The 144,179-nt window shown below is 44.8% G+C and overlaps 2 protein-coding genes across 3 annotated transcripts; one reads left to right on the top strand and one right to left on the bottom strand.

The window, feature by feature from the left end:
- The first annotated feature begins 30,331 nt into the window (after positions 1–30,331).
- On the top strand, positions 30,332–131,254 carry SCAP (SREBP cleavage activating protein). 2 transcript variants are annotated; one of them, XM_055076722.2, is made up of 28 exons: positions 30,332–30,594; positions 36,029–36,179; positions 48,260–48,374; positions 61,162–61,319; positions 66,123–66,260; positions 73,571–73,647; positions 73,777–73,891; positions 75,321–75,508; positions 78,469–78,595; positions 79,677–79,825; positions 82,535–82,629; positions 86,164–86,262; positions 87,034–87,146; positions 90,094–90,247; positions 96,121–96,223; positions 96,441–96,654; positions 99,857–99,996; positions 100,738–100,976; positions 103,671–103,786; positions 110,346–110,579; positions 111,048–111,297; positions 115,388–115,473; positions 116,070–116,155; positions 119,121–119,251; positions 121,077–121,157; positions 123,200–123,412; positions 126,816–126,878; positions 129,285–131,254. In XM_055076722.2, exons 2-28 carry the CDS (start codon positions 36,031–36,033, stop codon positions 129,462–129,464), a joined length of 3,813 nt encoding a protein of 1,270 aa, XP_054932697.2. In that variant the 5' UTR covers positions 30,332–30,594; positions 36,029–36,030; the 3' UTR covers positions 129,465–131,254. The 2 variants fall into 2 exon arrangements, with proteins under 2 accessions (XP_054932697.2, XP_050044303.2); XM_050188346.3 differs by having other exon boundaries at positions 100,735–100,976.
- Positions 92,341–96,035, bottom strand: LOC140216095 (uncharacterized). Its single transcript, XM_072286401.1, has 3 exons — positions 96,029–96,035; positions 95,634–95,827; positions 92,341–95,374 (listed from the first exon to the last, which is right to left on the bottom strand). Exons 1-3 carry the CDS (start codon positions 96,033–96,035, stop codon positions 92,897–92,899), a joined length of 2,679 nt encoding a protein of 892 aa, XP_072142502.1. The 3' UTR covers positions 92,341–92,896.
- Positions 131,255–144,179: the final 12,925 nt, after the last annotated feature.

Here is a 144,179-nt window from a genome sequence, read left to right as displayed (position 1 = left end):
TCCCGATCCTGCTGCGCATGATCCGGAGACCTGCGTGATGGCTTTGAATGACATAACCGACATGCACGCTGTACAACAACGCGACGCATCCTTACAGTCCATCATCACCGGAGTACAACCTGACAGCACCGACGGCATGTGCCACATGTTCGTGCTGTACGACGGCATCCTCTACCGCCACAATATCAACCCTGACGGCCCTGAGTTGCTCCTTGTCCCCCCTCGTCATCTGCGATCCGTCGTTCTCGAACAACTTCACGATGCACCGACGGCGGGGCACCATGGAGTTTTGCGTACATACGACCGCGTACGACGCCGGTTCTTCTGGCTGGGTCTCTACCGCTCTGTGCGTCGTGTTACGTTTCGCCTACGACGCGCGGTATAACCGGCGCGGATGCAACGGACGCCGGGGCTTCGTTCAAAGCGGCGGACATTTTGACCCGTTCAGCGCTGCCGCAACGCCTCCCCACCAAGCTCGTCCAGGCATGTTTAAATGCCACGTGTCTTCGTGTGTGCGTGTGTGTGTGTGTGCATGTTGGTGCCCACGCTTGTCAAAGCGCGGCAGCCGGGGAGAGGAGCTCCCCAACTGTGAAGCGAGGAGGTCTGACCGGCGCCGGCCCGGCGGATGCGTCACTACTCGTCTCAACGTACCCGAGCGGCGCCGTCACGTGCGCCCCATCCAGAGCCGTTCCTTCTTGCCCTCAACTCCGAGAGTATAAAAGCAGCTGCCCCCGGACGCCAAGAGAGAGGCTTCGAATTCTTCCGTCGAGTAACGTGCTCTCCCGTCTCTCCACTTCGGTCGACCTGACCGGCCGCTCTTTTGCGATGCTATATTAAACAAGTTGTTCTGTTAGCAATCGACTCATCCTTTCCCAAGACCTTCGGATGCTTCCAGTTGTGCCCCAGGCCGCCAGGCCAACGCTACCCTTGGGGCTTGCGACCCAGATGCAACAGTCGTTATATCGCAACTTTCAAATTGTGTCAGCGCCAGAAGAAACCTCCCCTGCCACCTGTCGGCCGACTCCATCCAATTGAAGTTCCATATGAACCGTTCTTTCGTGTAGGCCTTGACCTGCTTGGCCCTTTTCCGATGACAATTAGAGGGAATAAGTGGATCGCCGTCGCTACTGATTACGTGACATGCTACGCGATAACAAAGGCGTTGCCGACTAGTTGCGCAACAGATGTCGCCGATTTTTTTTCTCCACGACGTCATTCTCCCCCACGGTGCACCTCGGCAGTTACTCACAGACCGCGGCCGCTCGTTCTTGTCTCGAGTTGTCGACGACCTCCTCCGCTCTTGTGCCACTGAGCACAAGCTGTCCACCGCCTACCAGCCACAAACGAACGGTCTTACGGAACGTCTCAACCGAACAATCAGAGAGATGGTGTCGATGTATGTCTCCAACGATCACCGCGACTGGGACGCCACGCTGGCCTACGTGACGTTCGCGTATAACTCGTCCTGACATGACACCGCAGGATATTCGCCCTTTTATCTTTTGTATGGTCACGACCCCACATTGCCGTTTGACACCATCCTCCCTTCTGTGCCACGTGTTGCAACTGAGTACACTCGTGAAGTCATCGATCACGCTCACATGGCATTTCAAGTCGCCCGATCTCGTTTATTAGCGCCGCAGCATATACAGAAATAGCGTTATGACCGATGCAATCGCGATGTTAAGTTCACCCCAAATGCTTGGGTGCTCCTTTGATCACCATGTCGTCGGGTTGGCCTCTCCCAGAAGCTTCTCTCTCGATACACATGGCCTTATGAAGTCCCACGTCAAGATAATGACGTAAATTACGAGATTTCGCCGCTACAGTTTGATGCATCCGCAACTCCGACGCCTGTTGACGCCGTGTACATTTCGCGGCTGAAGCCATACTTCGCTCGCGATTCTTCGCCTACCATGCGTCGAGACGGCGCTTCGCCACCCGGCGGTCCTATTACGGAGGGATGAAAGAAGAGAGAGGACGAAGAAGATCAGAGACGCTGGCTGCCTTGTGTTGTTGGTGGTTAGCCATCTTAAATACTCTGACTCATTTTATATATATATTGTAAATACAGTCGTTCTATACTGCCAACGTCCCCGTAACATATATTAAAAAGAAAGCTAAGCATAATTAAGAAAATTCATCTTCTATTGCTTTGTAAAGCTTAAAGTGGAGGCACATCGCTTTATTAAGCTGAGTACTTTCTAATCGGCATTTAAGAGCTGTGGAATTTGCCATTTTAATAACTTCTGTCCATAGTCTGTTCTATTTTTTTGGTTTTGTAAAGATCGAATATGTGAAGTCATAATTAAGACAAACGTTGTTATATCTGGCTAGAAATAATTGACATTCAGCGGTGTATTCAGTAAATCTAAGTTCGGAAAGACCGTTGCTATACATTTCTCACATACTAAGGATATCTTCCAATAATGAACAGGACGAAACGCGTTCATAGTATGAGAAGTCATGAATGAAACAAACAGCTTCCTTTTTATTGCATAAGCTGGAGCTTGTTCAGATTGGTTTGGGATGTAGCTCCTCAAACAAGAACGCAGTGGTGTAGTCGAGAATGCACCAACAAAAAATAAAGCTGACATTTCAGGAATTTAAGTAATAAGATCCTATATACATACTTATTGATTTCGCTGTGTTGCTTATCGATAACTGTGCAAGCGGCGTCCATCGTAGATTTTCATGAAATTGTGCTCCTGATAACTTTTATTGAGATACACGCGCTAAGGACCCGATACTTCTACGTAAGTGAAGCGAATGAAACAACCGGCTTATTAATAGCGTGAAATATTGTGAAATTAGTTTTGTTAAAGTTTAAACCTAGCTGGTTGGCCATTCAACCATTCTGATTAGTACTGTGGCCACGCGTTAGCCGTAGGTATAAGGCTAGATAAACTATAAGAGCGTAAAAGGAAACACTTCCGTCATCTGGGTAGAGGTCTATATCAGGGGTCTGGTGAACAAAAATAAATGATATCATTAATATAAAGAAGAAAAAAAATTAGCCGTAACATCTATAGCAGGACGCTGTCCTTACGGACCATACACGTAGTTATGTACTGCAATCCTGAACATAACGTAAGTCCTTGCCGCGATTTCATCATACCGGCTAGATCTAGAAACAAACATTTGGTTTCTCGCTACTGTTAATAGTAATCGTTGCTCATCGCAGCACGCTTTCTCTACATCGCAGGATTCTTTCTCCACCTCCTGGCGCGCAGTGGGCAATTCTCGAGCACCAATAACTTTTCTAAGCACACACAGATGATGATGCACTCGAGGCTTCGACAGTACACAGCTTCCGCGGCGTTATCAAGAAGTCGAGGGTTCCGTTTCTGTCTGGACCGGTGGCGTAAAACTTGCTTCTCCTTGAAACTGACAAGGAACGACAAGACCGCCTTTGGCGACTTCGGTGATAACGAGAGAACTCCGAGAAAACTGCGTAAACTGCAAAGAGCTCCGACAAGATCTTGGGTGATGCAAGCTACGAGTGCCTCGTGTTCTGAGAACACCGTATTAACGACTTTCGAGACCAAAGCTAAAGAAGTGCTGTTCGTTTTATACGTTCCTGTACTTTAATGTCCGCGGCCGCTTCGCTTATAGATTAAGAATGATGTTAGGTAATAAGAACGTATATGAAGCTTTGCGAAAGTGCACGAGGCTTATGGCAACCGGAGGAAGCAATGGAAGCTGGCGAAATCAAAAATAATATAAAGGAGGGGGGGGGGTGAGGGAGGACAGTTTTGAATACAAATATGAAAATATGATTAGGCAGTGAGCACTATTTTATTCGTATTCGAAAAGGCAATATTCGGTATTTTCGAGTATTCATAACTAACCAAATATTTCGCAACAATCGACTTTTTAGGTCTGGCAAATATTCTCAGTCTGCTAAACAAAGCATCGCTAATTATCAAAAGACTTACAACGACTAAAGCTTTGGAAACATCGCAGAAACAAAGCGAATATTGCAAGCTTTGTTTTCGGTTTCGTGGCGAAAGCCTACATGGCAGCCTGTGATTTTCTGTTGTAATCTGTCACATGGGGTTTAGGCAGTGGAGCTCTGTCACGGTTTTATCGTTTACGCTACAACAATGGGATGTTTTCCTTACAACTGACCATTTTGCATCTTGTTGTTGTTGTTGTAGCCTCAGTGTCTATAGGGCACCTAAGTCACTCAGCAATTTTTCTCTTCTTCTTCTTCTTCTTTTATCTGCTTCTGGTCTTTTGCGCCAGCCATTTATTTAGTGCTCCTGGAAACCTAGCCACACATCAGACTCCTTTTCAGCCAGGCTCTAATGTTACTGAGACGCTATTCAAGCAGTTTTTCTAATGAAAATTGGGGATCTTGTCTTTAAAATTCATCAACTGTCGCCGAAGCTGGCTTTCTTGCGCTACGCTAGGAAAAATTTCAATAGAGAAATTTTAATCGCTTTATCTTATTGGATCACGAAACAATAGACCTGATACACTGGTGTAACTGATATTCCGGGTTGGCCTGTTGGATTATAAGTAGGCCTGATACACTGATAAACCAGATAGCCGGCATTCGTCTATGAAACCTACATATAGCCTACATCGCTCTATTAAGTGTATTGGTGTAGATAGGAGGAACGAGTACCAAAGCGGTTCGTTCTACAACTATGCATAAATTATTCATCTTAAAGCGAAGCTTTCTTTGCGAGCCCTCCAGGACATTGCTGACCGTGGGGGCTGCTGCTGCTACCTCGCCAAATAGCACCCACACAGGATGGCACACGTATGACGTGTCATGGCCTCTATATATACTATAGGGTTTTTGTTAGCAGCATCAAATTATTAAATATCCCTTGTGGCAAAAAACGCGTCCAACTTTTGTTCAATTACTAAATTAGCTGAATTACTTGATGAGGTGGCAGTTACTTTCGCGAGAAATCGAAATGCCTAATTGAATATTTCACATAATTACGCTAGTTATATCTTTAATTAATTACGTTACGGCCCATGTTTCAATCCACGAATTGTAGCTAGAGAGTTTGCTAGGCGTATCCTCTTGCAACGAAATTTAAGGATGGCAGCGGTATCGATATGCGCGCCCGCCAAACTTGCGGTAAAAAATGCACTGTTCCTCCAATTACGTTAAGAAAACGCCGTTTCGTGCATTGAAGCACGCAAGTAACTGGAACGCCAGTGCATTTCATCGGACACTTTGAAAGTTAGCGTCTCGAAACCGATACCGTCCTGATAATTCGTTCCAAGTGGATACACCTTGCGAACTCACCCGCTGAAGTTCGTACCTTGCAAATATATGCCGTAAGTTATTTAGCTGAAAAGTCAATTAGTGTAATTGTGTTATATTCAATTAGGCATTGTGATTTCTCGCAGCAGTAATAGCCTCCTCATCGAGTAATTTATCTCGAGGGTTAGAATAGCGCGATCTTCCTCAGGAAATTTGTTTAAAATTTTATTGCAGCTAAAACAAGACACCGGATATGGTCCCGTCTGCACTGCCCTTACAGATGTGGTAGCGGCCAGCTCTGTCCTCTACGAAATTACGCAGTGTAACAAAATACGGTACATAAATATCCTCAGTGCAACAAATACAGCTTAGAACGCATAATTCCTCTATTAAAGAAAAGCCTTCTGCCTCTTCATTCTGGAGGTTCGGTGTGTTTACTCAGTCGGCTTCTGGCCGAACAGTACTACCAATACAAGTTTATATCATGATCACTACTTCTCCTGCATCTATTGGTACTTATAAAGCATTTTATTTGTCCAGAACAAGTTTCTATTGCTTCAATTGGAACCCATAAAGCATTTTATGTCTTATATAACATTGTATTGCCATGATAAAAGAAGCTACAGGACTAACCGAAGTAACCATGGGACCTGTACGTATCGCTGTTGGACCTATAATTCTTCTATAGCACCAACATAAATCTTTATTGGAATTTTTCCTGGGGTAATCAGTATAGGAGTGAGGCCAAATTAGACGAAATAGATATTCCTGTCGTAAAATATATGCGTCTTCGTTTGACTATTCGATATTCGATTCTATATTCAATACTTACTCTTCGTATTCGATTCGTATTCGAAAAAGTTGGTATTCGCCCACCTCTAAAAATAATACTTAATCGCAGCATCCAGACGCATTGAAACGTAACGTCTCACATATCAGCTATCAGCTCATGGTACACTTGCTGGATCGACGTAAGATTGGAACAATATTTTTCTTGCTATTGTCATTTCTCATTGGGGAGCGAGTGCCCAAGGATCAGTGTACGCGCGCTTTGATTACACCTGATAAGGCAGTCAGTTTTTTTTTCTTTCGTGCCTTGTGGACATTCGCTATGACAAAAATGCATGACCTAGCAAGCAACCTACTTCGATAACTGATACGGACTGATCGATCGGAGACTGAGAAAACGCCGATGCAGCACATTCGGAAAGATATGATCTTGTAGTCTATATAAATTAATGAATTGTGGAGTTTTACGGGCCAGAAGCAGGCCATGGGGGGAGGCTCCGGATTGATTATGACCACTAGGGGACCTTCAGCGTGCTCCCAATGCACGGGACACCGGCGTTTTTGCACTTTGCCCCCCATCGAAATGCGGCCGCCGAGGCCGCGATTTGAACCCGCGACCCCGTGGTCAGCAGCGCAACACCATAGCTGCTAAGCCACCGCGGCAGGTTCGATATAAATACAAGGAGTAACTTTTAAACGCCGCTTACCAATACGCTAAAGCTTACAGATACTGGGAAGCTCTAGGCCACCCCACATCGTCACAATACGGTACTCTCAGCTATGTGTGCACAGATAAATACGATTAGAACTGTATCGTAACCGATTTCTCCAGGATACTGGCAAAAAAACAACAACAGCAAAGCAAATAGTTTGGTTTTGCTTGCTTTTTCTGGCATCGCATCCGAAAGGGTCAGTTTCCTGTTGTTTCGACCTTTTGCCTCTGTGCGCTTTGCTTTGTCGGGAAACAAGACAGACGATAATGTCGACAAGAAGGGTGATAAGACATGCACGACGTCGCGCAAACGGCTAGCTTTGATAAGAGTGTTGTTCTATCACCTTGTTGGTGCCAGCTTAACAAACAAACAACTTCTTTCTAGAGCATCGCTCTATCACGCCTACAGTGAACACCCTCGGAAAAAAACAGCCTTCGTGTGTCAAGCTCACGGGATTTAGCCATGAATGCGGTCACTCAACGCTAACACAAATTAAAATTTCGGAATTAAATGCCACAAAGTACTTACCTTCCGCTCTTCAAAATGCTAATAAATTACGTTTTTTCTGCTTCTGTTCTTGTCACTTCTTAATCGTGTATCAAAACTTATTCCGTGACAAGTTGTTGGCTCGTACCATGCCAAACAACTCTTTTCTTTGTGCGTGTGTGCGTATGTGTGTGCGTGTTCGACCATCACAGATTTCACTGGAAAAAAATTTATGTGTTGGCAGTTGCGCAGAAAGATATTTCTCATTTTATTTTGTCCATAAAAAATTACTGCTTTGAGCGGCGAGGCGCATTTTCCGTAAAAACGCATCTAAGGTGTACCGTGAGAAATTTTCTCTTAAAAGAATGTCAGATGCCTGATTTGGCCTATGGTGCTAGTTTTAACAAGTAAATAAGTTGACCTGTTTATTGAAATGAACTGCAGCTAAACATTTAAATATTAGAAGCAATTCTGGTGCGTCAAATTGGGATATGAATCAGAAAGTTTTGGCTTAGATTGGATTGGAGTTTTGGATTGTGTTAAGGCTGGCAGATCCAAATTAAGTGAGCTGGTAGACACCTAAGTGAAGTATATGTCAGACTTATTTAACCCACAAACGCAGAAAAGTAGCTGCGGGAGAAAAATCAGAAATGGGGAAACTTTTGCAATAACACTAGTTTTAAAGACCAAGGATATCCCCTTGGTCCAAGGGGACGGACACTAAAGAGAAAAAATCAATCAGTTCAGACTGACAAGGTATTCTTTCATGACTCTACTTTTACTCTGCTGTAATAAGGTGATTATTAGAAGAGAGAATGAAGGTAAAAACATCTTTAAATTTGTCCTTGTTTTTTTTTTAAATTTCGCGTTGAAACTTTAGCGCCGGTCGGTACGCCAATATGGTGTCAAGGATTTCGGAGTATTCTCTCATACTTGGGCTTTTGGTGGCTTAGTAAAAGTTCTTGAAACATGTCAAGCTCAGTCTTTGGCTCCTTCAGAATACAAAGCAGTCCATCATCTTTACCGATGAAACGTTAACAGGCTCGAGCAGACGCTGTCAAAATGCGTGACGTCACGACGAACTGGTGCGGGAACTTAAAGGCGGCGGCGCGCCATGCGTCTTTCGTTTATGCGTGTTCTCTAACTTACTATAAATGTTCAAATAAGGTTCAGTTTTCGGATAAAATTAACCAGGGGATATAGTCTCACGCGACTGCCAACACATACAGGCTTTCTTACTTTTCTTTTTTTTTATCCAAAAGCGCCTTCACCATATTTATAAAAGAAATCCTTCTTGGGAACTTTCTCGATGTGCCTAAGGACACTATTATTAGAGCAATAAATGAAATTTATATTTGGCTTCATAGCTAAATTATGTTAATTAAGCTTCGACTACTTATTATTTACTTATTATTATAATTACTTGTTATGTTAATTAAGATTTAGCGTAATATAGCCGGTGTCTCGCAAGGCGCATCCCCTTGGAACGAATTTTCAGGATCACATCAGTTCCGAGATATATACGAAAGTGTGTGATAAAAATACACTAGCGTTCCAGTTACGTACATGTTTCAATGCACAAAAACGGTTGTTTTCTTTTAAAAATAAATTTAAGGAACAGTAGAACAACAGTGCATTCTTGAAGCAGGTTTGACGGCACGGTATTATCCACCGAGTATGGTCCAAGTGTATGCGCCTTGCAAACTCGCCTGCTACAATTCGTAAATATGCTCCCCAATGTAGTTAGTTAAAACTTTAATGAGTGAACATTGACTATTGCTAAATACACGCATTTTGATTTATTGTGCAAGTATACTGTCCACGTCTTCAAGCAATCTAGTTCGATGATTACAATTGTGAGATCTGCGACGGGCAATTTTCTTTTTTAATTCTGTAATGTCTGAAACAAGAAAAACACGTCATGTAATGCCTAAGTTACACTTCTGGTACCTAAATAAATACTTCTGTGACACCAATGAGGAACTTTTGAGCTGTACGAGGTTGTTTCAATTGTATGTGAGACACGTGACTGAAGACGCCGCCAAGACAGCAATGCAGCACTATCTTATTTTCTTGTGTGTGTGCGTGTGCGTGTGCGCGCGCGCGCGCGCGCGCGTGTGTGTGTGTGTGTGTGTGTGTGTGTGTGTGTGTGTGTGTGTGTGTGTGTGTGTGTGTGTGTGTGTGTGTGTGTGTGTGTGTGTGTGTGTGTGTGTGTGTGTGTGTGTGTGTTGTTTCATTCTTCCTGCACTTTAATCTTAATGCCATTGACTCTTCTGACGCACTCGAGAGTTATACTTGTGTACGTTTCCTCAACCACGTATGGGACTCGCGATTACAGGCCCTGGGTTCTATAATGGAGCAGCACGTCGACGTCTGTCTAGTCCTTCCTAAAGAGGTCACGAACTCTCCATTTGATTTCGGCTCTACTATCTGCGTCGCCCCTCATGTCTTATTTCAGATATCTTTTTCTCTCTTTCCTGTGTCTATGATAATGTTACTGGACAACCGCCCCAGTACAGCTCGGTGCTCGGTTAGCTGCCGAGCAGGAGGTTGTGAGTTTGAATCCCGGTCGCGGCGGCCACGTTTCGATGCGGTCAGAACTCAAAGACACTCGTCACGTGGTGCTTTCAGCACGCGCCTTAATTGGCAACAGTGAGCCTGCGACCCCAAGACATTTCCAGCCTCGTGTCCATTCAGCTTATTATGCGTGCCGAAAAAAAAAAACGTATTTTAAGCTTAGTTCAACGTGCACCCTTTTCTGTTTTCAAATAAAGTAAATACGTGTCATGCCTTAAGCACATATATTTATAAGTTACCGTGTAATATGTGGCGAAATCGATTTGTAAACTCGTGATTAGCTGCAAAGAAAAGAAATACACATTGAGAATCTGCATGCTTGTTTTACGCAGAGCAGCGACCGCCTAGCTCCCCTCATACATACATACATACATACATACATACATACATACATACATACATACATACATACATACATACATACATACATACATACATACATACATACATACATACATACATATGCGGCGAGCTCCAAAGGTGGGCGCATTTCTACCTAAGAACATATAGCATCCGGAGCCAAATTTTGGAAACCACGAACGGAGCACATAAAGCTAATAGTTTCCTGTCGATGCGGCCATGGGTTCTAAAATTTGGACATGCACTGCACTGGTCCCACATGCACGTGCGCGTTTGTGCCACTAGATTTGAGGCTGCATGTATAGAATTCTAAATAATGAGGGTTTTTTTCCCGCTGTACCCGTGTTCTAGAAACTTTTGCTCTTGATTCTATACACTCTGGGACTGATGTATCGAATCTATTCCTTCGAGCTTTAGACCTTAGTGAATGCGACCGCCCGCCGCGGTTGCTTAGTGGCTATGGCGTTGGGCTGCTAAGCACGAGGTCACGGGATCGAATCCCGGCCACGGCGGCCGCATTTAGATGGAGGCGTAATGCGAAGACACCCATGTACTTGGATTTAGGTAAACGATAAACAGCCCCAAATGGTGCAAATGTCCGGAGTTCCCCACTGCGGCGTGCATCGTAGTCAGATCTTAGTTTTGGCACGTAAAATGATATCGTGGTTTTCGCACATAAAATCCCACAATTTATTTTTTTTTTAAGTACGACCATTTTCTTTATTCAACTGCGTTTTGCGGTAATCGGCAGAATAGAATAATGTTTCACGTCCTTCCGTAGGCCGTCGTCCTTATTACCGCCCTTTTCCTTCCTTCTTTCGTTGCACAACTCTTCTTTAACAAAACTTGCCGCAGATGCTAGTTGGCTCATGACTTAAAAACAAAGGTTACGCCGCTACGCAGACGAGGACCAAGCGAGACACATGGCGCCCGTTTACGTCTTTTGTGTCTCACTTTTTTCTCGTCTCTTTAGTGGAGTAACCTTCTTTTTTCTTCTGCTTTTTTACTAAATTGCATACCTTATCCTCCATTCACATATGATTGTTAAAGGGTGCACGTGGTGACTACTCCACAAGATAACAACCTTACGTTTGACATAAACGTCTGTAATTTCTTAATTTCTTATCTCCTTATTCTCAGGCTCGCACATGCATTCTCTGCCTCGAGGGTGGGTAAGTTATCGTCATGAGCCTGACAGTTAGGAGACTCAAAGTAGCGGCCTTTTACACCTCGTGGCTGCCGCAACTCCGCCCTAATTCTTGTAAATTTTCTGTCACCGAACTGCGTGTTCCTCCGACCTTTCCAAAGCTTTTGTTCTAACCTAACACCCAGAAATATGGGGGTCGTCAACTGTGAAATGCTCGCGTGGCATAGTAAGTTCTCAGTTTCTTTATTACACACCAATCTTATGCAAAAGGGACGCACAATCTGCATGGCCCCATAGCCAGAGGCTAGCACGGCAATCATGTTAAAAAAATGAGATCAACTGGCGATATTTAATACAATGAATATAGAAATTGCAATTAAATGCGAAGAGATACAAAAAGATGTCGCACAGTATCAACAGCAAACAATATAGAAAAAAACATTACAGACGTCAGAATGAGGCTCGTCAACCGACAAAATTAGTTGGATAATAACGAAGTACAACACTTGACAGGAGCACTGTCTACAAGAACAAACATAATTACACGGGTACTAACAAAAATATAGATACAAAGATCCATCGATTCAAGAAGCAGAAAGCAAAAGTTCAAAATGAATTTTTTTTTCGATTCTCCTAATACAATGTGTGAGTTAAAATTTCATGCAGTATGCTATTCCATACTTTTGTTCCAGCGAACTCTAGCAGTCGTTTTCCATAGACATTTTCTTTTATTGGCGGTAGATTTAATTTAGCAGAAGTTGTGTTCCTAGTTGGACGTTGCGGTGTGTAGAGTATGAAACGTGGAATGGCTCGTTGTAGGTCATTACGTCATAACACAAGTGGGTAATCTTAGCTTCCCTGAAAAAAATTCAGAAGGGAAAGTTTTTCACTCAGAAAAACTATAAACCAGCTGTGAGCCTAACCTGCGTGGAAAGCTCTAGACGGGAGAATGCAGAGAGCGCTTACTCGAAGCCCTCGGCGCGAGGCACGCGCTGGCCTCGCGTGGACAAGGAACCCGAGAAAAGGCTGCGTAGGTTCGCCAACTGACCGAAAACGAAGCGAACGTTTAGCGTATATTGATTTAAATAGGTTATTAGGATGGACAGGTTAGATGCATATGCTTTCTGCTACTCCAGTTCACATTCTATATGACCGAAAGAGTTGAGTGACGAGAATAACTCGAAAAACATAACAATAATATTTCGGATTAACATGGGAAGAATTGAAAAATAAACGAATTATAGATGGCGTAATACCACTGCTAGGTGGGAGGTTGAAAAAAATAAGAATAAAGTTCGAACACATGCAAACTTTCGGTAGTTTAGATTATAGGTTCCAGGGGAAAAAAAATTTCGCGCAGCACGCGATGCCCTTCTTTCACACGTTGTTGAATTAGCCTAACACATCATCCCCTCCCCCGCACCTTCTCTTCTATTTTTTTTTTTCAATTTGCCTTCATCATTAAGTATTGTGGCACATGGCATTGACGATCGCTCGTCACCGAATGCTACGACATTTATCATATAAAAGTGTCTAATTGTGGAGTTGGTTCCCAGTATTTCACGTGGCATTGTTTTCCTCCGAAACGCTCTAGACGCGAGTTCTCGTCAAAGAGGTGGCTGCTTCAGCAGTTCGAGCGTGAAAACAAATGATCATTCTTGCTGCCTTATAAAGATGCAGGTTGACTGCGCGGAGCTTCTTTGTTTGGAGATAGAGGCTGGTACATGGAAAGGCGCGGTCGCTCTGTGCGATGGACTTAGTCCCGTCCTCGAGATATCATGGTAGACATTAGATCCCAATCCAATTGTGTTAAACGAATACACTTACTTCACCACGTTCAAAGTGCATGCGCAGGCGCTGAGGGCACGCCAGCGCCGCGATGGCAGTACAGTGTCATAGTCCTTGCAGCTCTCCCGCTGTATTTGGGTTTGAGGCAACATTGATGAGAATGCTGATGAGTGCCGCTGTAGATAAATCCAAGGAATTTCAGGGATGAAGCGAGGGAATGCGTCTCCTCAACCCCACTTGCACTGCAGAATCTTTTTATTCGCGATCGCTTTCATGCCTCTCTATCTCGAGGGCTAAACATGTTCGTCATTGTACGAACACGACATACCTTACCATAGTTGCCCTGATGATGATTGAAATAATGGTATCCCACTTGAAAGGGGGCGGTGACAAATAGTCCCCTAGGTTGCTTGACGTAAGGAGGTTTTACTACATTTATTTCAGTCTAGCATTATGCATATCTCCAATAAATTTTTTCACTCTTCCTTAACAACCTTATGCAGCTGCTTTATATTACCTATACAATTACCCTATACGTTACCTAAACACTTACCTATGCCTGCAATGGTTCCTGTTTTCTCAATCTCTTCCCTGCATTTTTTTCGCCAATGCTCTAAACATCTCTCGCTCATCTCGACCGCTGACCAGTCAATGCACCCGTCAGCATTTATCCCTGGGTATTCTGGAAGGTGGATGTTCCCTGGTTCTGGCTGATTGAATATATTGGCATCCTATTGCTAGAGCCGGGCCGCTGAGGACCACTCCTACGGCCATGCTTTGCGGTAACCGTGACGTAGTAAAACCCGCCGTGAAATAGCTATGTTACTCGACTCTTATCGGCTCAGCCCTGCATTAAAAATCGGGACGTTGTATGGCCTCTCCCGTATATTTTTCTACCATTTCTCTCTAGCTTTTAGAAAATGACGTCATTCATGATTGCGTTTTGTCACCTTTTCTCTGGCCGATGTCGTCTCTTCCCCCGTTCGTCCATTCAAGTCCACGTGACGTCACGGATGACATGTTGTTTTCCTATTCACAACTATCACCACGCCGCTGGAGATAAGCGGATGGAGATAAAGCACATTTTCCCACCGCGCTGGCCGTACAACAACATGACGGCCTCGACGATGCCAGTGGATATCCTTGTATACCTCAGGGCCTCCACACCAACGCTCTGACTGTGACAGCTGTTGCGGGTTTGGCGAAAAAAGGCAATAATGCACTGCATACATTAAATTCTGCGCTGAATACTCTGAATTCTGCACAACCCTCGATTAGGCGAATCACCCACAAGCAATTGTGATTTCAGGAACAGAAGATGGTCACCAGTTGTCAGCAAAACAGACAGTTCCCTTAGCTGATCTTTGCGAAAGTCGACAAATTCCGCCTCCCCTCCCTTGCTCTCCGTAGCAATCAAGGCTACTACTATTATTATTATTATTATTATTATTATTATTATTATTAGTAGTAGTAGTAGTAGTAGTAGTAGTAGTAGTAGTAGTAGTAGTAGTAGTTTAGTACCCACCGTGGTTGTTTAGGGGCTATGGTGTTTGGCTGCTACGCACGACGTCGTGGGATCGAATCTCGGCCACGGCCGCCGCGTTTCCATGGGGGCGCCGTGCGAAAACACCCGTGTACTTATATTTAGGTGCACGTTAAAGAACCCCAGGTGGTCGAAATTATTCCGGAGTCCCCCCCCCCTACAGCGCGCCTCATAATCAAAGCGCAGTTTTGGCCCGTGAAACCCCATAACCTCTAATTGAAGTAATATTTAATACAATGCATGTATACGATGAGGACATGGGGGGCGCTAACTACTTTTCTCGCTATGGGCTCTCTTTTGAGCAGGCACCCACAATTTGTTTCTCTTTTTCCCTTCCCTGCGTCATTCAACTGCTCGAATTTGTTGCGCATATAACAAGGGAATTATATCAAATGGGCCAAAGAAAGTGTTACTGAAGAACGCTATACGTAAGCGATCGTGTTTGTAAACGCTTTAATTAAGAAACCGGCCTGGATAGCGAAACACACCTCCTTCCAGCCATCCTTCTAACTAGTTCACGTATACGGGCTCCACGTCAGCCCAAACTGACTCACGAGCAGCATGCCACGAAGCGTTAGAGGTGATAACGTCTTATCTACCAGCCGGCCTAAATGAAACGAAGAGATATGACATGCTCAGCTGGCTCGCACGTGCTTCGGCTTCGAGGAGAGACAACAGTTCAGACGGCTTGGCGCGCTTAACATGGCGTGATGACTGACAGCTTTAATAAAAGACAGTGTTTTACGCCCAGAAACTGAACAATGGACAATGAGGACGTCGCAGTGAAGGAATCCAGTTTAGATATGATGGCGCTGGAGATTTTTTTCACAAGAGAAAGAAAGGAAATAAAATAGAAGTTTAACGCGAGCGTTCCGCCACGATCGGCAGCCAAACCCGTTATCTCGTGCACAGCAACGTAAGCTGACAATATTGAATATAAGCTTATCAGATTACATCTATGTTCATAATCTTGTTCAGTTTTTTTTTTTACTTTTTACTTAGGTATTATACGAAATTTTATTTAATACCTGCCGCGGTTGCTTATGGTGGCTATGCATGGCATTGCGCTGCTAATCACGTGGTCGCAGGATCACATCCCGGCCGCGGCGGCCGCATTGCGATGGGGGCAAAAATGCAAAAAATACCCGTGGACCGTGCATATATAATGTGCACGATAAAGAAAGCCAGGTGGGAGAAATTAGTGCGTAGTCCTCCACAACGGTGTGCCTCATTATCATATCGTGGTTTTAGCACGTAAAACCACATAATTTAATTATTCATTTTTTGTCTTCATTTCTTCACTGTCAGCTCGCTTCGACGCCTTTAACGCACACACGCAAAAAGAAGCAAAAGCATATTTAAGTGCTGATAAATATAACAGAAGCAAACTCGTATATTTATCAGCACTTACAGTCCCCATTTGATGGCTTGTATAAACTTTTTCATTTATTATTGCTACTGCAAATATATGAACACTCCAAGCGAATTTTTGCCGTCGTCGTCGGCATGTGTATACAAGATTCTATGCCATGCTATGGGACTGTACATGATGCTTATGCGGGTTATATTGCCATACCATATTATTCTATCACCAATGTTGCTCACATTAGGTCTTACATCCGTGACAATATTATTCCTCAGAATTTTGAGAATGTAAGCCCGCAAGCAGATTTCATGAAACAAAACACTGACAGCGTATGCGTTTTATCTTAAATCTTCTCAGGCTAATGAAATATTAAAAGTGCTCAGCAATATCGTGGCTCAAAAACTGAAGTTAATGTAATTTCACTGGCTCGGCAGGCCGCACCAACTCCGTGATTGGCCCACGAAAGAAGTCTGAAACACACCCGGTGCGGAAAAGGGGTGGTAAAGTCGCTCAGAAAGACGGTGTCTTAAATTAATAAACATAAATTAAATTGAAATGTATTGGATACTTTTAATGTATCTTCTGATTGAGAATGTGCATGCGCCGGCTGCGTTTAATTATCCGCTGCCTAGCATCTACATCCTCCCCTGTTTCAAACAGGTCACAAGTAAGTGTATTTTTGCCACGTTTTCTTCTTTTATATATTCGGTGAAACGACTGTGTAATGCGACGGCGTGCTATGAGGCGCACTCTTCTACAGGCAGCATTCGCTTGGTTATTTAGTGTATCTGTATACGTGGATGTCACACGAGCCTCATCAGCGCCAGGTGTTTTTTCGAGAGAAAGATCGAGAGCATGCCTTCGAGGTGGCCTGACATAGCTAAACTGTACACCATGTGTCATCTGGCTTTGCGGACATTTCACGTGGATGTTTGTTACCTTACATATCCTTGGAGTCGTGATGGGTCAGGGAAAAAAAACGACTCGAGTGATGTGTGTTTCCCCACTACTTCGTAACAGAACGCGGGCAGCACGATGCAATGAGTTTGTAACTTGCAAGCACTTCTTTACAAAAACGTAGGACCTTATTACAGCGAATGTTTGTTTGACTAGCCCATCGCTATAGCCATACGCCCGCCGGAAATCTGTGTGTGCGTGTGTGCCTCCTCCTCCTCCTCCTCGTGTATTCAAGGGAAAAATTTCACCCCCACCACCTTCATAATAATAATAATAATAATAATAATAATAATAATAATAATAATAATAATAATAATAGGCGTCAACATAATGGGTTGAGAGGGTAACTGCTCAAAAAATACGGCACTTGCATGATCGATCGTCTTTGTGAGCACGTTGGTTATGACGCAGCTTACGTATTCGTCGACCATGTATCGCACTTTAGAGCAGAGTTCCTGTGACCTCCCTGGACTGAGAGCTCCTCCCCAGTAACTCTTCCCTTGTTTAATAAAGTTTGCTCTCTCTCTCTCTCCTCACCTATAGGTCCAACCAGCTACTCCGGTGCTGCAACATTTCCGAATAAGGCTTCGTGGATTTGACTAAAAACCATTTGGTTGAGGATGTGGGTCAACGTAGTACCAAAAGACTTCTGCTGTCTACTGTAGCTCAAGGCTACAGTAGACAGCAGACGAGGGGTAACGCTTAAAGATTCTGCAGCCCAGTCCGTCCATAACTTTCGGAATTGCCGGCAGCCCTGATTGCGTCAACTGTGGCTGCGAAGAGACGACCAACACGACAGGCGCTTCCTTTCTTACTGTCCTCTTACAATGTTGCAAGAAAGGTGCTCGCGATCGCGCTCGAAAAACTGGGCGATCGCCCTTTCACAGAGGAAAAAGCTTTAGGAGACTGGTCCAGACGAGTTTCAGCAATCAAGGCCTTAATTCTTAAGGGCGTATGAATCGTGCGACCGAGTTTGAAAATTCTAGCGCGTAGCGTAGCGTTCTTGTGTGAACTTTTCTCACTTTATTTTTATTCGCGATTCTTCTACCGCCTTTTATGCCCTTTCCCCAGCACAGGGTAGCCAGCCGGTACTTGCGATGGCTAACCTTCCTGTCTTTCCTTCCCTTTTCTTTCTCTCTCTCACGAGACTTCTCCATCGGGCGGCTGTGATCGCATGCAACCACTAAGCATAAACCGTAAATTAAAAACGGCTCTGTGGCCTGAGTGGAGTGGCGTGAGACCAAGTCAGGACAACTACAAATATATATATATATATTTCACGTGTATCATCTTATTCCGGACAACTGAACTATTCGCTCGCGACTGCACACGTTCTTCATGCCTTGTAAAGCCAGTCTTCTGGTACACAAATTTTCCTGTACGTCATATGGACAGGCGGATCCAGTGGGGGGGGGGGGGGGGGGGGGGGGGCCTGGGAGCCTGAGCCTCCATCCCCCGAGGAAACATGCCGGCACTTCAGCGCTGACATAGCGCGCACAGAGACTACCCACCCGCCCCCACCTCTTGACAGCATGGTTGGATGAGCCACCCGCCCGTGGAGTGGAAGCTACTCTGAATCCGCCCCTTGATCATAGTCTCTTCAAAACGTCTTTTTTCCCCCAGCCATCACCACCCAACATACAGGAAATAAGGCAAGAACAAAGGAATAAGTAAAGAAACATATTTTTAGCACAGCTCTTCAAAGTTGTTTGCGAGCAACAACCACATACTAAGGTGAACTCGGCCGCGCACACTTCACAAATAACTCAAGTATACACGAGAGATTGAAGATTGACCTAGTTCATAAAAGTAAGTAGCGGACACCACAGCGTTACATCTTTTTTTTCTTCGATAAGGTCGACAATTGGGCTAGTCGATATGCGATCATCTTGAATATGAAGGCAGCGCACAAAACCACGACAGAATGATGAGGAAGTTTTGCCGCTTCGCAGTGCCACGGCACGTCGGCGCGAGTGCCACACTGGCACGCTCTACGTATGCGCCGCTAAGGCAAGAACAAGAACTGCAGTATAACCTGCAAATGAACATCTCACGATAAAGCAAATCTGCAGTCATAACTCACTGGTCTGCGGCCGCTAAAGTGGAATCTACATAAGGCCCCCTCCCCTTCACCGCGCGCGCTTCGTACCGGGTCGCATTTTACAATTGCTAGTAGGTACAGCGGGGCGTGGTGTTTCTCGCATCGTTCGACGTTTCTGCGCAGGCGCAAGTAAGGGCGGGTGCGAGAGGGAAAATCTGGGGGCCTGTGTTCCTTGAATATGTGAGTCTGCCTATAGGCACTACGGAGGAGGTTTCTTAGCGCGTGTAGCGTGCGTTTGCCCCTAGGCGTTGTAATGTTTGGGGTCGGGTATGAAATAAATGGTAGCTGGCCCATGCCGTCGTCGAACTTATCCACGCTGAGGACGTTGTTGAAGGGAGGGACTGCTTCTCATCGAGAACGAGGAATATGGGTTTATTTACAGTATCTACATGAGAACGTTGCAGTTCATCAGTCTAACATGACTGCAAGAGGAATGCACACTCAGCAGCCGCACAACAGCTGCTTATAAACACTCGGTCCTCCCTAGATCCTTAGTTGAGGGAAATACGGCCGTTCAACCTGCTACAAACTCGGAGCGCTCAAAGTCATCGTAGCCGACCCGCCTTTGGGGGGGGGGGGGTTACACACACACTTCTGCACAGGTTTTACTTACCACGCCGAGGTGGGTGGGTTCCCGCAAGCCCGGTCCCTGACCCGAGCAGGCGCCTCTTAATCCCTGAGCTGACCTCGCACAGTGGTCGCCGCGGCTGTCCATTGTCTGGCATCTTAAACGGCCCGTGAGAAGGCACCGCAAAGTATCTCGTTCCAGGAATTCCTCCTGCTTCAATCGAACCGTGAAGGCGTTGGCGATTTCACTAACAATACTTGGTCCGCCGACCGCGTTTAGTCATAGCGACGCCGAGGAGGTGTTGATGCTGCACATGGTCGTGTCGCCACGGCAGGTGGGGAGGGCTTCCATGGTCGATTCTGGGAAGCTCGCCACGCTCGTAGCTGCGGCTGGCTGGGAAAATTTTGTAGGTCGATACCCTTGCAGGCCGTTCGTAACTGCGTGCCCGCATGGCGGAGGGGGGTCGACTTTGTTTACGCTCCGCCGCTGACTGCCCGCGCGGTGAGGCAGTGGGCACGGACGTCCCATTTGGTGATCGCTGTGTTTGAAGGGGCATGGTTCTGACTGGTGTTGTATAAGTCGCAGGTCGCTTTTTTCGTCACGATGATAGATTGCATTTTTTACAAGCACTGCTCCAGGAGGGCACAGGAGGGCAACCGGCGAACGGAGGCCTCAGAAGAGCACCTGAGGTTATAATAAAGCAGGCGGCGCAGGATCTCCAGGGGTAGCGGTGGGATCAAAGCTGTAAGCAGGGAGGCCCGTGGGTTGGGGCCGCGGAGGCCGAAGCGTGCCAGGGGGCGTTCGCATAAAAAATTGGCTGTCCGCGATAGCGGGCAGCCGATCTTATACACCCTTGGCACGCGCAGGCCTCGGCGAGCCTCAACCTACGGACCAGTCCGGGTTCTACTTTTGGTGTCCCCGTGGCCGCTTTGGTGTCCTGGAGGCGCCGCCAATAATGCGAAATAATGACACGTTGCTTCAATGAATAAAAAACACGATTGAATATATATAATTACGTCCACCCGCCAACTTGCGAGGCTAAGTTCAGCACTACCGCGCCAGTTACCAATTCGGTAACTGCAGCATGCCATTGCAATACTTGCAGCACATTGCATTATCCCCGACACAGTGAGCCGCAGGGCGCATAACTCGGCCACTCAATCAATCATTCGTTGCATGAGTGCAACATGAGCGACTGGAAATAATGCTTTCACACTATCTGACAAGTCCCACCACGGAGTAATGCAGTATTTCTTTTATTTCTTTTTTCTTTTGACTCGAGGAACCGGGCGCACCTCGGAGAACAATGGAGGGGGGGCTTGTTCCGAAGCATTTATTCGCTCTTGCGTAGTGCAGCTTGGCTATACGGACAACGGGGCAACGCGCGTTGTCGTCAGCAGTACTGTAGTACCTAGGCAAAAGTGCATTTAGAAGCAAGATTCCCCAATAAAAGGCCCCCCGGTTTCGCCGGTTGCGCGAAACTCCCTGCTCAGAACCGTTTCTCTTTTCAAGCGTTACAATGTCCACGTCACTGCGCCAAGTGCGATTCTCATAAGCTTTTCTGTTCTGTTGCTTTTACTTTCCCAAATTATCGATCGCTGGCGGCAGACATTTAGTAATCCAGTAGTTCGCTCCTTTTTATGTAACAAATATGTAATGTCTAATTCCACTGGTCGGCACTGGATAGCCTTTAGATCGCTCCCTGCAGCCCTTTTACCCGAACATCATAATGAGCCATCCCTAGCCGAATAAACATATATTTGCTCCATAGATAGGAAGTTCGACAAAATGTTGTGGTACGCTGACTGGTTAATCAAGAGCGCCATGTTCCATCTCAAAGAGCTCGGAGGAGCTCTCACCTTCAAGCTGCAGAGCGCGATCGGGACCCTACAGAATATCGATCATGCGGCTACTCCGATTGCTACTCCGAGTGATTACCGAACTTCCAGCAGCTGAAGGTTCGGCTGGGGGCAGGCTTTCTCGGCCTCCAAACTCAAAAGGACTCCGCATCGCTGCAAATAATACTGCAAACCTACTTGTAGAGCGGTAGGAGCCAGTCGAATGTACCAAAACATTTGTAGCATAGGTAGATTAGTAGCAGATTGGTAGATTCAAGGAGCTGTTACGTTTCGCCTACAACGCGCGGTAATGCCGGCGCGGATGCAACGGACGCCGGGGCTTCGTTCAAAGCGGCGGACATTTTGGCCCGTTCGACGCCGCCGCAACGCCTCCCCGCCAAGCGTGTCCAGGCGTGTTTCAGTGCCACGTGTCTTCGTGTGTGCGTGTGTGTGTGTGTGCCCACGCTTGTCAAAGCGCGGCAGCCGGGGAGCGGAGCTCCCCAAGTGAGGAGCCAGGAGGTCTGTCCGTCGGCGGGTTGGCGATGCGTCACTACACTCGGCTCAACATGTCTCTCGGCTCGACCGTGCGCGCCGTCGCGTGGGCTCATGCTCCGCCGTCGCGTGGGCTCATCCCGTGACCTTCCTTCTGGCCCGCGACGCCGAGAGTATAAGAGCAGCTGCCCCCGGACGCCAGGAGAGAGGCTCCGATTTCTTCTGTTGAGTTACGTGCTCTCCCGTCTCTCCACTTCGGTCGACCTGACCGGCCGCTCTTTTGCGTTGTTAGAATAAACAAGTTGTTCTGTTACCAGTCTTCTCATGCTTTGCCGGGACCTTCGGATGCTTCCAGTGCCCCAGGCCGCCAGGCCAACGCTACCCTTGGGGCTTGCGACCCATTTGCAATAACGGGCGTCAGCACCGAGACCCCATCAGCTGGTTGTCAGCGGTGAGATCGCGACAACGGAGGCCAGCAGCGAAGAGATGCGGTTGAATGTATGCTGAGCAGCACAACGACCATCCGGGAGCAGTGCAACGAGCCCTGTGTGATGACTGGTTGCCTGCAGCGGAACGACTGCGCTGAATTCTTGGCTGCGAGGTTTGGTGAGTGCGGGACTTTCTTCTTCTGAGTTTTGCCAGGCTTTTGTTAGTGTCAGAAACAGAGCTGGTAATTGTGGTTGTCGTTGCTGCCGGGTTAGTTTGCGGCAAGACAATAGTAGGCAGTAGAGAAAGCAGCATTCAGAGCAGCCATGGATTTGAAGTCGTTGCGCAAACCGAAATTGCTGGAGCTTGCAAGAGAGTTGGGTCTGGATGTCTCAGACAAACTCAGAAAACCAGAACTGCTAAGGGCTATTCTTGAGTTAGAAGCTGAGGATGACGAGCTGTCGGAATGCCTTGAGACCATTGAGGAGAGGGAGACGGCAAAAAGACAGGAGCGCGAACTTAAAGAACAGAAAGAGAGACAGGAGCGTGAACTTAAAGAACAGAAAGAAAAAGAAGAGCGCGAACACGCTTTGGAAATGAAGCGTCTCGAGTTAGAGATGGAACGCGCTCGTAATGGAAGTCAGGCACACGGTGCAGGAGAACGAGTATTGTTCAAAATGACTGACCTGATGCGGCCGTTTAAGCTTGGAGAGGACATTGGTTTGTTCCTGGTTAACTTTGAGCGAACGTGCGAGAAGCAGGGGTTCTCTCGGGAAACGTGGCCACAGCGCTTGCTCACTTTGCTACCCGGCGAGGCGGCCGACGTAGTCGCTCGCTTGGAGAGAGAGGAGGCAGAGGATTTCGACAAAGTGAAATCGAGTCTGCTAAAAAAGTACCGGCTGTCAGCGGAGGCGTTCCGTCGGAAGTTTCGGGAAAATGAGAAAGGCAAAAGTGAGTCATATACAGAGTTTGCCTACAGGCTTATGTCAAACATGCAGGAGTGGCTCAAAGAAGAGAAAGCGTTTGGTGACCACGAGAAAGTTCTGCAGTGTTTCGGGCTAGAACAGTTTTATAGTCGGTTACCTGAGAACGTGCGGTACTGGGTCTTGGATAGGCCAGACGTTAGTACGGTGGCTCGAGCCGCTGAGCTAGCCGAGGAGTTTGTGACGCGTCGGGCTCGCGGAGCTAAGGACGGTCAAAAGGGTGAATTTGGCTCCAAGTTTGAGAGGCCAAAGTTCACGCCCATGAGAGCAAAGGGGGACACACGAAGTGCGGATGCGAGTGAAAGCAGTCCGACCGAACGTAAGGAGACGGCGGCAACCGAAGCCGAACGCAGAAAGCGGTTCGAGACGAGGCAAGCGCGCGTTTGTTATACGTGCCAGAAGCCGGGTCACTTTTCGGCGCAGTGTCCAGAAACAAAAACAAAAGTCGTGTTTTTGTCTTTATGCAGCACTGACGAGAACATGAAGCTTCTCGAGCCTTACATGCGAGACCTCCTCGTGAACGGGAAAGAGTGCCGAGTGCTTCGCGATTCCGCAGCTACAATGGATGTAGTTCACCCCTCTTACGTAGAACCCGATATGTTCACGGGCGAGTGCGCATGGATCAAGCAAGCAGTGGAAGCTCATAGCGTGTGTCTGCCGGTAGCAAAAGTGCTTATTGAAGGACCTTTCGGAGCACTTGAGACGGAGGCCGCAGTGTCATCTATGCTGCCCCCCCAGTACCCGTACCTATTTTCGAACAGGTCCGATCACCTCCTGCGCGAGAAGGGGCTTTTGTTTGGTGAGGCTAGCGTTCAGGCCTTAACCAGATCGAAGGTTCGGGAGCTCGCTGCAAAGGCGGTAGTTGCGGGACCGACGTTGTCAAACAATGAAAAAGGGTCAGAGGTGCAGCAAGCTGATATTCAGAGCACGCCCGAACTGAATAAAATTGAGCCTGTAGCGTTAAAGGCACCAGATACTGGAGAGGAAAATCCCGACACGGGAAAGTTAGAAGAGCTGTCTCCAGATTTGCTCATCGCGCCTACGTCAGACGGACTTAACAGGTTGCTAAAAGTCAGCCGGTCGGCTTTGATAGCCGAGCAAAAGAAGGATGGCAGCCTAGAAAACATACGCTGCATTATCAAGGAAGGTATCGCCAAGAAAAATGCTCGCTTTGTGGAAAGAGGTGGGGTCCTGTACCGGAAGTATCTAGACCGCAGGGGAGTGGAGTTCGATCAGCTGATCGTGCCTCAATGCTATCGTCAGGATCTGTTGCGCTTGTCACATGGGGGTTCGTGGTCCGGACACCTAGGAGTTAAGAAAACTAAGGACCGTCTCTTGCAAGAGTACTATTGGCCAGGGTGTTTTCGGGACGCAGACCACTTTGTGAAGACATGCGACACCTGTCAGCGGGTGGGCAAGCCAGGGGACAAATCGAGGCCGCCGTTGAAGTTGGTACCTATCATTACGGAGCCTTTTAGACGGCTCGTTATTGATACAGTGGGACCTCTGCCGGTAACAGCCACGGGGTACCGACACATTTTGACTGTGATCTGCCCAGCGACAAAGTTCCCTGAAGCAGTGCCGCTTAAAGAACTCAGCTCAGTTGAGATAGTCAATGCACTACTGTCCATATTTGCGCGAGTTGGTTTTCCTGCAGAAATCCAGTCAGATCAGGGCACAGTGTTTACTAGCGCTTTGACGACAGCCTTTCTCGAAAGGTGCGGGGTAAAACTGTTACACAGCTCAGTGCACCACCCCCAGTCGAATTCCGTTGAGAAGCTCCACTCCGTCATGAAGCGCGTGTTGAGAGCATTGTGTTTTGAACATCAAACTGACTGGGAGCTGTGTCTGCCTGGAGTGATGTTTGCATTAAGGACCGCGCCGCATGCGGCTACGGGGTTTTCGCCAGCTGAGCTGGTGTACGGTCGCTCGCTGCGATCTCCGCTTCGCATGCTTCGAGAATCATGGGAAGGCAGGGGCGACGACCCAGTCGTGGTAGAGTACGTGCTTAAGCTCCTCGAACGCTTAAGAAGGGCACAGGAGTTGTCAGGTGAAGCAATGGCAAAGGCCCAGCAGAGGGCCAAGGTTTATTATGATCGGACAGCCAGGGCCCGTCGTTTTGAGGTGGGCGATGAGGTCATGATATTGCGCACATCGCTAAAGAACAAACTCGACGTGCAGTGGGAGGGCCCAGCACGGATTGTTCAAAAACTGTCGGACGTTAACTACGTGGTGAGTCTGCCAGGAAAGCGGAAAGCACAGCAAGTTTACCACTGTAATCTGCTCAAACCCTATAAGCAACGGGAAGCAGTGGTGTGCATGATGGTAAACGTTCCCGAAGAGCTTCCGGTCGAGCTTCCGGGACTAGGCTCAGTGACGAACAGGAAAGACACCGATCAAGTCATTAGTGACTTAATAAGTAAAGCATCGCTGTCGCCTGAGCAGAAAACCGAACTACACCAGCTCTTACAAGAGTTTCAAGGTCTGTTCTCTGAGAGGCCTGGTAGGACTTCTGTCCTTACTCATGAAATAGAACTTACCTCCCCAGAGCCAGTACGATCCAAGGCGTACCGGGTGTCACCCCGCCAGAGCGATATTATGGAGGCTGAGGTAAAGAAAATGCTACAGCTCGGTGTTATTGAAGCGGGTGAGAGTGATTATACCTCCCCTTTGATTTTAGTTGAGGTACCGGGCAAGGAACCTCGTCCTTGCGTCGACTACCGCAGGCTTAATTCCATCACTAAGGATCAAATTTATCCGATCCCTAACATCGAGGAGCGCCTCGAGAGAGTGAGTAGCGCTCAGTTTATTTCCACCCTAGATCTTGTCAGGGGTTATTGGCAGGTTCCACTTACAGAAGAGGCTAGTAGGTATGCGGCGTTCTTTTCACCAATGGGGACATTCCGTCCTAAAGTTTTGAGTTTTGGTTTGAAGAACGCGCCATACTGCTTTTCAAGCCTCATGGATAAAGTGTTGCGGGGACAGCAAGAATTCGCTTTACCGTATCTAGACGACGTAGCGATATTCTCCGCATCCTGGCCTGAGCATATGGCGCACTTGCGGGCAGTGCTAACCCGCCTGCGCGATGCGGGCTTGACAGTCAAGGCTCCCAAGTGCCAGTTAGCACAGGCCGAGGTTGTCTACCTCGGACACGTGATTGGTCGGGGTCGTCGCCGCCCCTCTGAAATAAAGGTGGCCGCTGTGCGAGACTTCCCGCAACCGCGCACGAAGACCGATATTCGGTCGTTCTTAGGTGTCGCCGGCTACTATCAGAGGTACATCCCCAGGTACTCTGATATCGCGTCTCCCCTAACGGATGCTCTAAGAAAGACAGAGCCGCAAACAGTCGTCTGGGATGAGACAAAGGAAAGAGCTTTTAGCGCCCTAAAGAGCGCCCTAACAAGCCAGCCTGTGCTACGATCGCCCGACTACTCAAAAGGGTTCGTTGTTCAGTGTGATGCTAGTGAGCGAGGCATGGGCGTTGTACTGTGCCAACGGGAAAATGGAGAAGTAGAACACCCCGTCCTGTATGCTAGTCGTAAGCTGACGAGTCGTGAGCAGGCGTATAGCGCCACCGAGAAAGAGTGTGCGTGTATCGTGTGGGCCGTTCAGAAATTGTCATGTTACCTAGCTGGCTCGAGGTTTATCATTGAGACGGATCACTGCCCTCTCCAATGGCTGCAGACCATCTCTCCCAAAAATGGCCGCCTCCTGCGCTGGAGCCTCGCTTTGCAACAATATTCCTTTGAGGTGCGTTACAAAAAGGGGAGTCTCAACGGTAACGCCGATGGCTTAAGTCGAAGCCCCTAACGTGGGAATCAGCCTCAAAATTGCTTGTTACTGATGTTTTTCTTCCTGAGGCAGGATTTTTAACCTATTGCTTTCGTGTAGTGTTTCAAAGTGATGATGTGCTTTCTAGTGCAATTTTCCGATTTGTGGACGCGTTCTGAGTGCTGCTAAACTACTGTAAGGAACTAGGCAGCAGTATAAAAGGGGAAAGAGCCTGGCAGGGCTTAGTGAGGGTTGTGCCGTGCTTGCTGACTGAGCGGTTGACTTTCGGCGTAGTTTTTACGCTTGCCGGAAACGAGAACAAAAATGTCAACTCTCCCGAAGTCACTTTGCAGTGTCCTGTGTGAACCTGAACGTGAGAACGAGGCCTTCTCTGTGCGCTGCGCTCAAGAAACGCCAAAGGACGCCCGACTTCGGTTATGAGCATCATCGAGCGACATCCCTCCGGACAGCGGATGCAGTCCCCTGACCATCGGGATCTCCTTCCCCCGGCGGGGCGGTCTGTTACGTTTCGCCTACAACGCGCGGTAATGCCGGCGCGGATGCAACGGACGCCGGGGCTTCGTTCAAAGCGGCGGACATTTTGGCCCGTTCGACGCCGCCGCAACGCCTCCCCGCCAAGCGTGTCCAGGCGTGTTTCAGTGCCACGTGTCTTCGTGTGTGCGTGTGTGTGTGTGTGCCCACGCTTGTCAAAGCGCGGCAGCCGGGGAGCGGAGCTCCCCAAGTGAGGAGCCAGGAGGTCTGTCCGTCGGCGGGTTGGCGATGCGTCACTACACTCGGCTCAACATGTCTCTCGGCTCGACCGTGCGCGCCGTCGCGTGGGCTCATGCTCCGCCGTCGCGTGGGCTCATCCCGTGACCTTCCTTCTGGCCCGCGACGCCGAGAGTATAAGAGCAGCTGCCCCCGGACGCCAGGAGAGAGGCTCCGATTTCTTCTGTTGAGTTACGTGCTCTCCCGTCTCTCCACTTCGGTCGACCTGACCGGCCGCTCTTTTGCGTTGTTAGAATAAACAAGTTGTTCTGTTACCAGTCTTCTCATGCTTTGCCGGGACCTTCGGATGCTTCCAGTGCCCCAGGCCGCCAGGCCAACGCTACCCTTGGGGCTTGCGACCCATTTGCAATAACGGGCGTCAGCACCGAGACCCCAACAGAGCCAAGGATTTTGCACAAAATTGACTAATCAGAGACGCATTTTATATGTGGATCAGAAAAAGGCTTCTTGTATTCCACTCGATATCGGTTAGTGCATAACAGCCAACAAACGCACCCGCGAAAGGCAATCTTAATTTACTGCTAATAATCATTTTCGTTTCAGTGCGATATGGACGCGTTGTTAAAACCTTTTTTTACTAAAGATCGCTCTCAAGTCCACCTTGTTCTGCGCCACCACACATGTTCTTAACAAATTACATGTAAGTCATTACTTGCAATAGATCCCATTTTAATTTTGCAATTTAACGATTACATTTTTTGGTCGTTAACGCTCACTGCAATTCAGTTGCTTTCTTCAGGAATCAATTACATGTAATTTGTTGCTTTATTAGCGAGACAAGCTTTAACAGGTGACTCAATTTTGGCAACCAGAATTTGACGGGAGCTACAGTGGAACGCCCGAGATCGTGCCAAACAGCAGTCAGTTCAGGCAGGCAAACCCTGGATACAATGTACTAGAATATATTCTAGTACACTATACCCTGGAGCTGAATATTTGTTTCCTCAAGTTAACACTCCCCTAGATGTTGACCGACGAATAAAACTGGTGCTCGTATATCTTGAGAGCGACGGCCACTTAAGACATTACGCCAGGGTACCTAGGGACGATTTTTACAGGTTTCCATTGGCCCAACCGGAAACGTCTTGTTCAAGTATGCTGAGTAATAACAATCTTGTGCGCAAGATGTTCGTACGTTACAACACCGCCCTACTTCTCAGCGCGCACATCGAGCAAGTATTCAGTGTCATGATGATGTCTTTACGACAAAAAACAAGGGAAGATGACCGATGGGAGTTTAGAGCGCAGCTAGGCGCCCGTTCCTGCGGCGAGCGTCGGCGTCCCTCGTAGCTGAGCGAATGAGCGCAACGGGTAATGAAAGACGGCGATAGTAAAGAGAGCGTAAGGAGAAAAGCGGAGGAAGCGGAGAAAGCATGAAGCGGAAAGCGAAGGAGTACGGCATGGCGAAAGCATGAGAAGAAAAGCGTAGTGCCGCGCAAGACAGGCTCTGCGGCGACGATGACTACGAGACGGCGCCCGTGTAGCGCGCGTCGTCTGTTCACCGATGACGTCACTGATACCATATATGGAAACAAAGCGCTGCATGCATGAGCGGAAGTCCGTCTTTAGCGGCTGCTGTGAATCGCGCCCACGCGCTGCCTCTCGCGATCTCCCGATTGCCGAGGGAGTCGCGCCACACTTCGCTCTGTTTGCAACGCGCAGCACGAGACAGACTGTCCACGCCAGCCAATATATCGCGAAATGAAAGCACGTATAGAGCTGCTCTCAAATTTCGCTTTAGGGAGCACCCGCCGCGGTGGCTTAGCGGCTACATTTTGCACGAGGTAGCGGTGTCAAATCTCGGCGGCTACGGCCGCATTTCGATGGAGGTGAAATGCTAAAACGCCCATGTCATCCCGTGTTCCGAGCATTGGGGGCACGTTAAAGATTAATCCCGAGCCCCACACTACGGCGTGCCTCATAATGAAATTGTGGTTTTGGAACGTGAAACCCCAGAATTAATTCGCATTAGGGAGAATCGTTGGTGAATTTCTTTAAAAAGTAATTGTTAATGCAAATAAGCAATGCATGAGGCGCTGCTGAGTACGCACTGAATGTGCCAGGCCAGCTCTTTCTATTTGCGGCACATCTGTAAAAGAACGCAAAAGCAATCGATTACGTTTGAATAATTTCTCAATTGCTTTCGTTGGGCCGTAATTGGTAACTGTAATCAAATAAGTAATTATAATCAGTACCTTTATTTTGTAATGTGTACAAGTCTGTGCCCCGGCAATTTATGTATAAATTTATGTAAATATTGTCGTATTTTTTTATCGCAAACGATTGCAGCGCTACAAAATGCGAGACGGTAAACTTACACAACAATTTTCTCAGACGTTGCCGAAGGAAGAACGAACCACTATGTAATATTATTTCGAACTTTTGGCTTCTCTCGCCAGGAGGCGATTCTGAGAAAGTCGTGTGCGTTTCTGCGTGTCCGTCATGTTGTTGGTGTGTTGCTTTCTGCTAATATCGCTGGTAAATCGTTTCGACTTGTTTAGTCACACTAACGTGAACAGACACTGAAGAAGTGTAGACTCGCACTGTTGTTTTGATGTGTGTTTCTAAACGGCGGCGTCCACTGACTTCGAGTGTTGTGCCTTGCGGCGTACATACTCTTGGCGAAGTGAAGCCACGAGCGTCGAGGGAAATCCACACATCGTGAGCGAGGTAGTATGTGTGAAAGATCTTGACGGTGGTTTCAGTGAAGTCAACGTTTTCGCTGGTTACGGCATCTGCTTTTTTGACGAGGCTTCACCTTCACCTTGATCAATCCGCTTTATTATCAGTGGATCGCTTTACGTTTGCGAGAACTCAGAACCCGAGGTTATCGCAGCTGCGCCCCGCGGCAACTAGTTACATCATTCAGCATAATATCATTACCCTGCGTGTGTTCATAGTATAACGCCTGGTGCCGTTGTCAGTTTCGATAATCTCGCGTTGACTGCGGTAAACGGCCGCACTACGGTACGGACGCACACTCAGCGTGGCTTCTGATACGGGAATGACCTGGCTTCAGCGTATTACTCGGGTCGTAATTTACATGAAATATGTGTATGGTTGGAAAACGTTTAGCGAATGCGACAAACACCGGTTCAAACAGCAGGGATCTGTGCACTAGTCTGCGCTGCATGAGTAGCTTGTCAGCAAACTGCGGCGGTCACAATTATATTTGGAAATTACCCCATTACCTTTGCTCCGGCATGCATATCGGTACAAAAGCCCACGTTTGGTACTGTTTGCAGCGATTGAAAGTTGCGCTGATTGCACGCAAGCTTAAGTTTAACTTGAATTTTTGATGGGTGAATTGCTTATGATTTTGTGCGCTTCCTTGTGCGGTTAATAGAGTTGAAGGCGGCAGCGCAGTCCATCGGTATACCACGGTCGTTTCTACACGCGCGAAAAATGTTACGAGTGGAAATAATCCTAGCCTTCGTGAGTTACTGGTAGGTGCGACAAACCCTCAGAATCAAGTTGCACGGTTGCCTGGACGACAAGATCACCGCTCGCACTGTCGTTTTCGGCGGCGTTCACTTCAGTTTCTTTTTTATTGTGCGAGCTACCGTGCAGACGACGCCGTTCCGTACTTTCACGCGAGCCGGCAAGGATGTGCTGGTAACGCCGAGCCGTTGGAGCAAACCCTTTGTTCCCGCGCGAGCAAAACCGACAACCTTCTCAAATCTCACGACGCGATGCGAGACCTGTGTCGGCGCTGGCAGGACGCCTCTGCCGCCGGTCTAGCATCGTCGCAGTGTCGGGTCTGCCTGCGCTGTTACCGTCGCCGTCGAGGTTTCGTTCACAGACAGCATGGGGAGAGACTTGTTCCTGCACCTGAAGCCAAGATTACAACAGCAAGTCGGAAGCGGTATTCTTACTATTGGTGCGAACAAAGTGCCGCACTCAGTATTTTATGTAAATTTGCCTATTCATTAAGTAATTAGCCTTTTGCCTGCTTGTGAGGACGTATTTATAAGGAATTGCATGGATGCAGTCACATTATAATGCGCTTGTAGTTAGCTTGTAGTCTAATGCATACCATGAATCGGAGCCCATTTTTTCCCGTACTGGCGCCATGTAAAATGTACATCTACAGGGGTCATAGCCTGTTGCAGTGCAGAGGGTGATACAGGAGACAGAAGGAAGCCTGTGAGCACGGAAAATGATGTTTAATAGGTATATTGTCGAGTTGTAGATTCACAAGTCAAGACTATGTTGAAAACTGCAGTAAGAATTTAATGGCTGAAACACTTCAGAAATGACTGCTACAAAGGTGCATCAAGCAAATTAAGCACCTGGTTACATTTGCTGAACTTCCCAAAGCGGCACTATTACCTTCATTCCTCTCTCTTCATGAGCGACACCTTTGTGTCATTGCTGTCACTTGTGATTGCTCGTGACTTCAGGAGCATCTGATTTGCTTATGCACTCACCTACCTCATTGTATGTTTCACGTCAATGACACGATATCTGGGACAGTCGCTTGTCAGCAGTAAGTACAGCTGCCATTCATTGCATGGCAGGCTGACTGCAGGACTGCAAGCTGTGCCCCTTTTGAAAAGCTCGACTGTGGTCAAGGACTATTTCACATCTGTTTCTTTCACTCAATTGTCTTCCGTAACCCCATTCAGCGTTGTACTGTGACTTCAGAGGCAGACCATATTGCCATTAGCTTTTCGAGGATATTACTCTGAGCATGCTCATTGCCTGTAGCAGTAGAAGTAAACACAAATTGTTGGTAGGTGGATCTACTATCAGTGTTAGTGGTCAGATTGCATACTTGTCAACTGCATTGACAAAACAGACATTAGCTTTCCATTATAATTATTGCGAACCACTGCAGTACATGTAGTGTTCTAAGAAGGGAAAGATTACTCAAAATGATTGGTTAGTAATATGGCTTTGCAGCTCTAGATCTAGTGAACAAATACCTAAGAATGTGGACAAGAGGACAGGTGCCTTAGATCATTTGGAGCATTGTGCGCATTATGTGGGAGATGTGCGTTCAGCTCTCACCTGTGGCACGTTATCTATTCTTCCACTTTTTCCCTTTTCCTTACTATTTCTACTCTTCAATTGAAATCACACCTGTGCTTCTCTTGGCTTCTTTATTTGCTTTATGTGCTTGTCACTAACAAAACTCAAGCCCCTTGGTTCCCCTTCTTGTTCGTTGGTCATAAATGTGTTTTGAGAGACTTCATTGCAGGTGAAATAGGTTTCCTTTATTTTCCATAGCTTGGATTGGTGTGACTAGCATCTATTGCTGATAGTAATAGTAATATTCCAGGAGTAGGACTCCGCTTTCCTTCTTCTTTCTTTTTGAAGTTCAATGTAGAAAAATAAACTTGGTACCATGGTTGGGTTTTAGGAAATGGTAGTCCTTTGCTCATGGATGAAGTTCTGCAAGCATTATCTCCTGAGGCACCATAACACATTCATCTTTGGTTGTTTAGTTGGCAAAGTAAATTATAGCAGAGATTATCTGTAGCCTTTACAAAGTAGTAAATTGGAAGGCTAACTTGCAGCTTACTTTCATGGCACGTTACCATCATCCTACTTTTTTGTTAGCAATGTACAGGTAGGCAGCCCTGTATACATGCCTCACCAGCATGAGACTTGCAGTAATGTATACATGAACATTTTTATTAGCACAGCGTTGGTGCTTGCATTAATTCATATGTCAGTTTAGATTTTTCACTAAGACCCTAACTGAAACTTTCACCCACACTTGTACCTTCTTAGTGTTTCCATATGGAAATGTCCTTGCTCTTCTGCACAGGTAATTCTGATGAGCTTACAGAAAATTTAATCCATCTGGCTTTCCAAATCATGCACACTGTCAAATTAATTCTAGCCTGATAATAATTTTTTGCTGTGTGAGCGTCAGTTTATGCTGTGCAATATTTTTACTTCTCTTTGTCGCTTCTCTGTGCAACTTCATCTGAAACAAAATGCCGACATGGTGTGCGTACAGTGTTTGTCAAAGCTGATTTTCTTCGCCGTGTTTATGAGCCTCTTCTAGTCTTGTTTGTTGAATTTCTGTTGCACTAATAACTTGCACTTAGGTAATCTGGATACAGCTCTTGCACATACATGTTTGCATCTTGCATTGCTTGTATACTGTATAAGCTTTAAGAATAGTGGAGGCAACAGTTATCAGGCATTCTACTGAGTTTTTCACGTAAAGATCACTATTGTGTATGACATTAATCTCATAGATATCTAAAGGGCTTGTAGGTTTGAAATTTTCTTCAGTTATATAAAAAAACTTGCCTCTAGCTGACAAAATACCAGCAAGGTATCTGATCTTTATACACTTCTGAAGTTCTTTCTTTTGGTTTTTAATAGGATACAATAACTCCGGTCACAAGTTATATTAAGGTAGCTCATCCTTTTGTACTTCCTGGTTGTTCCTCTTTTCCCAATGAAATTTAACAGACCTCCTTATATTATATATTCTAAAGGAAACTATTTATGGGCATCTTAATGCACTACATAAATGTTGCTGCAACACCTTGTAGAAAACTTAATTTCTTGGCACGTCATGGCTATTTATGGTTGTGCAGCACAGGAAATGTGCATGCTGGCACTTGCATTGAAATTGTTTCAAACATCTGACGTGATACAAAGATGTAAATGGAGAAAAAGAAAACGGCTACGCTTGCTACCTCCATCATTGCGTGAACTGCTGGCTATTTCTTTTTTCATTTTTGTGTTACGTAGTGCATGGCACATCTTCCATCTCAAATGCTCTGGAAGCTTACATCCAAATTGCTATGCGTGAGTTTGGGCCTGTTAGGGCCACTGTGTCATCATTTTATCATGGCTTGGTTAATTTGTCATGAAAAGGTCAATTTTTTATCAGCACCTTTTTTTGCTACTAAGTGGCATCTGGTCATAGTAATTTATGCACTACAAAAAAGAAAGGAAACTGGCATATTTGTTTGCGCATGTCATACTGACAGCCGTGCTCAGTTAATGGAACAGTCAACTAGCTGCAATAATAAATAACACTATGTGTTTTGTTTTGTTTAGAGTCTGTTGCAGTATAACAGCAGTTTCATTTCTTTTCTGCTAGCATGTGTTTGCTAGATAAAACACAACGACGAGTTCACTTATTAAGCGTGCACAGACATTTATGTGACGACATGTTGGTGGAAACATTGGGGATCGAATTTATGCGTGGCCGAGTGCTGGATTATTGCAAGTTGAAAAATTAGTTGAAAATGTAAAATTGCAGTTTGATGCTCTGCTCCGCTTGCAGAATTCCTGAAATATGCATGAGGGGTCTTGGGGACGAAAAGCTTACATATAGTGCTTACTTCAACCTTGTGATACTTACGTGTACTAAGTGTTGTGGTATATGCCGTGTTTATGCAAGCTGGCTGAAAGCATAGCTTCATACGATAGTTTGCTAGAGGGAACTCTGGCGCTAGTGTCTATGGGAGCTTCAAGCAGAGCAGTTCAGCTAGCATGGAAATGATGGTTAGTCTGGTTGATCTTTTTTGCTCCTTTATTTATCTTTTTGTGTTAGTACAGACGCTTTTATCCAGGACGACAAGAAAGGGAGAGTGTGTTTCACAATCTGGCAGATCCTCCTCCCGTGCCCCCAGCCTATCTGCAGCAGCCAAGCCTTGGCACTGACAGCAGTCAGCTTCCTGTCAAGTGGTCACACTGGCTTTCGCAAGTCCCCTCTCCGTGTGACCCTGGAAGTCGCCTAGTATCAGCAGTAGCAGTAGTCTGCCGTCCTGCCTTCCTTTTCTGCTCTTTTAGACTTTGCTATCCTAAGAAAAGTAATGCCAAACTTTTTGTGTTACACCAGAGCATAAGTAACAATGTGATAAGGCAGACGCACGGTGGAGAGAAAGATTAGATTTACTACAATGGGGGGCCGGGCAGTCGAGCAGTGAGGGTTGGGGAGAGATTGGAGGAAGCTTGATGCTGCTGTGCCCTAAGTTTAGAAGACGCGGTGGCAGCCGCAAAAGGCGGACTACATGCGGGCAGTGCGCGGAGTGTGTAGGCAGCATGGCTCCCCTATCCTGTTTCTATGCTGTGAGAAATGGCCGGATCGGTCTTGTGACCTGCCAACGGCGCATATCCTTCCCAGCCATGCAGGGTGTCCAGGTGACATCGTCACCGGCCAAGTCGTACACCATCAAGGACAGGATTGCCCAGATCTACTATAAGCATGGCCTTTACTGCTCCAGCCATCCACTCACGCTCATCATATTTGCGATCTTCACCTTCATGCTGGCCTGGTAAGGCTGAATTTCTTCGTTTTTGTTTTTCAGCAGTGCTGCTGTGTAAAGTGCATGTACATATTAAAGGGAAAAAAAAAGCATTTTGTACTTGGAGGTAAACCAATAAACTATAATTTCAGCTGTTGACAAATGGTTGTGGCTGTTTCCTGCTGGTACATTCTGCAGTTGTCAGAGTGTTTTTGTTTGCTTTCATGTGAAGGCCTTCAATGTATGTGTACAACTCGTGGAAAAATCTGCGTAACTGAAAGGTTTGGTGGTTGAAGTGGCTTCTGAATGAGACCATTTGTCAATGAAGCCTCAGAAAGCCAATTCTTCTGGGCTTTCCTAGACTTCATTAACTGGGCTTATTTGGTAGTTATAAGCGTAGCACACAAATACACAGTTATTCATTGTGCCAGTAATGATGAGGATGACAGGGATGGTAGTCCTTGTCATTATTACCACACATGATTGAGGGTTGCCCTTGTAGAAAGGCTTACAGTCATTCTAAATTACAAGCTGCCTACAATAATTCCAGTTCCTATTGAAAGCATGTTTCATTATTTATCAGACGTTTGTATTACAGGAAACTAAGTGTGACTTAGGGCAAAAATTTGATTCATTATGAGAGGTATCATGTAAAACTTCTTTTCTATGCCTCCCCCAACAGAACATATTAACTGGAGTTGATTTCTGAGACATCAGGGACCCTGGTTGATGTCAATTGGTAATTCAGGGCTCCCTTTGTTTGTTTGTTTTCTTTCAATTCGTGTCAATAGCATGCCAATATCAATGTTGGGAAAGTGTATGCCACTGTAGCCAATTTGTCAACCATGTTGTTGAACATACTTTTGTTTCTAAAATGCCTGAAAGATCATTATACCCACAGCTTATATATGTCTATATTTCTTATTGGTAAAGAATAGTAAGTTTGACAATGTGTAATACAGTTGAATTTGAAATATTGCCGGAATTCTGCTGTTATGATTTAAGAAACCTTGCACTTAATTTTCGTGATGCTGGCAGCACACTGTGTCTTTTATAATGGACGTCTAGCGGTGTGCTGTATGCTTTTCTGAAGTTATATTTGTTGTTTTCTGCATATAAAAAAAAGCTAGCGGTAATACGTCTCACAACTCTTGCTAGTCACAATTCTGGGTTTGTATATGGCACATGCTGCACTTTTTATTTATTCAAAAGAACCTTACAGGCCCTATGGCAGGGCATAAAGTAAGGGGGGCATATTAAATAGTAAAGGTATAAAGTACAAATTTCCAACAGGATCAGTGCTATAAAAGATTACTGTGTTACACAATATTGAAGGCACTAGGAATACAAAGCAATATCTGAAGGCACACGAACACTTGTTACTGTTAACAGAGCAAAGGAAAACCGTTTGTGAAAATGATATACAACATGGCAAAAATGCGCGATAACATACACTAGATTGGTTACTCGTGAACGGTATTAAATGGGAAAAGCATGAGTAACTGAGAGCGGAACGTGTCGGGATTAGATATGGAGGCTATGTTATCGGGGAGGTCATTCCAGAGACGAATGGCACGTGGTAGTGCAGATGAATTAAATGCATTTGTTCTACCGTATATGCGCATGAAACTGAACTGATTATGTAATCTGCGTGAAAAAGAGTGGGGTGTTTGTAGTTGTAACCGGGTTCGTTTATTAGTGTAAATATATTTGTGGAATAAGCAGAGAAGAGCGATGTGGCGGCGGATATCTAAAGGCGGCAACAGTAGGTCTAGTTTAATTTGTGTAATGCTTGAGTTTATGCTGTAGTTACGGGATATGAACCGGGCTGCTCTGTTTTGTACCATTTCCGTCATATTTATTAGATAATTTTGATGAGGAGACCAAATTGGGGAGGCGAATTCTAACTGTGGCAAAATGAATGTTTGGAAAGCGAGTTTTCGAATGTTTGGCGGCGAATTTCGCAAGTTGCGTCGTAGATAGCCAAGAGAACGTGATGCTTTCGCGCATGTAGAAGTGATGTGTGGGGCCCATGAAAGATTATCTGTAAGAACAACACCAAGGTACTTATATGATGAAGTGTGGGTAAGCATAGTGTTATTAAGGTGATACGAATATTTAGAATTTACACATTTTCGGCTGAAGCACATCACCTCACACTTTGTAAAGTTTAGAGTCATGAGCCATTTGTTACACCAGTTAGCGATAAGGTTAAGATCTGCTTGAAGTTTCAAGTGATCGTCAGTCGTGTGAATAGGACGGTAGATTATGCAGTCATCGGCAAAAAGGCGCATGCAGGAAGTAATCTGGGTGGGTAAGTCGTTAATGTAGATTAAGAAGAGTAAGGGGCCAAGGACGCTGCCTTGTGGCACACCAGAGCTAACAGAAGAAGACGGGGAAGAGAAATTGTTAACAACAGTAAACTGTTTTCGAAAAGAAAGAAAATTACGAATCCAGGATAATGTTAAAGAGTCAAGTCGTAGGGCAGATAATTTAGAAATTAGGCGGCAGTGGGGCACGCGGTCAAAAGCTTTAGAAAAGTCAAGAAAGATACAGTCAGTTTGAAGGTTGCAGTCCATGTTAAAGTGCAAGTCAGTCGTTAGTTCAAACAATTGCGTGTTACAAGAAAATCCCTTCCTAAAACCATGCTGATTAGAAAAAAAGAAATTGTGAGCTTCTAGGTGGCTGTACACGTGGGAAGTGATTATGTGCTCGAGCATTTTGCAACATATGCAGGTTAAAGATATGGGCCGATAGTTGTCAGGTGTATGAACATCTCCAGATTTGTGAATTGGTATTATTTTTCCTATTAACCAATCGGTGGGTAACTTTCCAGATGCTAGGGATTGTTGAAAAATATGGCATAAAATCTTGCTTGAGGCAGTGATGGTGTTTTTTAAAATCTTAGAATTAATGTTGTCAATGCCGGCGGAAGTAGATATTTTGAGGTTACTAATGAGTAATTTAACGCCTTCAACAGTGATATCGATTGGTTCCATGTATGCGGCATCAAGTTCCTGAAAGGTTGGAACATTGGAAAAGTCCTCCTGAGTGAAAACAGATGAAAAAAACGTGTTGAATACGGTGGGGCAATCGGCGCTAGAAATAGGTATGTTTTCTGTTCCGTGCAAAGTTATGGTGTTAGTATCTCTTGTCGGAGATATGGTTTGCCAAAATTTTTTGGGATTGGAAGTTAGCAGCGATGGTAGGTCTTGAGAGTAATATTTATCTTTGGCGGAAGATATCGCTGAGCAGTAATTGTTTAAACTGTCTTTGTATATCTGCCAAGCCTCAGCAGTGCGCACGCGTTTAGCCCTGTTATAAGAACGCTTCTTTCTATTCCTTAGTTTGCGAAGTGACTTGTTGAACCAAGGGCTGGATTTGTCGTTAGTTATGGAGACTATCGGGACGTAACGGTCTACTAATGCTGTTAATTTGTCCCGGAAGAGCACCCAGTTGTCGTTTACGGATCGACAATGAAATGAAGGTAGTAGCACTTGGCAAAAAAATTCTTCTAGTTGGGAGTTAATCTCATCGTAATTTGCTCTGTTATAATCGCGAATTTGTTTAGTTGTTGTGCCAGACACGGGTTTCGGGATGCTAACAGCTAGTTGGATGAGGTTATGGTCACTAAAGCCACTCATATTTGAAATGGAAGTAATTGTGTCAGGAGCGTTTGTGAAAACCAAGTCCAAGATATTGGAAGTGCGTGTAGGGGCCTTCACTATTTGGAACAGGTTAAAATCTAACGTTAGATTGATTAGTTCCAGAGACGCGTTACATGAAGATGACATATGTTCCCAGTCGATAAGCGGAAAATTGAAATCACCAAGAAGATAAACGTGGTTGGATGGACACAGCTGGAGCGCTTTAGTGACACTGTCCCGCAAGTCACTCAAAAAGGAATGGTTGCAATCTGGTGCCCGGTAACAGGCGCCAATTAGTACAGCACTGGAGGACACAGAAAAAGCAGCCCACACAATCTCGAGAGATGATCCTGAATCGATAAAATATGAATGAAGGGTTTTTTTAATGGCGATAAGTACACCCCCACCGCGCCTATTGATGCGGTCGTTTCTATAAATTTTGTAAAGATTATTTGTTGGCAGGATCTCATTGTCGTCGATATCTGGATTCAACCACGTCTCAGTTAGTACTATTATGTCAGAGTCACTATCGTCTAAAAAGCCACAAAGTGTATCGCGTTTAGGTAGCAAACTTCGGATGTTAGTGTAGGCCACTGAGAGCGAGAGAGCGGCTTGCGGCAAGAAAGGCAACTGATTATTTTGCGAGCTTGGGCTTGTGTCTAGCTATCTGGTAGATTGTTTTACTGAGTCGCTAGCGGTGTCGTAGACATATACTTGTTTGTCTATATAGAGCTTGTCGAGCACCAACTTAAAAGGCTTTTCAAGTGGCCTGGCAAAAGCTACCAGCTTTCTTCTAGCCACACGTGTTGATGGCGCGAAGTCTTCACCAATTGAAAACGTTGTCCCCCTAAGTTTACGTGCTGCGGACAGGATACTTTGCTTGTCCTTGAATGAACACAGTTTTGCGATTATGGGCCGTTTTTTTTCAGTAGAATATTTTCCTAGGCGATGAACCCGTTCGTACTGCATACTGGTTGTGGGAAGTTCGAGTTTTTCTTCGCAAAACTTCTTAATTTTTTCTTCAGACGTGGCCCAATCTTCTTTCTCGTCATCCTCGATCCCGAAAAATAATAAGTTCGATCGTCTTAATCTGTTTTCTGCATCGTCACATCTGTTTGTTATTCGCTGTAGCTGGCTTGAAATATCTTGCAGGCTATTCTGAGGGGGAAGCGCTTCAGTGGTAGCAGTTATGGTTCCACTACCTTCAAGTGCAGTGACTCTCGCTAAAAGTTTTTTGATTTCTTCGTTAGTAGCGGCTTGTTCGTCCTTGATGCCCTTAAATTCAAGCAGAACTGACTTCAGCCCAGATTCCAATTTTTCAATTGTCTCCAGGGCGGATTCGAAAGCAGCGGACTCAGTCTTGCTCATTGGGCCAGGGTTTGACTCAACATCGCCCGATAACATGAGAAGCAAGTTAACGAGGGAAGAAGATACACACTGTAAACAAGTCAATATCAGCTTTTTAACACTAGACATGCATGTTAACACTTATAATCCTAGTAAATGTTATAAGTGAGCTAATTTTATTTTGAAACAGAACTTTCTTGCCTCTGCAATAATGCTTATTCATGCACTAAGGGTGTAAACCACCTGCTGCAGGCATATTGAGGTCTCTGCATGCTTTATATGCAACCAAATTGCCTAAATTGCCATACATCAACGAAATTTTTAACCCTTTAACCCCCAAAATGATTCTGGAGAATCATACCAAATTTCCCAAATTTTTGTTTATGTAACCATGAATTTTTCTATGCCATTCTGATTCTGAAAATATATTTCTAGATCCTTATGTTTTTTCCGGACTTCTACCACCCTCTAATGCTAAAAATTTTATCCAAATTCAATTGCTGACCGTAACTAGTCTTTGGCGGTGGGAGCGACACAGCATCGGGCTGAACAAATGTGATTCGTCATTGGCGATATTGACACAAATTCGCATGACAAGTACAGCTCGGGATCCAGTGGCACAGCCAGAAATTTATTTCTGGGGGTTTCCGCCGACATCCTCCCCTCCTTCATCTCTCTCTCTCTCTCTCTCTCTCTCTCTCTCTCTCTATATATATATATATATATATATATATATGTGTGTGTGTGTGTGTGTGTGTGTGTGTGTGTGTGTGTGTGTGTGTGTGTGTGTTTATGGAGGTCGTACACCACGCAAAGACAAACTCCTAGCACTCTCCGGACCAGAATGCTTTAATGAGGATATATGTTTGTGTGTTGCTGAAACAACACTTTGCTTGACTTCTGACAAAAGCTATTCATTGCTAAGGCATGCAGCCACTTGGCATCAAATTACGCTATCACTCTTATTCTATTTTTCAAAATGATGATATTAAGGAAAACTAAAATTTCATTTACGCATTTATATAATGTATGTCGGTGACCTAGCAGGTACATGATTTGGAAAAACAAACAGCGCTAAAAACGGGGTTGAACAAGAGCAAGGCTGCGTGAGCACTATCGTGTGTCTTCTTGTTTGCAGGCCAGGCTTGTTGCAGCCCAGGTTAGAGGGGAGATTACCATTGTTTTCCAATCAGATCTTTAGTGAGTAGTACGGCAACGGCTTCATTCAGAAGAGGGAGAGCACTATTTTGCAAGTCGCCTATCACTTGATTGCACTTTTGGCATTGTGGCCATGCTATATTATTCTAGGTTTAATAATACACGAAAGAAAGTTTGATAGTATCATATGATGTAAGTTTCACTCCCTTTTGGTGACATGCTGTCTGACTTGTTTGAAGAGATATTTGGAAGCAACTTGCGGTCATGGTATTGCAGTCATCATGCGACGCATATTGTTATTTGATCATGCACGGTAATTGATGAGGCAGACAGCCTAAAGCAGGGCTGCTTCCTGTTTAGAAGCCCTTGTGAAAAGTACAGCATCCATAGTTCACAGTAAAATAAGGGCCAGCTAGTAGCTCCTAGAGATTTGAAAGCATTGTGTCTTCTGACGCCCGTCTATTCAGAAAATTGCCGAGACATTTAGTTAGGATGGGCTCTCAGCAACAAGCAGGACGTGTTAAGAGGGGGTCAGTGGGCCTCAGCTAGGCAACTGGCCATGGCTGTCTGGTGTTGAGCGATTGGGCAGTGACAAGATGCTCTCCCTATCTCTATAGTTATCTGCCAATTTCGTTCTTGATGCCTTTTATGCATGTCCTCCTCCCCCCCTCTCATATCCATCACCTCACTTCTCTTGTGAAAATTCTTTTCTGTTAGTCACTGTCACACTGTTAAACATTCACTGGAAACGGTAGCGGCTAACATTCCTATATTTTTGTTTCTGTGTGATCGAGGCTATCCGCCTACCTGCCCTCCCAGCTGTTTGTTGTGGTGATTTCTTAGCTTCCCTGGCCCAGCACTCCTGTCCTTGTATATCTTACCGTGCGCAAATCAGCGTTCTGTAGGTCTTTCTTTCTTGTCTATTTTTTTGCTCTGTTTTCATTCTTACCAGCATGTACAAACTAGCCTAGCAGCAAGCTCTTCTGAAGTTTATTAACATAATGAAAGTCAGAACCAAGTGAAGGAAACAGAAAAAAAAGAATAGAGGTGTGTGCTTTTTGTGTGTGTCCTAGACAAGCAAGCCGCATTATTTTTGGAATGCTTTTCTTCCGTGCAGCATGGTCAACGATTCGGTCAAGTACCACAAATGATAAGCTCTTCGACTACATGAAGGCCGGGGGGGAGCAACAATTCCCTTGCGTTTTATGCATGCACTCTTCCCATCTTTATCTGTGTGTGAAATTTTTAGTGCTGATCCCCCCTCAGCAGTTATGGTTGACACAATCCGGAATGAGGTAGAGGTGTGCCATGAGTGGGGCTGCACTGTGCTGTGCATGGGAGAGGGGATCACCTCCATGACAACCCTTCCCCCTTTGGACTGCCACTAGTCCTCATCTTGCTTTCACATTCAAGCTTTCCCGTTCAGCCATGTTGCTCTTTTGGAGTCCACCTCTAGAAACTTTCTGTTTCATGGGAAAGGGAGGAAGGTGAAGGGTTGTCAGAAAATTTCAGGTGAGGGGTTTCACCCCCCCCCCCCTGTCAGCGCTAGTGTCAGGATTAGCAGTTAATGAGTTGATGATCAAGCGGCATCCACTACAAATGTGGCATCTGTTAACAATTACAGTACAGACTCAGCGCAATGTACTTTCAGTCTGTAGAATATAGTAGCCCTTCACTGAATGTTTTTGGGTAATGTCATCAGCTTTAATACAGGGCATGCATGAAGAACTTTCTAAGTTAATCAACAAGCGTAAGACAGCGGACATAAGGAACTATAATATGGATAGAATTGAACAGGCTCTCAGGAACGAAGGAAGCCTAAAAGCAGTAAAGAAGAAACTAGGAATAGGCAAGAATCAGATGTGTGCGTTGAGAGACAAAGCCGGCAATATCGTTACTAATATGGATGAGATAGTTCAAGTGGCTGAAGAGTTTTATAGAGATTTATACAGTACCAGTAACACCCACGACGATAAGGTGAGAGAGAATAGTCTAGAGGAACTTGAAATCCCACAAGTAACACCGGAAGAGGTAAAAAACGCCTTGGGAGCTATGCAAAAGGGGAAGGCAGCTGGGGAGGATCAGGTAACAGCAGATTTGTTGAAGGATGGTGGGAACACTGTCCTAGAAAGGTTGGCCGCCCTATATACACAATGCCTCATGACCTCGAACGTACCGGAATCTTGGAAGAACGCTAACATAATCCTAATCCATAAGAAAGGGGATGCCAAAGACTTCAAAAATTATAGACCGATCAGCTTACTGTCCGTTGCCTACAAACTATTTACTAAGGTAATCGCAAATAGAATCAGGAACACCTTAGACTTCTGTCAAGCAAAGGACCAGGCAGGATTCCGTAAAGGCTACTCAACAATAGATCATATTCACACTATCAATCAGGTGATAGAGAAATGTGCGAAATATAACCAACCCTTATATATAGCTTTCATTGATTACGAGAAAGCGTTTGATTCTGTCGAAACCTCAGCAGTCATGGAGGCATTACGGAATCAGGGTGTAGACGAGCCGTATGTAAAGATACTGGAAGCTATCTATAGCGGTTCCACAGCCACCGTAATCCTCCACAAAGAAAGCAACAAAATCCCAATAAAGAAAGGCGTCAGACAGGGAGATACGATATCTCCAATGCTATTCACAGCGTGTTTACAGGAGGTATTCAGAGACCTGGAGTGGGAAGAATTGGGGATAAAAGTTGATGGAGAATACCTTAGCAACTTGCGATTCGCTGATGATATTGCCTTGCTTAGTAACTCAGGAGACCAATTGCAATGCATGCTCACTGACCTGGAGAGGCAAAGCAGAAGGGTGGGTCTGAAAATTAATCTACAGAAAACTAAAGTAATGTTTAACAGTCTTGGAAGAGAACAGCAGTTTACAATAGGTAGCGAGGCACTGGAAGTGGTAAGGGAATACATCTACTTAGGGCAGGTAGTGACCACGGATCCGGATCATGAGACTGAAATAACCAGAAGAATAAGAATGGGCTGGGGTGCGTTTGGCAGGCATTCTCAAATCACGAACAGCAGGTTGCCACTATCCCTCAAGAGGAAAGTGTATAACAGCTGTGTCTTACCAGTACTCACCTACGGGGCAGAAACCTGGAGGCTTACGAAAAGGGTTCTGCTGAAATTGAGGACGACGCAATGAGCCATGGAAAGAAGAATGATAGGTGTAACGTTAAGGGATAAGAAAAGAGCAGATTGGGTGAGGGAACAAACGTGGGTAAATGACATCTTAGTTGAAATCAAGAAAAAGAAATGGGCATGGGCCGGACATGTAATGAGGAGGGAAGATAACCGATGGTCATTAAGGGTTACGGACTGGATTCCAAGGGAAGGAAAGCGTAGTAGGGGGCGGCAGAAAGTTAGGTGGGCGGATGACATCAAGACGTTTGCAGGGACAACATGGCCACAATTAGTACATGACCGGGGTAGTTGGAGAAGTATAGGAGAGGCCTTTGCCCTGCAGTGGGCGTAACTAGGCTGATGATGATGATGATGATGATGATGATGATGATGATGATGATGCATGAAGGCTAATAAGCAGGGAGCTGTCTTAATATATATAGGATAACGCGGCACGGCAGCTACAAAAGGAGGCCAGAGAGAATATGAATGTTGACTATCAAAAGATGTTCTGAACTTGAAATACTTGCAGGCATTATGGAGATGACTTAACCTCTTGGTGCCAGGGATGACAAAAAAAAGAAAAAAGATTAGTATCATTTACTGTTGTAAAGTTTTGAGCTCAGACAATCGGCATTCTGCTGCCTATTGAGTGTGCACTGCAGTGACTGTTCTGCATACCACCTAAAGAAATATTTGCCGAATGAAGGGACGCTTAAAATGATTATTTTTATAAACTGAAGTAGATGATAAGAAACATAGCTGAAGAAAAAAAAAAAAAACCTGTGAGGAGCAGATAGACAATTGTAAGACTGGCTCAGTGAAAATGACAAAGCTCGCTTGTGCTATATAGATGCAGGTACTTTTCCAAGCATGAACAACGTCTGTGAATACACGCAAAGTGCCTTGAGCGGCCATTCGCGCAACAATTTTGCATGTATACGCGGGCATCTTTCATGCTCAGAAAAACACTTTTATGTAACGCATATTGAGCAACATAAAGCTGTATCAATAGTTTTTCCTGTTGCTCTACAATTTTTCATTGGCACTTTTTGTATAATTATAATAATTGAGAAGTTGATTAAATTATTAAGACTAGTTATCTAATTATGCACAATGCAAAAAATAATCTGAGCATCTGCAGGTGACGGCAAACAGCATTACCTTGGTTCTGTCTAGCTACGTAGCATTTGCATATATTTGAAATTTTGCCCAAGTTAAGTGAAACACCCTGTATCCCTGTCAAGAGGTTGAGGGTTGTGAGGAGCCCACTGTAAGAAAAAATTGGGCAGATGGCCCCTTTTGTGGCAAAAGAAAGACTGTTGCATGAAAGGGAAAAGCCATTTCAAGATTATAATTGGCTTTAGGTTATGTGTGGGAGTTATGAAAAAATATTTTTCTAAAAATTCTAGGTAAGTTGTTGAATGAACACAGCACATAAAGTTTCTCTTTATTCGTGCTCATTTCATTTTAATTCCTGGTTTACTAAATATAATTATATACTTCTTTAGCTGTTTGTGCCTATTAGTGCCTGTTAAATTAAGAAAACTCAAGTGATGCCTACTCTAGGGAACAGCTGCTGTTGCACGTGCAATATTTTAAGTGCTTCTCTTAAGCTCCTCATAAGTCAATGGTATTTTCAGTGCCGTCTCATGCTTCTCTTGAATGACATTTGCTGCAACATATGCCTCAGTCTGAAAATTTCATGCATTCTGCTTTGAACTTGAAGTGCACGTGAAAAGAAAGAAAACGTTGATGTCATTGTTTATTTATCATGCGATAGGAGGGTGACCACAATCATCGAAAACGTTTAATTTTCAGGGAATTTGTCAGTGCTTCAGGGAAAAAACATAGAAATTCTGTGGGAAAAAAAACATAGATTTCACCCTTGCTGCTATGAATCGGAGAAACAGGGGCCTAGAGTGTTCATGGTGAAGGTAGTGGTATACCAAAAAAGGAAGCAAAGTTTTCAACTAAACCTAGGCATTCCACAAATAGTTGTCTTTTTTGATTTTGTGAGTGTGAGACTGGCCAAATGATTGGAATATCCTGAAACACAGGACCCAGTCAAATCTGATGTATTGCATTCTACCTTATCGATAGTGTACTGGTAGTAATACCTCTTGAGATTTATGGACTGGCACAGCAACTTGGAAAGCTATAAACCAAATTTCTTTTCCTCACACCTCCAGTATCATAGATTGCCTGGGAATTTTCATTAAACAGTCTCAACAGTTGGGGAAAAACATGGAAAAAGTCGGGGAACTTGAAAGTGTCAATAAAGGGAACACCCTGGATTAATGCACAGTAATCAGAAGTAAGCATAAACTTGACTTCTCGTTCTTTTCAGAATAAAGTGCCTTCTACAACCTTAAAATTTGTGCACATGGAACACTTATACCCTCGGCCTATCTACGCATGTTAGCACAGAACAAGTGGAATTCTGGTGTCTCCTTTAATTCATTGTACTTTTGGCAGTAAATGAACTTGTAGTTCAACATTTCTTTTTTCTAAAGCAAAATAATGGTTAAAGGTTAACTTTCTTAGCATACATTCACACAGTTGGGAAGTTGAGTTAATCATTCCATGAATTAAAGCTCTGTGCATGGTGTGTTGTGTTTCATGCCAGAGGATGATAGCAATTGTCGCAATAAAAGAGCCTATCTTCTTGCTGTCTTTTTCACTGCTCACGAACTCTGAGCATTGCGCAAAACCTTGCTCAACAGAGAGCCTCCTGTCCTTTTGCTTCGTGCCTGTGACACAACACTCTTGCTTTCTTAGCTTGTCTTCTTTTTCTCTCTCTGTCTTTCAGCTACCCGTTGTTGCACATCCCGCTACTGGGCAGCTCCTCACAGCAGTTTGCCACTCCGATCTTGGTCTACAGCGCCGAGCTTGATGCTGATTCTCAGAGAATTGGCCCTCGTTGGGTGAGTCGATACAGGGGTGACCTGTCCCTTTGTGTGTCTGTGTGCATCTCTCTTTTCAAAAAGGATTAGCCATGGGAAAATGGAAGCAGCCAGACAAGGGCGATGACAGCGTCTTTGTGCGCAGTTGTACTGCAGCTGTATTTCATTTTAACACGTTTCTCTGACAGGCTTTTCCTCTTCGGAGTTTTTGAGTGTGAATGGGCCATTCCTCAACGCTTTAGTGATTGCTGACAGTTTGAAGCTGTTATTGGAAGTTAAAAGGTCAAAGTCAAGTACAGAAGAGCTTCCGACATCAAGTGGTGGACATTTCATTTGTATAACGCACTGATTATTACAAAAGGCAGGTGAAAAGCTCTGTGCATTCTGGCTTTTGCTCATGTATGTCAAGTTCTACATATTTGTTACAAGGTAGCAGGGGAGAAGTGCAATCACATTACATGCACAGGATTGATGCTAGGCCGTGACCTTGGATTGCACCTCTGGTTATGTGATATGTGAGCATGTAAAAGTACTATTGCAGGTTTACCTAAATTATTCACAAAGGTCAGCTATTTCATGTCACAGCCTGTAGTTGCATTTGAGTGAGATTACCGGTTTCTGAATATGTGCGAGTATTCAGGGTTCTGAAGTGCAGTTGTACCTCATTATGACAAAGTGCCATCTGACTCAGAAGTACTTCATTATATGTAATATTCGTCACACGCTAGTATCAGTGAAGCACACTTCATTATATGCAACAAATTTTTACATCCGGGTAATTTATGTTGAGGTTCAACTGTAGTGAATCAGGTGACTGTGATTTGATTGGGTCCTTTAATTGAATGGCTGATATTTTAAATTATGAACACTTTCCCAAATTGTCAACGACTAATCTGCACTGATGTGGAAGGGAATAATGTCAGTAGAAATTGAAAATAGAAGGGTGACCTCCATGCTGAATTGTGCATTGGCATGCCAAAAATGTAAAGCCAATCGGCTTAATTATTTATTTATCTGAAAGATCTGCACAATACTTTGGAACTATTTGATTCATATATAATTTAACACCATCAATATTTTATTTGTATTCAATATTGTTTCATCATTTTCTTACTGTACATCCATTTCGGTTTCGAAAAGGACTCACAGTTTCCTGTTTGTTTAGATGTCGTCTTAGCAGCCTGTGCCTGCTTGTATGAAGCATTGGCTGACCGATTGGCACCTTCCAGGACTGCAAAATTAATTATTATAGTGGCTATGTTGCTCAGGTAATCAATCTTGAGCCTTAACAAAATTGAAGATGGTTATGTCACACAAGGTGCCAGTATATGCTGAATCTCCATTCATGGTCATTCTTGGGAGAACTATTTCACTGTTTCAGCCATACCCGCCGTGATTGCTCAGTGGCTATGGTGTTGGGCTGCTGAGCACGAGGTCGCGGGATCGAATCCCGGCCACGGCGGCCGCATTTCGATGGGGGCGAAATGCGAAAACAGCCGTGTACTTAGATTTAGGTGCACGTTAAAGAACCCCAGGTGGTCGAAATTTCCGAAGTCCTCCACTACGGCGTGCCTCATAATCAGAAAGTGGTTTTGGCACGTAAAACCCCATAACTTAACTTAACTGTTTCAGCCATAGTAACTTCAGAACTCCTTTACTAAATTGTTATTAAGCTTACGTGAGCGTTTTAAGTTTACGCTTTTACCTGTCACATTAATATTGTTGTTGGCATTAAAAGAAGAATGCTGTGCTTTGGCTGTAACAATTTAAATGATATCTTGAAGAGATGTTCCTTGAAATATCTGCTGAATAATTCATTATGTAACGACATAACCAATAAATTATGAGCTTCAAGAAGATTATTTGGTTAAAATTTTTGGCTTGTGCTTGGTGTGAAATAGCATGGCTGTCAGTTACAGTGTTCTCTCTCCCTGCTGAAGGGTATCTTCATTTTTAACATTTTTATAGTTCTTTACTACTACTTCTGGTGTGTGTGCGTGTGTGTGTCTGTATGTGCATGTGTGTGTGTGTGTGTGTGTGTGTGTGTGTGTGTGTGTGTGTGTGTGTGTGTGTGTGTGTTATTACATACCATTGACAGATGCTGAAGGGACGGGCCTCCATGAGAAAAATGATGAAGTGTCTGGGCTGTTGGCACGAGCAAGTGTCTTGCTTGCAGTCTGGCTGCAGTGTAAATACCGTGTCAATAGTCTCTTTTGTCTGTGTTTTTTCACGTGTAACATTTTGGTGGAGGTTCGTCCTCGCCACGGAGCTTAGCAGCCGTCGGTACATAGAGCTGGTCAAGCTGGTGAAGAGACCGCATCAGCAACGGCTGTTGTTTGTGAGACTGCTCAAGTCATCACGGTTGTTTACCGTCGTGATGCTGGTGTGTTTGAATCAAGTTGTATGAATGTGTCAGTGCTAATAACAGGTGGGACCCAACGATTATGCTTGCCAATGTCATCTTTTATCTCAGTGGCACCCCACACATGTGGCTCCAAACGTATGAAGACAAAGAAAAGCTATGTGAGCTGCTCGGCGATCCCTTTGGATGCAAGGTTGCCGCAAGAAAGGCTCTTGCGACTCCTGTTCAGACATCCACAGAGCTGTATGCTTCATACATCCAAGACATCTTGGCTCTTTGCCGCAAAGCTGACGACAAGATGTCTGAAACAGATGAAGTGGCTAACATACTAAAAGGAATCATGGATGACGCTTTCAACTTGCTTGTTTTTGGCAACGTCTCGACTATCGATGCCATAATAAAGGAATGCTGCTGCCTCTACCAAGCTAAGACTTGCCGTATCACGCACCACATCACGCGGCTGCCCAATACTGCTCTTACTGTGAGGATCGACCACATCAGTCCAGCACCTGTGATGATGTAACTCGCATTTTTAGCCATGAGCTTGAGGCAGCATATTTGCCAGCCTTTACCGCGACGCCTCCTGATCTGCCAGCAACCATGATTGCTATGGTTCAGGCCAGTGTCAGACAGGAATTTGAAAATATGGGTCTCAACGCCGTGTGTTCGTTGACACAGGCCAGTGTTCCCCAGTTCTCTAGTGGCCCTCTTCGTCTCCGGCAGTCATATTGCACCACATATCACAAACCGTTCGAATGGCGTACACCTGATGACAAGCCTATCTGCTTTCACTACTATTGCGTCATCCACATTGCTCATCACTGCCGAAACTGATTTATTGAGTGCCATTGTAGTTCACTACTTTCTACGAGGGTCATTCATGAAGCCTGTACTGCGCATTACTGTTCCTTGAACAGTAATGCGCATGAATACACATGACGGTGGCTTGGTAGTTACGGTGGTCAACTACTGATTGCAAGGTCATGGGTTTGATTCCCATCTGCGGTGGCTGCATTTTGGTGGCAGTGAAATGTAAGAATGCTCATGTACTTCGATTTAGATGCGCATTGGGGAACTCCATGGAGAGAGACAGAATAAACATTTTATTAGGTAAATGCAGCTTTGGAGAGGCATCCTCATTCCAGAATGCCTTGAGCTCTGGCTGCGTCCTGGGTCCTCGCAAACAGCCATTGCTGATCCTCGAGGTAGGAGCTGGCCAAGGCTCTCTCCCAAAGCTCGTTGGTGTGGTAAGGGTTCGGAGGATTTAATGGTGCCTCTCTGCAACCCCCTACTATGTGCCTGACGGACCCGGGCTTTGCGCAGAAGTGGTATTGCGGAGAGAATTGTGAAGGGGCTATGAGATGATTTCCGGTTGGGTGGGGGAATGTATTAACCTGTAGAGCTCGGAGGAATCGCTCCTGCTCTCTAGGTAGTGACTTGTGTGGGGGTGCATATGTTCGGCAGGTTAGTGTGTAGTGTTGTGTGATGTCTTGGTACGCGACTAAAGGGTGCATGCGCTCGGGTTCAGGTTCCTCGGCGTCGACTCGGTAGGTCAAATCTCGTGCCACGTGGTTGGTGACCTCATTGCCAGGGATTCCGTGATGTGCTGGCGCCCAGATGATCATGACTGATCTCGTTGGCAGCCTTTGATTAATGATCTTGAGCATAGTGGTATGAATTTTGCCACAAAGTTGCGGCACGCCTGTTCGGAGTCGGTCACTGTGACTTCAACCGCTGTTTGGGAGAGCGCAAGGGCTATGGCCACTTCCTTGGCTTGGAGGGGATTGTTTTGGCTGAGCGAAATGCTGCTCCGATGTTCTTTTTTGACGACTACGGTGGCTGTTGTGGCTGCATGTCTGGGGTAAGTCCCCGCATCCGTGTAGGCTGTAGAGGGTAAGGTCCCTTATTGCTTGTGTATGGCCAGGGCCCGGGCCTCCCTTCACTGTGCCTGGTGCTCTGGGTGCATGTTGCGAGGTAGAGGACGTACAGTGATGTTGCTCCAGATGGCATGGGGTAAGCTCACAGCCTGAGACGGCGGATGGCTGAGAGGGGCAGAGAGTCCCGGCGTAGGAGGATGGACCCCCACGCTTCCGTAACCGCCAACCTTGTTTGCTGACTGGATAAATGTGCCTTGATCAGCTCCTCGGCCGTGTTGTGCACTCCTAGTCATAGTAGGCGTTCTGTGGACGTACTGATCGGCAGGCCCACCGCCTGCTTATGTGCCTTTCTGATCATTGTGTTAGTTTTCGTGAATTCCATCGCCTTGAGTAGTGCATATAGAATAGCGTAAGTTATTCGAGACACGACGAAGGCTTGGACATGCCGAAGCGTGTCTGCCTCCCCCATGCCTGTCGCCTTGGTTGTTATTCGCCGGATCATGTGGGTAACTTGGACTGTGGTATTCTTAAGCTTGTGAAATAATATTGTGTTGGTGCGATTCGACTGGAAAATCATTCCCAATATCTTTACGCTCTGAGACGGAACGATGGTGTGTCCCTCCAGTTGTATGTTGATAGTGGGCGAGTCGGATGTGTGCTTCTTTCGCTGTGAGACCAGGAGTAGCTCCGACTTTCGGGGGGCGCAGCTGAGGCCGCATGACTTAGCATAGTCGCTCACCATGTCTGCTGCTTCCTGCAAGCGGCTCTCCATTGCCCCAATGGACTTTGTGGATGACCAGATGGTAATGTCGTCGGCATATAGGCCATGGCGGATCCCCGGAATGTTATCGAGGAGCGGCGCAAGGATTATTAGGGTGATATTGAAAAGGAGAAGGGATAACACTGCACACTGTGGTGTGCCGCGCCCGCCCCATAGGAAAGGGTTTGTGACTTGGTCCCCGACCTGTCGGATGGCTTTTCTATCTGAGAGGAAATCTCTGATATAGGAATGCATCCTGGCCCCACAGCCCAGCAAGTTTAGCCTCTGTAAGATTGCTGTATGCTTGACATTATCTCATCATCATCATCAGCCTAGTTACGCCCACTGCAGGGCAAAGGCCTCTCCCATACTTCTCCAACTACCCCGGTCATGTACTAATTGTGGCCATGTTGACCCTGCAAGCGTCTTAATGTCATCCGCCCACCTAACTTTCTGCCACCCCCTACTACGCTTCCCTTCCCTTGGAATCCAGTCCGTAACCCTTAATGACCATCGGTTATCTTCCCTCCTCATTACATGTCCGGCCCATGCCCATTTCTTTTTCTTGATTTCAACTAAGATGTCATTTACCCGCGTTTGTTCCCTCACCCAATCTGCTCTTTTCTTATCCCTTAACGTTACACCTATCATTCTTCTTTCCATAGCTCGTTGCGTCGTCCTCAATTTCAGCAGAACCCTTTTCGTAAGCCTCCAGGTTTCTGCCCCGTAGGTGAGTACTGGTAAGACACAGCTGTTATACACTTTCCTTTCGAGGGATAGTGGCAACCTGCTGTTCATGATTTGAGAATGCCTGCCAAACGCACCCCAGCCCATTCTTATTCTTCTGGTTATTTCAGTCTCATGATCCGGATCCGTGGTCACTACCTGCTCTAAGTAGATGTATTTCCTTACCACTTCCAGTGCCTTGCTACCTATCGTAAACTGCTGTTCTCTTCCGAGACTGTTAAACATTACTTTAGTTTTCTGTAGATTAATTTTCAGACCCACCCTTCTGCTTTGCCTCTCCAGGTCAGTGAGCATGCATTGCAATTGGTCTCCTGAGTTACTAAGCAAGGCAATATCATCAGCGAATCGCAAGTTGCTAAGGTATTCTCCATCAACTTTTATCCCCAATTCTTCCCACTCCAGGTCTCTGAATACCTCCTGTAAACATGCTGTGATTAGCATTGGAGATTAGCATTAGCATTAGCATTGGGCCAAGCAATGGCCTGCAGTATTCTGAAATAAAAAAAAATAAAAATATCGTATCTCCCTGTCTGACGCCTTTCTTTATTGGGATTTTGTTGCTTTCTTTGTGGAGGATGGCTGTGGAACCGCTATAGATATCTTCCAGTATCTCTACATATGGCTCATCTACACCCTGATTCCGTAGTGCCTTCATGACTGCTGAGGTTTCGACTGAATCAAATGCTTTTTCGTAATGAATGAAGGCTATATATAAGGGTTGGTTATATTCCGCACATTTCTCTATCACCTGATTGATAGTGTGAATATGGTCTATTGTTGAGTAGCCTTTACGGAATCCTGCCTGGTCCTTTGGTTGACAGAAGTCTAAGGTATTCCTGATTATATTTGCGATTACTTTAGTAAATACTTTGTAGGCAACGGACAGTAAGCTGATCGGTCTATAATTTTTCAAGTCTTTGGCGTCCCCTTTCTTATGGATTAGGATTATGTTAGCGTTCTTCCAAGATTCCGCTACGTTCGAGGTCATGAGGCATTGTGTATATAGGGTGGCCAATCTTTCTAGGACAGTGTTCCCACCATCCTTCAACAAATCTGCTGTTACCTGATCCTCCCCAGCTGCCTTCCCCTTTTGCATAGCTCCCAAGGCGTTCTTTACCTCTTCCAGTGTTACTTGTGGGATTTCAAGTTCCTCTAGACTATTCTCTCTCACCTTATCGTCGTGGGTGTTACTGGTACTGTATAAATCTCTATAAAACTCTTCAGCCACTTGAACTATCTCATCCATATTAGTAACGATATTGCCGGCTTTGTCTCTTAACGCACACATCTGATTCTTGCCTATTCCTAGTTTCTTCTTTACTGCTTTTAGGCTTCCTCCGTTCCTGAGAGCCTGTTCAATTCTATCCATATTATAGTTCCTTATGTCCGCTGTCTTACGCTTGTTGATTAACTTAGAAAGTTCTGCCAGTTCTATTCTAGCTGTAGGGTTATTGGCTTTCATACATTGGCGTTTCTTGATCAGATCTTTCGTCTCCTGCGATAGCTTACTGGTTTCCTGTTTAACGGCGTTACCACCGACTTCTATTGCGCACTCCTTAATGATGCCCATAAGATTGTCGTTCATTGCTTCAACACTATGGTCCTCTTCCTGGGTTAAAGCCGAATACCTGTTCTGTAGCTTGATCCGAAATTCCTCTAGTTTCCCTCTTACCGCTAACTCATTGATTGGCTTCTTATGTACCAGTTTCTTCCGTTCCCTCCTCAAGTCAAGGCTAATTCGAGTTCTTACCATCCTATGGTCACTGCAGCGCACCTTGCCGAGCACGTCTACATCTTGTATGATGCCAGGGTTCGCGCAGAGTATGAAGGCGATTTCATTTCTAGTCTCACCATTCGGGCTCCTCCACGTCCACTTTCGGCCAACCCGCTTGCGGAAAAAGGTATTCATTATCCGCATATTATTCTGTTCTGCAAACTCTACTAAGAACTCTCCTCTGCTATTCCTAGAGCCTGTGCCATATTCCCCCACTGACTTGTCTCCGGCCTGCTTCTTGCCTACCCTGGCATTGAAATCGCCCATCAGTATACTGTATTTTGTTTTGACTTTACCCATCGCCGATTCCACGTCTTCATAGAAGCTTTCGACTTCCTGGTCATCATGACTAGATGTAGGGGCGTAGACCTGTACAACCTTCGTTTTGTACCTCTTAAGTTTCACAACAAGACATGCCACCCTCTCGTTAATGCTATAGAATTCCTGTATGTTACCAGCTATGTTCTTGTTAATCAGGAATCCGACTCCTAGTTCTCGTCTCTCTGCTAAGCCCCAGTAGCACAGGACGTGCCCACTTTTTAGCACTGTATATGCTTCTTTTGGCCTCTTAACTTCACTGAGCCCTATTATATCCCATTTACTGCCCTCTAATTCCTCCAATAGCACTTTAAGATTTAAGGCGAGGATAGCCGTGGGGGAGTTGCATGTCGTTGGTACAATCACCTCCTCTTTCAGCTGAAGTAGGATGTCTTGAGTTGAGAGGTGTGGACGGAATCCTACCATCGTTGTTGGAAGTTTCCCCCAGTCCTCGAGGAATGGTTGTAGCCGGTTGAGAACGATGTGCTCTAGGAGCTTTCCTACACATGAAGTGAGGGAGGTCAGTCATAGGTTCTCAATGGCTGGTGGCTTGCCTGGCTTCGGTATCAGACGAACCCCGGCCATCTTCCAGTCCTCGGAAAGGTTTCCTTCCCTCCATACTTCGTTAAGATGAGCGGTAAGCTCTAGTAGTGAGGGGTTGTCAAGATTGACAAGTGCCTTATTGGTGATTTGGTCCATTCCCGGGGCTGTGTGGTGTCTCAAGCCCATTATCGCCGCTGTTACTTCATTTCGATGAATGTCCTCATCTAAGAGATCACTTGGGGTGCCGGTATAGGGTGGCAGAGGCTCCGATGGCTGTGTGGGGAAGTACTGGGCTTTGGAAGTCAAAAGGAGGTTCGCCTGGTTTCCTGGAAATTAGTGGATTACTCGGGGCATATTGTGGTGGGATTCTGTTTTGCTGCTGGCTGGGTTGATTAAATACCTCAATTACTTCCACATCTTGGAAGTACTCAGTCTTCCTCTCAAGCTGTTGCAGAGGGATAGCCAATTTTCTCGGCGTAGTGTGGTAGTGTATTCCGCAGCCTCTTGTGTGAGTAGTGTGATTCGCCTCTTGAGCTTGCAATTTAATGTTTGCTCTTTGCCATTACTTCTTGTTGCATGCTGGAGGAGCTCTTTAATGGTGTTTCTCATGGGATCAAGGGCTTAGTGTAGTAGCTACAAAAATATGTTATCTGAATGGGCTCAATGTATTGTTGCTTCTATGGGAACTAGTCTTAAGTGACCTTGTTGAGTTGGAAAATGTATTAACGTGGAAAACATAGGAGAAGCACTGTGTTCTCGTTGTATCCATAGTAGTGTTCCATATTTATTTGTCTAACTATGTCTTTACAGGCAGTTTGCAACCATGTAGAAAGAACAACGGCAGAATAAAATACCACGGTTTCTTCTAATCAAGTTGTTGTAGTGTAGTTAATTAGCACCTTACAATATATGACACTGCACTTATTACTCCTTGGTCTTTCCTGCTTTTTGACAGCTTTGCAAGTGCTTTGCGGCGCATTTAATTCTGTGGTAGCTACTGCCAAGTTTAATTCTTTAGGCCTTGCATCAAACATGCTGCAAAAGCTAGCACTTTATACATCTGCACCTGCATGTGTGAAAGCTTTTGCATGGGCCCATTCTGTCTCCATGGACAGGGAATGTGTAGCCAGCACCTTTTCTTTTTTCTTTTGTTTATTAAGTTCTTATCCATGAGCTGAAGTGGAAAGATTAGTGCTTAGTTTACCTTGTATTGCCTGTTCATTGTGTGCTGATAAGACATTTGTCTGACTTCTCGTGCCGTCTCTTCTGAGAAACGCTTGCTCTTCCCTCTGTTTGTGTCCCTGATAGTCAAGTAGTCACTGTGGTACAATCACCTCTTGGGAATTCGAGCCCAATGCTTGTGATTCTCTTTAGTTTCGTTGCTCTTTATATTTTTTTCCCCAGATGTCTTCATTATTCTGCATGCTGTTCTGCCCACTGCAGCCGGCCTGACGCTGCAGGCCACACCTTCCTTTTTCATCCAGCGGCTGTGCCACTTGTAACCGGGGAATGGCGATAATGTGAATGGCCTGCATTGAACAGTGATTTGCTCAATTTGGCGAGTGCCTTTAACCCTTCAAGGACGAGACATAAATAGCTGAAAAAAAAATTCTTTTCTATGTAAATGTGCAACACCAAGAATAAGCATAATCAATCCAAAAAAATATGTATCTTTCAGAAAAATTTTCAGTCTTATAGGGGAAACGCCAGGCAGAAAACTGGAAATGGACTTTACCGCAAATCGTCTATAGCTTCATTTGGAATTGGTACCTACAGATCATATGGGAACCATAAATGTATATTTCATTTGCTTTACATGATGTGTGTGATGCCACTGCAGCCGGAGATCTTTTATCGGTCTATCCTCCCTGATCATGCTTTCAAAAGAATGTGAGTCGCATATCAAACATCTTCCTCATCCTGTGTTCCTATTCTAAACCAACGACTGATGCTTGCTGCCTGACATTTACCCAGAAACTTCTTATCAACATCGAAACTCGGCAAGAAAACAATTATTTTTACTTGTATGTTGTCTGTAGGCAATACTTATCTTTAAAGGGTTAAGCACTTGTTACACTTCAGTTTTATTGATCTGTTGTCTTCCCATTTCTGTCTGGAAAATTTTGTTTGGTTATTCCACCTATTGATTCAGTTGAGTATCATTTACTTATGTACATGCCCAAAGTGTAATTTGGGTGGCTGTAGAGTAGACGAAAGCACTTATGTTTTGCTCAGTGAATGCCTTGGAAAGAGTCGTTGCGCAGCTGCTTTTGAGCTGGGGAGGAGGCTCACAGACCGTGTAGAGGTTGTATGCCGGGTGTGTGTGTGCTGACGATCGGCACAGGTGGACGAAGATGATGTGAGACGAGAAGACGCGGAGTGACGCGATGGTTCAAATGACGAGAGCTGTTGTGACTGAGTGCTTGAGGTGATGTGGTGAGCAAGGATGGCTGCTCAAAAGTCCTCGTGGAAATCGGAGCCTGGAACCTTGTTGATATTCAAGTGGCTGTCTAGCTGGATGAACCAGGGGTGCGACCTTGTATGCATTCCAAATAGAACAGAGGTGGTCCGTTCCTCCGAGCCGCATACGATTCGTCAATTGTGATGTGATATCTGCTGTCAATCATTCCGTGTCGTCTGCTATCGGACGAACGCAACGGAACAGACCGCCTATTTCATGACATAAGGAACGGACCGCCTCCATTCGATTTTGGAATGCGTACAAAATTGCACCCCAGATGTCCGGCATGTTGATATAGAATTTCCGGACACCCTACAACTGCGAAACATCTGCCGGACTGCGTGAGGCCGTGTCGCTTTTGCCTTGGTAGAGTCGGTGCATTGACGCTGGCACAGCTGGGCTCGGTCGTCTGGATCACCAATTTGTGGGAGGCTGTGCAAAGAGTTAGCCAACGTGCCACTGTTTATTTAGATTGGCCAGCCATGGTGTCGCGAGATCTCTGTAGCAGTCGATACCATGGCCACTTAGGTTGAGCCCGCGAACCTGTTCTATCCTTGCACTAAAGGCGCATGAGCTGTCTTCTTCACGGGCTCTGGAGGCAATAATCACACCGACAAAGTGCTGATTACTAGATTGTCCGCACATGGTGCATAGTTCAAAGAAAGGAAATCTAATCTACTAAGTGGAAACCCTCCTGATATCAGCTGAGCTGTCAGAGCTGTAAGGTTCCATCATTGCTGTATACCAAAAAGCTCTTCATTATCTTGCAACTTGCGACTTGGTTGTGCAAATATTAATTTTTGAGACTGAATTAAATAGTGCCAGAAGTGAATCAAATCAGATAATTTTGAAAAGATGAACAGCCTTTTTAACCATTAATATAAAACGTTGTTCACATCCTAGCATTCACAATGTTACCAAGTTTTTGTCATTACATTGGACACCATGAATCATGGTTTAGTAGATGCACAACTGCAGCATTAATGACAAGTAAGCTCTTTGTTTGTGCAGTCAGGCCTCTTCAGAGCATACGTGGGCATTCATTATGAAAATGAAGCTTAAAAAAGGTAGTTTGGGGTCTAGTTAGCACCTTCATGTACAGTCGCGACTATATCAGTAGTGGCTGTCATCTCTGGCACTGGCAGAGCGATAAAAGTTGACTTTACTTAGATTTAAGAGTCATAGGTGATGGTGCCACTATTATAATAATGTTACAAAGAGTCCTATTCAGGCAAAGAGAACACATAGAGGTAGTAGCATTCGTATATAATAATACCAAACAATACCAACTGGAAAAACAGAGTTCCATCTATCCTTTCTTTGCACTTCATTCCATTGAAAACTCATATTCGCTTGCATGATGCACTTGGGCCAGACCTAGCCCTTGCGCCATTTAACACCACATATTATCATGAACCCACTGGAAAATGCTATGTCCAAGCATTTAGGAAAGAAGTGTGGCTGTACTACTCCATAACTTGTGTATACTATGGCCACTATGGCCACCTTGATGAATTTTATTGCATTCTTGCTTTGGTATTAGTTTGATTGGGTTTTGTTGACAATGTGAAGCATTAAAAAAATATTCAAATTTGTGAATCACGTGATTTTATTTGAGGACCGAATTTAATAGGACAGTATTTTATATGCTGTTCGAAAGTTTTGAATGTTCACACACTCCTAATTAGCAGCAGTTCACAGCACAGCGAAGTTGCAGAAAATGCTACAGAACAGAAGATTCTGTGACAGTAAGAATTTGCACTGGTTGTTCCAGGATAATTGAGCTATTTAAAAGAAACGAAGTTTTGTATAGTTGACACCCGCAGGTAGTCTACTGGGCATACAAGTTTGACATTTAAACACACATAGTCGAGGGACTGCAGTATAGAATGTGGAGTAGATTTGTCATGTGAAATCCGGCGTGGAATTGCCAATCGCTTGTTTGCTTAAACGCCCATGTTTACAGTTCCAGGGTCCTCCCGTGGCATATGTGCAGCAGATAGTGGTGAAAGCAGCTGTGTCACCATGGCAACCAGATCTCCTGCTTATGGATGCCTTCCGCTCCCCACTCGCCGAATCCTTTCGCATCACGGAGATTGTGGGGAATCACCAGTTCATGGACAGGCAAGCAATTTTAGAGCAGAGACTCGTTGCAATAGCTCAGTAGCTATGGCGTTCTGCTGCTGAGCTAGAGGTTGCGGGTCTGACTCCCGGCTGCAGCTGCTGCATTTCAGTGAAGACGAAATGCAAAAACGCTCGTGTACTGGTGGATTTAGGCAGACATTAAAGAGCCCCAGGTGGTCCAGAGACGGCGTCTCTCAAAGCCAATGAGTTGCTTTGGGACATTGAATCAAATCAATCAATCAATCAATCAGTCAGTCAATTAATAAATCAACTTTAGCAGAGCACTGTTGAGAATTTCTATAGTTAGTCCTTTATAATTCAGGGTAGTTGCATTGTCTGTTGGGAACCCGATGGAGTAAAAGCTGTTTTAAAATTTTTCAACACTAATGAAATTTGGCAAATTTTTTTTTTTATCTTCACTTGAACAGTACAGTTAGTTTCATATCAGTAAGGTAGTTCTGAAAATAGTTAAAATTTAACACTTTTTTGTCGATACAATCAACTCAAGCATTGTTGTGGATGTGTGATGGTATGGTATGGTATGGCAAAACTTTAATGTGGATGTGTGATAAGCTGGTACAATTGTCAAGACCCATTTTCATAAAGCGTGTTTCACATAAATGCAATTCATGATTGGCCAAATCTGTGGCCATTGTCTCGCTATCATGTCATTTACGATTATGAGTGGCAGGCACCTGAATGTGACTGATCATCATCATCATCATGTTTTATGTCCACTGCAGGATGAAGGCCTCTCCATCCGATCTCCAATTACCCCTGTCCTGCGCCAACCGATTCCAACTAGCGCCCGCAAATTTCCGAATTTCATCGCTCTACCTAGTCTTCTGTCGTCCTCGATTATGCTTCCCGTCTCTTGGTACCCATTCTGTAACCCTAATGGTCCAACAGTTATCTAACCTGCGCATTACATGGACCTGCCCAGCTCCACCTTTTTCTCTTGATGTCAATTAGAATATCGTCTATACCTGTATGCTCTCTGATCCAAACCGCTCTCTTTTGGTCTCTTAATGTTAGGCCTAACAATCTTCGTTCCATTGCTCTTTGCACGGTCCTTAACTTGTTCTCAAGCTTCTTTGTCAGTCTCCAAGTCTCTGCCCCTTATGTCGGCACTGATAAAATGCTTGTACACCTTCCTTTTCAATGATAATGGTAAGCTTCCAGTCAGGCGCTGACAATGTCTGCCATATGCGATCCAACCCATTTTTATTCTTCTATGAATTTCCTTCTCATGATCAGGGTTCCCTGTGATTAATTGACCTAGGTAGACATACTCGTTCAGACTTCAGATGCTGACTGGCGATCATGAACTCTTGTTCCCTTGCCCGGCTATTCATTGTTATCTTTGTCTTCTGCATATTAATCTTCAACCCCACTCTTACACTCTCTCTGTTAAGGTCCTCAGTCATTTGTTGTAACTCGTCTGCATTGTTGCTGAATAGAACAATGTCATCGGCAAACCGAAGGTTGATGAGATATTCGCCGTCGATTCTTACTCCTAAGCCTTCCTAGTTTAATAGCTTGAATACTTCTTTCAAACGCGCAGTGAATAGCATTGGAGAGATTGTAGAGACCTTTAGCGTGTCCGGTATTCGGACAAGCGCGGGCGGTTTTCCGGTTTAGCGGGGGCGCCAACCTGAGCGGCCAGATTGGTGGCGCCAGCTGGTGGCGCAAAGCTCAACCACACAAACACAGAGCTAATTACTATATTCTGCTTAGCTGCTGGCGTAAATTTTCGACAGTGGCGTAATCGTGTTCACAATTACGCCGCTGCCAAAAATTTGCACGGGTGGCGAAGCAGGATATGGTGAGTTACTGCAGTTTTAGCTATGCGTTTGTCTGGTTGAGCTCTACAACACCAGGCGGCTTTACCGCTCACGTTTACGCCCCGACCATCCGGTAATCCGCCCCAACCGCTCCCGTTTACCGGAATAGCGTACAAGCTAAAGGTCTCTTGTGTCTCCCTGTCTGACCCCTTTCTTTATAGGTGTATTCCTGCTTTTCTTGTGTAGAATTAAGGTAGCTGTGGAATCTCTGTAGACATTTTCCAGGATATGTATGTAAGCGGTCTGTACTCCTTGATTACGTAATGCCTCTATGACTGCTGGTACATGTATCTCTACTGAATCAAATGCCTTTTAGTAATCTCTGAAAGCCATATATAGAGGCTGATTGTACTCCGCAGATTTCTCGATTACCTGATTGATGACATGGATATGATCCATTGTAAAGTATCTCTTTCTGAAGCCTACCTGTTCCCTTGGTTGACTAAAGTCCAGTGTTGCCCTTATTCTATTGGAGATTGTTTTGGTAAATATTTTATATAATATGGGAGTAAGCTAATGGGCCTATAATTTTTCAATGCTTTAACATCTCCCTCTTTGTGGATTAGTATAGAGTTTGCATTCTTCCAGTTTTCTGGGACCCTTGCAGTTGATGGACACTTCGTATAAAAAGCCGCCAGTTTTCCAAGCATTATGTGCCCTCCATCTCTGATTAAATCGACTGTTATTCCATCTTCTCCTGCTGCTCTTCCCCGTTTCATGTCTTGCAAGGCCCTTCTAACCTCATCGCTAGTTATAGGAGGAGTTTCTGCATCCTGTTCATCACTGTTTCTAATGGAGGTTTCCTGACTCCTCTGGGTACTGTACGGGTCAGTATAGAATTCTTCCGCTTCTTTTACTACATGTTCGAGATTGCTGATGATATTACCCTGCTTATCTTTCAGTGCATACATCTTGGTTTGTCCTATGCCAAGTTTCTTTCTCACTGACTTCAGGCTGCATCCATTTTTTATGGCTTCTTCAGTCTTTCTCATGTTATAGTTTCGAATATCACTTATCTTTGTCTTGTTGATCAGTTTTGACAGTTCTGCGAATTCTACCTTATCTCTTGAGTTGGACAGTTCCTTCTTTGTTGTTTCTTTATTAGGTCCTTTGTGTACTTGAAAGAGCTTTCCTACTGGTAGCCTTGGTGCCTTGCCTCCCACTTCAATTGCTGCCTCTGAAGCCAGCCTAGTTATGGTTTCATTCATTATCTCTATGTCATCTTCATCTCTCTGTTCTAAGGCTGCATATTTGTTTGCAAGTACCAGCCTGAATTTGTCTGCTTTTACCCTTACTGCCTCTAGGTTGACCTGTTTCCTTTTGACCAATTTTACTTTTTCTCTTTTCAAATTGAGGTGAATCCTAGCCCTCACTAACCTATGATCACTGCACTTTACCCTACCTATCACTTCCACATCCTGCACTTTACTGGGACAAGCAGAGAGTATGAAATCAATTTAATTTCTTGTTTCACCATTAGGGCTTTTCCAGGTCCACTTTCTGTTGCTATGCTTCCTGAAAAAGGTGTTCGTTATTCGAAGCTTATTCCTTTCTGAGAATTCTACCAGCATCTCTCCTCTAGCATTCCTAGAATCGACACCATAGTTGCCAATTGCTTGCTCACCAGCCTGCTTTTTCCCACTTTTGCATTGAAGTCGCCCATTACTACAGTATACTGAGTTTGTATGTTTCTCATCGCTAATTCAACATCTTCATAAAACAGTTCTACTTCATCATCGTGACTGCACCTCTTATTAAGTTTGATTACGAACCTGAACAGGAATTGGCCTCCCTGGTGCAGTATTCGGCCACTACCTCCCAAATGATTCCTACAATTAACCCTTGGCCCTCAGTCCCCAGCAGCTGCGGAGCACCTGACCAAGGCGACTGACCAGGAAAACACTCTTATTCAAGAAACATTTCAATACTGGCTGGGTCATTTATCTTTAGTTTTAATGCATGAAAAAGTTGAGAACTCCAACAATAACTGCAAAGCGGTTACAAAAGTTCCCTTTCAAACAAAGGTGTGGAGATGTTCAAGATTTAGAATATAAACTGAATAGTTCTTGCTCATTGATTTGTATTTGATTACATAGTTTGCTATTTAATGTTTGGGAACATTTTATTTAGTTCGCAGTGACACATTGCTTCAGGGGCATGAGTTAAATCACCACTGGCTATCATAGTTTATTCTTTCTTCGCCACATGGTGAAGGTGTAACTGAGGATGTGGAGGTGGCCTAACGATGCTGACACGATAACAATGACAGCACAATGGTAGCGGCATGATGACGGCATCATAGCAGAAAGGAGAGATGGACACGGCAAGCCCAATTTTGAGCTGTCAACTGCTGACACAATATAATACAAGTTTGTACGGAAGCTAAAATGGCACGCAGTGTTGTGCACTTCATATCTAGGTCAAATGAATAATTATTGCTCCGTATAATGTGTGTTCAAATATCACTGCCACTAATCTTTCTTTAGATCTATTATGCTTGCTTTGGAAACCTGAAAAAAGGAGTAGGTGTGACGTATATCCTTAGAAACAAATTTTTGCGGTGTTTCAAATTTATGTTATATTTAATGAGAAACATGAAAGAACAGGATAGGGTTGATGAAGGTTTCGTGGGTGATGCTTTTAGAATAGCAGTTCCTTAATTATTTTTTCGACTTGGCATTGCGCTGCTATACCTGAGGATGAGGAATCAAATCCCGGCCACGGCAGCCGCATTTCACATGGGGGGCGAAATGCAAAAACACCTGTGTAGTACCGTGCGTAGTGTGCACGTAAAGAATCCAAGGTGGTCAAAGTTAATCCAGAGTCCCCCACTATGGCGTACATCATAATCATATCACGGTTTTGATACGTAAGACCCCAGTATTGAATTTTAAGTGTTAATTATTTTTTTTCCTAACAGTCTCGTGTTGCTCTTAATGCTCTTTTTGTCACTGTGCAGCAATGGAACAAAGCATGCCCTTCAGGACGTGTGCCTTCAGGTGTCCGAGTCTACGGACAAAGTGGCTGCAGCCTCGCTCCCTCAGTATGGCTGCCTTGTCCTGTCCCCTACGTATGTCTGGAAGCAGGACTTCAATATGTGAGTACACTCGAAGAAATAGTTACAGTTGTGACAAACCTTTACGAGTAGTGCCCATCCATTGTGCTTGTCAATAGATACGGTTGACTGCAATGGTCTTTAGGCACGGCTGCGGTGGCACAGCAGTCTTTTCTATTGGTTGATTGCTAGTTTGCTGAAAGCAGTGAGTGGAAAGATGTCTGCCATTGGTGATACAATAGTACCGGTCCAATATTTTTGTTGGCAAATATGGGAAGGGATCTGATAGTGTTTTGTTGGAGTCCACATCCTGACCAAACAGCTGTGTGGCAGGTAACAAAGGCCACTTTACATTTTTTTCTCTGTTTTTCTTTTTGCATGGCACCAGCTTACAGTTAAAGGGGCCCGAAACACTTCTTTAACATAGTAAGAAAATGTTGCTGATTTGTCGTAGAGGCTGCTATGAACATGTGCACATGTGAACAGTGAAGATTACTGCGCTGTATGAAGCATGGAAATTACAGTATCATGTCAAAAATGGCAGAAAATTGCTTGTTCTTACTTTTGCTATGCCGCCATGCAGTATCATCAAAAGCAGCTGACCCACCTATGCTATTGGCTGATTTTGTGATTGCGAGAGCATTCTCAGTAATACACAATTGCTAATTTTGAGTTAGACAAATGAGAAATATGTAGACCTATGATCTCAAAAAGACACAAAAATTATTTCATCTTTGCTCTGCGCATAGCTGCATCTGCTGCGTGTGTTCTCTGAGATGGCAGCGGTGTGCTGTGTAGCATTGTCTACCGCAGTCGCTGCAGGTTGCCGCGACGAGCTTTTTTGCTGCCACAACACTTTTTTGACAGGGGGTTTGCCCTCTTGGCTTCTCTGCTGTGTACCTTCCAGCGTACTAGCAGAGACAAAAAGAGAAAGCCGGGCATCGGTGCGAAAACTCCACTTATAATTCAAGGATTAGCAAAAGTTTTGCGGCATAATATTTGTGAGACGACGTCCTTCCTTTAATAGTGAGGCCATTCTATGATTAGTTAGAAAAGTGTTTCAGGGCCCTTTTAAGGTATTCAGGAAAGCACTGTGTCTTGTCTTTGTGTTGCCCACACCAAAACTATATTGGGTGCAGGTTCCACAAAAAGGCTGTATGCTTGTGCCGTTTGTGTATTGGGACTACGTATTAGTATTACATGTTTGAATGTGCATGTAATATGTACATGTTTGTAGACGTACTCATCTGCAGGGAACCACATATGTACCAGGTATATCTGATGTGTTTATTTGTAGTACTAAATGAAGCTAGCATTTCTCTACACTTAGGGTTCTGCATTATGCTCACTGCTGTTGTCCGGTGGTGGCCCCCTGGCCTCACAGCTTTTTTGCCAGGGTGGCCTTCAGCACTGTACTCTGTAGATGTTTCAAATAAACTTGACTTAACGAATAGTGTACTACTATATTGGTTGCATGTTCTAGTGCTTTCTGCAACACTGAATTCCAGGCGACATGCCTGATCTTCATTGAAATTCAGCTCTTATGAGGATCTCTCGCAGCCCAGATAGCTTAATTTGGTGCCAAGTGAATAGGTACCCTTTCTTTCTGTCCTCTTCTTTGTCATGCACCACTCTTTTTTTCACTCAGTGCGTGTGAGGCAGGGCATGATAAAAATCATGCACGTCAGACTTGTCATTGCGTGCAACAAGTAAAAATGCTCAATGTGCAACACATTTCAGTCTTATCTCTGAGTGTATCAGTCACTTCCATCTATCTGCCAACAAAGCGCAGGATAACCTTCTCCACTCACTGCTCCTTCTCCACTCAGTGCTGTGCTTATGTAGCAGGATATGAAGGGAAAATTGTACGCTCCAGGTTTGTCGTTGCATGCAATGAGTGGCAGTGCCGAGTGTGTCAAAAATTTATGTCGTATATATTAGTCTGTTAGCCACTTCTGTCTATCAGCCAATGAAGAGTGAACTGCTGCCATCAGCATTCTTATCTACCTATCTTCATATCTTCCCTTGTGCTCAGCAAAAACACAGCCTAACAAAGTCAGCATGAACACTGATAGGAAGTCCTTTATGGCACATGCCAGCACCATCTGCTGTTCCATTTCCCAATGCCAGTACAGTAGAATCTTGTTAAACAGAACCTCAAGGGACTGGAGAAATATGTTACGATCAACAGGCGTTCCGTTTACTCAGAAAGATGTACAGAGGTGCAGCACTATGTGTCATGCAGCCTCTTAACACTCTTACGTATGTTAACAGGGTGTCTACCAACCGGGAAAACCGGGCATTCTTAGGGAATCTGAATATAGTCTGGAAATACTCAGGGAAAACTCATGGAAATTGTGCTTCTATCAGGGAAAATTAGCTGTAACTTTATTTAAAGTGAACGAAACTCGTGTTAATGCTGGCTCCAGTAACAGACGAATCACAACGAATCGTCGTTGACACCGTGTCATCGGCACGAGGTATTGCCAGAGTAGTTAACGACCGATTTTCCAGACGCCCGATTTTTCAGACATGCCCGATAATTCGCACGGCTTTGCGGCACCACCACATACTCCATATAGTCAGTGTATATTGCCCTGACTGCAGGTGTGAAATGGCAATAATCAAAGCGACCACTGTCACCATTTTGATTATCTCGCCGCCTCCTCGAACCATGCAGATCCGCTGGCGGCCGTAGCCACCACCGCGGCAATGTTACGTCTAGCTGCTTCTATGTTCGCTATTAAGCTTCTTGCCTTGCGGTGTGGTGTTTTTTCATTGAAAGAATTCGCCGCTGTCAGAAATGGCACCGACTCCGCCTTTGTAATCCTCACGAATAGCTTTGAAGCTTGCAGAGCACAGCGCGTTGCGTAATGCCAGTCTCCGAAAGTTAGCGTCGCCTCAGTACAGCAGTGTTACGTGGTGAAGAATAACAAGCGTGGGAAGGGGCAATTGTACACGCGTGCACCCCCGTCTCCTGTCACAGTACGAGCACCGATATGCCTAATAAGTGTACTGGCAGGCCTTAAGAGCATTTTTGGACGTGCCTGTGGCAATTTTAGCCCTTAAGGGCAGTTAAAGACATGCATTCATTTTTTTCGGACTGCCCAATTTTTCGGATGTTTTTGCGGCCCCTAGGGAGTCCGAAAAATCGGACGTTGACTGTAGAACTGACCAAGAGGATGCTTCAAATGATCCACGGGGTGAACACGTGCCAGAAGGACGATGAGAACAGAAAGGACCGACGAACTGAGGAACTAACGAGAAAGGAAGCGTGCCGCCGCCTTTTTGAAGCAGCTTGAGCTCTAAAAACAAAGCGTTGGCTGACGCCGAGATGCAGGTGTCCCTCATCCAAACTAAAATAAGCTCTTTAAAGCAGTGAAACCCGACACCGAGATGTTGCGTATGGGCTGAGAGTTTGCCAGGACAGTTGAGGTTTTCCCAGCTGCTGAGAGAGAATCTTAGTTGTGACAAAGTTCAGGCCTCATACCGATGAGCTTGCTATCAGTTGATAGAAATAACTAATATTCAAAAATATTTACTTATGTATGCATCTCCTTTACATTCGTATTTGAAAATGTTCAACCCAATTTGCAATTGGTTTTATAATTTTTTTTTGCTGTGCATTTTACTAACACCTTCCTTCTGTTTTCTTTTTAAATAAAATAGATATTACTCCTTATTATTCAAACTGGATTAAATCATTTTTTTGTTTCAACATGCTTACTAGAGAGTGACAGCATCAGGCAACATGGTGTCAGCATGTCTTGACATAAAACAGAGTTCTGGATCATTCATGGAATTTTGCAAAGGCGCTCAGGGAAAACCTGGAAAACTCAGGGAATTTGGAAATGTCAACTTGGTAGACACCCTGGTTAACCATAAAGAAGTGAATATAGCAGCCAGTTGTTAATGTGGTTTAGTTGCAGTTGATGGCGATTGGTGAATCGTAGCTTGTTTTAGTTTCAAGGGTGCACCGGCGGCTCCAGTCGGTGGCACAATAACACGAGGTCACACAGGGGGAGTCCAAATTATCGAGCTGGGCCCTGTCCAAAATATTGGTTCTCCTAAAGGGACACTAAAGGCAAATATTAAGTCAAGCTAAAGTGATAGAGATTAGTGCTTGGAAATCTCTAAGGCGTCAATATTATCGCGAACAGGGCCTTAGTAATTGAGAAACAGGTAAATGCAGGACATGATTATAGACTCCTCTGGGATATTCAAGCACTTACCTGATGACGAAGCACTCCTCAGTTAAATTCTGTCACTAGTACTCAATGACTCGTTGCAAAAAAACATAATTGTATTGTATTAGAAGATCAAATAAAATGCTACTTATCCAGTTCTATTTCATTTTTAGAAAAAAATAACTAATTGAAATTACCCTTGACAATGATGTGGGGGGTCGAAATGTTTCGTTTTCGCTCAACTCTGCGCCGCCCACGCTTTCACGTTTAACTACTTTCCTGATTGCGTAGTGCTGTGCTGGTTTTGCTGGCTCGCAAAACTCGCACAAACTGCAAGTAGCAGAGAATTCAACTTCCATATTATGCCGCGGGATGCACGAACGGTCTACGCCACTTGACCAAAAAGCAGCTGCAGTGGTGAATCCACTGCTCTGTCTTGGCTCGGTGCCGCCGTCTGTCGGGTGGCGTTTTACTCACCGATGGCAGCAAAAGGCGATGAAGGCGGATGCAACATCACCACTCCCTCGGTTGGGTAGTGGGAGATTTGAATTTCGAAAAAGGTACTCAGATCCTTCAGATGCAATTTTCTCGTAAACTAAGTCCTTTCTTGGCCCGAAACAAACATTGCGAGGTTTCTGGAATGGTATTTAAACAGTCCACATCGACTTCTTATTTGCCTCTAGTGACCCTTTGACTTATTTATCATGGGAAGAGTGGCGACGTCACGAAGCTGCTCAGCTATATACATACTATGAATTAAAAGTTTATCAAATTTCCTGCGTGCTTAAATTTTTTGCCACTGTTTTTCAAAGGATGGCGGCCTGGATTAGTGTTGCAAAAAAATGTTCTCAAGATCCTGCCACTTTCTGAAAAACTTTTAGATCTAGCTTGCTTCTGATGGTTTACAGAGAGTAGCCAAAAAAAAGTTTGCTCCAATTACCAAAAGTTTTTTTTTTTGCACTACTGAAGTATTAAACCAACAAACTTACATGCTGTTGTTCCATTCAAGCAGCTAATCTATTTAAGCGATTTTCGTTTACCGAGATTCTGCTGTGTATATATATATATATATATATATATATATATATATATATATATATATATATATATATCGCAGTAACAAAATCGGTGGAGAACGCGAAAAAATTCGCTTTTGCAAGAATTTCGTTGTTGTGAAATGAGACAGCACACATAGGTAATGCGTTGCAGAATGAAACTTTTCTGTCAAAATTCCGTTAGCCTACTTTGGCAAGCTCTTCTCAACTATAAATAGTAGAACTGCATTGCCGACAGTACAAAGTGTGCCTCATGCGTCAATCAGCAGTGGCAGCACTGCCGTGGAGCATAATCTTCGGTCAATTGCTTTCGGAGATACGATGACTTTTGCGAGATTTTGCGTAACTCAGCACCAGACGCAGAGCAACAGCGCTCCACGCATGCAGCAGCATTTCTCCAGTGCACACTGTTGCCCATAACTGCTGACACATAGGTGCCGAGTGTGAATGTGATCGTATCTCGCATTCCCGAAGACAATCAATCGAGATTATGGCCCCTATGTGCAAATCTACGTCTGGTGCCAAATCCGCACGCAATGCCTGTCGGGTAGCACCAAAACCAGCGTTCTTTAACCAAGGGATGTGTATTCCCGGACGATCGCTCAATCATGGCCCAATGCATGGCACTCTATGCTGTGACTGCCATCTCAAGCGCCATAAGTAATTCCACGTCAGTGGGACATGGATAACCTTGTTTTTGCTGTATTTTTCACACCAAGGCACACATTATGCACTGCACTAGGTGTGCAAAAACCATCGTCACATGTTGGTAGCAACACATGTGCCGCTTCAAATGGGCGATCAACAAAAACAAGATGACGGCCATGATGTGTTTCCAGCACACGTGATCGCTTCTGGCGCTTGGTTATTTTTGTAAACAAAAATGGTGGTGCCTACGCAAGTGTAGTGTGGTAATAGTTAATGCAATTATAGTGCAAAGCAATATCATTTGAGCACATTTTGGAGTCTGCTAGGCTTGCATGAGTGGGTAATATGCGGGGTTACCTTCTGGAAAATTTCGTTGATGCAGGATTGTAGTACAGCGACATTTCATTGTCGACAGGTACAAAATGCATTGAATGCTATGGGCATACCAGGAATACGAAAATATTTCCTTGCCGTGAGAATTTCATTGCCACGGAATATTTCGTTATCATGGGTTTCGACTATACCCCCTTTTCCAGCACTTTCATATAGCAACCTATAACTGCAGCAAGCGGGTGCATGATGTTCTTAACCACAGAGTGCTGCTACTATGAAACAATAAGGCTGAAGCATAGTGCATTTTGTACACATTCATTTGCCAATGGTCACTTTAAGTTAGACTGACGTTGACAGCGTTCAGCTGAACTTCATGGCCTTTCTTGGTTGATAGTGTCGAGAGGTGCCCTTAGAAATTGGAAGATTTGCCATATGAAGGGCACTGTTCAGATTTTCATTTACCTTGATCATACATCAGAATAAAGGGTTGATGCATGTTAGTAAATGACCTGTGTAATCAATAGCTTCTACTAATGTACAGTGCTCACAGAATGAAATAGGACACGGAGCATTTAGTAGAACCCTACATATGTGCAAAGTACGCGAGAGCACCATGTCATGTCGCTAGGAATTTGGTCACCAAAGGTGAAGAGGACTCCGATGTAAGTGTACGCGCCACAATTACGTCGATGTGACACGAACTGCAGCCGGTTGAAACGAAAGTATGTGCATTACTGAGCCCTAAATTGACGCGTTTCATTCCGTGAGCAATGTACGTGTTACTGTAGTGTGAATTCATGCAAGAGCCTGCACTGGGCTTTGTGTATGTGATATGTGCACATACACAATATGAATGTATACACGTGCATTGCAATAGGTGTTGTACTCTGTATGCAAGGTTCAGCTCCCACCAACAGAAAGCTGACTTTCATTTTCGCTTATTACTTCTACATTTCATTTAAATGCAGATTTAGTTCCCCCAATGCATTCCTTGGTTTCATTGTTTGCTGGCTTCATTGGTTAATGCACATTACGCAGTCATTTTGACCGTCCTTGTTTCTCATTATTCCTTTTTCTGATAGCTTGAATTAGAGAAATTCGTGCTTTTAAGTAGGAAATCTCTTTGCAGCTTCCGGCGCGACAGCCAACCTCTCATGAGCATCTTCAATCAGAAAGATGAGACTTCAAATTCATACTACTTGAGAGGTAGGAACTTTTCTTGGTTTCTTTTTGTTTACATTTTAAGGAATTGTATTGCTGCTCTTAGCTTTACTTGTTTATTGAATGTGCCAGAGAGACTCCAGTTGATCCTGTGATCTCTCTTGCTGCTTGTAGAGATCCTCTTTGGTGTCCCCTGGAAAGAAACTGGCATAAAGAAGTTCTGTGTGCGGAACAGGCAAAGGGTCATTACTTTTGCTGTCACCATTGTCCTGAAGAAGTGGGAGCCCAGGTAATTAGTACTAACTTATTCCTTTTCTTTCGCCATTGATATTTCAGCGTTTCCTTTCAGCATTGCCACGGTGATCATCGCTCCAGTGCAGGCGTGCACGTGCATGGCACGTGATTTCGAGATAGCGAGACTTTAGGCCTGTTCAGCTTCAGCAGTTTTGGCAAGTGTCTGGTGGGCAGCATGTGTGCACAGCATGTGCACAGCATCTGCGGGTGGTTCAGTTGGACATTTTATGGTTTCCCGTGCAGATTACAGCTTCACTGAGGTCGTCTTGCAAGTGTCTGATTCTCGAGCAATTCTGCTTGATCCGTGAAGTGGAAAATGGCAGCCAAATGAAGTTGCAAATTGGAAAACATTTTGGGAGATACTGAAAATGGTGCAGATGCAGGAGCTCCTGTATCTGCTTCACAACAGGATTGAATGCAGCAGTAGTGACTACGGATTTGCACAATGATTACATAAGTTGAAGTGCAGTTGCTTGCACCTGGAAGAAACTTGCAGCAGACTGAACTGAACTCTCTTTTTTATTCAGCATGATAACGAGACAGTTACGGCCTTCACTGAGATGGGATTGCTTGGCCATTTTTGTCATTTTTGTTTTACTTCTGTGGCGTTGCCAAACAGCTGGTGCACTATTGTCACAGCTTTCATGGCACCTCCGCTTTTGTCAAATTACTGCTTCTATCAAAGCTTTTTTGCTGTCCCGTTCACTTCATTATAGTGAGGCTTTACTGTAGCTGGCTTGCATTACTGTTTGGCTGACAAGAGCCCTAGCCTTTGCTCCACTGCGAGGAGTTAATAAGACAGAGTATAGAATTTATGCATATAATGACAATGCATGGTGCATGTAAGGTTGGCAGTATGGCTGCATAAACAATGATTTCCAGAACAGGAGAGGCATGCGTACCGATTTCGGCACTTGCAGGACCCATGAATGTTTCAAGTATAAACACGAACTATGATCAGGAGCCTTAGAGCTCATTCACATCAGCAACGGGCATTAGTCATGCAGCCAAGTTTGTTGCAAAGTGGCTGGTCGCAAATGGTCACTTTGGTCTAAAATAAACTGTTTTGGGTCAGTTACTTGCTGCTAAATTGTTCAGTCACATGACTGCAGTTGCAAAGCTGCTGAAGCAATCAGCGGTGCAGGAGCAGGATGTTTGTATATGCTGCCGCTTATTTTACAGGGCAGTGGTGGTGCGGGCAGACGGGAACGACACCACTCGAGAGACATTTCATTGTGGCGATGGGCAGGACGTGTTAACCATTATGAATGTTGATCGCCGTGAGTCGCTCCTTGGTCACCAGTTGTGGTCGGTTGTGTTACTTCTGTGGATCGCTAGTGTGAACACGTGCCTTTAGGCATCTTTAGTTGCTTTGGAACACAGCATGGGGTTACGTTGTACCACATCTTGTTCTTTTGGTCCAGTGTGGTGCACACCCTCGAGGAAAAGCTGCACCAGGCGTATCCGGGGCACTCACACAACTCGTCGTCCAAGGACCGAGAGCAGGAAGAAATTGTACACGTCCACTTCCAGTACCAGCACACGCTGGCCGAATTTGTGCCCCTGGGCACAATTTATGTCATCTTGTTTCTCTACATCTATTACTCCGTCCGTAAGTGCATGCCACAGTCATATTTTACTTGTATAGTGTGTACAGTCAGGTTAGCTAAGACTGATTTCTTTTTCCTCCTTTTTCTCTTTTGCACAGTTCCCTCATTATTTTGCAGTATGGCTTGTAATGTTTTTTGCATCTTGATAGGGCTGGCTGGTCTGCTTTGAATAAATATATATGGTTTCCTTTATACAGTGCCATATTTACTCAAATGTAGGCCGATACCTTTTTCGAAAAAGTAATGTACGAAAGGGGGGGTCAGCTTAGATTTGAGGGTGCGGGTTGGCCGCAACTGCCAGGTACAGACTATATACCGCATGGAACATGTCTTTGGATTCGGGTGGGAATGAGAAGATTGTGTAATATTGACGTAAGTGAGCATACTTCTATACCATAAACAAGGAAATACTGTATAGTATATTTAATTTGGCTCTGGAAGTGGATGCAAAAATGACTTGGGCACCGCTCAATGGTGAAACAGTGCAACCAATCCCTATACCCTCACGTAACCAAAACACTGTGCAGGGAGAGTCATCTTGCTTGTACTATACAGTGTTCTATAGCCTGAACTTGCATTTTATGGCTCTTCTGCTAACTTTTCTTTGCATGGGAGAGTAATTTCTTTCATTTTCAGCAAGTGCGTGTTGAAAAGTGGCATTGCCTTGTGCAAACAAACGGAGCCACAGTGAACAAAGTGGTGCACTGATGCATGGCCTCCGAGATTGCCATCACATCCAGTAATCAGTGTTGCCGGTGTCCGTACACAGTTGTAAGAAGAGACTAAGCAGATAGAAAAATTCTGTTCTAAGAATTTCTACTTGCTTTTTAGAGAAACCACTGCACGTTTTTAAACTTTTTGAATGGTAGGCTTTCTATTGTGCTACAAAATAGAAGGTCCTTGAAAAATTGTAGGCAGCCTTTTTAATACCACCTCGAGGCCACAGACTTACAGTGAACAAATTCGAATCCGTCATTTTGTTTTCTCAAAGCGTCTTGCTCTGAGCGTTTGTGCTTGCAGTCAATTGTGTCGCCCTGAGACCTCGTTCTAGCCACCATAACCTTGTGAAGAGCCCATGCTCAAGGCACAATGGCACCCACCAAGCAATGCCACTATACTGTGGCCTTTAAGTGAACAATCTTTTGCAAGCGGACAGAATGTTAAGCCGCCAAGCCCAGGAGGGGTTCAGCGTAAATGAAAAGAATGTGCACCAATGGCAGAAACAACAGAACATGCTCTTCAACTGTACTTTGAAGTGGATGGCGTTCACCGGACCACATAAGGTAGACATCACGGGTAGAAAAAGATGATGCCGACTTCATCAGGGCACAAAGACAAGCGGGAATACCCATAACAATGTAGATAATGTGGGCGAAGGCGAGGGAGGTCATGAACTTTGAGGTTTCACACGAACCTAGTTCAAGGCCAGCAGAGGCTGGGTCATGCAAATTATGAAATGTTTCAAATTCAGCCTCCAGTGACGTATTTCAGTATGCTAGAGTCTCTCTATCGACTTCAAGGAGAAGCTCTTTGCATTCCATCGCTACCCAATCAAGAAACAGCTGGAGAAATGCTACCAAGTGGGTCTATTTGAGAATGCTCACCAGACACCAGTCTACTTCAATATTCCCTTGCTGTTCTCGGTTGTGTAAAGAGTGAAAGGAGCAAGCACATGACCAACGTCATGACGATCATGCTTTCACAAGGTCGTCAAAGGGTGCCAAAGAAGTCAAGGTCAATACTGTGAGGTACGAGAAGGAATGTGCTATGCTCTAGCATTGCATAGCCGATGGGCGGAAGCTGCTACCTTACATTGTTTTCAGGCGCAGGACTCTTCCAGTCGGAGGAGTGTTTTTGAAGAAAATTGTTGTGTGTGTTCACGAGAATGGGTGGATGAGTAGCGCCATGGTAGAGGACTAGGTCAAGATGATATAGCAACGCAGGGGGGGTGGGGGGGTGCCATTGTGTAAAGAGTGTAAGGAGCAGGCACTCGACCAACATCGTGAGGACCATGCTTTTACAAGGTCGTACGGACATCACAATACTACTCAGAGGCATGATGAGCCAACTGCAACCGTTTGATGTCACTACCATCAATCCGTTCAAGGATTGGCTTCATAAACATTATACTGACTGGCTGACATCACAAGAGCATCATCTTACCCTTACCAGATGCATCAAGCGGGCTTTGCTTGATCAGTTAGCGAACTGGATTGTGGTGGTATGAGACAAAATTCTGGCTGAACTGATTGTGTGTGTGTTCCAAAAGCGCAGTATATAGAATGTGCTGGATGGAAGCAAGGATCCAATGTGGAAAGAAGTGAGCAACAAAGAGGACAGTGATGTCGCACAAAAAAGGATGATGACGATGAGTGAAAGTTGGACATGCTTACGACACGTGTGCTTGCATAATAAAATGTACACTCTTTTCTATATGTTCAATCAAATGTCTTTCTTTTGCTTGGCTTACATTCGAGGTGTGTTCTTTATTTCCTGGCCTAGCGATGTTTTGGGGGTCTCCCTATATTTGATTAAATATGGTATTTAACTTATTTAATGGGTTCCCAAACCGTGGACCTTTGGAAATTGTGCTGGCTTTTGAGAAGAAAATGTATTCGCCTCCGAGTTACTTGTGAAACGGTAAATAAATAGCCCCTTAACACAATTTGGCACACAGTTAAACAGTTTTTGTATATCAATTACTGATGACAGTTGTTCAAGGTGCTGCAAAGAAAGCAAGGTGCCACTCACTTTCAAAGTACAGCTGGGAGCCTAAACTTTTGGTGGTGTACCTCTAAATTCATAATTGCCTCTTAAGACATCTGTGTGCGGGGCCCTCAGTGCACGAGGGGAGGCCAAACAACACAATGCCACCTTGCTTCACACGTGCCTAGCTTATCTACCGCAGTCTGCTTGACGCCTATTTTCTTCCCTCCTTCTCTTTTTTTTTTTTGTCATGCAGGCAAAATAGAGCTGGTGAAGTCCAAGTGGGCAATATCAGTGAGTGCAGTTCTCACCGTGGTCATGTCACTATTCATGTCTGTTGGTCTCTGCCTTTGGTTTGGCCTGAACCCTACTTTGAATGGAAGGTACGTCGATCTCGCCATATTGTCACATTCTTGCATTGTCATTGCGAAAATCTTGTGTGGAAGTTGCCAATCCTGCCAAAGTGCAACTTCACGGAGTTATTTGGTCTAGATCAAGTGGTGCAGTGTCCCCAAAAGTAGCCTAACATAAACGAAATGTTTCATTATGTAATTTGAAAACTTGGTTTAACTTCAAGTAAACTTTGCAAATTGCGTTTTCCTTCATATTTTCCTTCCTGTTTAAAGCATTAAAGAAAACAGTGAAAAACCAGCCATCATTGTAGATTACAACATGCTCCCTTGGACTGTATTATGATGGTGGTAGCTTTTGGGTTGCTTTTCTTACAAGTTTACAGGGACGTTATAATTAAGTTCATTTGGAAGTTTGACCCTCTGAAAGGACTTGTGAATGCAAGTTTATGTATTACATTACTATTTTTTGATGAAAAAGTTCGAACGGCAGCAAGCCCCCCAAAAGGAATCAAGTGATTATAGTGTTGCTCACAATTTTCAGTGTACCAAGCTAGTCCGCATACTTGCTGAAAAGCTAGCAGCTTGCCGATTCCTCTTGTTTATGGTGCAGCATTTTTTTATGGGATTAGTTCTTATGACTTCATTACAAGTTTTACACAACTTTGCCCATGCCTAATTTTTATTCTTTTAATGCTGCATACTTCATTATTTCGCTTTGCAACAGCGCCTCGAAGACCCTCTCCTCATGGTTGTGCTTCATCATAAATGCTAGTTGCCTTTTCTTATGTTTCTGTGGCCAGTAATTGCAGATATAAGTGAATGAATAAAAGCTTCCTCTTAGTTTCTTTTAGTTATGTTAAGTCGTGTTGTGGTACTTAACGTCCCAAAACTGCACGGTGGGCTATGGGGGATGCTGTAGTGGAGGGCTCCAAATTAATTTTGACCACGTGGGGTTCTTTAACGTGCAACCAGTGCACAGCACACGACTGTTTTCGCATTCTGCCGCCATCAGAATACAGCCGCTGTGGCTAGGATCGGTGCTGCAATCTATTTGTTGCATGCCACATGCTTTAAACTGATAGCGCATTACTGTTATCTCTGGCCCTGACAGCCCTCTGGTGTCACCACGGTCATCCTGCCTCCCCAGTGAGATCCTGCCATATCTAGTTGTTGTCATTGGCCTGGAGAATATGTTGGTACTGACCAAGTCAGTGGTTTCAACTCCAGTGCATGTTGGCGCCAAGGTTCGCCTTGCTCAAGGTGAGTTGACAGCACTTGGCGGATAGTGACTGAGTTGAAGAATTTACCTCGCCTTAGTCGACGTGAAGAAACTTTACTGTGTCGCCTGCAAATACAGATGCTTATTCATTTTTAATTGAAATGGCGGACAGTGCTAATTATGAAACCAGTTACAGAAGAAACCTCAAAAAAGAACTCTTCATACAATGACTTGCACTTCGCATTGCTTTGAAGCAGTTAAATATCTTACAGAAACGAAAATTCTGGGACCCTGGCCTCATGCATCAGCGGTGCACCAAAGTGCTCTCTCTCTGACTCCTTGTACAGTCATTATTATGTGCAACTTTCATACACTCACCACCATGTTGTCATGAGAAATGCTCACAGATCACAGAAATGTGAAAGGAACTGCTTGGCCCAATCCAAAATGGGGGAGAGAAACACTGAAGCTTCTATTTGAGCAGACATTCTACTCAATACCGTGACTACATATTCAGAGAAGCCTGGTGGTTGTCTTTAAAAGATGGGCTGCTTGTTGAAAAATATTCATGTGTGTTTGCTGAATTCATCAGCAATAAATTGTGCAGCACATTTTGCAGCTTGTTCGTGTTCATGCAAAGCCCAGCTTATGGGAACAGTATAGCAAGCTTTGTCTGAAAGCAAGCACTAAAGAAGATTAAAAGAGAGCAGTGGCGTCACGCGGCGTGTCGACGCCCAGTGCAACTGCTCGGTGTGTCACCCCCCCCCCCCCCCCCCCCCAAAACACACACATGCACACACACACACCTCCCTTCTCATTCTCTTGCCACTCGCTCCTATTTTGACACACATTTTCTATAGATAATGTGAAATAATTTTTCACATGCAAGACTCCTACTCTTGCCTGTAATCCGGCATTTATTTCTGTAAATATGAATAAAGGCGATGTGGTGCAGCTTGACATGTTGCATTTTGTAAGTGTTCTAGAAATTGTGGTGCTAGACACTCCAAACTTTTGAGTCCACAGCCCATTTCCTTCATTGGCCCATTCAGCTGCCTCAGGTGCAGATGTTTACTGCATTTGGCTACGAGCCACAGAGAAAACAAAGGCTCAAGTGGCGACAGCAGCACAGCTGCTGCTCAGCAGGCTGCGCCCAGGGCGGTCTGCCACCCTTTGACTCCCCCCCCCCCTCTTCCCAGTGACACCACTCATTAATAGGAAGCTTTAGCTTGGGACCGACTCCATTGCCACCTATTCAAGTACACATAAAATAGAAAAGTGCTTTTATGGCGCAGCCAGTTGTCTGATTTGAATGAAATTTGTTACAGTTCAGACAAAAAGTTAAAACCTATTGACAGTAAGAAGTTTTTTTTATTTGGTGCCTGAATTTTTTCTAAAAGTGATCAAAAATTGCTGTATTCCACACCTCAGCACCAAAAACATATATTGCCAGTTCTGTAAACTGTATCTATAAGAGTATCTGAAACAGACAAATTTTATATATGAATTTACAGCTTATGTGAATTTGTTACAATGTTTACAAGGGTTTTGTAAGAGCCCTAGTTACAAATTAGTGGTATATTTCAAAGCGGTGTATGATATATCAATGTTGTCCATTTTAGATGTATCATTAGGTAAAGCTTACGAAATTGTAGGGGTGTGCGAATATTCCTAAATTTCGAATAATATTGAATATTATGTATTTAATACTCGTATGCTATGCTTAAACTAGGTACTTGAAAATTTTTGAGTATTTGGTCGGATATGAATATTCAAAACAAATCATATGTATTGCTGGATGTACAGGAGGAAACACAGTTCTTAGTGTTTGTTTCTATTTTATCTAAGAATATGCATGCTTTCGAGCTGAATTTTGTCATAATTTCGTGCTGCTGTCGAAATTTTGCTCGTAAAGCACACCTAGCCACTGGATATCTAAGCTTTGCGGGAAAGCCAGCCTGTCAGTAGGAAAGGGCCACAGGTTTGCAGACAGCGAGGGTGTACTCTTTTGCATTACCACCGCCAACCCTGAGCTTATTCCTTGACAGCAAATGCGATGAGTGACAGCTGGCACCAGGTCAAATGTCCCAGAGTTTACGGGCATTTTATGTTGTATAATAAGGCACAGGTTTGCAAGAACGGACAGCTAGTGGGAATTACTCAATTTTCCAAGTTAACATGAGCAAAATGCACAATCATTTAGTGCGACGGCTTACTATTCCCATTTTTTACCTTTGACAATGTAATTGTGGTGCTCCAACATGTTAAAATAGCCCAACTTGCATGTGCATTTCGTTATTTTGATAAGTATTCATGTTTGATCCTTGTTTGAAAATTTCGATATTCGGAGACCCCTCAAAATTGGGATATCGTTTTTCATTGCTGACTTAGAGTTGCAAACTTGCTAGTTTTATTTCTTGAAATGTCGTCATTTTCAAAAACTTTTGTTTGAAGATTGACGGCCTTCTTTAGAAAGATAAAACGTCCGGAGGGTTGGTACGAATTCATATTATTACTGAGCGACGAAAAATTGGGAAAAGGAGGAGGTGTCCTTGCTTTAGTCCTAACTGTTTTACCTAGCATTAGTTCAGCGGCCTTTAAACATGTTTAAATATGTTTAAACATGTTAAATACTGCATTATTTTAAGATCCCCTGTGATAGATTACATGCCTCAGATACTAGTATGATTCTCTTTCTGACGAATTTTTTATGCTACTTTGCCTTTGAAAATTCTTCATTATAACTTCAGGTCTTAGCAAGGAAGGCTGGTCCATAACCAAGAACTTACTTACGGAATTGCTTCTGCTGACCTTTGCTTTCCTAACCTTCGTTCCAGCAATTCAGGTATGCCCTCTTCTTGCTTTTTTTTTTTCTTGTTCTAGTTCTTATTCAAGAGGTTTGTTTCGGAAAGAATGCAGTCTTTTGGATATAATGTGCTGGGCCTTAAACAGGCTTGGGCAGCGTGCAGTCCACAAGTACTTGAAGTGTCAGTGTTGTTCCATATGCTACCAAGGAACTACCTCACTCCAGTTTAAAGTGCCCCAGTTTCAGTCTCCTCTTGTGAATCTCCTGACCAGTGCACTGCTCTGCTCTGAAAACATTTGTTGTGGGCAGTGCACTGAAATAGACGCCAAGCAGTTTTGTGTGTTAATGACACAAACATTTAAACCTTGATATAACGAACTTCAATACACTTAAAGCTCAATATAATGAGGTAGGTAAAATCGGCAATTTGTTGCTTTATATCAAAATTTCGTTGTAATGAAGTTCAACCTTTTGTGCAAATAAGTATAGTCGCCGATCGATTTTTCTTACACAGAAAGGCGCTGCAGAATTTTCTGGATTATCAGGCAATAAAAATATAATAAAATAAAATGAGAAAGAAATTCACTTTGATGAATCTGGGAGACGGCAACGAAGGGTACGGCTTCATTCCATGTCGATGATATTTTCATATAGGCGGTACGAATTAAGTGAAGCCCGCCACACTTTCGCGTGCACTCCGGCCCCGCGGCTGTAAACATAGCGTGCACTGGGATGACGCTATTGTGAAGAGCTCCGGCAGCAGGGAGTGAGCGATTCGTCTTCGTCTCGCTCCAACAGCTCATCAAAACTTGAGATGATGCAACCTTAAATAGTAAATGCGCAAGAAGACAGCTTACATGATGCCAAGCTCACTCTTTGCACATGCGGCAGATTACCTCTAAAACAGGGTGTGCGGCTGCATATGCACTCAGCCGCGATTACAGCCGTCGACAGCCACGGCCAAGATGCGTGTCAGAAATCACCATGCACGCCAACTTGCTGATAATAATGCATAATGCTGATGAGACGGCCCTGTTTTATCAAATGTTACCGAGCCGCACGTTGTCACTAAAGGGAGAAGACTGCCGCGGTGGAAAGCAAAGTAAACTCCGTGTGACGGTTTTGCTTTGCGCCAACACTGATGGCATCTGTCGGAAAAAATTGCCCACGACATCCACGCTTTGGAGTTTGCCACATATTTAACTGGCATCCGCCTTGTTCCTTTAAAACATCTGGGCCGGGCATTGCGGCCAATAACCAATGGGATTCACTTGTCGCTGCCATCAGTGTTGGGATAACCAATCCCATTGGTTATTGGCCGCAATGCCCGGCCCAGATGTTCTAAAGGAACAAGGCGGATGCCAGTTAAATATGTGGCAAACTCCAAAGCGTGGATGTTGCGGGCAATTTTTTCCGACTGGCTGAAGGAGCTCAACCAAGATGTCAAGCGACAAGGCTGCAGCATTTGTTTGCTGCTTGACAACTGCTCTGCTGACCATGTGGAAGGCCTACAGCTTTCGAACGTTGAGCTGCAGTATTTGCCACCTAACTGCACTTCTCTCATACAACCCTAAGACAAAAGGATTATTAACAGCTTTAAATGCTGCTATTGCCATTGATTGATACAAAAGATGCTCCTGGACATCCGCCTTGAATGGCCGACGAAAGTGGATATCTACCAAGCAATCCAAATGCTTGCTGCGTCGTGGCAAGAGGTCGGATCACAAGTGATCGCCAATTGCTTCGCCAAGGCTCAGGTACATCAGGCCATTCAAGCTACAGTCCCTGAAGACGAACCTTCAAGCCCACCTGATGTCGCAGAAGCGTGGGATGAACTACGCATGAACGGTGGGGTGCCCGACGGTGTCGAACTGTGCAATTTTTTGTTCGTGGACAACGGCGCCGTGTCTACGGAAGAGGTGACTGATGCGGCACTTGTGGAAACCATTAAAGATAGCCTTGAAGGTGACGGTTTGTCCGAGCCTGATACGTATTGTGCGGTGCCTACCGCGAGGGAACTGATGGACGCGGTGGACGTTCTGCGCCGTTTCGTCGGCTCGCAGGACGATGAAGCAGCCCTGGATGCCTTAGTTTCCTTGGAGCGCCGAGTAGTGGCTTCAATCGGGCAAAAACAGCAAGCGAAAATTATGCAGTTTTTTTCTATTAAATAAATTCTTTGAATGGTGAGTTCGATTCAATTGATATCTGTCGCATTTTTATATTGTTTTGGCATGATCCTTACCAGTCTTAACCCGAAACTGCATGTAACGAAAACCTGAATATAACGAAAAATTGCGAACTTTTTTCAATGTCGTTATATCCAGGTTTGACTGTATAACCTCAGTAACCTCAATATAACAAAGTGTGTTTGTATGCCATTTCAATATAACAAAGTTTCTCTGCCGCTGAAAAGGAATGCCAAGACAATAAGCAGCAACTTTCGCTGATGCAGATGGTCAAATGATTGAATTACAAGCGGCTGTTTTGCAAATGCACTTCTCAAATTGTGCACCGTGCAACAAGAGAGACCGCCGAAGAAGAGCTACATCATGTTCTGTATAAAATCCAAATGCGATAAGATCCTATTGCACCCCGTGCACTGTATGCTTTAGGTGCGAGTGAGAGTGTGGTAGGATGAGAGAAGAAATATGGTGGCTTTGTGAGTGCCGCCTTTCCGTGCGAGCAAAGGGAAGGAGGGGGAAGGCAGCGAGCACATGGTAATGTGATCGAGAGTGCGTGAGGGGATAAGGGGTGTGGGACGCGGAGTGGGTGGGGGGTAAGTTGGCCACGTCTCGGCCATGGCTGTGCACGGCTGTAAGCGCGGCTGAGCGCATACGCAGCCGTGCACCCTGCTTTACAGGTAATCTGCCGAGTGTGGGCGACGCTATCAGCCGTGAAAACCTGGCTGGCTTCGCTTAATTTGTACTGCCGAGAAGGTATAGTCTACGTATGTGGCCTGAAACCGTATTATTCGTCGCCGACTCCCAAATTTATCAAAATGAATTGTTTTCTCATTCAAATTTGCCTTCTTTGATTGCCCAATCATTCGGAAAATTCTGCAGCCCCTTTCCATGCAAGAAAAATAAATAGGCGACTGTGCTTATTTGCATAAAAGGTCCAATTTCAACGGAACGAAATTTCAGTATAACGAAGCAAATTGTCGATTTTACCGACTTCGTTATATCGAAGTTTAATTGTATTTAATTTTTATATCATAACCAAACATGAGCAATTGCAATGTGGTCAACCATGCTACAGTGGGAAGCAGTGAACAGAGAATTTGCGTAAGCCAATGAAGGTTGCTCATCTTGCGCAAGTTCGTTGATAGACAAGGCAACTTTTGCAATGACATTTCTCCTTTTTCATGTAATTTTGGGATATAGAACTTAGAAGAAAACCACTGCGACAACCAACATCATGCTTCCACTTGATTCAGTACACTTGTAAGATAGCATGGTTAATATGTCTGAAATGTACTGTGAGATTGTGCTGAATAGAGTAAGCTTGTATGAATGATAGCATGCTGAGTGTTATGTTTGGGAAACTTTATACTGGCGTCCTTGTTGTTTTCAGGAATTCTGCATGTTTGCAGTCGTTGGTCTACTGTCAGACTTCTTTCTTCAAATGGTCTTTTTTGCTACTGTGCTCTCCATTGACATCCAACGTAAAGAGGTAAGAACTCATCTAAATTCATCTGTAGCAAATAAATCTTTGTCCTTTATCACTTCGTTTCTACTGCACATTTTTAAATGTGTTTTACATTATGCCAGCCAGTTCTGAAAGCAAAACAATAAGAGATAACAAGATACAGTAGAACCCCGGTTATATGTCCCCCGATTTTGACAAGTCCAAGGTTTTACAACAGGTTAGTGCAGTCCCTGCGACCTTCCCATCGAGGTAATGCATTAAATAGCTCAAATAGACAGTAACCCCTCATTATAACGATGTCAGCGAGACGGCGAAAAAGCTTTTTTATAAGCGGTAATATGATATAAATGAACCCTCGAAAAAAGCTAAAGCAGTTGAACTTTAATTGTGCCACAACTGCGAGGAAGTCAAGATACATACAATGTATTCAGTGAAGCAAAACTTTATTCAAGTGCAGAAAAGGCCAGTGAGCTTTAACTGATAGTCTGTTGTAGCACAGTCCGTTAAAAGCGAACTTTGTTGCATCAATAAAATAGGTAGAACAAACTAAGACTGAAATATGATCCATTATATCCGAAAGTCCATTGTACGTGGGTCCATTGTAACAAGCGTAGACTGTATAGACAGAATTTTTTGTTAGTTCGCTTATACGACGCCTGGATTATACACTGTTCTCGCGTGGTCTCGAGAAAGTCATAAAATTGGGATTTCACTGTACATGGATCTAATTATAGTGCATGGGCAAGGGAATAAAAAATATTTCGAGTATTCTGAAAGTTCTCTTTTCCCCTGTAGAAATCTGACTTGAAGAAAGGAAAGTCGGAAGCAGCAAATTCATGGACAGATGACGACAAAAACATAACGACTGCTGAAAACAGGAGCTCTGTTGGTGTACTGTACAGATCTCGGTGAGTTCGAACTTCATACTTGTGACCACAGATGCTGCTACCCCATATGTTAAAGCATAGCTTTCTTTGTGAACCCTCCCGGAATTACTGACCCTGGATGCTGCTGCTGTTTTGCCGAGTAGCTCATGTACAGGACTACATTCATATGAATCTGCCTAATTTAGCCCCGTGTATGCTATCCCTACAGATGTGCCAGTTGCCAGCTTTGTTCTACGGAATTGGGCACTGAAACACTACAAACGGTACCTGAATATCCTCAGTGCATCAAATACGCACCTTCAAGCGCACAATTCCTTTATTAAAGCGAAGCTCTCTGTGCCTTATTTCCTGTGGTGTGGCATGGTTACTCAGTCCGCTTCTCGCCGAGTAAAGGAGTCCGGTCCCCACTATAGTGCAATAGCAAAGTGGGCCAGTCCCACTGATGGTGTAATGAGAAGTAGGCCAATTCCGGAAACGGTCTAGTCAAACTTGCTTGGTCACAGGGGTTGCGTGGTGGTGGTCTCAGTGTCTTTCTGTCTTGCCAGGCAGGCACGTAATTGCTGTGCTGCAAAATGCCGTATGGAAGATGAACAATTTTGTAGCATTTATTTAACCGCATCACGAAAGCTACGCATCAAATTGATGCCAACATGTGCATTGGATCTGTATAATTGCTTTTTCTCTTAATTTGTCACATGGCTTAAACTATGAGGAGGTTAGTTAATGTAGTCATCTGCAACGGCAGAGTGTGTGGCAACTATAAAAATTGAAAGCAGCTGAAGAAAGTGAATAAGTGTTGTTTGAGCAATGAGAATCTGCAATAACATGAACTCACTGCTACTCCTGTACATGGAATTACCTATGTCCCCATTTGAAAAAGTCGTGATTTGACTAAAACTCAGGGAGTGTGGAAGTAAATGTTTATTGTGGTCAAAGTGTGAACAGAAAAAGGAAAATAATTTGATAGCAGGCAGAAACAAACAAGTGAAACATAAATCACTTGTTTGTCTGTTGAATGAGAAGAAAGAAAATCGAGGGCACAATTTTTATTAGTCATATCATAAGAAGCCAACAAACAAAGACCCCAAGGACAACATTGGGGAAATTACATGTACTTATTCATGGAATTAAAGAAATTATAAATTAATGTAGATGAAAGTGGATGAAAAAACAACTGGCTGCAGGTGGGGCACGAACCCACATCTTTGCATTACGCATGTGATGCTCTTACCTGTTGAGCTACCACGACGCCATTTTCCCATCCACTTTCTGAGGTATTTGGTGTGTTTATCTACTAGAACTACCCTGGTAGTGTTAGCCAGTGCCACACCTCATGGCCTTGACGGCAGATGTGGAATATCCTTTTTTCTCGCAAGCGTCATGTGTACGTGATCTTTTTGGGTGAAGTCAAGTCGTTAATAAACCCACACATGCTACCTGAAGGCATCGATGCTGCCAGATTTGAGGCCTCACTATGTAATGAATGAAAAGAAAGAGAACCGAGGACCCAATTTTATTAGTAATACAGTAAAAGCTCATTAATTCACAACTCGTTAATTCAAAATTTTGGATAATTTTAAGTGGCCACTACGGTCCATCCAACAATGTATTGAAAGCAATATGTAACGCATCCCGCTAATTCACACTGAAATCCGCATCGCCACTGATAATTCAAACTCCATGCCATCGTGGATGGGGAGTGCCAGTGCGTGGGAGCATGTTGGCGTCGCCGTGCGGACCACGCAGCCTTGCTCTTTCCATCTGCAGCTCTTTGCTTAGGCCTGACTGGAGAGAGACACGTTTGCGCCTGGTCAGGCATGGCCAACGCCTCTGTTGTTGGTCGGTTCCCTCCCTCTCAGGACCTTCAAGATAAAGATGTGGACGTGGTGCTGCGTGGTTTTTTTCTTTTCTTTCTTTTTGGTGTTACATCTTGGAGGCTATGCTCTCTCTCTACGAGGTGTTCTGCTGAGAAGCGGCACCAGGTAATGTCTAAAACATGGCGGCCGTGACATTTATAGGCACTCGCAGTACCAAAAAGCATAGCCTTTGAGATTAGTAGTTATTACTCAAAGGAAAGCATTGCTGGGATACATGCTTGGACGACACCTGTACGTATAGTGGTACTCTGCAGCCGGTGCAGCTACGAAAGTACAACGGAGACCAGCGTAAGAGCAGGTTGTGGTTTGTTTTGTGAGTGCATTTTAGAGCACAGCTCTTGTTCCTGTGGTTAGTGTCGGCGGTGCAAAGGCACGTTTATAGTACGTTTCCGGCGCACATCGCTTGCGGCTAGTCATGCTACGCCGCTCGCGCTGCTGCAGCCGAAATGTCGTCCCCTATAAACTTCGACGTGCGCGCTGTCGGCTGCTTTCTGCGGAGCATGTGCAGAACGGTCCCCGACCAGCGCGCCTATTTGAATGGCTGTCTGCAATCGTTGGTGAAGCGGCGTGGGCACCTTCTTTCCGCGCCATGCATTGTGGGTCGGCGCAGTCGGCGCAATGAACATGCAGATGGAGGAAGAGTCATCTCGACGTTGGACCGCGTTGACAGCGTCCGGTTACGTTGACTGCGCCAGTGCTTTGAACTATAGACGTTCTCACCAACGTCTATAGTTCCCTGCCTGCTCTGCATGTGCGTGCGCTCACACTACGTCAGATTATATATGCACATTAACCTAGCGTTCTTTTCTCTGACTTTCATTAGCTCGAATTTTGTATAATTTGAATTTTCTTAGCATCCCGATGGAATTCGAATTAACGCGTTTTTACCGTATCACAAGAAACCAACAAACAAAGGGGCCAAGGATAGGGGAAATTACGTGTACTTGCATGAATAAGTTCATGTAATTTCCCCTATGCTGTCCTTGGTGTCCTTGTTGACTTATGATTTGTTTGTCTGTTTTGAGAAACCCTGTTTTTTCAAGCACAGTGCGTTCCTTCTTTTTTTCACTTGATGTCGTTTCTTGTTGCAGGCGCTCCGATGGCATTCCTGTGATGACGTATAGCGCTGGCCGAGCCATGTCTAGGGTTTTCGCCACGCCCACTTCCCCAATTTTGAAGCTGCCGAAACGACTTCGTTTGGTCTACTTCTGGGCTCGCATGCGCCTTATTCAGAGAGGACTCATGGCAAGTTAATACCGGTTGTGGTTACTTATCAGCCATGCTTGGCTTGGACTTTGTACAGTTTTACGCCACCATATTTGGCAACACACTAGTGAGCAAATGCAAGACGTAATGTGCACAGCAGGTTGGCAAACTACGTGCATACAATATTTGATGCAACAGGTCAATCCTTCTCGAGTCACTGTGATGGGCCACCATACGGATGCAGCATCACAAAAAGAAATCGCAGCCAATTATCATTGTTGTCCAATTTAATGCAGTCATATGTCCGTAAAAAATTGAAAATGTGGCATGAGATCAATATTTTGACTAGAACATATTAGATATAGTTTTAATACACTGAAACCTCGTTAAACTGTAGTTGGCCGGAGCTCGGAAAAAGTATAAACTAAACGGTAGTACTGCTTAACCGAAATAGCACGAGATCGCCCACTTACCTGCTAAGAACGGAACTCAGAGAGGGCGCGATGAAAGGGGAAAGAACATGCAGTATTTATTCACTTTGCGCAACAAAAGTGTTATTTTCGTTTGAAAGCGCCGCAGCCTAGCAGCGACGACAGCAGCCACAAACTTGCTGAAGCTGTGAGCCAGCTTTTCAGCCAGCCCCCTCTTCTCGGCAAACACTCACATGGCAGATTCCTTGTTGGCGTTACGCATTCTCCGTGCACGCGCGCAGTAGCGCTGCAGAAGTTGCGGGGCATCTTTTTCATTGAGGGGTCTGGCCCCGTCGTGACAACTGTATTCATGAAGCTGACGTAACGCGCAGCTTCTGCCACTGTCGGGCCTGAATCGCCCGTGCTGTCGCTTTCCGTGTTGTCCTCATCACTGTCACTGGTTGACACTTTGGCTACAATAGGGCCAACGATGGCAAAAAGTCGAACCTCGTAGCCGACATCTCTTCCCGGTTGCAGCAGCGTCACCGAGTACTTTTTCGCATTCCAAATGCCACACACGTAGTCAATGGCAGATCCCTGTCGTGTGCCAGTGCCGGCTTCTTCATTTCACGTTCGATAGCATGAATGATGTCTGATTTTTCTTCTACGCCGAGCACCCGGCGTCTTTTTTATTCAAACTTCGGCATGACGCGAGTCCTTGGTTGCACGGTTGCACGATGCCACAACGCGCTCTAGCATGGCGCCGAAATGATGTTGATGTTGATGTGGCTTCACGCGTAAACGCGCACGGCGCTTGGAGGCCCATGTTTTGATCTCTGAGGCTTGTTCTGCCGGGCCGCCCGATTGAGACGACGCACCACCGTGTTTGCGCGACGAAAAGTGGAAACACTAAGTGTTAACCAATACATACACAATAAGCTGGTAAGGTTTATGCGGATACAAAACACATTATGTTCAATGGCTGCTGAGTCGGGGATTTGACTTTACTACTTTTTAAACGAAACTACTGTTTAAGCAGGTACGGTTTAACGAGGTTTTACTGTATTACAGTGAAAGGCGTTCTGCATTGCCAACATTAAATGCTGTGGCGCCCTCTGGCAGATAAGAATCAAAACACTTTTGCGGCTCAGTGACATTTTAGGCCTAACAGCGTCAAAAACAGACAACTGATCTCAATAATGACAATATAACACCAGTACTTTGTCGCCAGTCTGATATGAGACTAAGCAGTGGCTGGTTTTGCCATGTATACTTTTTACTGTCAACTGAGAGCAAGTAGCAAGGGTGAATTCATATCGAAGTAAATAACCTTAGTGTTGCCACGTTGGTGTGCAATCACAGTAACTAGCTGAAGCCCCCCACATGGACTTCTGAGGGATACGCAAATTTTTTTGGGCTGAAAAAAAAAAAAATAGAGAACTGGCGAGGCAACAAGTGATGGCAAAAGATCACCCTGGATGACGCCTAAATTTGCCACTCGGTGCTGTTGCTTGTAGCCTAAATATTGTGTGCATGTGGTTGAGCTTAAAACAAAGTGCTTCCACCGTCCTTTTATTTCCTCATAAATTTTATAATGTAGATGGTCTGTCAGAGACTGATAGATTGTTGTGTCGGCAGCGGCAGGCAAGCGGGGGGCCCCGACGGGCGAACGCGCGGCTAGCGCCGGCGCAGTGAAGGAGACACGGAGCTAACTGCTCCCGATGAAAACCGGAACGAAGACTCCGCCGACCTGCGGCTGTTTATTTCTTATGAAGGCTTCACCTGCTAGATGACACCTCCCGATTGGTCCAAGCTTGTCACATGACAGAAGGGGGGTGCGCCATCTAGTTAAACAACTACAAAACATACATGTGCGATGACAGAGATCTGACAGGGGGCGACACTATACTACATCATCCCCCCCTGGAAACAAAGCGAGCATACAGTGAAGCGCGCACACAAGACGCGCACTTAAGTCCAAAGGCAATTTCAGTTCATTCCCCCCCATGTTCACACACGCGCACCAGTCGCACACAAAGCACGCACTTAAGTCCACAACAAATTCAATCCATCCCCGCCCAAGTTCACATACACGTGCACCAGTCTTGGGCACCAAAATACGGGCAGTCACTCAAAGTCCAACAAGAAACAGGGCACAAAACTCACTGCACCGCAACAAGGAGCACATTTTATACCAGTGTTAATGAAACATGTGGACTGTCTGCTAAATGTCACAACGAGGCCCTTAGCCGTGGCATTTCGAAGACGGAAATACACTCTACACTACATAAACAAAATCATCGAGCCACGGAGGCCGTTTTCTGTCACGATGAGGACGCGTGCGTACCTCAGAAGAACTTTGGGGGTTGCGACGCGTATCTGTCGACTTCGAAGACCCAGTCGTCCCACTACTATTTCCCTCCCCCTGGTTGGACAATTGAATGTGGTTGTCTCTCAAAGCTGGAGAGGGTTGCCCAGGAAGCTCCTCTCGACGTCCCAACAAGTCCTGGGAGGCTACCAATTCCCCAACGGAATCAGAGACGACTGCTGACTGTGCAGACTCGGAAGTGATACAGCCAGACGAACTACTTAACTGATGCCTATGAAAGGACGATGTCACTACAGACGAGTCATCGGAATGACTATCCAAGTTTGAATATGAGTACAAAAAGTTTCTATCACTTGTACACAATGTACTACTTGCTGGATCCTTCATCACTACGGTTAACTTAGACACATGCCACGTCTTCCCATCACTGAGTAGAAAAGTAGATGGTCCTATCTGGACCTTCACTTTACGAGGTTTACTGTACTTAAAAAATCCTTTCCTGTTAAATCTGATTCTGACGGTGTCTCCCACCTTGATACGAGTTGCCTGAGCACCTCTACGTTTGTCTACGTACTTTTTAGTCTGCGACTGTTTCTGCAAGACCCTTTCTTGCACTTGAGACACAAGACTCTCCTGTTCTCGTAGATCTACACAGAGCCGCATGGTTCCATCCTTCTTGCGCACCACCACGAGTGGAGACACCCACTCAGTAGCCTCGACGCGCTCGATGACGTCGCAGTCCTCGAGACGTCGCAATTCATGTGTGACCTGGTCACGGAGAGCCAGGGGTAGTCGGCGCAACTTTGAAGATACTGGTTTCGCATCTTGCTGCCGATGAATTCGGTGCACAAAGTTGTTGACGAGGCCCAACTCGTCACTGGAAAGGTGATCAAAACCCGGAGGCACACCTGTGGGGCTCTGTACTGAAGGAAGCGATGGTAGACGGCATGTCAGCGACGTACCGTCGATCTGTATGCCCAAGCGTTGGATGGCATCTAAACCCAGCAGTGATGTTCCTGTAGTCGTTACGTGGAACGTGACTGAGCATGACCTTTGGAAAAACTGGACAGTGGCTTGAAACAGGCCTTGAATGTCGATCCATTGCTTGGAGAAATTTTTCAAGTCCACTGTTTGTGACAGTCTGTGCTGTCGACCAAAGTGCTTTCCAAAATCTTCGACCGTCATCATTGAGACAGACGCTCCCGTATCCACCGGCAGTCGCATGGAGACGCCGTTCACTACGACTGGAACTTCCAAATCTTTTTTAGTTTCCAAGGTGCTCACCGTCAAGACAGACGCGGACGGCTGTCCTGCGGAAGTTGACAAAGACCGCGTCTCTGCGGAAGAGACGTGCTGGACAGTACGGGTTTTTCGGCATACTGATGCAAAATGGCCCAACGTGTGGCAGGCGTTGCACCGCCGGTTCCTTGCTGGACAATTCCTGTACGTTGCAATATGCTTCGCGCTGCCACACCGGTCGCATGCACCACGGTTCCCGGAGGAGCCATGTGCGAAATGTCCGTCGTCTCGGCGGCCTCTCGGAAGAAGGCCGTGGTCTCGGCGGCCTCTCGGAAGAAGGCCGTGGTCTCGGCGGCCTCTCGGAAGAAGGCCGTGGTCTCGGCGGCCTCTCGGAAGAAGTCGGCCCTCTTGGCGGCTTCCCGGAAGAAGTCGGCCCTCTTGGCGGCTTCCCGGAAGAAGTCGGCCCTCTTGGCGGCTTCCCGGAAGAAGTCGGCCCTCTTGGCGGCTTCCCGGAAGAAGTCGGCCATCTTCATGGCCTCCCGGACTACGTCGGCCATCTTGGCGGCTCCCCGGAAGAAGTCGGCCATCTTGACCTGTCGACGGAACGCCAAGCTGGGATGCTTCAATTCTTCGAACATTTTCAGAGCCGAACGCGCGGTTCGCTCGATGCAAGGCTTCTAACGAGCGTCCAATTTCTTCTGCCTTGTCCAGGGACAGGGTTTCGCCATGAGCCAGCAACTTTTCGCGAACGCTGACGTTCGCTACGCCATGTATTATCTGGTCTCGGACGCGCTCGTTGTAGGCTGTGCCGAAGTTGCACTGTACCGCCTTCTCCTTCAATGCGGTCACGAATTCCAGGAATCCCTCTCCCTCGAACTGCTTTCGACTGGTGAATTCGTGCCGTTCCGCCAGGACATTTGTTGACGCGGCGAACAGCCGGTCAAGCCGCTCCAAGAGTCTCGGAAACTCTGACGCTGGCGGGACCGCATCACTTGACGTTGACGCTGCGCCGGTCGACTGCCTTGCTGCTTCACTTGACGGTGACGCTGCGCCGGTTAACTGCCTTGCTGCTTCCTGCTCCTCGTCTGCGAAGTACTTCCGTTGTCCCTCACGCCCGAGAGCGCTGACGAGCGCGGACGCTCGTCGCGCGTCCGTCCAGTCGCCACCGCCGGCCGCTTCGAGGTGGGCCTGAAAAATTTTTTTCCATCGATGCCATGGAATTAACGGTGGCCCGGGCAATTCAAGAAAGACTGGAAGGTTCGCCGTAAAAGAAGCCATGCCCGGTAGCGTGCAGGAGACAGTGCAAGAGGCAAGCCGGAGCTCGCAGCAGGAATGGGCAAGGAAGAACAAAGGGGGCGAGAAGGCCTAGGCTCGGAAGCCTCGCGACGCCAAGTGCGTCGGCGGCGTTTGCCTGCCGTGCGGACACGGGAAGGGTCGCTTCACTTACGAAGCTCGTTGGTGTCCCGGGGCTTCGGTCGGAACCGCTGCGGGAATCCCATCCTCGTCGCCAAAAGATGTTGTGTCGGCAGCGGCAGGCAAGCGGGGGGCCCCGACGGGCGAACGCGCGGCTAGCGCCGGCGCAGTGAAGGAGACACGGAGCTAACTGCTCCCGATGAAAACCGGAACGAAGACTCCGCCGACCTGCGGCTGTTTATTTCTTATGAAGGCTTCACCTGCTAGATGACACCTCCCGATTGGTCCAAGCTTGTCACATGACAGAAGGGGGGTGCGCCATCTAGTTAAACAACTACAAAACATACATGTGCGATGACAGAGATCTGACAGGGGGCGACACTATACTACATAGATGTAACTGCTTTTCAATATGTTGTCTTAACTCGCCTCGCATGTATAGAAATTCACATAACTCGATCCCTCGTTTTCCTGCTTTTTTTTATTTGTTACTTTATTTAATTTGTCTGTTTTTCATACAGCTTGGCCTTGTTGTCTGGGTTGTGGTGCTCATCCAGAGCATGGGAATTGTCACGAAGCTAACTGACAACACCACCAATTTGGGCCCCAACATTGCCGAGTCAGGTTGGTCTCTATTTTCTGAAACTGTTGCAGTGAAAAGGCTCATGTGCCAAGCACTACACTAGGTGGATCATGATAAGAAACAATATGTCGTCGAAATTAATTTGGAGCCTTCCATGGCAGTAGCCCTCGGAGCTTCTGCTGTGTTGCTTTGAATTAGTAAGCTGAATGAATAAACGAATCACTGAATGAATGAATCAATCGATCCATTGTGGTGCAGTGCACCCATTCATACAGATGCTCACTGGCCACAATGGCTCCGAGGAAGCCTTGGAGGAAGCCCTGTCATCGCAGTCATCTTCTTCGAAGGAGACCCTGCCTACTCACCACGAGAATGCCAACCTGCACCACACTAATACTCGCCTCTGGGAGGAACTACCAACAAAGCACTGGACCACCCTGTTTGGCTACTACAACATCTCTGTAGCTGGCAGGTAGGGGATGACAGAGTGAGCCACAAAAAGATGCTTGTGAACGAGTGGCCGAAATTGGCCCCTTTAGAACAATGCATTTGTTAGCATTTACAGTGTTATCACTCAAGCAGAGTGTCGTGGAGAAGCGACGGGCGGAGGTAGGCAATGACATCAGACTTTAAAGATGGAAGCTTTGCAATTGGGCAAAATTGCACCTGCAAACAGAAAATTACAACTTGATGGCAAATGCAGTGTTATTTCTGGACCAGATGGTGCGACTAACAGTGTGCCCACAATTTGCAGGCCACAATTGTGCACTTTGAATTAACCGTTGGCAGTCGTGAAAATTTAAGAATGTGCCCACATGCATTGCGCATGCCTGATATAACTACAGCTCGGATGTGTTATCAGCTGTGACACTTGTGCACATCATGAGTGCGGCTTGTGCAAGAGCTGAAACAGGCCATTTACTACAAAGAGCAAGCAACTTTAGCTTGTACTGCATCAGTAAAGCAGAAGAAGTAAAGTATGATAATAAAATATGTACACATATGGTATCAGTAAAAAGCAGCCTTGTTCGTGGATTAGCAATGGACCATTTGTTTTCTACCTTGCTGACTAGCACTTGATTTACAGCTGAACGTGTTTTCTTTTTTTTTGCCTTTTCAAGGCATTCTAATTTTTTTTTCTCTGCTCTGTACTTCTTCTTTTAGATTATGAAAAGCAATCATAGTTGTGTGCATGTATCAAAGTAAGCAATGTTTGAATATGCGATGAACAGTGTGTGCAGGCAGACAAATTCTTGTGGCACCACATGGCACTACCAAATTGTGACCACTGGGCGTAGTAAACATAAAAAAAATTGCTTATTTGCAGTGCACTTTGGCAATATCGAAAAAAGAGAAAGGTACATTGGAATCTATATGAAAGGCTAATATTATATCCAGGTATTCTTAAAGCTGCAATAAAACAAGCTGCAACCATTCTTGGGTTTGCAACCGAAGAATCATTATGCACTGAAGCGAGACAAGAAAGTAAAGAAAGTGCGCGTTTCAGGACAGCTCAAGTTTATGGCCAGCTGTAAAAAGCTGTTTTAAGTGTTTCTAAATCCCACTGAATATGTGCTTGACTCTGTGCCAGAGGGAGCTTGACTGCCTGGTTTTCTATAGTGTCCACTTTAAGGCAGCTGTTTGGGACGTGTAAATTTTTCACAAAATTGTGCAGCACAGTATAAAGCCTGCATACAGCAATCCCAGTGGATATCAGCAGTGCACATTTAGATTGCCTTCTTGCATTTTTGATGGAAATGCTTCTAAGAAAATAACTCCTCTAGAACTGGAGAAGTAATCTCGCTCAATCACTTGTAGGAGGAATTGAACTTTTGCCTGACAGCATTCAGCACAGTGTCTCAGTGGAGTGATAGGCATCCCATCACTCCTACGAATGGGCACTGAAAGTGATGTCCTGAGAAGTGGTTGACTGACCATACAGCTCTAGTCGGTGAATCTTCCAACATGCACTAATAGATCAATTGCATTACTATGTATGGTCTATGTTTTGAGTATTGCTACATGTGCATTGTCGTCTGCTATTACCATTGCAATTACCTGCCACAGTGGATGAGTGACTGTGTTATTCTGCTGCTAAGCCCAAGGTTGCGGATTCGATTTCTGACTATGGTAAGTGCATTCTGATTGGCACAGAATGGAAAAAAAGCTTGTGCACTTAGATTTAGGCGCAGGCTAGAGAACCCCAGATGATTAAAATTACAGTCCACGAGTGATTTTCCGGTCGCCTGATCTTTCAAACGTGCCCAATAATTCAGATGTATTCGCGGCACCGCCACATACCCCATAGAGTCAATGTATAAGAACGTCTGAAATTTCAGACGAAAAAAAAAAACAACCTTTGCCGCCCGATTTTCCTGACTTTTTGCCATGACTGCAGGTCCGAAACGGCATTAACCAAAGCCACCACCGCCACCATTTTTATTATCTTGCCACCTAGAACCAACGCTCTTGCACGTAGATATGCTGGCAGCCATAGCTATCACCGCGGCAACGCCAGGCCTAGCTACTTCGACCTTTGCTACCGAGCTACTTGCTGTTTAGTCCGTGTCAAAGACTCGTTGCTGTTAGCAATGGCGCTGACTCCGCCTTTGTAATCCTCGTCAATGGCTTCAAGGAGGAGGCGGAAAAACATTTATTAAAAAAGAGAAAGGACAATCAGGTGTCTTTCTGCTTGTGCGAGAGGCGCCCTTAGTCCAGGGATCCTTCGGCTCTTGCTGTCTCCCAGGCCTGTCACACCAGTTGCTGCTGGTTACGAGTGTCCGGACTAGTCAGCGCAGCTTCCCACTGCTCAGGCGTTGGGTTGGGTATTTGTGGGGCTGTCTTCACGTTGGGGCACATCAATGTGGTGTGATATAGAGAGGCATAGTAGTTACAAAGGGGGCATTTGTACGAGTATAGTGTAGGGTATATTGCGTGTAGTCTGCTTAAATGGGGGGTATGTATTGGTTTGTAATTGTCACCATGTTATGGCGTCTTCACGTGAGAGGGTCTTGTGTGGGGGTGGGTATTGTCTGTTCAATCTGTGGTGTTGTAGTGTGGCGTTGTATTGTAAAGGTACGGGCTCCATAAATGCGGCCATTCGGAAAGCACGACGCATTGCATAAGTTGGTTCCCAAAAGTCCGTTTCGCCAAAATACAGCAGTGTTACACAGTGAAGCATACCAAGAGTGCGAACGGGTAATTGTCACGGGAACGGTAGTATTCCTTGATTATACACGCGTGCGCCTGCCGTCTCCTATCACACTACAACCACCTATATGCCTAGTAAGTGTACTGGCAGGTCCTCAGAGATGTTTCGGATGTGCCTGTGGCGATTTGAGCCCTTGGGCGCAGTAAAATGCATGCATTAATTTTTTTTCTGACTGCCCGATTTTTCGGATGTTTCGCGGCTCCTATGGAGTCCGAAAAATCGGACGTTGACTGTAATCCACGGACCCCCTCATTTTGGCATCCCTCATCATAGGCTGTGCATTATTTCGGTACGTTAAATCCCATAATTGTTTTATCACTGTTGCAAGTAGATATGTAGCTGAAACCTGTTTCACATTACTGTGTGAAGTTGCATTTTATGTGAATTTTTTTATGCTTTGATGCTTGCTTAACATTTCTGTGAATGATGCACCTGACCTTTATGCTGAATGTCTTCTGTCCAGGTACATAAGCATCCTGCCACCCATCTTTCTGTCCGTGCCAGTACCGGCCAGCAAGGCTGTTGAATTGCGACATGTGGACGATCACAAGACTGTCTTCCATACTAATTGGCGCATCATCCCCAACATTGACGCAGAGCAAGGTTGGAATTTCTATCATAATTGTAATTGCTGTGTCAAACCTGAATCGGCCAATGTGAAATAGCACTGAGAATTCTTGAAGTTAGCAACTTTGTTAAATTGTAAAGAATTCTAAGGACTCACGATAGTGAAAGATTGATCCATGAGCAGAAAATGCTTTAATTTTTACCTGTGCAGTCCTTGCAGCAAGTTGTATATGTGCTAACCATAGTCTGTGACCTTATTTACAGCACATCCTATGCTTGTGAGCCACAGCATATCACTTCATTAGACTGATTGTGTCCGTAGTGTGGCCAGATGTCATCGGAGCATGGCTTGCAGGAACTACATCATTTTTTTTTTTTTTTTTTTGGCAGTCTGGTCACATTTCTTGTGTTTGCCCTTGAGGGCATGAATTATCTCTGTTCTGTGTTTAAAAACTTAGAATATTAAGCTTAAGGAGGACATGATTTGTCTATGAGATTAAAAAAATGGTAAAATGAGGCTCCAATGTTGGGGCTCTTTAATGTGTTAATGTAGGTACTTCCTACACTTATGAACACACACCAAGTCACATTATCCACTGCCACACATTAGTCAACTGAGACCGTCTACTTTAACCTAAGCGGCCGTCATTAAAGTTACAGTATCAACATACATTTCAGTCATATTGATGCTGGTATTGATGTTGCAGTATTTGGTATGATGTTGCAGTAATGCGGTTCACCCACTCCCTTCCTCCTCCCCCCATTTGTTGCCAGCAGAAAATGCGGTCAATGGTCTGATGCATCCGGCAAGCAGTGCTGAGGCTACACTGGTGCTGGCTCTGTCCATTCCAACTGTTCTCTTCATCGTGTACCTGTTTGTGACCCTTTACCGGTGCATGTGCTCACGCAACTATGCTGAATGGAGGTCCAGTTGGTCCAACTTGTACCAGTCCCGAGACCCTGACACCTTTCTCGTCATGGATACCTACCCCATCGAACTGCAAGGACACAGCCAGGTAACATTATGCTGTCATTCCATGATATGCCAAAGCTTGAAAGTTGTCCCAAGCAGAGCAACCTGCATGGTCAAGCTGGTTCAATATGCTTCCTAAAAAAATTGTAATGAAGACAATGGAAGAATGCAAATGCACACCTTGTGAGCATGTTTCTCCCTTGTACTTGTAGGGCATCTTATCTTGAGCCATATTAAGCACTGTGTGCTGTCATTTCTGCGCTTATTTATACTACAGTTAAATCTTGATACAGTGAAACCTCGTTAAACCGTAGTTGGCCAGAGCTAGGAAAAAGCACGTACTTAAACCATAGTACTGTTTAACCGAAATAGCACGAGATTGCCCACTTACCTGTCAAAAACGGAACACAGAACTCGGAGAGAGTGGGATGAAAGGGTAAAACAACAATGTAGTATTTATTCACTTCGTGTGACAAAAGCTTTATTGTCGTTTGATTTTAGTGTTAGGTTGGACCATAATAGCACGGTTATGAGCGCCACTGCATGCGGTGCAGATTGCATCGAGAGCAGTGGATAAACATGGCTCGCGACGTCCAAGATTTGTGTGTGTTGCATCACGCAGTGCCATAAATCTTGGGTGCCATAGCTGACTGTGCTTAGTGCCCGCATCCACCATCCACAAGTTAAAAACAAGAATGAAAAAAGTACAGGTATTGGTCGTGAACAGCAACAACAAACAAAAAAATAAAGAAAAGTCAGTTTCACCAGAATGGTGGAGCATTGATGGCGACTGCAAAGAGACTGCACAATGCAACATTCATAGTTTTATCGGTGTCATGCATGCTCAGGCAAACGTTAACAGATCTCACTCGATGACCACGAAATTGCAGTCACAATGCATCTGAGCGCTTCGTACCATGTCTCGGAAACTTGAGATTACACGACCGCCAACACTAGACACAGGGGTGGGGACAACAAAATGCATGTGAAGGCACCATCCGCCGTGCATGGACCTGCATGTGGAGTGGTAGGCGGATAGGCGTGCGTTCCTGCCCCTCTCAGACCCCCCCCCCCCCCGGCGCGGGCTTGATCACATTACCGCGCGCTCTCTCCCTCCGCATTCCTTTTGCGCAGAAGGAATCGTCAGCTCTTGTCTTTCTCTGAGTCATTTACCAATGCAACAAATGGCGCAGCGGTGTTCCCTGCTGACCGCATCCTGGCGCACGCGCTTTGGCAGTGGTTTTGCCGCTCAAACTTTTCATGCAGAAGGATGCTTGAAATAATTTTTTCCTTGGCTGACACAGTTTTTTGCTAGATGTACTAGCCATACAGGCTCCAAGTGCATGATTGAAATGGCCAAAAACATTGTTCAATTGAAACTGTTCCACAAAGTTACTTCATTAAATCGTGAAAAATAAGTACATGGTTTTCAATGCAACTAAGACTGGGAAATGAAAATAGTTTGTTTACATCATGAATTTTGTTAAATCATGGTTCGTTATATCGAGGTTTTACCGTGGTACTATATGAAATCTAAGAGTTTGGCCTGTGAACCGACATGTAGGTTCAGCCTCATCATTCCTTACTAGTTGTTGTAAAAAACAAGAAGAAAAGCATGCTTAAGAGCAACAGGGGTGCACTGATGAACTTCTGACTCATCAACGTGCAGTTCACATTTTTCTGGATGAAAAACGAGAGAGCTTCTTGGTGATGGGGCCTTAACTTGTGTGGTGGAGTAGCAGTTACTGAGGAGCTGATTGCATATTTAGGTAATGTCTCATGATTACAATGAAGGCACCGAATAAAACATGACCGGGGTAGTTGGAGAAGTATGGGAGAGGCCTTTGCCCTGCAGTGGGCATAACCAGGCTGATGATGATGATGATGATGATGATGACCAAATAAAACAATGGACGAAGGAAGGCACTTCTGGAACTAGGTGTGCTATCATCCCATATGTTCACAGCATATCTCACAATCTGAAAAAAGTAAACAAACGAGCTGGTGTTCGGGTTTTATTTTCCGCTCCGAAACGTCTTGGTTTGATGTGTGCCAAGGTGAATGCAGGACGTCAGAAAAATAAACAGATGTGTGCAAAAAGACATGGGCAGAAGGATGTCGGATGTGTAAAAAAAAGTAGTTTATTCGTTTCCCTTGTCATGTGGTTCATCATATGTAGGCCAAACGGGCAGCTGTCTGAATGACAGATGGTATGAGCATTGATATAAGATGGAAAACCAGCTTTCCGGTCACATTAGTGCTCATTGTAAGGCTCACAAGTGCATACCAGATTTTAATAGAACCTCTGTTTTGAACAGAGCTGATGATCAACTGACAAGGGAGATATTGGAAGCGCTTGAGATCAAGAAGCGGGGTGATGATTGTATCAGTGAAGCCTCAGTTTCTCTATTGACAAAGGAACTGGCGTATCTTGGGAGTGGCACTTAGAAGCTGTTCTGTATCGTGTTTTCGTTGTGCGATGCAGATTGGCAGCACTGTTCCTTCTTGTTTTGATCCTTGGCAGGAGCTATTTATTCCTGTGTCAAGAAATAAAACGCTCAGTTGTTAGTGCACCTACGTGGTTGTACCATGTCGCCTTCCTTCGTCTGTTGCTTTATTTGGCGCCTTCGTTGTAATCATGTATAACCAGCTCACCCACCAGCATGTGCTCAGTGTCTCTCAGTTGCCCTGGTAAGTTCACAGGTTCAAATTCAAATGTGAAGGCCACGTTTTCCAGGAAATCGAATACATGATTACCGAGGACAACACGATAGTCAGCTCTGACCTTGGTGGTGACGTCAGGATTTGGGACTCCAATACAGGAGAGTGCATCAACATCCTCAATAGAAGAAGGTGGGTTGGTGAAACTTGTCCTCTTCTGTTGTGCAAACTTGTTCGGGGGATATTTGAGCAACGTCACGAGGTGTCAGATGATAACCAACATTGCTGTTCATCATCGGAACACAGGGGGGGTATTCTGTAAGAGTCCACCTAGTGGACTGTCCATTTCGGCCGCTGCTGATTGGCTAGGGCCGCTCGTCTCCTCCTCTCTCGTACAGCTGCATCCAATCAGCAGCAGCCGAAATGGACAGTCCACTAGATGGACTCTTAGAGAATACCCCCCCAGCTGTGTAGCTATGGAAAAGAGTTGCATGGCTTTCTTATGGGGCCCTGAAATACTTGTTGAACATAGTAAGAAATTGTTGCTGATCTGTAAATGAGGCACCTGTGAATGTGTGAGCCAAACTATAATTGCACTGCATGTGGCAGGGAATTTACAATCTCATCATTTACAATGTCATTGTGCAGCGTCATCAGCCCAGCAACAGCTGTTGGCTGATTTCGTGATTGTGAGAACATCCTCAGTTATACAATTATTCCTCATATGAGTTAAATGAAAAATATGCTGTAGAATCTCGTTGATACGAGGTTCTACAGCATATGGACTCGGGCTTGACAGCCATCTTGTTTATGAATCGCTGTATTTCTTGTAAATATTGTAAATACATGTTTATATGTGACTTCTGCAACGTAACAGTATGATGCGTTCTCAGGTCTGTAGATTCCATAGGAACAAGAAAAGGCACGAGGCACATGTGCTCAAGAGCAGCAGTAGCCCGCAATGGCAGCTCCCCCACAGTATACACCCGCCTTGTTACGTGAAAATGCCGCGACACACACTGTTTCTCGTTTTGGTCCCGCTGTTCCCTGTTGCAGGCAGCACAAAGTGAGCGTCGTGTTTCGCTCTGGCGGCATCATGGTATTGTTTTTTTGCGATAGCAATTATGTGGACACTCCAAGCACATTTCTGCCGTCGGCAGTGGTATGGGTGTCAGCGTCTCTGTGAAGTTCCGTATAAAGTCCGAGGGCGATAACACCATTGCCGCGTGTCTGCAACTACGCATGTGGCGGCTGTGCACGGTCGTGCATCCGTATCTTGAAAGCGATCTGTGTTGGGGGCAGAGCCTAGGTACGTCGGTGGCTTATAGCTCTGTGCATACCGTGTGTCCTTGGCACTCACTTTGCATTGAAGCGGTAGACAGCACAAATGTCACTTCACTTCAATGTTTCCTCACACCAGCGTTCTGACAGTGAGTGTCTGAAGTCATTGAGTGTGATGTGTTCATGTTTGCTGTGCAAGCTGACACCATGCTTATTATTTTAAGTTAGCAAGTGAATGCTTACAAGTTGAGACGGCTGATAAATGTACATCCTTACTTCGTATGGCTGTCTGCTAATTTGCTATCGCAACCAATGCTTCGCCTTTTGGGTGAGACTGCGTCTTTTTATTTCCCATTACCGTCCTATAATGACAAAACGTGTCTGTTGCGGGCCGCTCGGACTCCCCACTCGCTCAAAGTGTGTTAGAGTCTCTTGTCACAGCAATCCTTGCTGAGAGGGCATGTCAAAACTTACCACCGAAATGCTCCGCCCGAAGAAGCTGCTCACATAGGCTGAATTTGAGTATCGCTAATGTGAGCTTGCTGAAGCCAAAACGCATGTCAGGCTGCTCAGGCTCCACCAGATTGGCACACATTACTGTCTTGTGCTGCAACAATTTGTGCAACATTTCGTATTACATAGATGTCAACAACAGTGGATTCTGCTAAATTTTTTTAGTGACCAGATTGTACATTTTACCGAGTCTGTACGTTTTTCGTGTATTTATTTCCTAAATGTATGCACGAGGTACTACTGTATATGTCCGTTATCTGAAGATGACACAAGAAAATTGAGACAGAACCCATCCCACGATGACTGTCCACGGTAATGCATTAGTGTTGCATTAATGTAATGACACAATGTATTGCCATGGTTGAAACCAGTTATGTATGAGACGTGTACTGCAGCGGGACTCTTCTTTCGAGCTGCCCTAAGAACACTCGGCGCCATCTAGCACCACTGCTGTGAAGCCTGCATGTGGCCTCTAAAATGCATCACGCTGATGCATACGAAGGCTGAGAAACGCGTCATGCAGCAACCAGGCTCCTCTCACACTTCTTTCTGGACATGCTGATTCATCTAGTGGCACTGCTAGTGGCACTGCCGAGACACTCTGAGACAAGCAATGTGGCATCTGGGTGCGTGCGAACACCGAGAATTGTTGGCTCACATGCTGCACACTCAGTGGCACATACTCAGTGACCCAAGTTGGCGAGAGATTTATTGAAGAGCAGCATATACCCAGTGTGTTCATGGCACAGCTTGTTAAAGCGTTCGCGTGAAAGACGTATATTGAAAAGCGGCGCATACCCAGTGCATTTGTGGTGCAGTCTGCTAACGCGTCAGGTTGCTGTCCTTGAGGAGGAACCCTTGTGACATGGGTTCAATTCTGCTCAGCATTGGATAAATTTAAGGGATCTTTTTTTGTCATTGTAGGAAGGCAAATTCCCAGTGGCACGTACCTAGTTACCCAAGTTGTCAGTTTGTTTATTGAAGAGCGGCACACACCTACTGGCATATACACAGTAACCCAGGATGGCACGAAAGAAGTTCATTGGGGACTAGCATATGCAGAGTGCACACACCCAGTACTCCAAGTCGGCCTCAAAGAGTTTCTTTGAGCAGCGGTACCTATCCAGTCCCTCGTCTACAGTGACCCATATTACCGGGAAAGAGGTTCGTTGAAGAGCAGCACGTATGTACACCTTGCCACATACCCAAGTTGGTCTGATGGTTGCTTTTGAACCAGGTTACCTCAGCTCAGCTGCCCATAGTTCTACCCTATTCCACCACTGACTACCCAGTGACACAGGTAGGCGGGAGAAAGGTTAAATACAAACATACATAGATAGATAGCCTCCAAAAAGTGTGTGAAGTGCCCTAATAATGCTACCGTATTGAAAGCAGCGGAACCCATTTTACGATGACTGTCAACAATAATGCATTTAGCATTGCACCACCATAGTAATATGAAGTATTGCCACCGTCAAAACGAGTTATGCATGAGGCGTGTACTGCAGCGGGACTCCTCTTTCATGCTTCCCTAAGAACACTGGGTGCCATTTAGCGCCGCCGCTGTGAAATGGTGCGAGCTGGTGCGTGCAAGCACTCAGAAACATCGTAACGCGGTAACTGGGCTCGTCTTTCGTGCTTCTTTCTGGACAGGCTCCGTCATCTAGTGGCACTGCCAAGAAGTTTGTGCATGGCCTCTGATACGAGAAGTGTGGCACGCTGGTGCCTGCGAATGTTGAGAATTGTTCCCTCACTTGCCACACATCCTGTGGCACATAATCAGTGACCAAAGTTGGTGATGGGTTCATTGAAGAGCGGCACATACCCAGTGCATTTGTGGCACAATGTGCTAAAGTGTAGAGTTGCTGTCCTTGAGGAACCCGTGTATAGTGGGTTTGATTCCGCTCCACATCAGATAAACTTAAAGGATCATTTTCGTCATTGTAGACCGGCACCTTCCCAGTGGCACATACCTAGTTACCCAAGTTGGTGTCAAAAACATTCAAGAGTGGAACACACCTTCTGGGACATACCCAGTGACACATGTTGTCGTCAAAGAAGTTCGTTGAAGACCAGCACAGACTGAGGGCTGTACCAGCAGATCCAGTACTCCAAGTCCGCGTCAAAGAGTTTCTTTGAACAGCAATACCTACCCAGTCCCGCGTCTACAGTGACCCATGTCGGCACGAAGGAGGTTCGTTGAAGAGCAGCATGTATGTACACATTGCCACATACCCAGTGACCTAAGTCGGTCCGATGGTTGGTTTCAAACACTGTTACTTCAGCATGGCCATTCGTAACTACACAAGAGGACTGATAGCACCCCAAGCGCAGAAGATTCTCTCTGGCACTCCTCCATCAAGGCAACGCCGCGTGCAGATCATCTGGGCCCCTGGTCACTCAGGTCTGGCTCGAAACGAAGCCACCCACGATGCCGCCCGAGCTCTCGCGCACCGGGCGCATCATCCTTCTCCTGCGTCTTCCGATCCCGACCAGCCCTCTGTTCTGCATCGCGGTCACGCGCGGGACCAAATGGTCACGTTCAGAGAAATTCTCCTGCGCTACCGCAGAGAGTGGTTACGCTACCCCCCAGCACACAAAACACTGAATAAGTCTCAATCTACCACTTGGCGACTCCTTTAGACACGAACCTTTCCGAACCCCGTGCTTTACAACCACATGTACCCCGATGCATACTTCCCACTCTGCAAAGCGTGCGAGGCCCGCGCTGACCTCGATCATATCCTCTGGCAATGCCCCAAAGCCTCACCCACCAACACCTCCCGCACTAACACATGCATCATAACTACGGCCGAGCAGTGGGAGACATTGCTGCTCAGCTTGGACCCAGAGGAGCAGCTCTGGGCCGTCCGGGTGGCCGAAGACGCCGCCAGAAAGCAAGGACTGGCCGCCGTCTGAGGAAGGAAGGGATTGGGGGTTAGTCTCCCGACCCCCGCCACCCCTGAACCCCATCAAGGACATAATAAAGTTTTATCTCTCTCTTCAGCATGGCAGCTCGCTGCCCACTCCACTACTGACTACCCAGTGACTCAGGTAGACTGTAAAGCGGTTAGATACAAACATACATAGATAGCCCCTGGAAAGTGCATGAAGTACCCAAAGAATGCGACCGCATTAAAACCATTTCAGATTTGCACTGCTGGTCTACACACAGCAGCTGTGTGTTGCTGCATCTGCCGTGCATAGCCTCCGAGATAAAAAGCATAGCGTAGATACCGCACCTACTACGAAGGGTCGCGACAAGCTGTCTTGCCACCAAGGGGTTCAACTTTTGGACGGGGCCAGCAGGGTGTTGCACCCTTGCTCCTTCTTGCCATCTCCTCTGTGTAGCTTCCAGTGAGCTGGTGTAAATGAAACAAAAAAGAAAGCCACTCATCAGTCCTATAACTACGTCTAGTTTTGCTTGTGCTTGAAGGATTTAAAAAATATTTGCGACAGGACATTCTTGAGGCGACGTAATTTACAGTAACACCTCGTTAATTCGACCTACGTTGATTCGGAAACTCTAATCGAACTTGTCCTCTAGTCTTGGCAGACATATGCATTACTTAATGCAATCAAACTCTCATTATTCGAACGTATTTGGCCGCACATCGATTAATTTGGACAACTCTCGGAGCTCGGCAAGCTTAGAGCGCCGCAGCAACAACAGTACTAGCATCCAACCAATACGAAGCGGCAGAGTCCACATTGCCATAGTCATCAGCGGAAGTCATACACACCGGAATCGTAGCAACGCTAGGATGCTTCTTGCTTATTGGTGCCTTTAAAGCCTTTATTCTTGCATTTACCGCTGCAAATAACACCACATTCGCCACATGCCTTCAACTGCATAGTCGCCATCTGTGATCGTACCGATAGTGACCGCAGCTTCGTCTGCAGCGGTTGCGGCTAACAGTAGCTTCATTTTTACTCTCTGCATGCATTGGCTGTGTGCCTTCAAAACTGTGTAGTCGTCGTCCATGACCGCATCGATAGCGACTGTGGTTTTGTCCTTAGTTGTTACAGCAGTTAGTAGTTTTATGGTGGCTTTCTGCGTGCGTCAGCCGCATGCCTTCAGAACCATAAAGTCGCTGTCCATGATTCCGTCGATAGCTGCTGAGGTGTCGTCCGCAGCGGTTGCAGCAAACAATTGTTTCATTTTTACTCGATGCGAAGCTGTCGAAGAGGAAGAGCACGGGCTACATGGTGATGGACAGCCAATCTGTTGGTGACCAGCTCACTGGCAAAAAGATAATTGGGATGTGCATGTGGTAGTGAAAATGTCTCAGATGAAGGCGCACTCCGTGGCCGTGCTGCGAAGAAAGTTGCGAGACCTTCGCCGCTGTGGGAGCCAATCAGTCACAAGATGAGGAGAACTGGAACTTCCACACTGATTTTGCATAAAATAGTAATGAGATTTGCTCATTCATTCAGTAAATAAAAGGCTGTCGACGTAGTAGGCATTTGTTCGCTTGAGGATTATTAACCACTAAAACATCATTTCTTTTGGCTAAATCGATTGTTTTCTTGATACCCTCTATAATTCAACATTCAGTTAATTTGCACATTTTTGTTGGTCCTGTGAAATCCAAATTAACGAGGTTTTACTTTAATACTGATACCAGTCTGTAATTAGTTAGACAAGTGTTTTCAGGGCCCCTTTATGTCCCCATAGGTGAAGAAGTGTTGCATGCTGTAGGGAGGATATAGTGGCACTCTTCTGGCATTTGCGTGCCATCACACCTAGTAGTTGCTGCAAGCTTTCAATAATTTCTTAGTGCTGTTGCACACACCTATTGAACATTGCTAGCAAGGTTCAGAAACCTTTTCTGTAAGCTGCATATGTTCTTTTTTTCTGTCTGGCAACAAGAACTTGTAGGTGACTATGCTACAAGGAAAAGTTAACATTACATTTAGATGTTCTTATGTGCTCTTCATTCTCTGTGCTTTGCAGAAGCAGACTGAGAAGACCAAAACAAGAGAACTATACCCTGCTGCGTGCTAGTGGCAGCTTCTCTTCAGATTCTACTTACGGTTCGTCACCTACAGATTCCTGCGATTTCGGCCTCAGCAGCCAGATTGGCAGGGACCATCCACCCGAATTTTTTGTGGGACAAAGCAGCCCAGCTGGCCTCTCCCCTGGTGTTGCACCCGAGGACATTCGAAGCAAGGGATACGACTTCTCGAGGCAGGTGATAGAAGGGCATGCTTGTGCTGCATGTACTGCCAAGTACACCATCTTTATTTTTGCAATGTTCCTGGCTTGGTGCAAAATCCACCTGAAATATGAGATTGTTTACACACCAAACTGGCTCCCATCATCTTCTGGGGCTGTATTAATAGCTGCTGATTCAACTCAAGTGTGCGATAATCACTAAACTGCAAGTCTGCAATACTAATAGTAAAGAAATAGATAGCTGCACTGTAACCCTTAGAGTGATCTTATATGAAGCAACAAAGGGCCAACACTGTCTCTGAATAGTGTGTTACTGTCAGTTCTGTCTCGCTTAACTAACAAAAGTTGTCGAGGTGCACATTCATGTTATGTAGCTATCACTTATTGTTGGTTCAGTGTGCAGGACTGCTACAGCGTGGATGTCATACATAAGAATTAGTAGCTGACAATAAGCTCTTTTCACTGTGCCTGTGGTTGCAGGTTTGTTACACCATACTTGCAAATGCCTTCATCACCCCGAGAAGCTGAGGACCGGGAGTTAGCCATGCATCAAGTAAAGGAGTCGCTGGGTGTCGGTGAAGAACCATCTCTGGCGATGGCAGCTGGTGGTGATGTGCCAGGCATTGGGTCCAACTACACAGCAGCAGCCAATGTGGAGTTCCAGCCCATCTGGTGCATGGGCTGCTACAGCCACTGGCTTGTCGTCGGGTGCCAGAATGGCCGCATTGAGGTCAGAGCATTGGTCATGCTTGCCCCTTTGCTAGCTTCAAACATTTGGGTCGAGTTCACATTATTAGTTGGCATAATACGGCTGGTGTCTCGATGCATGGATTCAAACCTATGATTGCGATGGTTGCAAAGTAAAGTAGAAACCTTATAACGATTCCAGATATAACGAATTATTGGTTACAATAACCACATTTTACTGCATTTACAATCTTTCGACCCTGCTTAGTGAAATTGCGTCCAGATATAACGACGACCTTTAAAAGTGCTGTACTGTTACAACGAACATGTCAAACCCAGTCACGGTAAATGGAGGATGCTCGCGAAGTTCCCAAGCACATAAGCACAGCCGAACTCGGCGCATAGCAGTGCACATCCCACTCCAGTCCAACTGCAATAATTATACTATGACCACTGAGATGAGCGAGTTCCATGCGTGAATTTTGCAAGCCGTGAGGAAAGTCAGTTGCTTTCATGCATGCTATTGTAACCGTGCTTTCAAGGCATGTCTCCAGCTTGCTTCAGGACGAGGCAGTGCGGCTACGGCGACCTCCAAAATAGCACTGGCGTGCGCGCTGATGCCATCTCAGAGGACGTGGCAGCGGCACACTGTCCACAGTTCTCTGTACGGCACCACGTGCAATCTCAGAGGCCACGATGGCAGTACTCTTGTTTTCACGCAGTTTCTCTTGCGGCATCATGTGCAAGCACTACGCCTATTTGGACAAACATTTGCTCATGTGTAGCTTATGGCTGCTGTCGATATTCATGCGGCCTGAGTCGATGTGAATGCGGCACGACGCACCGCTGCCACAAAAAGTTGCAAGGAGTCTTTGGTTGCTGCGCTGTTATTGGGAGATCGCTACTTGTTGATGCTTTGTTTATGTAGTTGTTGATGAAGGTTCGCGGCGGCATTCTACCTTCAGAACTTCGTAACTTTTCTGCTGAAGTGACAGAAATCGTAACTTCACTGCTCTCAGTGCGTGTGTGGCTGATATGCTGCAGCTGAAATGGCAAGTCTTTTGCAAAGTGTCTGTCATGCACGGTGCCTCTTCGTGCGGCAATGCTCGAACATTTCTTATTCTGATGAAACATGCTTTTGGGACAACAAATTGATAGCCATGTTATTTTCGAACCAAAGTTCGAAAATAACATTTTCGTAACTGCCGACGCCACTTTCAGTGTTGTCATTGTTGCATGTATTGAAGCATGACTGTACATAAGAGGAACTACTGATACAGCGACCACTTTTGGTGGAACTATAGATTTCATTATAAACAGGTTCAACTGTAGTGGTATTTTCACACATACATGTATTATTTTCACAGAAAATTCAGGAGGGGTACTAAGTACAAAATGAAAGTGAATTTTACCTTTAGGTGTAATTTCATGGCAACAAACTTTTGCTTTGCTGTGATGCAAAATTGGTGTACATGTATAAGAGTGTACTGCATTGATGTAAAGTTGTGCCACACTTCAACAGACAGCAGCAGTGAGGGGGATGACTGAAAGTACAAGCAGTAATCTTTGTATTATTGTAGGGCCAGCAATTGTTATGCCACTTGTTCTTTGTTTTCCTTCCCAGAAGTGTGCAAGGGTGGGTCATGTTTGCAACAAATAATGCACTAAACCATTAAAAAAAAATTGTGGTGGCTCAGGTTCACAAGTGTAATGTTGTGGCCAAAGCATCTTAACCCTTCGAGGTTCGAATCTTTTTCACAAAAATCGTGCCCATGTAGTTAGTTCTTTTATTGTAGTTTCCAGTACTAGGAAATGATTGAAAATTCATGATTACAGCAAAAATTTATTGCAAGCAATATTTTTTCTCAAGAACGCTTTACTTATGCCAACAGTTTATGTACAAATAGGGTATACAGTAAGAAATTGAAAAAAAATAGGGGTGCAAATATCAAAAGTTTCGAATAGAAATAGAATACAGAATAATGATATACACATGCATTTATTAGCTAGTTTGTTTATTTTAACACGATGTTGTAACATTGAAATTACATTGTCATTGGTAAGTTGTTGTACTAAAAGATTGTCTATTTGGCTCATGCTAGCTTTGGAAAATTGTGTAATTTCCCTTAGTTGTCTCTTCTTGCCAACCTGTAGCTTATTATACCGCATCAATTCTCCATAAACTCAGAGGCATTTGACCCTCTGTCACTCATCGCATTTACTGTCCAGCAATAAGCTCAGAGTCGGGGTTGGAACTTGCAAGAGTGCACCCTCGCTCTTTGCAAACTCGTGCCCCTTGCTGCGGAGAGGCTGGCTTTCCTGCAAGGCTTAAGCATTCAGTGGGTAAGCGTGTTCTACAGGTGAAATTTCGCCAGCAGCATGAAATTATCGCAAAATTCAGCACAAAATCAGACACACTTTCTTAGATTAGATAGAAATAAACGCTAAGAACCATGTTTGCTTCCGTACAGCCAACAATATGTTCGATTTGTGTCGAATGCCTAGTTTTCGAATCGAATACGACTATTAAAGATATAATATTAGATTTTTCAGGGGTGTACGGATATTTGAAAATATAGAAAATTTTGAATATTCGCATGCCCCTGAAAGAATGTATAGGAAAATTTATGGCTATCAATTTGTTGTCCCAAAAGAATGTTTCATCAGAATAAGAAATGTTTGAGCATTGCCGCACAAAGAGGCACTGTGCATGACACTGCCAAACTCATGACTATGCACCCCAAGTGTATGGGAATATGCGAACTACTACTGAAAGGAGAACTGCAACCGAAGACAAAGAAAAAGAAAACTTAGCATCTCTGAACTTCATCCGTGCAGGACTACATCTTAAATACTGGCAACGGAATAGCTGTGGCTGTAAAAAATGTAGCATCACCCCCATGCATGTCTTGGAGGTAGCAGACAACATGCATGTGACCACGTAAGCAGCTGTTTGGAGGTAAACGAGTCGAGCTGTGCACCCCTGTGAGCGGAAACACAATTTCAGATATCTTTGGGCGACTCCATAGAGATGGCAGTACCTCTAAAACAGCCAGTGGTGCTGAATACCCACAAAATATCAAGCATAACATTGGTGCCATACATGTACTTTGAAAACAATGTGTGATGGATCAGTGGCATCATACACGTACCGCAAAAACCCTTAAATAGTTAAAATTAGTTAGCCATTTACACAATGTTTTGGTCAATACTTGTCACACGTATCCTTTGAGTCAACACTTGCTGCAGTGTTCACATTCCATTAACCCAAGTAGCACATTCATTCTTGATACATTCTTCCATATCCCCTCCAACCCTCCGTTTTAAAAGTTAGTTTCTTTTCTTTTTTTTTTTTTTGTGGCTCTGCATTCTTTTATCTGTGTTCATCTAGGTTTTGCTGGCTAAAAAAGTGTCGGTGCACTAACTAGCGCAGTTTGCCATGCTGGTGAAGCTTTCCCTGTCTAGATAGATGACTCGTGTTGAAAAAGCTTTGTTTCTAACATTGCTCGTTGATGTGGCAGGTAGTGGTCCTCTTGGGATGCTAAAGGAGTTCTTGAAAGTAAAAAATGTCAATTCAAATGGCGACAGGCTTCATCAGGCTACATTGAAAATGTTGGCTATATGATGGAAGTTATTGTGCGCCTTCTAGGTAGCGTTCTACTGCAACAATGTTTTGAATTGGTTCATTAATAGTAGAGATAGGAATATTTGAAGTGTCGTGAACCCATGATTTCAGGAGGCGAGCTTCACTGCCAACATAGGCACTTTCTCCACTTGCCCCCGTGTAGCCTCCACAAGTGAAATTCCTTTCCTGCGTTGTCCCATACCAGAGCCGGAGATCATGTGACGCATACGTCACGAGCCTCACCTTCCTTTCTTTCTTTCTTTCTTTTTTTTTGCACGGCACACTTCCGTTGATGATCTCGCGTGCGAGCGGGGGCATTTTATCTCATTTTGCGCAGCACCCGATTTTTTCGTGCTGTGCACGAGAACACCTGACTAGGGGTGTGATAAGTTAGTGCCACACAAGAGCACTTCAAAGGGCTCTCAAGCCTTGCTAAAGGCTAGAGTTTCGATTTCTATGCTTTCACATCATGTAGGCTTATTTTGTTGTGTCTTTTTATTTTCAATAGCTCTGGCACATGCCCACAGGTCGCCTCTGCGGCGTGTACACAGACAACACTGATGGAGTAACTGCGGTTACAGTCTCTGGTCACAGGCAAGATGGCTTTTACTTTTTTTTATATCTTTCCTTCATGCTCATAATTTGTAAGGTGAAGTTTCACACGAGAATGTTGCCTAAAGATGACAGCAGCTTGGTCACTAACCTATGCCTTAAATTTTTTCATGAGAAGGTGCCACTGTTGCTTATTAGCCAGTGTGAAATATGTAATTTTGGTGAGGGCACTGGCTCGGCAAACGAGACAACTTTTTGTCTTTACTTTTTGCTTAGGTCATCTGAAGTTTTACATGTTTACACGTAGCTTAGCATGACCGTAATGTGGAATTGTTTGTTGAAATTTCTCTTTCACAATAGTGTGAATAGGACCACTCCACTCTAGTCAGAAGCATTATGCTCAGAAATTTGCATTCAAATTGGGTAGGTGAGGCTTCAGATTTATAGGCTGCATTTGATAGGCCTCATGAAACCCAGAAAGCGGTTGGCCGTGCACAAGGCTTTCATGAAACCTAGTCTGGAAGCCACTGGGCTGTGTCATCATAAAAATCAGTTTGTTTCTGTAGGAAATGTGTTTGTTAACCATATGTGCTGCATTCCTTGGTTCTAACCAAGCAAATTGTGGTTTACATTTGCAGAATCATTACGTCAAGAATAAGTGGCATTCTGGAGTGCTGGCACCTTGAAATGCATTGTGACCGGCGATCATGTGATGTGGGAGGGGGTAAGAATTGTTTTATTTTAATTGCCTTTCAAAATGTGATACACCAATTCAAATGCAGTTTTGAAGCATGCCTTACTGAAGTTGGTAGTTCTGGGTTGTTTGAATTGATTCATGTGCATCACTAATCTGGCAAACACCAGACATGCCAGTGTGGTATTAAAAATGTCGCATACTGTTTCAATTGTACTGCATTAAATCAACGTATATCCATTTAAAGAATTTGATATTCAATTTCGTCAAATTTATGGGGTTTCTATGTTTATTATTGCTTGCCTGCTACAGAAAAAGAGCTGATTTAAATGGTTTGAATGCTGTTCAAAGTGCCTATCGTAAGACAGCCAAGAACTTAGGCGACTATATTCACTTTTTCTTAATTAACACAGCAAACTGGACGAGTTGGTGACTGAACATATTCCTAGGGGTGGGCAGCGCAATCCGGACGAAAGACAAAATGTTATAACTCAACTGTTATGACTGCTACCGGGCGGGAACGGCATCCGGCCGTTGCATCCGGCCGCATCCGGCCCTAGTATTCGGGGGATCAAAGTTTCGGGACTACCTACTGGGAAGAACATTCACCTTGATCACAGATCACAAGCCGCTGGTGGGTCTATTTCGTGAAGATCATCCCACGCCCATCATGGCTGCCGCAAGAATTCAGCGTTGGTCCTTGCTTCTGGGAGCATACCAGTACAAGATAGAGTACAAACCTGGCTCGGACAACCTGAATGCAGACGCACTCAGTCAGCTTCCTCTAGAAACCGCCGAGGACACATCAGAGGAGCTTCACGAGTACGTGCACTCGCTGCAGCAGCTGGATGACACGCCCCTTTCGTCGCAAGCAATGAGACAGTTGACCGAGAAGGATCACGTACTTGGAATTGTCAAGTCCTACGTGCTTCATGGTTGGCCAAAGGAGCGCAAAGCACCCGATCCGCGGTTGGACCCATACTTTGCACAAGAAAGTGAGCTAACCGTTTACAAATGTCCCATTTACTGGGGTCACAGAGTCGTGATTCCCGAGGCTGCTCGTGGTGACATGCTGCACTTCCTGCACGAGACTCACCAGCGAATGTCGGCAATGAAGGCATTGGCCCGTACTGTCGTGTGATGGCCCGGCATCGACGAAGCTATCAAACAAATCAGTAGGAATTGTACTACATGCATAAAAGCAAGCGCAATGCCACCGGCGAAAATACCAGTAAGCTGGCCACTAATGCACGAGAATTGGTCACGTGTCCGTTTAGATTATGCTGGTCCAGTGAATAACACCATGATCCTAGTGGCCATAGATACACAAAATGGATCGAAGCAATTCCAGTGCGTCATGTCACAGCACAATCGACAGTTACATCCTTGCGTGAAATCTTCAGCAGGCTGGGCATACCAAGAACCATTGTGACAGACAACAGAACTCAGTTCACGTCAGAGACTTTCACGATGTTTCTGACAGGAAATAACATAAAGCACTTTCGCACGCCACCATATCACCCCCAATCGAACGGGCTTGCTGAACGCGCCGTGCGGACACTGAAAGATGGCCTCAAGAAGGTTAGGTCAGGTGACTTGTCTGAGCGATTGGCTAAACTGCTCTTTAGCTACCATAGAACACCCCTGGATGATGGACGATCACCGTCTCAACAACTTTTGGGATACCAGATCCGTTCTCGGTTGGACACATGCCTTCCACCACCCGTAACCTTTTCCATCTGTCCACAGGCAGATCAAGAAAACAAGCTGAGCCCGGGCACTCCTGTTTGGGCTCGCAACTTCGGAGAGGGAGAAAGGTGGCTGCCAGCCACAGTGAAAGAAACAAGAGGATCCCGAGTGATCACCGTTGAAACGGCAGAAGGTGAGCTTCAGCGTCACATGGATCAAATCCGTCCTCGATACAGTCCTGTGCCGGCACAACCTTCGCAAGATCAACCAGCTGGTGTACCGACGCTACCAGAAGAGGCTCAACCAGCTGTGCTTCGTAGATCGACCCGTATACGAAAATCCGTACAGCGGTACTCACCTTAAGGAGGGAAGAATGCTGCAAAGTGAAAACGACAACGAGACAGAGAAAACCGCGTTCGCCGTGGCACGAGACCGACGTCATCGCATGCGCCGGAGCGGCTTGGAGAACGTCCGAACAAAGGGCTGTCACTGAATAAACGGGCGCAGTGTTCCCGTTCTTGTGTAGACGTCATGATGCTCCTGCACGTCCGGCCGGATGCCGTTCCCGCGCGGTAGCAGTCATAACAGTTGAGTTATAACACAAAAGGAAGTGCAAGATACGAGTGCAGACTAACAACTGGTTTATTTTTTCAAACAAATGATTCATTTTTTCAAACAAGCGCTCGTATCGTAGACTTCCTTTTGTCTTTCGTTCAGGTTGCGCTGCCCACCCCTAGGAATAAGTTCGCTTTTGCTTGTTTACAAACTGCAAAGTTGCACAGACTTACACATATTCAATTTATTGTACATTTATTGAGCAGCATTCTATGCATTGAATAAAATAAGACTTTCTATTGCTACACTCTCTGTATTACTTTTCCAACATTTAGAAGAAGCGGGAAAGTGTTAAAATTTGGTCTGGTGTTCGTAGCTGGTATTTCTTCTAACACCATTACAACAGATGAGTGAAAATTGGCGCCATCTTTTGGAATTGAGGGCACTTGTGTGCAAGCATCTGGGTAATCTCTCTCTTCGCTTGTCACAAGAGCATGCAAGATGTCACATTTCTTTAGAGGCTCCTCTCTGTCAGCACAGGTTCCAGAAAGCTGGTTCCAGAAACAGTTCCAGAAAACTAAACAAATTTAGTGTTTTATGCAGATGGTTAATTTTACCCATAGTCAATGTTGTCAGCACGAATGAGGAAATTAGATCGTGGGAACAACTGAGCTTCCAAATTCTGTGTCATGACCCTTTAAGGACAACTCATAGAATTCTGTGTCAGTGAACACACTTGTTTTCTTTGCAGTTTGGGAGAGTGGAGAGGTGCAAGCTAAGCTGGTGTGGGTGAACAGCGTGCGTGCCCACACTCAGCCCATTTCAGTTGTCTGTGTCGAAGGGGGACAGATAGTCACCGGCAGCCTGGATCGCCTGCTTAAGGTGGGCAGTTTTCAGGCATCTCTTCTATCTTTACACAGCATGCCTAGTGGTGTGTGTATACGTTGTTCTTAACCCTTTGAGGATGAAATTTTTATTTCCAGCATCTGTTAGAGCAAAGCTCTCTTTGGCTTTTCTCCCCACTTTTCGCGTGCTGGCTGCCGCTGTCGTGCCAATTATACAATGTGAGCCACTGGTTATATGCCACTGGCTGCGTGTTGGGTGCTGGCTGTTGCCAGTTGTCTGCAGTCTTGCACAATTGCTGTCCCGGGTTTAGTGCAGACCAGCACGGATATAGCGCAGAGCAATTCAGCCAGGGCAAGCAGATGATTATGCAAGTGCCAACGTGATTTCCTACACAAACAAACTTTTGTCTCACGTTGTCACCATCATTCATTCGTCGTCCGGGTATAGTGCAGACCAGACACCGCATGTAGTCTGTCGTCGTCACTTTGTCATCATTTCTTTGTCGGCTTTCGTTCGTTCCATGCCGTCTTCGTCCCTTTGTCGTCGTCATGGCATTTTCATTTTGGCGTCTTCACATCGTCGTGCAGTCATCCCCTTGTAATCATGCAGTCGACACGGCGTCAATGTCATGCTCCTGTCGTAATTCCATCGAGGTCATGCTGTGGTCCTCAGGCCTTTCTGGTTACATTAACATTGTTCCGCCACCATCACTGTTGTCGTCACTCTAGCCTCATCACTCCCGCCATGGTTCCGTCATCACGGTTCCGTCATCGTCAATTTATCATCACTCACTCTGTTGTTGTCATTCGAAGATCATCGTTCCATTCTCTCGTCACTCCTTCATCGTCATTCCTTCTACTTATGCAATCTGGACACCTTTGTAATCATGTAGTCATCAGCATGCCGTCATTGTCATGCATCTGTGGTCACTTCGTAGTCTCATGCTCAGTTTTTTCAGGCTGTTGCAGTTCCATCAGGATCATACTATATTCATTATAGCATTGCTATTCCGTTGCTGTCATTACCCACTACCCATTATCAGGGGCACGAAGTTAAGAAGTTGGCAACAGAGACATACACGAGAAGTTGCCAACAAAAGCCATCCCTGTAGTGGGTGGGTTCACTTAAAGTGCATATCTGTCACCTTTAAATAGAGGCCACGTCTGCATTTAACCATCTGCATCGTTATGTTACATTTGCCTGATCGCATTACGTTTGATTATACATTGCATTACCTTTGCGACATTACCATTTTATTTGCATAAATTAAACCTCCATCTAGTACATCATTTTCTGTGAGCATTCCAGTCATTAGCATTACTTTTGCATAACGTTTGCTTTACCATTCATGTAAACATCACGAAAACTTCACGTAACATAGATTTCCACTTAAGTGAGTGATCTGCCAAATTTTTTAATTTTTTAAAGCTGTTGGCCTTAATTATGTGAAACAGCCTATAGACCAAAATTTCTAGCGCTTCTTGGGGGTAGCCACTTTTACCCGGAGACTGTGGGAGCTGACAGGAAGAAGCAAAGAACGGCTGCAGCCCGTTCTTATCGCATTCTCGCCATGGCTTTGTCGTTAGCTGCCTCACCAAATTGGCAGTCCAGTGCGGGCTGTGCTGACAGCTGGCAACTGGGGTCAAGGTCGCTAGCTCTGAAGTGGTGTGTGAGAGTAACAGAATCTGGTCTACAGAAAACATTCCAGCGAACATTTTGGCTTTTGGTATGCATGCAAACTGAAGTTAAATGTTGTCTCTAAAGATGTTCATTTTATTTTTGCCTTCATATATATTGATAGCAATGACAATGTTGATTTGTCTATATTTATGGGTCTGCTTTCCGTGCATGTTTCGCGCAGGTGTTTCGCTGTGACACTGCTATGTGCGTGTACACACTCCATGGTCATTCTGGAGGCATTTCGGCCATCCACGTCGAAAAGGTGAAGTTTTCTTCATAAAAAGTTTGTTCTTTCTTTTGTGCTTCCACATCGCCAAATGAACTGAAATACAGCAGGTCATTTTTTAAATGTTTGCAGTGCTACTTGTCACCAAAATTAATAACCATCCAATAGTACAGGCATGAGTGTTGCGATGTGGAGACCAGCAATGCTTTGACACTTTCCATATCGATGATAACCCTAGCTCGTCAATTCATTTTTTGCCAAAATATGTGTGCAAGCAGGGTTTATAAAAAACTTCTTTTTTCCCTGCTTTTATTTTGTCTAGATGTTGACTGCACATATCTGGCTCTAGATTTGTTGAAACAGGCATTAGTATAACATGCAACCAAGTTCGTTATTGGCATTTGAGCAGTAAACAAGCTTTTTAGCATGATTGCTGTGTGCCCTGCTGATTTTAAGCTGTGGCACAGATGGAGAACTATCATGATTTTGTTTTAATTTTTTTGCAACATTTTGGCAGGACTGAATAACATAAGCAAGCCCCTGTGTGGTAATCAGTGCAGGTGCCTGTTGTTGTTGAACCTGTGACAGTCTGCTTTGCCTGCCTTGCCTAATTGTTTATTGGTGTACTTATGCTGCTAAAGAGCATTACATGTGTAATGTGAATCTGGAAATTCAGTGCACACTACGCAATGAAAGATAGAACTTGAAATGAATGTGTTCATGGCCTGTGGGAGCAAGAAAAATTTTCCACTACAACATAGCACTTTGAATGCAGCCAACCTTTGCAGCATAATTGCTGCAGTGTTGGTAAAATTTTGGCCAGACTCGCTTGAGTGCAACACGTGACTGCTTTATGCACTGCTGCGAAACTGAATCTGTTAGCTTTGTAGAGTAAATGTGTTAGTCCAAATGAGCTGAAATAGTAAGGTGCAGTCTTCTTGTGCTGCCCTCACCTGCCATAGTCGCCGACAAGGAGAGGCATTCTAGTGCTAAGCTTGAGGTCGCCGAGTTGATTTGTTGCCCCGGTGGCCTTATTTCAGTGGAAGTGGCACGCTAAAATGCTCATGTACTGTATTTGAATAGTGGCTATATGCTAGGTGCTAAGAAGCATACCGTGCCTCTGGACCAGTTTTTAGACCCACATTTAGGTGCTCATTTTTTCAGGTGCTTCATATCTGTGTTATTCTGTACAGTACTGCATGTTGATTTCATGTGTGTACAAGTGCAACAATTTATTATTTTTTTCTGTATGTGCGTTCCACTTTGGCTATAGCTTCAAATGGGGCTGCATTATGTATGAATAAAAATTATAATAATGAAATAAAACTTGAGTGGTGAAAAACAAACCTACAGCACTCTACTGTAACATTCATCAGAGTGCAGAGCACAGCTGTGTCATGTCAATATATTGGAACATTAAAGGGACACTGAACAGAAGAATAATCTTGTCTTTATTATTAAATTACCATTCTACAATATAAGAAAGGCCAGTCCTGCCAGAAGAAGAGCCTTGGTAAGACAGGAAAGATTCAGAATCAGAGGATGGGTGGCGGCACCACCTTGAAGTTGCCTCACCAGCTCACCATAACGTCACCGGTTTTTACGGCACCTGCTCGATCCTAGTTAATGTTTCATCGATATAGATGGGCTACTACATTGTAATAAAGCCGACTGAACTCGGAACTTTACCGACCCATGACGGTCCAATTATAAGAAAATACTTTGAAATCGTAACATGACACTGATGTACTCGTTCTAGAGTTCTGGCACAAAATTTTAGAAAATTGAACATTTACCTTGATTTTTTTCTTATAACAATGAACTTATTACCGCAAAATTAACAATTATTTCATTTTAAAAGAATACTTTATCTGCCTGAACTGATTGAGTGTTTCCCTTTAGTGTCTGTAAGAAATTAAGCTAGTGCCATTGTAGAAACGTTGGGTCCTGCGACATTCCTTGTTCGACCAGTGTTTATTGCTTCAAACCTCCATCTTTCTTTGAACTTCTGTTTGAATCTTTAGAATAGCAGGTTGCTTCATGTTGACATGGAATGTCTCGCATTGTTTCGTATGCAGCCGGGTGCTTCAACAGCAGTGAGTGGCTGCCAGGATGGCCTGGTGTGCGTGTGGGACCTGATGACTGGCACGTGTGCCTACAGCCTGACAGCACACCGAGGGGCCGTCCTGTCACTGCGCACCACTGGTCTCTACCTGCTCAGCCTGGGAGTGGACTCGCGCCTCCGCATCTGGGACAAGAGCCAGGGACACCTGCTGCATACCCTCTACCAGGTGAGATACACTTGTCTTTGATCAGCCGAGAAACCTGAGAGGTTTTTTTTTTTTCTTTTTTTTAGTGCTGAAACTGTTTGAAGCTGAGGATGTCTTAAGACAGTGGAGGACACGTACAGACAAAACGTCTTTCAACTGACCCCATTTGAAGAAATAACATTTACACAATCAAGTTAGGACACTCAAGAGAAGGAAACAACATTGCATGAAAAAGGAAAAGAGTGTTTGTCTGTGTAGTTCTCAAGTTTCTACTTTTATAGCTCTAGTAATACACGCATGGAATCACTGTTGAAAGAATGCCCATTAAAGGAGCCCTGCAACACTCTCTGAACATGATTAATATGTGTGCCTATTTGTTAGACAATGCTGTCATGAGTACCTGAACCCAATAATATTCTTGTGTATGCAGCAGAAAGTTCAAAAGACTGCCTGCCCATTCTTTCAGTGCTCGAAGACTCACCATTTTTCGTGCCTATTGTGACATGCTGATATCTCCAGATCTGGCAACAAAGGAGTGCATCCAGCAGTACCAAAATTGTGAAATCTCGTAAATAATAATGTATGCAAGTGCCCACCGTCGGAGCTAGTTTAGGAAGCTCACGGTATCATCATGGTAAACCAAGAAAGACTAGAGAGAGTCCAGCTGTGGTTTTGCTTGTCTGGTCTGGTATTCGCACAGGTGGTTGTGCCGTCCAGTGGCAGGAAACATCACTGGGCTGGTGCTGTGGCCTCCAAGATACGTGGTGCAGCGAACCCATTTTGGAGCACATCCCAATGCCTAAGCTCATCATAATGATGGGTGGAACAACACCCGCCCTGGCGGCATAGTGGCTTTGGCGTTATACTGTTAAGCCCAAGGGTGCAGGTACAAATCCCGGCCACAGTGGCCATATTTTAATGGGGGTGAAATGCGAAAATGCCTGTGTACCATGCATTGGGTACATGTTAAAGAACCCCAGCTGCTCAGAATAAATTCGGGATCCCCCACCATGGCTTGCCTCATGATCATATCGTGGTTTTGTCACGTAAAACCCTGGAATGAAGTTTTTTTATTTGGTAGTGTGTAAGCATTGTTACACATCAGAACAAGAACTGAACTATCTGTATAGGGGGGATGACTAGAAAGAGAGGAATGCTACAAAAGCTTGATTCCATCCATACGAGGTGCATTCAGAAACTTTTAGTTGGAAAAGATTTGTGAGGTGATTTAGTAGGCTTTTTAGTACAGGCACATTTCACATTATAAAGGGACCCTGCAAAACACTTATGAAGGGGGCAGAATATGTTTAGCATCATAGGGCACTTTCTCACTAATCTTATCCAACAGTAAGTTTGGGTGTCCCTTGTACTAAGTAATTTCAGCAATCAAACACTACAGCTGCCACGCCCTCATGGCCTTGGTTACAGTAGAAGCACCATGCTGCTCGTGCTGCAACATGCTGGCGGACAGTCGGCACAAGCGGCGACCTTAACGAAGGCTTTTATCTGAAGACTACCTATGTTGAATGAAATGACCAGATCTTCATTCAAAAGAAGGGGACCTCGATGACGAAAGCACTCCTCAGTTAAATTCTGTCACCTAGCTGTCATCGAGTCGTCGGTCGCGTCTCACGCACGCACAAGCGAACATGAGCACGTCTCACGTGAGAAACTCATCAAAGCATGCACTAGGCACACTTTTAGTTAGCCAAAACCGAATTTGGTCCTGCCGTGGGTGCTACTACTACTTGATGCAAAACCGGTTCTCACTCGTCACACCTGCCACACTTGCGCTTCGGAGGCTCAAGCTCATTGTGGCGTGATGAATGAGGCTAAAGAAACCTTGGGTCACCCGTGAGCATCTGAAAGCGATAAACAGTAATGGGAATTTTGGAGAATTTCGTGCACAGGAGGCATTGTACTGAAATTTGAAAGGATAATGTTTCAAAAAAGAAATGCGTACCCTCGGCTGAATGTTACTTCAAGGCTGCTTCTAATCTGCGGCATTGGAATTCGCCGTCAGCTGGCGAATGTATGGCAGCGGCGACAGCTAATGCGCACATCGCTTCCTGCAGCACTCAATGCTGTGTACTGCACCCTCGCAAAACAAGGCCAACTATGCTGTGCCCATTTTCATGCCTAGCTTTTATGTTGACAGGACCTCAAGATTGTAGCACAAAGTTGCACATCTTGGAAGCCATAGTATCAGTGTGATGGTATCTTTTTCTTCCTCCAGATGATGCCACTGTCCCATTAGCGATTAGATTCATCAGTTTTGTCTTTGGAACATTAGCCTGCTCGCTTAAGAGGAAGCTTTAGCTCGGGTGCTCCTATCTAAATACATGTAAAAGGAGAATTAGTTTTTCTCGGGAACCACTGCACCAAATTTGACGAGGTTTGTTGCATTTAAACGACAAACTTAAAATCTAGTGACTGTTGGTTTCGAATTCTTGAGTTACGTCGTAAATTGTTTATTAAAAATTGCCAAAAATCGAAAATTTTGAAAAAACGAAACTATCAAGTTTACAACTCTGTAACTCAACCACTAAAAAGGATAATACAATTCTGTGAATTGCATCTAATAGTACATCTAAAGCGGACAAAATTGATATGTTACACATGAATATAAAAAAATGTAGTCATAGGGAAATACAACTTTTGCAAAACCGTTGTAACCAACGTAACAAGTTGACGTAAGATGTAAAATGACTTATTGAATTTGTCCGCTTTGAATGATCTAATGGATGCCGTTTGCAGAACCGCGATATCAGTTCTTGATGCAGAGCTATGCATTTGTAAACTTCTTGCTTCTATTTTTTTCAAACGATCAAATATTTGAAAATCGCTTTAAGAAAATGCAAGCCCTAAATCAAAATTCCGCTTCCAACAGTCACTAGAATTTAACTTTCTCTTTCATATGCAACAAATTTCATCAAAATCGGTCCAAGGGTTATCTCATAGAAACGTTTTTGCGTTTTACATGTGTTTGAATAGGCCGTGTCGGAGTTGGGCCCGAGCTAAAGCTTCCTCTTAAGGTGGCCTTTTCCCAGATCCTCGAAAAAATATGGAAGCAGAAAAAAATTTGACAGTAGAACTATGTGTGGGCAAGCAAAGCAAAGATGGGACACAGCAAGATCGACGTGACAATGCGCTGTCCTGTTGCTTCTTGCTTTGTCTTGCCTTTTTGCTGTTCACCCACTCATAGTTATGCATGAACTAGCCTGAATGCATACCATTATAACAGGAAAACATTCATCATGTCATGTTTCCATATAAGCTTCGAGGCCATCACGCACATAACTTTGCCATTAACGTGTTGCTTGATGAGTTTGCAACTGTTAAAAAACCAGAGATGCAGCTTACAGTGATTCTATATAGCACTACACATGAACTAATAAGTTCCTTTCTTTTTCTCCTACCACAGGCAAACACACTGTGCAACACAATGGCACTGCTGTCAGAGACCATTGTCATCACAGCTAAAGAAGTAAGTGCAAAAATACAGTGCTTGCAGAAACTGGGCTGTACTACAGGCATAAATATATTCTGTCAGCTTGACTCATATTGCTTAAAGAAGCACTAACAACTCTTCTTACTGTGTTAAAAAAGTGTTTCAGAGCCCCTTTAAAATAATACCTATATAGTGGAGGCTCCTCTAGAGGAGGCGTGGCGACGTGAGCCACCTCGAGGGGCTCAGCACCCGCGGTGTGCTGAAAGTGGCTGAAAAATTTCAGACTCGCCATGCAACACCACCAGGTACACGCATCATCTGCTTAGGTGCTCTTTAAAGGCTACTAACAAAAAAAGTACAATTACAGTAGAATCTCGTTAACTCTTAACTCCAAGGGGGACTGGAAATTTATTCAAATAAAACAAAGTTCAAACTAAGGAGAGCCCCTTTAGATATATAGTGCCCAATCAGCCAATTGTGCGGTGCAGCGGGTGAAACCAACTGTGATTGAGCACGCACTAGGAGGGGGATGTAGATGAGCATACAGAAATTCAATCAAGCGTGCCGCTGGGAGGGATGGGAGAGGGGGCGGTATGTAAGCGAACTTGCGGTAACGTGATCAAGCAAGCAGCTGGGGACTTGGGAGATGGAGACTGAGGACCTTTTAAGCCGGATGGAAAAGGAGGACGTCTGCTTGCTCCGATTCGCTTTTCACTCCCCGTGTGTCCTTCCTCGTTATTTTCACGGCACGTAACGGTAACTAGCAACGCATCGAACCTTTGGCTTTGACTCGGGTTTGTACCAAAAGAGGTGCGTGGGAGTGAGAAATTTTGTTAAAAGTAACCGTTGCGTGGTTTTTATAGTTTGAATTCGCTGGAATTTTTCTCTGTTCAAATATGTTGGACTTTCCGGGACCAACAGGGCAGTGTGAATGATCTGTCAATTCAAATGGACAGATTTCGAAATTGTTGGGATTTCACTGTACCAGCTTTGCGGCTTTGCCAAGATTGGTTGGTTATATGCTACTCATTTAGGTCAAATTTAGCCAGAGTGAAATTTCGTTGCAATCGACCATTGATTGTTATCATTACCCACTGGAGTGGCTTAGTGGCTATGGTGGTCTGCTGCCGAGCGCAAGGTTGCAGTTTTGATTTGAAGCTGTGTCAGCATTTTGATGGGAGTGAAATGCAAATATTTTCGGGAACTTGGATTTAGGTGCACTCTAAAGGACCCCGAATAGTCAAAGACTAATCTAGAGCCCATCACTGTGGCATCCCTTGTGATCCATTGGGCAGTTTTGGGACATTAAACTCCACAATTTAAAGGCCAACTAGGTACGATGAAATATTGAACCGGTAAAAAGCCCTATTTCAGCTAGTCTAGATGTAGGGGAGCTTCCATGCAAAATTTTACATTTGAAATACGAGTAAATGCCTCTTGAATAGCTCGCAAGAATAGCTGTTTTTGATATTGAAATTGAAACAAATGTCTGACTCATGACCTAGAACGCACAGCTTCTCCGCATGACCTCGAAGATTACTCAGTGCCCAAGGTGCGCTGAGAAAATCTTGGAGGTGATGTGTTAGGACTTATGTCATATGCATTCCTCACTAGGGCCACGTGTTGTCTTCTTAGGTGCTATATTAATAGGTTCTAATAAGAAAGTTAGACAATTACCAGCGCTGCAGCTTTACCATGACTGCTTCTTAGTATAAAATACTCGTTTATAGCCAGGTTAGCCTATTTTTTTTTAGGTTGTCATCATCGCTATCACAACATGCTATAAAACTCGTTTCTACGTACAGTGCTCTGCTTTCATTGTATAAACTCATTCAAATTAGCAGTTATTTTACATGTTAAAGCTTGTGGCAACAGAGCCATGTCAGGTGCGTTTGACATTTCGGAGATTTGCATGCAATACAATGATGCTCCATTTGCTCAATCAAGGAATACAGGCCCCAGTTCTGTTCACTATGTTTACGAAGTCTTTCAGCAAATAAGGAATATCACAAACAGTACTAAACAGCATGAAGGATGACAGGCTGTTGTCTGTCGACAGCAACAAAGAGCTGTCCAACAGTGATGATGCTGTGATGACAATGCATATTGAATATTGAATATTGAATAGTGAATATTATGGCAAGGTAAATTTTGCACATTTGATGTTCTTTCTCATCACAAGAATTAAGTGCATGCTAATTTTTTCATCTTATAAAAATCAGGCTTGCATTTGATATGAATGTGCAATATTTCCTTGCATTCTGCAAAAACAATTTTCTCTTCTAATTAATCCCACCCACTTCTCTGATGTCTCCCAATAGAGTGACACTGAATGTAAATAAATCAAGTAAGAATGAAGCTACCCTTTTATTTTTTGTTGCTCTCATCATAGGCTTACTTCCCTTGTTCCTCTTTTCCTGTTCCTACACCACTCAACTGCAGGACCACCTGGTTCTGTGGGACTTAAACCAGGGTGAGGCAGTACAAGTGGTCATGCTGGGACCGGGCGACTCGGGTGTGGCTGTTCACCAGGTGCATTGCACTTCGGACGCAGTGGTGTGCGACTATGGCCACAGCCTGTGTGTGGTCTACTTTCCAGCACTGAGCACCAAGTTTGACTGATAGACCGGGACTGGGAGAACTCTCCGTGCCCTTTGCCAAAGATCTCGTCACGAGGCTGGAGACAGCCGATAGTGACCACAAACGCAGACTAATGTTAACAGGCTGCGTTGTCAGCATGAAAAACCAGATTCCGAGGTTGCATCACGAGCATTGCTTCACGGTCGATACTACGTTTGCTTTTTGTTTCACCTGCATTGAGCCCAAGGAAACAGAAGTCACGTTCGCCAACTTGCCATAATGACAGCCAAGTGTGCAGGTTAACACTCCAGCTCCAAGAAAATGGCATCGACACCGTTGTGGCCACTGTTGTTATGTGCCCCTCAGATGACTGCATAGCACATGTTTTCATCTCATTATTTAATTTTCATGCTGGCATTGCAGATTCTGTCTTTCTCGTTTATTTCGGTCTCACCTCGTGCCCATTAATGTGCTGACAGCGCCATACTCATAACTTCTGCAGTCATTTGTGAGTGTGCCCAGAGTGTGGTCGATGTCTCCAGAAGACCTACAGAGTCACCGATGGGAAAGCACATGACACTTTACCAAGCACTTTCGACCACTCCACGCATTGGATACCACTGCAGGCATCACCATCATCTTCATATGTGCGGCCCCATGCGGCCCTGCATCATTTTCGTGTTGGTGTTCGTTCATCTCCACCTTCGTGCATCTATAAGCAGCAATGAGACACAACTGCACCCAGTGAGCTTCAAGTGCATTTGAAAGCACTTCTGAAGCAAAGTTTTTGGGCCCATTTTTTTTAACAGCTGATGCATCGCAAGAAAGAAGGGAGAGAGAGAGAGACATTTGTTTTAATGAGTACTGATAGCTTTTGAAGGCCATCAAACAGGTAAAGGTTTGTTGAAATGTTGCCTAATGTAGGACAGCAGCTTATCGTGTTAGATGCCATTGCTGCCGCGTCAAGCCTCACTGACAGTTGTGCAATTCGTCACTTGCGTGAAGTAAGAAGCATGTGATTGTGAAGTTCAGAAAACTCGTCTACTGCAGGAGCGGACATACCACTGCAGGCATTCTACAGCTCCTTAAATTCATGAATACTTAATTGTTTTTATTGTAGCTTGTTCTTTCGTGGTGGTTCAATTCCTTCGCTGACACTGTATACTGAGTGATTCGAATGGGAAGACATGCATGCACTAGGATACACAAGTTTCATTTGCATGCTGCAGCTACCATTTACAAGGGACCTTGTTTTTAATGCATTTGTGGACTTGTTTAAAATTAAGTCTGCAGGTATGACCAACTTATTTATTACTCTTCTCTTAGTAGCTTTTCACTTTCATTCTGTCTGTTTTTAGAATGAGTCGAAGTTGTTTTTGTTCTATTGTATGAGTGTAGCTACTGTGTACATTTTGCAACCCCCATTTGTCAAGTGTACATATATTGTAGCATACCTTATTGTGTTACATTGTTATTGCTACTGTGATTAAGATCTATAACTAAAGCTATTGCTGCACTTATTGATATATGTGCGTGGCTTTCAACTCACTGGGATTTTAAGTCGTTTGAAGCTGTATCATGCTTTTGTGGACCTTGTAATGTGTCTTGTCATGCCATTCAATGTATGTCTGTATTATGCCTCTTGTTTACTTTCACCAGTGATTGCAGTGTCTTCTATTCAAATGATTTTACCAAACAGCCAGCCACTTTGCAAAAGATCCTGTAGTTTGCTTTAACTGTCCTGCAAAGTTTGGGTGTTTGTCATGGCATTGGAATTGCATATTGGACTTTTTTTTACAACGAAAACAATATTAAAAAAAATATTTGATCTCTGTGAGGATGCTTTCTTTACTACTCGTCCCTTCAATGCAGAATACACTAGGAGGATGAGTAGTGGCCACCTTCTGTTTGCTACAAAGGCCCATGTAGCAATGGCAGGATTGCGGAGGAGCAGTGGAGAAAGCTGACACAATTTAAAAGCGCCATTCATATTTTAGATATTCTAGACAGAATTTCACTTTTTCTCAGTCCGATTATGCAACAGTGCACAAAGAGTGCTGGGCGTGACGCTATCATGATGCTTGATGCTGTCATGAAGCAAAGCAGCTCACACTGCAATGGGCTGCTGAGACATCTAATCCATCATTATGGGCCTGTATCGCAAGTGATAAGAGACAAGTACAGGCGGTAGAACCAGTTTTTTTCAAAAAAGATCAAACAAGGCTGAAATCATCACGGGGGATGCATTTCCAATGCCCTTCGTATGTGATTTTAGAATTAGAATGGAAAAAGGATAAATTTTCATTGATAAATATTTCAACAATGAATGATGTTTCTAAAGTTGCATAAGTGCTCTCGCGTCCCATGGTGCCCCCCTGTATTACTGCCATTCTAATATGACCTTTAAAGCCAGTAACTAGAAATGTTAATCAGTCCTACTTAATGAACGGACTGTGACAGCTACTTGTTCATCTGTTGTCCACCATACTGAAAAGACTAGTAGTGAAGAAAGAATCCTCGCAGTGGTTGAATTCCTTCTTAAAAAATTTTGAAGATTAACTGAAAGGAATATTTGGTCATATCCCAAAATGGAAATAGAATTACATGGTTCAAAACGCTGTGCCTGACTTACACTAAAGTTATAATAGAGATATGGGCATTCAAAGAGCAAATATAATTGCACGTGTCCCAGTTCAAGCTGACACTGAGATTCCATAAAAGTCCAAGGTCCGTGGATTTATTCTTTTTTCTTTTTTGCAGCAAACAAATTGCAAGCTGCTTTATTGTCCCGTGATTCCTTACTGGAATAGAGTCCTCCTCCTCAGAGCAGTTTGACAGAAGGAAAGAGCTAATACTTATAAAACACACAGGACATAGCAATGCAGTGCAGTTCACTTATAACAATACAGTAGAACCTCATTGATATGTTCCCGTTACGTATGTTTTCCCAACGCCAACGTTCGCAATCAAGTACAAAAATAGAGCTAAACAAATTTTTTTACCGGTTCATATGTTCCAACAAAACACAATTTTTCGGCACCAATGTTCAGTATGTCGCCAAACTGCAATCGTATGATAAATTTTCTGGTTTCTGGGTCTCATATAAACAAAATATTTGTGAGGCTTGCGGTCGAGAACAGTATATAGCTGCCTGCCGTGGCAGCTTCACCACGATACTCGACCACACATCTCACGTGAAAACGCCGTCGCACACTCAGCTTCTCATTTCGGTACCAGCAAATCTTCGCCGGGGTCGTCGCACACCGCGGCATTCGCAGTTATTACTGTCAATCCTATTGTGATAAACATATTCACCTATCTGTCTCACAGCGCACGGTGCCGTCGGTAGCGTAGCACACGCTTTTAATAGAGGATAACTGAAACGTGCCGCCATTCCCTACGGCAGGCGGCGCGATGTGGGCATGACGTTTCGCTTCAGCGGCGTCCGGCGTCGCCCACCAGCTCGATTTCGTTTCGGTTTCCTGTCGCCCTCTTAAACACCACACAGTGGGAAAACAAAACACGTCTCCAGCCATCGGCGCCTCGTGCTGCAGCGATCCACGTGAGGGTTTGCATTACTTAGATGTCAGAAATAATTGAGTCTGTCAAATATTTTTAGATACTTCACATCAGACATTTTCCTGGATAGTACGTTCTTTCTTGCGTTTTTTTCCAAAACATATGAATGAGGTTCTGCTTATTCACAAAACTTGACAATCAAATTGTTGTAAGCAATCATCATTGTATCTAGAGTAGTCCTAGAACTCTGTGTAAGGGCATTAAAAAAATTTTGTAGTCAACACAGTTATGACGTCAAAACTCAACATGTTTAGTGCCAGCAACATTGCAGCCCGCAAATTTCTGGCTGTGCCACACAGTAGGTGGGCAAATGAAGTCCAAAATGTCTTCTTACTTGTCCAGCAGGCAGCGCTTGACGTTATCGTAAATATCCGTTCACGTAAGTTCTCTGGACTGGATGAAATCATCTGCCATATTGCGGATTTAACATAGGGAACTCGTCTGCCACGGTAATACTCTATATATTATGTCAGGATCATTTAGTTAATTGAACTTGTTTATTTAATTTCTTGTGACACCTTGAACACCTTTTCCCAATCTACCATTTCATCATTGCATCCACTATTTAACACTAGCCACATCATTTTATCCACTCAAAGCAATGTTTATCTTGCTTGAAATGGATAATTACAAGCTGTATATTGTCTTATATGGTATTAACATAAGTGAATCGCACTGTAGGGGAAAAGATCACCCATCAGTTATCAGCATCTATTGTTTTTTCACTGGTGAAACTGCTTCCTTTGATCAGAATGTTGGATGCTGCTAGACTTGAAGCTCCTGGCTCAGGTTCATGTAGATCACCTGTTAAAAAGAACATAGCTCCTATTGACTGAGATTGTAGATCACCTGTTAAAAAGAACATAGCTCCTATTGACTGAGATTGTGTGTGTTTGTTTACCAGATTTTCATTTGAATGGAAATCTGGATTAATGGGATTATGATGTACAAGCTTTATAGTGTGCAGGTACTGTTTTCAGGTTTGCCTGCATGCATGAACTGTGTGAATTCAAGTGTGTGAATAGGCAGCAGTTCAGTGTCTTTCACCTGTGCAAAAATTTTTTGCACTGTTGTCACATTCTCAGTACACATTTGGCTTTGTGAGCTCATTGTGCTTCACTGCTTATCCTGGTCTGTGATGTGTACGTGATGGGTGCAGCATATTGTGCACTTTCGTGTCTGGTGTAATGTGCATGTTCCCGAATAAGGGTTGAGTGCCGAGGTATTTCTGCTACACTGACGTCTGGAAAAGCTAGTGTCCACGTGATAAGGTTAAAAAAGAAGCATAATTTCAGAGAAATGAGCCGTACACCTACTCAAATCCTCCAATTTTCATTGTTTTGTTACTTGGCTAGTCTTTGTCTGTTGGATGTCTGCACCTATTAAAGGGGCCCTGAACAACTTTTTATCAAAGTCACGAAATACATTTGAAGTTAAAAGAGGCTATTTCATAAATATTTTGCCACAAAAACTACTTCAGTGCGTACAGCAGAGTTATTGGCAATCAAAGGCTGCCTATAATCCCCATCACGATGCTCCCACGCCTTTTTCAATTCCTTGCACTGCGAAGGCTACGGCGGAGCATGGCACGTCTACAATGCTCCACCTGCTGAATGTCACCGTGGAGCACAGTTCGAACTTGATTTTAGATGTTCACATAGACTCCACTATTTCTGATTTTAGTGCCTACGACGAGCCAAATGCAGTTGTTTTCAGTGAGCTGCAATGCGCTCAGCGAGCAAACTCGTCATGGCAGCTGTGGTATCTATGCTGCACAGCAGACCGCAGCTACGTGCAACTGTAGTGCATATACGCAGCATTTTCTTTGTGCACGACAGGGCTTCAGTGCGCGCTCCCACTCATACAGTCCAGTCTGGCCACGCTAGACCCAACGACTAGCAAGACCCAACGACTACAACACTGATAAGCAGGGTGTCCAAAGATTAATTCTTGTGCCGGTGGCTACGGCCGAGCGTGAGCCGACAACAGTCGACTTCTTCCAGAAGTACGTAATTCTTATTGAAATTTGAAAGCAGATTTCCTGATTATTAAACTGCATCAATAAATTAACAGTAATTAACAATAATTAACAGTCTCGGACAAGAACAGCAATTTACAATAGGTAGCGAGGCACTGGAAGTGGTAAGGGAATACATCTACTTAGGGCAGGTAGTGACGGCGGATCCGGATCATGAGACGGAAATAATCAGAAGAATAAGAATGGGCTGGGGTGCGTTTGGCAGGCATTCTCAGATCATGAACAGCAGGTTGCCATTATCCCTCAAGAGAAAAGTGTATAATAGCTGTGTCTTACCAGTACTCACCTACGGGGCAGAAACCTGGAGGCTCACGAAAAGGGTTCTACTCAAATTGAGGGCGACGCAATGAGCTATGGAAAGAAGAATGATGGGTGTAACGTTAAGGGATAAGAAAAGAGCAGATTGGGTGCGGGAACAAACGAGTTAATGACATCTTAGTTGAAATCAAGAAAAAGAAATGGGCATGGGCAGGACATGTAATGAGGAGGGAAGATAACCGATGGTCATTAAGGGTTACGGACTGGATTCCAAGGGAAGGGAAGCGTAGCAGGGGGCGGCAGAAAGTTAGGTGGGCGGATGAGGTTAAGAAGTTTGCAGGGACGACATGGCCACAATTAGTACATGCCCGGGGTTGGTGGAGAAGTATGGGAGAGGCCTTTGCCCTGCAGTGGGCGTAACCAGGCTGATGATGATGATGATGATGAATAAATATACGCAGTAACTGTAGGAAGAAGTGCAACCCGCTGTGGTTGCTTAATGGCTATGGTGTTGGGCTGCTAAGCACGAGGTCGTAGGATTAAATCCCAGCCACAACAACCACATTTCGATGGAGGCGAAATGCGAACAACTTTGTACTTGGATTTGGGTGCATGTTAAAGAACTCCAGCTGCTCAAAATTTCCTGAGCCCCCCACTACGGCGTGCCTCTTAATCAGATTGTGATTTTGGCACATAAAACCCTATAATTTAATTTTGAGAAGAGCACTGATCTAAATACCCTTCTTAATTGATGTCAGCTATTGGCCAATAGCAGCCATGAATTTGAATCTGCTATATGATGATATATAGCTACCCGAAAAGAGCAAGAAGAATTCAGTTGAAAAGAGAGTGTTTGAGAAAAAGGTGACTTTGCACTCCGCTTGCAAAGTCTACGCTCCGTGCATGACAGCAAAATTTGTGGGATATGTTCACAGCAGCATATGCTATCAGCAGATTGTGTTTTTCCACCAAGCCCAAGGGGTGGTTCAGAACCCCTTTAATTGCCCTAATAAAGATAAACCTCAACATAATGCACACTGATGTAATGAATTATCAGATACAATGAATTGTTGGATATAACAAAGTAAATGTAAAATTTCGTTTGCCTTGCTTTATTTGTGTCAGTTCATGTTCTGCTGCTTTAAAGAAACCAAAAGGGAAGCCAAATTGCTATATCTTGCAATAAAGCTTTATTTTTTTATTTTTGTGTGCACCTCTTTAAATGTATTAGGCTAGTAGCAAAAAATTCAAAATTCTGAAAAGCAAATCGTATGTGGGTATGTGTGAGTCACTCAACACAAGAAAATAGGTGTTCTGCATGCCTGCACTTTACATACAAACATCTTGCTAGGCTTGAGCAAAGCTCAAGACGTGGTCCTTTGTCACACAGGAGGTGCTACTCGTGGGTGGAAACAATTGCCAGCACCAACATTTGTGAGCGTTTTCCTAATAGATATATTGCATACAATGGGCAAAATCTCGCTTTGATTGCAACATCATTGCATTGAGGTTAGACTGTACTATATTCTAGAACACCATGGTACTTTGAACCTGTAGCTGTTACTCATATTGTCATGTTCTACATGAATGCACGCCATGACTGAGTGCCTTCTCGTGTCAGCCACAATCTACAAGTTAGAAGAAGAAAACAGTTTTGTTCAATTACCATTTTGATGATAGCATTGCACATAAATAGATTCCTGTATATTTTATTGTATTTATAACGCCAAATTATTTTCTTGCATAACACCATATGTATATAGGATCTGGCACCAGATTTGCACCATTTTCAGAAAGTAGCACTTTTGAAAGGCTGGCTGTAGAAAGTATTGAGCTATGCAGGTGTTCACTGCTTGTTTTAAGACACACATTTGGCATGTTTGTTTTGTGTGTGTGTGTGTGTGTGTGTGTGTGTGTGTGTGTGTGTGTGTGTGTGTGTGTGCGTACGACTACAGGGCATGGGTGAAAAACATGAATTCCTTGCATGCTGCTAAATGGGCATTAGTAACAAAACTTTCATCCCAGGCTCGGCACTTAGAATTGTACCATATATTTGTTCGGAATAACGACAAAATACCAATTTAGGGCTTTTTCTTTGTGTTGTAGAAGAATTACAGTGGGCTACTGCGTAAAGAATTGGAGCTAAACCTGAGGGAAGCTAAGAAATATGAGGTCAAAGGATTTCAAGTCCTGCTTGTCTTGATTTTGCATCTTATTTGTAGCATGGGCTTCGTTTATCTTTTTTGTCATGTGCATGCCAAACAGTGTCCATGTGAGCATGTGCTTTTTCTGCTGTACTGAGAACACAATTCAGAAGTTTTAATCTTCTATGCTATGCCAGCAGGCACCTGAAGTTAGTAACTTTATGGAGTCCCTCTGGTGTTATGGTGTACCTGGTATAGCTTGGTGCTGACCATGGGACGAAGTGTTTCAGTAGCAGTGAAGTACAGAAGTGGCCATGTGCCAAGACCCCTGTGTATGGAAGTTCAGTAGGTCATGTAAATTTATTACGAGGAACGTTTCACTGTTCGTTCTTGTTTTCAACCTCTCTGTCAATTTCACTCGCAAAGCCCTGCGCATGGTTTAATTTAGAGAGATGGTTTTTCTGTTTCTTTCTTTCTTATTTCTGGTTTTATTAGTTCCCCGAGCACATCCTTCTAGCAAACGTGTTAGCCACCGACGACCTGTAACATTGCCTTTGCCTTGCGCGATTCAACATGTTGAAGTTGCATTAAATTTGCGCAGACACATTGGTTGCATTGTTGGAGAAACAGAGCTATTTTGCTGCAGTGTATTTTCTGTGTCTCATCATGGCAATTGCATTTGTGCAGACTGGTTTTTTACTCATAATAAATTATATATATTGTATGCTTCAATGTTTCTGTGATTTTATTGTACCAGTATTGTACTGCAGGTCATATAGCCCCTTGGAACTAGCTTTAAAGAGCTAGTCTGATGCTCACCCAGCACTGTAGAGCACTGTGTAGAGGGGAGGCAGTTGCGCGCATCTTCACTTCTTGCCCGGTCATTGCTGCATGTGGCGCAACTGAGTGCGGCTGCGCACGCGCCCTAGCTTGGAGGTAATCTGCGGTGGGGTACAGTGGTAGTTGAGCTGAAGTGGCTTAGTGGCGCTGGTGGTTAGGTGTGCTCTGTGTCCTCGAGTGCCTAGTCATATGACTTACTGTTGGAGATTGCATAATCGCATGTTTCGGAGACACACATGTTGAAGCTAGAGGCAGCACGAAGTGTTCGCTTGCCACTCTTCAAGCCAGCATTGCGACGGCGAGTGCCCGTTGTCGAGTGAGATTTGTTCATGTTTGCCTGTGCGAGCGTTGCACCATGCTTGTAAAGTTAACAGTTAACGAATGTATGTTTATTGCAATTTATGTGGCCAATAAAGCAACTAAGCTACTTATAACACTAATAATTTGCTATTGCAATCAGTGCTTCGCAATTCGAATGAACTATGACATTCTTTACACAGTTTTTTGCTTGTGTTAGTAAGTTTTAGAAATTGAACAGAGTTTAGGGATGCTATCAGCTACACATACGAAAGAATGTTGGGAGTACAAAAGAACCCAAACGGAGTACGGTTTCTGGTTATGCAAGTCACATCGATGCGCTATTGGCGAGCACGTTACGCTACACCCACCGCTGCCACATTTTTTTAAAATGCGAAGCATTGTTTGCGAACTTCAGGCACTTTGAGTCTGTCTGTCTGTCTGTCTGTCTGTCTGTCCGTCCATCCGTCCGTCCGTCTCTGTCTAGTTCACTATGTCGTGATGCCATCATGGTCGTTTATTCAACTGGGTTTTTATCAGAATAGGCATGGGGGGCATAACATGCCTGCATACATAACATTAATGTCACGATATCAATGGTATGACATTTGTCATGGCACGTATGTCACGACATCAACGGTATGTATTAAATGGTGCGTCATGATTGTTTCTTTAACTATACATATCAGGATATGAATGACGCATGCATAGCTTGACATGAATGATATGACGTAAATATTAAAGGGTGGATAGGTGGGCTAGTTGGTAATGCATCTTAGTAAAAACTTAGAGCACTGAAAACACAAAAGACGTAGAAAAAGAAACACACCATATGTGCTGTGGTGTGTGTGTCTTTTTCTACGCCTTTCGTGTTTTTAGTGCTCTACGTTCTTATTAAGACATAAATGTAATCACGTGTGTCATCACAAGAATGGCATGGATGGCAAAACATTTCATCTGCCTCATGTCATGACATCAATAACATCACATGCTTGTCATGTGATATGTGTCATGACAAATGGTATGAATGACATGATACCGTCGTGGACATTTCTTTAACTCAATAAATATCTAGATATGAACAGCATGACATGACATAAACATAATGACAAGAATGTGTATCAGGACATGATTACCATGAATTTCATGATGTGCATGTCAGGCACGTCATTATTATTGTCATATAATATTCCTCCACATATATACTGATACCTATCCAGTTAAACGACCAACCAGAGCCGTTATCCGAGCACTGAAAAGAGAACATCCGGGCAAGTTGCGAGAACAAAACGAGATGACCCCACCCTTTGTAGAGGACTGCATTACATACGCTAGTTACTCCCAACCAAGTTACAAAAAATATTGCTTCCGAGTTCTTCCTACCTAGGAAGCACAAGTTGACTACTAGCTAGTTTGATACAGCTTGGGCAGGCTATAAACAGCTAGAGCTATGTCAAGTTTGAGTTTAGATATCTTCAATATAGCTAGCACTTGACGTCTCCAAGCTGTACTCACTAGCCATTATGAAGACGTTAGAAAAAACATCTCAAAACATTTCAACGCCCTGGCTAGCACTTGATGTTGCCAAGCCATACGCTTCTAGCCATTGTGAAGACAATTACATAGAAAAAAAGTTCAAATTTCGAAGGCATTGCGAGGGAGGATTCAGGGCAGCTTTAACGAATTGGGGGGAGGGGGGGCGGCTCGCCAATACATAGAGTGAACGGAGAGGTGGGGCGACATGGTCAGTTTTGTAAGCGCGGAAGTTGCCGGCATGCTTCAAAAAAGGTGAGGGGATAGCTGCTTTGATGGGGCATATGAAACATCTTGTAGCGTAATCAGCACCACCAATGAAGCGCGCGGAGACCGATAGGTCATAGACTTCCTACACACGCTTTGAAGCGGTCAAGTTCATCGGTGCAAATCTGGCGCCACATTTATAGCATGCTGCGACGTGCAGCATGCGTGCAGCCCACTAAGGCTGCACGCATACTGTTCAAAAAAACATAGCTGGACATTAAATTGTTTTAAAGTGAAAATATGCAAGCGTGCAGCATGCGTGCAGCCCACTAAGGCTGCACGCATGCTGTTCAAAAAAAACATAGCTGGGCATTAAATTGTTATAAAGTGAAAATATGCAAGCGTGAGAAAAGATTTAGACAGCTTCATTCAAGCACAGCGCAGGTTGCGCCACATGCAACAGTACCGCTTCGCGCTTTTTTTTTTTTTGCCAATTTTACAACTTTCGGCAGCGATAGCGGCTGTTCGTTTGTCCTGTTCTCTTGGTTAAAGTGATAGGCGTTCTCGAGTGGAGAACTTCGGATCATGTTTACAAGAACGGCATGACAATGGTATAACAATGCTGTGATGGTGACTGCACGACGACCATAACATGACGACGACGGTATGACGACGACGTCGTGGCGACAGCAGCGTGACGGCAATGTGATGCCGATGTTGGAGTGATGTCGATGGATTGACGATGTTGTGATATGATAAGACTACGACTGTCGATGACGGCAGCGTGCCGGCGATCATCATCATCAGTCTGGTTACGCCCACTGCAGGGCAAAGGCCTCTCCCATATTTCTCCAACTACCCCGGTCATGTACTAATTGTGGCCACGTCGTCCCTGCAAACTTTTTAATCTCATCCGCCCACCTAACCTTCTGCCTCCCCATGCTACGCTTCCCGTCTCTTGGAATCCAGTCCGTAACCTTTAATTACCATCGGTTATCTTCCCTCCTCATTACATGTCATGCCCATGCCCATTTCTTTTTCTTGATTTCAACTAAGATGTCATTAACTCGAGTTTGTTCCCTCACCCAATGTGCTCTTTTCTTATCCCTTAACGTTACACCTATCATTCGTCTTTCCATAGCTCGTTGCGTCGTCCTCAACTTAAGTAGAACCCTTTTCGTAAGCCTCCAGGTTTCTGCCCCGTATGTGAGTACTGGTAAGAGACAGCTGTTATACACTTTTCTTTGAGGGATAATGGCAACCTGCTGTTCATGATCTGAGAATGCCTGCCAAACGCACCCCAGCCCATTCTTATTCTTCTGATTATTTCAGTCTCATGATCCGGATCCGCGGTCACTACCTGCCCTAGGTAGATGGGGCGAGCACGTTAGGAGCACGATAGGTAGCGATCGAGGCACTGGAAGTGCCTCGCTACCTATCGTAAACTGCTGTTCCCTTCCGAGACTGTTAAACATTACTTTAGTTTTCTGCAGATTAATTTTTAGACCCACTCTCCTGCTTTGCCGCTCCAGGTCAGTGAGCATGCATTGCAATTGGTCCCCTGAGTTACTAAGCAAGGCAATATCATCAGCGAATCTCAAGTTACTAAAGTATTCTCCATTAACTCTTATCCCCAATTCTTCCCACTCCAGGTCTCTGAATACCTCCTGTAAACACGCTGTGAATAGTATTGGAGAGATCGTATCTCGCTGCCTGACGCCTTTCTTTATTGGGATTTTGTTGCTTTCTTTATGGAGGACTACGGTGGCTGTGAAGCCGCTATAAATATCTTTCAGTATTTTTGCATACGGCTCGTCTACACCCTGATTCCGTAATGCCTCCATGACTGCTGAGGCTTCGACAGAATCAAACGCTTTCTCGTAATCAATGAAAGCTATATATAAGGATTGGTTATATTCCGAACATTTCTCTATCACCTGCTTGATAGTGTGAATATGGTCTATTGTTGAGTAGCCTTTACGGAATCCTGCCTGGTCCTTTGCTTGGCAGAAGTCTATGGCGTTCCTGATTCTATTTGCGAATACCTTAGTAAGTATTTTGTAGGCAACGGATAGTAAGCTGATCGGGCTATAATTTTTCAAGTCCTTGGCGTCCCCTTTCTTATGGATTAGGATTATGTTAGCGTTCTTCCAAGGTTCCGGTACGCTCGAGGTCATGAGGCATTGCGTATACAGGGTGGCCAGTTCTTCTAGAACAATCTGCCCACCATCCTTCAACAAATCTGCTGTTACCTGATCCTCCCCAGCTGCCTTCGCCCTTTGCATAACTCCCAAGGCTTTCTTTACTTCTTCCGGTGTTACTTGTGGGATTTCAAAATCCTCTAGACTATTCTCTCTTCCATTATCGTCGTGAGTGCCACTGGTACTGTATAAATCTCTATAGAACTCCTCAGCCACTTGAACTATCTCATCAATATTACACTCTAAGAACAGTTTACACCCTTTGGCGTGCCCCTTCTGCCACACAATGATAATCGTCATCTGCCTTGATGCGTTTCCTTTCTTTATCGCTGCGAGCCAGGAACTTTCGAGTAACGAACGGCACGTGCGTTATCAGAAGGGGCACTCCAAAGGGTGTAAACTGTTATATGCTGATAACGCGCGTGCCGTTCGTTACTGGAAAGTTCCGGGCTCGCAGCGTTAAAGAAAGGAAACGCATCAAGGCAGATGACGATTATCGTTGTGTGGCAGAAGGGGCACGCCAAAGGGTGTAAACTGTTCTTAGAGTGTAGTAATGATATTGCCGGATTTGTTTCTTAACGCATACATCTGATTCTTGCCAATTCCTTGTTTCTTCTTCACTGCTTTTAGGCTTTCTCCGTTCCTGAGAGCATGTTCAATTCTATCCATATTATACTTCCTTATGTCAGCTGTCTTACGCTTGTTGATTAACTTGCAAAGTTCTGCCAGTTCTAGCTGTAGGGTTAGAGGCTTTCATCCATTGGCGTTTCTTGATCAGATCTTTCGTCTCCTGCGATAGCTTACTGGTATCCTGTCTAACGGAGTTACCACCGACTTCCACTGCACACTCCTTAATGATCCCCGTAAGATTGTCGTTCATTGCTTCAACACTAAGGTCCTCTTCCTGAGTTAAAGCCGAATACCTGTTCTGTAGCTTGATCCGGAATTCCTCTATTTTCTCTCGTACTGCTAACTCAATGATTGGCTTCTTATGTACCAGTTTCTTCCGTTCCCTCCTCAGGTCTAGGCTAATTCGAGTTCTTACCATCCTATGGTCACTGCAGCGCACCTTGCCGAGCATGTCCACATCTTGTATGATGCCAGGGTTAGCGCAGAGTATAAAGTCCATTTCATTTCTAGTCTCGCCAATCGCACTCCTCCACGTCCACTTTCGGCTATCCCGCTTGTGGAAGAAGGTATTCATTATCCGCATATTATTTTGTTCTGCAAAGTCTACTAATAGCTCTCCCCTGCTATTCCTAGTGCCTATGCCATATTCCCCCACTGTCTTGTCTCCTGCCTGCTTCTTGCCTACCTTGGCATTAAAGTCGCCCATCAGTATAGTGTATTTTGTTTTGACTTTACCCATCGCCAATTCCACGTCTTCATAGAAGCTTTCGACTTCCTGGTCATCATGACTAGATGCAGATGACTAGATGTGCCGGCGATCCCAAGACGACAAACTAATGATGAAGGTGGAATCACGATGACGGCATGACGAAGGCATGGCGACAGTTGCTTGACGACAGTGCAATCGTTACAAGTGGCGGTGATGAAATGACCGCGGCGGTATGATGACAACGTAATGACGATGATATGACAATGTAGTGACATCAACTGAGTAAAACCGGCGGAAAGATGAGAACGACATGACAACAAA

This window comes from Dermacentor andersoni, chromosome 2 (genome assembly GCF_023375885.2).
Source record: "Dermacentor andersoni chromosome 2, qqDerAnde1_hic_scaffold, whole genome shotgun sequence".
Classification (NCBI taxonomy): Eukaryota; Metazoa; Arthropoda; class Arachnida; order Ixodida; family Ixodidae; genus Dermacentor; species Dermacentor andersoni.
Note: the sequence above shows the minus strand (reverse complement) of the source record. Positions and strands in the feature narration are given on the sequence as shown.

Excerpts from the sequence above, each read along its gene's own strand:
- SCAP (XM_050188346.3), top strand. The coding sequence starts at position 36,031 with ATGCAGGGTGTCCAGGTGACATCGTCACCGGCCAAGTCGTACACCATC. Across the intron at positions 73,648-73,776 it reads AAATTCATACTACTTGAGAG|AGATCCTCTTTGGTGTCCCC; the intron begins GTAGGAACTTTT and ends TGCTGCTTGTAG. Across the intron at positions 96,224-96,440 it reads CCCCAACATTGCCGAGTCAG|TGCACCCATTCATACAGATG; the intron begins GTTGGTCTCTAT and ends ATTGTGGTGCAG.
- LOC140216095 (XM_072286401.1), bottom strand. Across the intron at positions 95,375-95,633 it reads CCGGGACACCAACGAGCTTC|GCCCACCTCGAAGCGGCCGG; the intron begins GTAAGTGAAGCG and ends AAAATTTTTCAG.